This window comes from Phacochoerus africanus, chromosome 16, assembly GCF_016906955.1.
Source record: "Phacochoerus africanus isolate WHEZ1 chromosome 16, ROS_Pafr_v1, whole genome shotgun sequence".
Classification (NCBI taxonomy): Eukaryota; Metazoa; Chordata; class Mammalia; order Artiodactyla; family Suidae; genus Phacochoerus; species Phacochoerus africanus.
In genome coordinates, this window is record NC_062559.1 from 46,000,900 (window position 1) to 46,143,645 (window position 142,746).

A 142,746-nucleotide genomic window follows, 5' to 3' on the forward strand; every position below is an offset into this window, starting at 1 on the left:
TCATCACTGCATCTCCTGGAGAACCCAGGACAATCCTCAGAATAAGGAGATGCTCAATAAATGTTTCTTGACATGATTGTTTCGTTAGTTTTGTTTTGTTTTGTTGTCTTTTTAGGGCTGCACCCGCGGCTATGGAGGTTCCCAGGCTAGAGGTCGAATCGGAGCTGTAGCCACCAGCCTATACCACAGCCACAGCAACGCCAGATCCAAGCCACGTCTGCGATCTACACCACAGCTCACGGCTACACTGGATCCTTAACCCACTGAGTGAGGCCAGGGATTGAACCTGTGTCCTCAATGGATACTAGTCAAATTCGTTTTTGCTGAACCATGATGGGAACTCTGTGTTTCAATAGTTTCAACCAGTTCATCTTCTGCTCATTTTATTCTGTAGTGTCTTGTTCTTTTTATTACATGAAAATACACGAAATCTCAAAAACGCATTACACCTTTTAACACTTTCAAAGGCAGGATTTCAACAGCAAATAACCTATGTTCATAATTTACACATATATTGACTCTCCTCTAAAATCATTCCCTTGGCTAATTTTACACGGGTAAGAAAAAAGCAAGCTTCTGCGGTGACTTCCTAAGCCACTTCATTTTGCTGTCCTGTTTTTGTTCAGCCAGTGTTGTATTTTCTGAAAATTCAAGTGCCTAAGACTCCGTGTCCTTTCACACGGAGTTAGTATGCAGCTGTCACTATGTGGACCTTACTGCTCTGCAGAAACATCCTTAGTCTTTCTTCGAGTCACATAATTTTTCCACCTCTCTGACCTTTCTCAAGGACTCTCCACAAAGCCTGAATCCAGTAGGGCATTCTCCCCTCCTTCCTGGGTTTGCAGCCACCCAGCTAGAGCTTTTGCTCAGCCTTGCTTGCAGCTGGACGTGGCCATGTGACTACATTTTTAACAAGTGATGTAGTGATGTGTACAACTTCCAGATCATCTGCCTCAAGATGTCTGAGATTTGATTTTTCAAATAAGCCAGCAAAGGAGGACATATCTGGGGGATATAATGGTACAGGTTCAACCACATGAAGATACTTGAAGCTGAGTGATGGGTACAGAGGGATGTATTATCCTACATTATCCCTTCATTTATATGGATATGTCTGGGATTTTCTATTGAAAAATAAATTCAAAGGTGCTTGCCCCAGTTGTGTCATCTCCTTTCCTTCCTACTGGCTGGAAATAGAACAGACTGGAGCACCTGTGGAGGATGGCAGAGCCACCCCACCAGCCTGGATCCCTGACTGACTTCCTGGAACAGGGCTTGCCCATCTGCCTTGGAGACGTACTGAAAGAGAAATTGATTTCTCACTCGTTCGAGCCATTGCATTGTGGGGTCTCTTTGCTATAACTGGAGTTCTTTACATAATTCCAGCTCCTGCTTTACTTATATTCTACTCCAAAAAGAGTCTCTTTACCTTGACAGTGTCACCTCACGTGCCTTCCCCTTTTCCTTTCCTTTTCTCTGGCTCTCTTGTAGGTCAGCAGAGTTTTAGAAACTCAACCAAACCTTTACTCTGGTTATATTTTTTTATTCCTCTGGCGATCAGCCTGAGCCACAAGCCACACAAACGCTTAAATTGTACTAAGGTCATCCTAAATTAACTCAGACACAACACACTGCACAGTCAAAACCCTTACAGAAATGTCACTTTTGAGTTTGGGAGTCTACTATTTAATATAGTTATCAACAAACTTGATTCAGGAAAGAACCATAAGTTACTACAGCAAAACTTAGGGTGAAATGATAATGTTGAGAACATTTCAACTAGTCCATAAAAGGTTAAGAAAAATTAATGTCTTCATGTCAAATATGCTTGTGTTCTAAACCACCGTGTAAGCTGATGGATGTAGACAAAACATCCATTAGTGTTTTAATCTTCTCCTCTCCAGGTCTGGCACCACCCAACAGAGGGCATTCAGGACTTTTGAAGTCAGTATATGTACAGGGACGATGCTCCCCAGTCCAGACAAGTTTCTGCCCTTCCCCGTGGCCTCCCAACAGCCTTCTTCCACACTGACCCTGGCCACCACAGTCTGGGCTTAACATGTAGCATGAGGCACGTGGGCTATAATAATTTTCTAAAAGGAACTGTTAATCCTGTGATGAATGGCCAGAGAAGGTCACAGACTCTTTACCTAGTGGTCCTTAGAAATAAAGTAGATTTTCACACAATGGCTTTTTAGAGCTCCCATGGTCCCAGGAGGTCCCATGAAGGTCAGAGGATAAACTTGGTAGGTGAACCAACAAAAAGAAAAGCGAACACGGGATGCAGACGAATGTTTGTGATTCGCTGAAACTAAACAAAATGAGGAGATTTTGGAGGTTCTCCTTGCAGGGTTAGACTTGCAGGTTTTACTCTGCTCACTTTTGCTCCTGGAATAAAAGGTAATAATCACGTGTGAATATAGCTGACTTGCTCCCAACCTTGGCCCCCCAGCACGCTCCACACTCCCCGCCCAGCCCTCCTGTTCCCACTCTGCAGCAGAATTCTCTTTGCCAGACTCCTTCCTGAGCCTCAGCTGCCCCAGTGGAATTCGGGTGGGCAGGAGTCAGGAGGATCAGTTTTACATTGAGAGCCACTGGAAGAAGAGAACAGACGGATAAAGAAAAAGAGGAGAAAAAGACAAGAGCCAGGGTGGGCTGGGGCTACGAAGTTTGGGAAAAGGCTAAAGTTGTCAAGAGTTTGGAAAAAAATTGACGAGGAATGTGAAGTGGAGATAGATAGAGAGACAGAGAGAGAGACTGATGGATCTTTATCTTTCCAGAGAGAGAGAGAGAAGGGCACTGAGGCTGTTAAGAAAGTTTGGAAGGTTAAAATTACAATCCTTTGCTGTTTTTTATGAGAACTTAGTAAAGCTTTAAATTATTTTTAAATTGCTTGTGAAAAGTCAGACTGGGCTTCAGTTTATACGGGGCTACCTGACATAGCACTATACATTTGGAGAAAATGCTAGTCTGTCCATATAGCCAAATATTTCACTTTAACCGTCAACCATTTATTGAATGTCACTGTCACATACACACTGCACCAGGCACAGTATCTTAGACACAAGTTGACCAAAAGAAATATTTCACAAACTCTTTCATTCAGTGATCTCTTTGATCAATGCAAAGAGGAGTCTCTGGCAAAGCACTGGCTGACTGCCACGCAGACCTCAAGTATATTGCCGTTTCAAAGACTACTGCCAGAGGGAAATGGGAAAGGAGGTACTGCAACAGAAGGTTCTCCTACACCTTCCGGGAAGCCTTCAAGTTCAAGGAGGGAAACATCCCTGAATTACCTACTACCATTTCCAGAGTATTTCTTCTTCAAGAAAGGTCTGTGGGGCCTTTTGCCTACATAGGACAGTAATGCATCCCAGACTTTTGAATGTGCTCTGAGAGTTCCCTCGTGGAGCATCAGGTTAAGGATCCTGTGAGGTCCCTGCAGCAACTCAGATCGCTGCTGTAGCATGGGTTTGACCCCTGGCCCCCCAACCTCCACATGCTGCAGGCACATTTCCCCCCCCCAAAAAAAATTTTGCTCCGTATTAAGTATGGGGGGGGGGCTGAGATGAAATGCAGTCCTCACCCTCCGGGGGCTGTTGCCTGAAGGGAACAGATAGGTGGGTGACCTAGGGTGCAGCACAGGGGGTGGGTACCGTGGAAAAGGTAGGTGCGAATGCGAGGTGGGTTGTGCCTGAAACACTGCAAAAGCGCCCCTGCCCTGTAGGGGGTGTGGTCAGAGTGGGCGGCTGCAGGAGGGGACATTTCATCAGAGTCTGGGATGAATGGCTAGGCAAAACTAGCCAAGCAAGAAGGCATGGGAGGGGAAGGGAAAGACCCTTCCAAGCAGAGGGGACGCGCAGTGATTTCAGCAGCACCGCATACCTGCCCTCAGGTGGTATAATGATCATCACATGATAACTGCAGAAACCAGCTCCGAAAGACCCCGCACGTCGTTCCTCTTTAAGCAGTGAGCCAAGGATTTCAACCTAGCACCACACTCCCTGCCTCATTACAGAACCCGCTCTCTGAAAGGGAATCCTTCTCATTTAGTGAAGTCCACGCAGCCCTCACACCTTGGCCTCAGGAGTGCTTAAGACGAACACGAGGGCTCTTTAATCAGCCTGGAAAGAACCCAAAGTATTACTGCTTCAAAGATCATAAAAATTTTCTTGTCTTCTTGGATACAGTTTTAAAATTGCATTCAGTATCCCCCTATACACACACACACACACACACACACACACGCACACGCACGCACACACACGTGTTGTCTATCAGTATATGAAAGGCACTGAGAAGTCCTGCAGAAATAATTTAATAGACCATGGAAACCTCCACCCTACCTCTCTTTCTTTCTTTCTTTCTTCTTTTTTAGTAACTCTTATTAAAGTGTTCTCTATTCAGTCTTATTGGTATACTGATGAGGAAAGTGCAGTCTACAGACCCGGGGTAGGGGGCGGGGGAGCTGCCTTTGGGTATGGGTTAGTGGCAGAGTCAGAACCCATTCACCAGACTTTTTTCCTGTCAACACTCTCTTGGGTAAATCATGCTTCAAAGTGTCCAGTCCATACCCCTGCTATATACACAGTACACACAGAACATGAGTTGATAACCTTGTGATTGTCAACTTACAAATTACCCTTTTAAAAAAATACAAAGAAATCCCTAGGTGAGAGCTGAGATCGTGTATACAAATTTGAAGTGTGTTTATACACACTATTAATCGCCCTTGTCATGGTTTACGCTAGTTATCCAAGTCTTGCTGATATCAATTGTTTATCTTCACAGCCTTCCCACTGAAATAATAATACCGAAACAACTACTAGCTCGTTTTTGCACATTGAGAATGTGAAGGATAACATTAATATATTGATGTAAATTTCTAGTGTTTCTCTTTATGCATGCGCTTAAATGGAACCAAAGCTGAAGAAATCACTCCTTAACGAGATAATCACAAAACAAATCTTTGTACCAAGTACTTCATTGTTAGATCAAATCCCATTATCATTAACTAAAAAAATTCTTTACTTTGGAATTGGGTTGGAATGGAGATGGCAAAAACAAATGGGAGAGGAGACTAGCGATCCTTTTGTTCTTGCAAGAGTCACATCGTAACATTAATTTTTATATTAAAATTAAAGTTGTTTGACTGGAAATTACGGTAATATACAAATTTAAAAACATATTTCAAGGGCAGTCAGTACCCACTTTGAAGAGTGTTTATGATGAATAACATACTAGAAAAGGTCGATTGGGCTTTTTGGCTAAAAAGTTAATATTCAGTGCCTGTATTCTGCATGTTACCAAAGTTCCTTTTATCAGCAGAAGGAGGCAAATGATACCCTGAAAATGTTTTAAACGTGCAACTTTGCTTATCTTCCTGTATTAATGATCCTTATGGCAGTTGTTATATTAACCTTATCACGTTGCACAGCAATAGGGGAAACCTATTGTGAGAGGAAGGAAAAGAAAAAGCACTTAGTTTAATCTTGGGACATTTTTTTTCAACCTAGCATTTTTCTGATTGTCAAGGAGAGTGAAAATGAAAGTTAGATTTTTACTGGGTTTTCTTAAAATCTCAAAGAAGAAACTAGACATTTCCAAATGGGTGATTCATTAAACATCATACACTGTGAAAATGGCACAAATTAGATTATCGACGAACTGCTCATTATGTGAACTCTCGTTTCATGGGGTCCACGAAGGAGTTCTGACCAGGAGACAGTCAGTGGCTCCTGAGAAAGCCCGTTTCTCCTTCAAGGCTCTGAACTGCTCATCTGCGGATATGACATTCAAGAAATGCCACTTGCCCCATGTAAGACTTCTATGTCCTTCTTCATACGCCTCTGTGGGCACAGAGAGGCAATTCAAAGGCTCGGTCTTTTCATCCCTTGTAACTGACAACAATACCACACCTGATCCTGAGATCCTTCTACCTTATTCTCTCAAGGTGCTTGAGAAACCACCTAACTTTATGATTAAAATTAATGTTTTCATTCAACTGCAGATGCTTGAGCTCAATACACATACTAGCAGAATGAGCACCAGCCCCTTCCAGTCCTTCAGCCAGGTAATAGGCTTTTTCCCTTTTTTTTTTTTCATTTTCCTTTTAATTCAAAGTAGGGCTACTGATTACAAAGAGGCAGTTTGACTCCAGCAATAGGTCTTCTTCACTAATCCTCACTGTCATGGAAATTCCAGCTGCTACAAGAATAAGAGGCTCAATCCATATTTGCCAGCTCTAATATGAAATCTGTCAGAGCCCAAATTAATGAGTTCCAAATTCCTTACATCACGATAACAGGTTAAGACTGGTCAATTAATTACATAAATCCTCCCCGATTCATTGTGCGTTTGCAGCCCAGATTGTGTCTTACATTACTCCATGACACAAGGCCTTTTGGCTCCTGTTGTTCTGCAGAAAGGCCCCATTTAAGTGGAGGCTGCCTGCCACGGCAAAATGTTAAATGTCACACGTTAAATTTGCACTTTTCTGTAATTGCTTTTGTTAAAAAAAAAATTAAATTACAGCACAGGGCTCCCAGTACACCACCATGCAGAGGGCTGGGATTGTACTGAATGGATCCCAGGGCAAGCAAGCTATCTTTTACAGTTTACCCAGGTCTAATACCCAGTTTGCAGTCTCCTTTGTACCTGGTACCCAGGAGGCAGCAGAGCCCAGAACGTGCATGTTTGTAAAATAAACCAAGTTTCCCTGAGATCTGTGGCAACACAAATATATATTCGGAAGATTCCTTTATGAAAAGATTACATGCAGATTCTTTACATAGCCAGTTTCTCTTTCTACTAGTAAAAAAAAGTATTAGATATATAAACCCCACTGTTAACCTAATCACCTTTTCAGGAATATGTATTGCACAAATGTGTGCAGTGTTATACTTGTGCAGGTCTTTGCGGAGGACGTTGCTATTTGTATTTGTAACTGGCACACACCTACAGAGGGAGAATAAGTCATGATTAAGATCTCCAAGGACTTCAGAAATTACCTGGGGCTTAATCTTCTTAAGACATCAAAATGCACCTGGAATCACAACCAGTTAGATCTGGATTTAGAACTACAGGAGTCCAGATTCCTATGCAATCTCTCTCCATCCCACTACATTTTCCGGTGGAGTGGACCTTTTATCTACCTACGTGTTCTGTATCGAATGAAACCAGTTCTGGTTGTGTTGCCTACATCACCTTGAGGGATGGGTGTTCTTCGAATACACAAACGAGCAGCTGTGTTCCCAAGCACCGACTGGCGTGGGTGGGTTCTTTCCACTTGGGAGCCCTACCACCTCGCCACCACGCAGACAGCTAGCCAGACCCCAGATGCGGCGCGGTCCCCCGCCGACTGCCGAAGCCACCGTGCTGGCCCGGCAGCGCCCCCCTCTGTCCGCCGGCGGCCTTGCAAGGGGTCTGCCACCGGCTGCGAGCCTGTTTCTAGGGTAAAGAAAGCTCGGCCTAACCGGGTGGGGGACTTGTCTCTTCCCGCACGTACTCCTCCCCACCACCCCCCGCCCCTACGTACACACACACACATGAAAACCTGACCCAGGGCCGTTTCTGGACCCAGAGGCACGCGCTTCTTCCCCAGCGACCCAGCCCCGCCACCTGGCGCATCTGTCCTCTCCCTCCCCGGAAGGGGCGGCGGGCGGGGGGGGGGGGGGAGGAGATTGACACGATGGCGCGCCCACCCGCGAGTTTCAGGGAGACTAGAGGAGCCAGCTAGGGTGTGAGGTGCGTGCCCAGATGAAACTTTCGGAACGCACTCCCGGGCCCTTCCAGGCCTCGGCCACACCCTGGCCTGCGGCTCCTCGTCGACCCCTCTCGGGCCGGGCGGCGGAGCTGGGGTCGCGGCGCCGCGCGAGCATCTACAGAACAAAGACTCGGGTCCAGCCCTAGACTGGGAACCGGCGCCGCAGCCCCCCGGGTTCCGGACCCGCCGCCCTGACCCAGCCCAAGCCCGAAACCCAACCGAGCGGCGGGGCTGGCTCCACGCGCGCTCCCACAGCAGCAGGGCCCGGGAAACGACTGAACCCGGAGGCCCTGGGGGGTCATCGGTATTCAAAGCTCCCCACCCGCACCAAAATCAACCGCCCCCCCAGACCCTTCTGCATATTATTTTTTATTTTTTTTCTCCAGCCGCCAAGCTGTCATTCTAACGTTGGGAAGGGGGCCTCGCGGTGCCCACGTTGGAGGCAGGTGGACAGGGGAGGGGGCGCTGCAGGTCGGTGCTGTAAATCGTGCCTCTTTGCGGTTGTTGTTCCCACTCACCACCCGCCGCCCCCCTACCCTTTTTTTTTCCCCTCCTTTCTTTCCGCCGCGCAGTTGCTATGGGTTACCAGGGCGGTTGCCATGGGTTACCGAACCGAGGCCGGCTGGCTCTCTACCTGCCACCCAGTCGCCGCCGCCGCCGCCGCCGCCGCCGCCGCCGCGGGCAGAGCGGCCCAGGCGGGAGGCGGCGGGAGCGCGCGTGTGCGGGCCGCGGCGCCGGGAGTGTGCGCGAGCCGGCCGGGCGCCGCAGCCAACAGGCGGCCCGGGTGCCGCCGCGGGAGCGCCGCCGCCGGTGGGGTGGGGGGGGCAGAGCTATAAAGAAGGCCCAGAGGTAAGAAAGCAGCAAAAACACAACCACAAGTTATGCCCGTGCTGTGCCTCTTGCAGCAAAGACAAGCGGTGTGGGGTTTTGGATGCATCTACACTTCTCGTCGGGGGAGAAAGGGTATTTTCCTCTTTAGCATAAACCATTTGCATAGTGTCTTTAGACCAGAGTTTAAATTCAGCAGAAAATCGTAGCTTAATTTTTTTTTTTTTTCTCGTTTCCTCTCTATCTTTTGAAAAGAACTCTTTGGAATTGTGGAGAAAGAGAAAAGGGTCATTAACTACCAGAGTTTGCGCAGCTAAAATAAATTAGTGTCCAATGCACTGTTCATAACAATGATCTAGAAAAGTTTCCAGCAAGAGTGAAGAGCAATTGTGTCTGACTTAAAAGGGACAATGGTGACTCGTTTGTGAGATGCATATGGCAAGGAAGAGAGCCAAAATCCTTTGTAAATATTTCAAATTTAAAGAAATTATTGTTTATTTACATCCTAAGATTTCTGAACTCCATTCCACTAAAAATGTATTCATTTCTTATGACCTTTATGTGCAAAGAAAATTGTATCTATGCTTTGAATGTCAAATTGCAGTCATTAATTTCAGACAGCTTTTTGTATTTGAAAATGTGTGTGTGTGTGTATATATATATATAAAATAAATGTCTACAATCCCAACAAAAGCAGAAAATTGTATTGAAATAGATTGTATCCTCCATCGAAAGATGCTGCATTGTACTCAGAGGATACCAACTAAGTGATTTAAATATTAAGAGGAAAACTATTTAGAAATAGAATAAGCTCTTTATTCTTATTATGTTTTCATCTTAAAATTTTAGAGGCCTTTCTTGGAAAAGGGTCTTCCTTTAAAGCTGAAATATTGAAAACCTTTTTTTGTACCACAGTAGCTCAAAAATGATGAATCCTTAGGCATGGGGGAAAAAAAAAAACAAACCATAAACTGAACTCAAAACAACATTCAATTTACTGTTGGATAGAATGGTAATTGTAGTTAAGCTAAATGAATTTGTTTCAATTCTTAATAGCCATAAAAGACATTTTATTCTTTTGCCTTACAATAGTTATTGCATATCACTTGTTTGTATTTAATTATTCAGTAAAATGTGAACTAAGCATGAAAAGCTCCTGCAAGGTATTTACTATCTTAAGGGACATAACTACTTAAAGACTAACATTTCTGTTTTTCTGTAGTAATTTTTAAAACTTGAAAATTTAACTAGAATTTAAATCACTTTCTTTCAAGTGAGACCTTAAAAGAAGCCCTAAGTAACAGGTTGTTGGCTTTCATTGTTGACACCTTTGGCTTACATATGATACCAGTTCTCAAAAAGAACACATAAACTAGCTTTATAGGTGAAGAGTCTTGCCCTTGCAGAGTCAGCCAGGGAAATAGCCAGTTTTGCTGTATGTAAATCATAAAGCATCCAAGATGAGGATTCTTTAAGTTACATTTAAAAGATTTAAATAACATCTATTCTATTTAGCTATTCAAGTAATTGTTTTCTTTTTCTCAAGAAAGCTTTATAAAAATATGCCAGAGGAAAGTAAGACTTGAACAAAGCAAGAAAGCCACTGGGGGCTGAAGTTCATTTAAATCTCTCAACTGCAGAAAATCAGTTTTAAGAAGCCAGTGCTTAGATATCAAAACAACCAAACCAAAGCTAAAAGCCTCAAATGTACACAACTATAGTGACTATTAACCAAGTTTTACCAAAATTATTCGTTAAAAACTACAGATCACTCAAAAACACACTGAATTTAGATCTAAGGCAGAAGAAATACATTCTCTTGTATAAAATAAGAGCTGCAACAAACCAAAGTTGATGTTTTCATTTTTAATGTGAAAATGATGACCTCATGAAGTTTACATACCATAGTATTAGGCAATACTTAATATCAATTTTGATGGCTGTGGTAGCATCATCTAAAAGTTATATGACAATTGGTGGCACGTAATATGCTTTTCAAAACTGCTGTAAAACAGAAATAACATGAATGCAAATACATATTGCCAAGGAGCTGGGGACTGCACTCAAATGGGTGGCAAACCTTACATGTTAGCAAGATTAAAAAAAAAATTGCTAAATCTTTTTTTGTCCTGTATTAAACTAATATGTCTTAGATGGCAAAGTAATACAGTCCAAGATACATTAAATCAAAATATTTGCACAAAGTTCAATAATGTTTTAGACCAAACAGAAAAAACAAAAGGCAAAATTAAGGAAATCATTCGTATTCTAATTTTTTTTCTGTGGGTTCTTAGATAAAAGCATTTCAAAGACTTAAAATAATGCAGTAACTTTTAAATCCCTAGTTAAAATGAGGTGAGGTAACATTTAATTAAAGCAACAAGTTATCCCAGCTATGTAAAAATATCTTCCTGTTAAATTCAGGGATATTTTGTACCATTCAACAAGGAAGAAACTTAGACAATTATCTCAATAAAATTCTGCCTCATCTGAAATTTGAAGTTCAATGTAGTTTATCTAAGACACTTTATCTTTGGGCCACTAAAAAAAAGACATTTTTAATCAAATTATACCAATCCTCGGGCAGATGCCATAAAAGAAAGGGCTTTTTAAAAAATTAATTAATTCTGAAATTAGCAAGTTCCTATCCTTTTCTAAATTATGGCAATATTTAATGGCAAAATTTATTAATGTTTTTAAGATCCCACTTTTAACTTAAAGATAAGGAACAATTAACCACCACTGACCATCACAGAAAGTTCTCTTGTGATAAGAAATTGCACATTAAGTCAGAAGATAAATCGTTAACCTATAATTCTAATTACACACAGATAATGAAAACAAATTATTTGTTTCCAGAAACCACATGTGAAAGCTGATTCTGGACAATGCAAATGCATTTCGGAGTCTACATATTGCAAATATAAGCAAAATGCCTAGCACTATTTCTGGCTTTTTCTAAGATGTAAACATTATTTTAACATGTCTCTATTCATAAGATACATTTTCCATCTAAGTATGGAAGAGAATACTGGAAAGGTTAAATAAACACTCTTCAAATATTTCAGTTAAAGACCCCCCAAAGCAAAGCGTCTTCCCAAGGGCAGGGGAGGTACCCACAAAATACCAGCTGCCTGTCTGAGAAGCAGGCTGTCTGCCGAGGTGGCTAACGTCACACCTGCTGTGTTTAGGCCAACACCGCCCTAGCGAAACCAGCAGAAAGGCTCTATCTGGATTTTAAATGCTACCTACTTACCTATCTTTTAAAATTCAGTAAAATCAACCAGTTTTGTTTTTTTTTTTTTTTTTAAACACATACATCCTTTCATTTGAGGGCAGGATCTTGTTTTACCAACAATATGCGCCTATCAAGGGGAGTGCTGCATTCACAGGCTCGTAGCTTTTTACAGAAGCTTAGCCAAAGTGGGACAACATAAAAATACCACTAATAAACAACACAACATCTTATGAATTTAAATACTTAACATGACAGGGAGCTTTAGGTAAGAAGAGAATATGAGCAAGCTTTCGTCTCTACGACGGGACCTAATTTGCTATTCCTAGAATGGTAACATTGGAATTATTTTTCAGGATTCCTGCGGAGCTGTGATCATTTTACATCCGTGTGAACTGCTGTCATCACTACTGTGTCCGAACCCAGAGGATGAACTGGAAAAGAAGAGAGGGGGAAAATAATAAAAAGAGGAAATTGGTTTTCACAACACACTCAAAGGCTGAGTAACAGAGGAGAACTTTAATTATCTCCAGTCACAAAGAGAGACAGGAAATTTGGACTTTTAATTAGCCATTTGGAGTGCAGTTGGATATTTTTTTAGCTAGATAATTTAAACGCGAATAATTCAAGTCTGACTAAATGAAAGTCACATAATCAGAATGCAGATAATTGAATTTCTACCGCATTCATTAATTCAGTGTGGAGGTGTGTGTGAAGACTCCTATGATGAGCTGTCACAGCTCAATAAAATCTCAGTCAATTACTTTTTTCATTATCTTAGTATGACATCAACAAAAAAGTGTGTGTGTGTGTATATATCTACACACATGCATATGTGCACGCCGTGTCACATAAATACATACACAGTGAATCGACATGCAAGGAGATACCTTTCTGAGTCATAATCTATATCATTTTCCTTTTTCCCTTCCTCTTCTTCAGGGAAGCGTCTGTTCATCAAGGCAAACTTGTGAATTGCTTCTTCTACAGAGTACTTCGTCTGCCCAGAAACACAGGCCTCAATGTCTTCTGAATTCAGATGGCTCTGCAAGAAGAGGTGGAGGCTGCTATCGGAAAGCAGAAGCGCGTTCTGTAGGACCCTGTGTGAAAGGGAAAAAGCAGATCTAATCAGAGGACAGGGATGGACAATTACAGGGCAGGAGACAGACAAACATCAGAAGTAATTTCTCGGCTGTGGCAAACTTTGCGTCAATTACGGACTCTGCCTATTAAAGGGATGAAAGCATATGTTAACTTTTGATTCAATTATTTGGAAATTTGGGTGAGTAAAAACATGAAGCTAATAGTTAAGAACATCTGTTAAAAGAATAACTTCAAGGACATTTCTTCAATTTAACCATCTGTTATGGCCATGTGGATTAATTAGGGAAATATTTTGCTTATATGGTCACAGAAATTTAGTCTACTTTAAAAAAATTTACTGCCAACCAGCATGTCAGTTCTGTGCTCTTTATTGGCTAGGCTGTCACGAAACAGCAAACCTTTCAACGACTATTAAAAACTATATTAAAAAGTCAATACATTTCTCAGCATGTTTGACATTCTCAAACTTTACGAGTCTGTTTATATATATATTTACAGGCACTCAGTTGAGCGGTGCCTTTTTTTGAACGCTTAAGATTGACTAGAAGTTTCTCCAGGATCTTCAGCAGCACTGCGTACCTATGTTCAAATGAGTCACTAAATAAAACTGCTCCCGGCCAATTTTGCCATACGTGTAATTAAAATATAATTTTGTAGTAAGTCCACACTAGCGTTCCCACATTCAAGATCAAAGTTTACAAAGAGAGTACAGATTTCAGCTAGTGCATCAGAACTACGTGGAGAATTAAAACCACCCTGTAGCAAAATCGACACAGGCTCCAATTCATATATCGGTGGGTGTGTCTTTTTCTGAAACGCATGTCTTAGAACAGGAGAGTAAGTCAAAGAACACCCTATATTTAAATAAAAACTGGTTTTATCTTTGAAGCAAAGATTTTGGTGCATGACAACTTAGTCTCTATTCATAGTCCAATAAGGATGTAACACGGGACACTAAGGTCAGATGTAGGGGACAAAACTGAAACACGGCAACTCTACCCCATGTGGGATTTTTCAAACAGATCTATGAAAAATAAACTTATGTATTTCGGCCCAAATGAAATGCACACATATCCTGAACTGTTTAAACAAGTAATGAGAAAAATAAATCTCTTTTGGCCATTCATATCCATTTGCTTAAAATCCCAGGTCTCTGGAATGTTTCCCTCTCTTCCAAATAAAACAGAATTACTGCTTCAGGAAGGCAAGTGTCTAAAAATGCACAGTATCCAAACCAAAGTTCCCTTTGTTTCCAACAGGCTTGCAAATCTAGTTTGAGAAGATACGCTTTACTGACCTACTACTAAAAGGAAAAGGAAAACCTTTGTGCTTTTTTAAAAGGCACAATCTTAAGCAAAGCAGCTAAAGACTAGTCCATGTCCTCTGGCCAGGCTTCTTCCAGAAGATAACCACATCACATGATAAAGATCAATGGACCAAGTACGAGTAGTGAAAATAGTAAATCCCTTTTACTACTCTTTGAGATTTATTTCCTACATTTATAAATGTTTACCATTCTTGTTTTAAATGCTTCAAATCAAGAGAAGATTTATATGGCAACGACCCATTAATACTAACTTGCATCCACTGTGAGGTCTGAACAGAGTGTTTCCTGTGTCCTTTTGTCAGTGGTTTCCTGCCAGCAATGTTCCGAGTAGCTGTTCATAGGATTATCCTTACTGCTTTGTTTCTGTTGGAAATGTGTTTTATTTTCTTTATAAAATAATGGGTAATCTTTAAAATTGATTTTAGGTGGTTCGAGGCATTACACCACAAAAGTAATGAGCACTAATGCCAATGATATTGGACACAAATTCATTTTAGCTTCATTTCATGTCTAAAGCAATTCTACTGAGCCTTGAACTGCTCCCACACTGTTATTAACTTGCTAGTAACCTAACACATGGGTACAGCAAACAAAAGTGATCAGAGTCCAGGTTGATCGGGACCTCAAGGCTACTGTCCTTTTTCTTGAGCTATAATTCAATTTCCAATTTTACTGTACATTAGACTCATTATTTCCCAGTATTTTCTTTTCTGCTTCATACTGCCACCTGGAGGACACATGGGTGAACAGCCAGCGGGAGCCCAGCACACACAGCTCCCCATTCTGGCTGGGAGAGAGAGGTGGGCAGAAAGGGGACACCCACATCAGCCCTCAGTTCAAAAAGACTACATCTGCCAGGCACAGTTTAGGTTTTTGGAATTTCCTCTGTCTCTCTGGCTACATTTACGCCACCATACACCATGGGTATGAGTTTTAAGTAAACAAAAATAATTTTTGTTGTATTTATGATTTTTATTTTCAGTCAGGCATTTCATTTCAAAATTAAAAATACAAAAATTTGAGAGTGTTTTCCCATCCAGTTGAGTGAGCATAATTAGTTCATTTTAAGTCACGTCTGGTTTACTGTGCATCACAGAGGGTTGCGACTGTCATCATGATATTAAATCCTTTTTTGACCTCAGTCATCCTTGAGCCACATTTTCCACCAACAAATCTAATAGAAAATCACCTTCGACCTGAGTATAAAGAGTACTTTGTAAAACAGTCCATAAAATGCCATCTTTATAAGCCTCCATAAAAAAATACATGTATACAATTTTCAAGCCTTTATAAAAGGAACCAAAAAATAGCCTCTAGAATTTTAAAGGAATTTCGGAAAAGGTATTTACAACATGAGTCAAACGTTATTCCTTTCTCCATAACAACTTTAAACAAAGCAAAATCTGTTTTTCCTTGAATTAAACACAGTTGAAAAATCTGGTTTTCCTCAACATGATTTTATTAGGTGTATTATATATGGGTTCAGCTGAGAACATACATAGCTATGCACAACCATATAATCCTAAGAATGCCCTGAGTCTACGGAACCCATTATAATGATACACACACACACACACACACACACACACCTGTATAACACTCAGAAGGCAGTGGTGTGATGTAGGAAAAAAAAAAAAAATTCCTTCAGCCTGTTTACCTCTTACCATGAGAAAAAAACAAAACCTACACATCTGCATTGGAGACACTCAGGATCTGTGCTGTGGTGCCCTCTATCGAACATAAAGACATAAAAATTGTGTGTGTGTCGGGGGGGGGGGGGGGGGGGTGTGTTTGTGTAAAAGTAGTTGTAGTGTTTCCATGGTGTCCTTCTGTAAAAAGTCTTTTAATTTAAATTCCTTAGATTTTTAGGAAATACACACTACAATACAAAAGTCTACACTGAAAGGTACATGTAGCTGTATTAATGAATTCGGCAAAGAGAGTTGGTGCCCATGTGTGACAGCGAGCAAATGTAAACAATTAGCGGGAATGCCAATTTCACCGTCAGAGACTTACCAACAGAGTTTATAATTCAGTCTGTAACTTTCTTTCATAACTATTAGTAAATGTGACTTGCAATTTAAAATTAGCACGGGGTGGGGGGAGAATCCAAAAGGAAGATTATAGTCAAGACTGAGGAAAAATGAATATACTGAAAATCTCAGAATCATACTGACCAAATTTAGCTAGCATTTAAGAATTCTAACTGTAGGAGTTCCCACTGTGGCTCAGCGGTAACAAACCCGACCAGTAACCATGAGGATGTGGGTTCAATCCCTGGCCTCAGTGGGTTAAGGATCTGACATTGCCATGAGCTGTGGTGTAGGCTGGAGGTCCCAGCTCCGATTGGACGCCTAGCCTGGGAACCTCCATATGCCACGGGGGCGGCCCTAAAACAACAACAAAAAAGAATTCTAATTATAAACCTGCGAGTTACTGGGATTAATACCGTGCCTCCACCTTTCTTATAAAACCTTGTCTATAAAACTTAGATGAAATGTGACTCCGAATACTGTTTTAAGTATTGAGTTAAAACATGCAAAAAAGCTAAACATATACCCAGTGTTCAATAACATGGTATAAATTATTCTTCTTTGGCACCTCGTTGAAGAAACTACTTTCTAATTCCTTTATGAAGACTGGCCTGGATATGTACTTTGCTATGAAATATTTATTACTTCCCAAATGACTTTAAATGAAAAAAATATTATTACAAACACACACATATGTGCAGAGATAGCACCATTCTGGTTTCAAAGGGCTTGGGCACATATAGCACACTTGGTTCATAACTTCAAAACTTATATAAAAAACAAGTATTTTAAAAACACATGCTAAAAATCTACAACACAAGCATATATTTCACATTTTAACGCTGTGGTGTTTCCCTCTCAAGTTCCTGAAGTGCTCTACGAACAAGGTCCAAGCTATTAATTAGTAACCCACGGGGCCTCAGAGGACATCAAGCTGGAGTTAGGACACAATGGATGCGACACAAATCACATCCAGTTTCCCAAAGCAGAGTTAGGCTGCAGGGACAGAGGGGGTGCACCAGGGGCAACGACATGCAAGGTTGCTATTTCTACATAAATCAGACATAGCTGGAGGGCTATGCATCAGAATCTGAGAGACACAGAAAAGAGGGTGGGGGCGTTCCCGTCGTGGCGCAGTGGTTAACGAATCCGACTAGGAACCATGAGGTTGCGGGTTCAGTCCCTGCCCTTGCTCAGTGGGTTAACGATCCGGCGTGGCCGTGAGCTGTGGTGTAGGCTGCAGATGTGGCTCAGATCCCGTGTTGCTGTGGCTCTGGTGTAGGCCGGTGGCTACAGCTCCGATTCGACCCCTAGCCTGGGAACCTCCACATGCCGCGGGAGTGGCCCTAGAAAAGGCAAAAAGACAAAAAAAAAAAAAAAGAAAGAAAGAAAGAAAGAAAGAAAGAAAGAAAGAAAAGAGGGTGAGGAGGATCTAGAGGGGCCCTGTATGCAGGGCATTTCGTTCAGGGCTGAATCCAATCATGCGCGTATTGGACTCCTTCTTCCTTCAGGTTCAAGCCGTGTAAAAGGACCAGCTTTCCATTTTAACGTGAAACTCATCAGCTGGGAGATTAATGTTCCCAGCCCCTAATGAAACAAGTAACATCACAAGAGAACTTGGGGTCTGTTTCAAGATTTGACTTCGGGATGATAATCCAGATGCAATCCTAATGAATCTAGCCAGCCCCTGCTATGTATGTAGTTGCTTTCCCACTAGAATGGAAGCTTCAGGAGAGCCAGGAGCTTTGTGTGTCCATTTTTGCGCAGTTCTACCTCCCCAGGACCCAGCCTGGTCCAAAGCAGTCCCATTTAATAAAAAGGTTTTCAGAGTCCTTTCCCAGCCATCATCTGAATGACGCAACTATCCGTGAGGTTGGCGGTGCATGTGTTGTACTGCCTCGCTCTTTATAGAGAACCGAGGCTCACGGGAATGAAGGGACTTTTCCAAGGTCACAGACCCAGAAAACAATCGGAAGCCAAGATTCACAGGAGTCCTGGAACTCAGTTTCTTGAGCCCCCAACCCAGGACACTTTCCATTCTGACCTCCGCATCACATTCAACCAGCAAACTGCCAAACGGCATGTCATGCAAAAAATAACCGGGAGTAACTGAGCATAACCCCACGGCAGCCCCACGACTCTCACTCCAACATGAATTTGGTTGACCAACTGTGCAAGCGAAAGTCACGTTCAAAAAAATGAAGTGCTTCCTGATCAAAAAACACACAAGCCCTGGGCTTCACCAAACACAGAGACACATGCTGTCCTTTGACCTCAAATAAGGACATTTCTTTACAGAACATACGCAGCTCCCCCACGCTTACAGGGGCTGCAGGATTGACTGGCCCTGTCCAGGCCTCACTGGTGATGACCAGTCTGCAGCTTCCCTGAGCCGTCTCCGGGGTGACAGGCCACTCTGCAGACCTAGCTGCGGGGACCACGTCTTAAGGGACAGGCCATCAGCCACCTGGGTCTCATAAGACAATTAAAACCAAAGCTATTCTCAAAGGGAAAGGGCAGGGCAAACCCGGCCAGGTCTTTGTTCTGGCGTGCCAGTGACAGCCCTGAGGCCACCACGGGGAGGTTTCCTGAGAGGTGGCATGGTGCATCGGTGCTTCTCGTCTCTGGTCATTTTTACCCTTTCCGCCTTCTTTTCCTTTTCCTGCCCTCCCTCAACTCACAATCAGGGATGTTTCCGCGCGTCTCCATGACCCCTTCAGAGGAAAGGCATGATGCCATCTAAGAGCAGTAAGCACTCGTGTTCACCTGCATACATAATAATAGCCAAACCCTTTTGAGTGAGCCATATGGGGAGAGGGCGGTATATTATTTCAGGCTAGATCTAAGGTACCATGTAGTAAACTCTATACAATAGGAAGACAGAAAAATGAGCTCAATGCTACTTCATGTCTAAGTGTATTAAAATAACCGGCCAATACTTGGCTACCACTCATGATATGTCAGTCTGAGTGCGTGACATTCGTTAACTCATTTAATCCTCTCTACAGCCTTATGAAGTAGATACTATTACTACCCCCATTGTATATAGATGGGAAAACACGGGCACAGAGGAGGTAAAAGACTTGCCCAAGCCCCAGCCCCTAAGCAGCAGAACCAAGATTTAAACCCAGGCCGTCTGGCTTCAGAGGCGTGTGCAAACCAGAGTATTGTCCCATGGGATGGGTATTCCAGCATTCCAGAGTGGAGAAAAAAGAGGAATCAGAGCAGCGTGAATTCAAGTCACTTTAACTGCAGTACCAACCATCACCAAGTACTCCAGAGTTATTAACCCACCGGGACTATTCAAACACCAATAAATACGCTCTTATAAACATTCTCTCCAAAGAGCAGCACTAAACGATTCATTTAGAGGAGCCCAGAAGGGTATTAGCAGCCCATTGTAGAGCTAATTTTGGTCAATCCTAAATGTTGTAAATAAAGGGAGTTTTTAAAAAGTACCTTTTTAATAAGGCACATTTGTTTCCCGGCAAATTTTACTTTTGTCAGCTAAACTCCCAAGCAATTTGACTCTGCTTTATAGCCTGAGGGAGCATATATTTATTGTTCTCTTTTTGGAAGGTCTGGTCCCAAATATGCACCGTAGGATGTGAGCCACAAGATGGCGCTCTAATACAGGAAATGAACTACTGAGCTTCGCCCTGCAGCAGTTATTAGCCTTTCAGCAGTGCTAACATTCTCCCCCACAGGCTCATAGGACACTCAACTCTTGCAAAGCACTTTGCTCACTTCTCCTGTCCCGTCACAAGAGCTTCTGCACACTTACTTTCTGAGGAAATCTTCCAAACCCTGACGGCGCTGATCTACGTGCTGGCGATTATTCATGTTGAAAAACAGGTTTTTAGACGGAAGTTCCGGCAGTTGTCTTATGAGAAAGAAAAAAAAATTTTTTTAATCATCAAATCAAGGCGGTTTAGTTACAGAAACCCTCCAAAATGAAAGTAAATTATGCATAATTATCACACAACTATTATATAGTATTATATATATTAACAGGGTTATGTTATATAATAAGGGTATGAAAAAAATCAATGTAAAGAAAAAGCATTTTTAAACATTTTTGAGGTCTTACATGGTCAATGCTCTATAAAAGTTGGTATAATTCAAGTGATAAATTTAGGATTCAGATTCAGTAGCCAAAAACCTAACCAAACCATCATACATTCTCCTATGGTGTAATCAAGGAGAAAGCCTACAGGAGTTCCCATTGTGGCACAGCAGAAACGCATCTGACTAGTATCCATGAGGATTCGGGTTCCATCCCCGGCCTTGCTCAGTGGGCTGGGGATCCAGTGTTGCTGCGGCTGTGGTACCACAGGCTGACAGCTGTAGCTCCGATTTGACCCCTAGCCTAGGAACTTCCATATACCATGGGTGCGGCCCTAAAAAGCAAAAATAAATTAATAAATAAAAGAAGAAAGCCTTTAAAATCCTTCATATTTAGATATCTTAATACATTTCAATTTTTTAATGGTAGTTGATTTACAAAATTGTGTTAGTTTCAGGTATTTTTCAGATTCTTTTCTATTTTAGGTTATTACAAATACTGAACATAGTTCCCCATACTATACAGAAAATCTTTTTTTAAATACTGACTATAATAATCAAGACTCCTTGGAGTTCCCGTCATGCCTCAATGGTTAATGAATCTGACTAGGAACCATGAGGTTGCAGGTTTGATCCCTGGCCCAGCATTGCCATGAGCTGTGGTGTAGGCCGCATACGTGGCTTGGATCCTGCATTGCTGTGGCTCTGGCGTAGGCCAGTGGCCACAGCTCCGATTAGACCCCCTAGCCTGGGAACCTCCATATGCTGTGGGTGTGGCCCTAGAAAAGAAAGAAAAAAAAAAAAAGACTCCTCAATATAAGTGAAGTAAGTCAGAAAGAGAAAGACAAATACCATATGTTATCACGTATATCTGGAATCTAACATATGGCACAAATGAACCTTTCCACAGAAAAGACAATCACGGACTTGGAGAGCAGGCTTGAGGTTGCAAAGGGAGAGGGGGAGGGAGTGGGATGGACTGGGAGTTTGGGGTTCATAGATGCAAACTATTGCCTTAGGAATGGATAAGCAATGAGATCCTGCTGTATAGCACTAGGAACTATATCTGGTCACTTATGACAGAGCATGATCATGTGAGAAAAAAGAATGTATGTGTATGTGTGACTGGGTCACCTTGCTGTACAGTAGAAAATTGACAGAACACTGTAAATCAGCTATAATGGAAAAAAATAAAAATCATTAAAAAAAGAAAAGACTCTTCGATATACTCTTTCAATCACTTACACCAGCAATGCATTACTCTGGAGCCTCTGCCTCAGCCACACAAATTCTCTATATCTTCTTCTCACACAAGACGTCTTCATTGTAAAACACATGCTATTGGTCTGTTTAAAGAAAACAAAGAAATATAAGCCTCACTTGGGGGGGGGGAATGCTCTTCTTATATCCGTAACCCAGTATATGCCCCAATATTTGCCTAAAGTAGGATTTTAAAAACCAAAAACACATGTGCACTTATGCCAGACTCAAATCCCGCACATAACGCACCCACACAGCACCCTGAAGACAGCTGGGGTGACACGAGTGAGCAGTGTTGACCTGGGAGAAGGCAGACCCCGCCCCTCCCTGAGTCCTGAAGTAGCTTCCTGCTCACTGCTTAGCCCTCCTGTCAGAGACAAGTCAGAGACAAATCTGCATCTCGACCCTACCCGTCCATCCGTGGAGAAGCCTTCAGGCGTCAGAGATGCGATGCGCGTGGCCCCTAACGTGACATCACAGACGCTGCCGTGTCCTTGGTGTGGCCATCACCACCGATCGCACACACCACCCCGAACCCCGAACTCCCCGTGCAGCAAGAGACCAGCCTCTCCCCTCTCGGCGAGACACGCGAGGGTGGAAAAAGAGGCGTGTGTGGTGCACAGGCCGAGCACGGGGCGGGCGGGGGGGGGACCCCCAAGCTCCGGTCCTGGCTCCGCCGAGGCAGGTCGCCTGAACTCCAGCTCCCGGAGGGACAGAGGGCGATGAAACAGCAGCACCCCCCTTCCACGGGGTGGCTGTAGGGATTGATAACAAGCGTGTGGCACATGTTCTCTCTTAATATTATTATTAGCTACTAGGCGTGGGTGTCCTTCCCGCTCCCTCAGGGCAGACTTGGAAAAAGCCACCCTGAATCCCCACCTGAAGCAACACAGCGACGCTGCTCCTTCGAGTGAACACGAGGCTCGTAAAGACGTGTATTTCTCCCTCGTGTAACATGAGAGGGAGAGGCTGGTCTCTTGCGGCACAGGGGGTCCAGGGTTCGGGGGGACGCGTGGGGATGGCTTTGTGTGACGTGAGGCGTGTTCGTCTACTGGTTTCGCGTAAGAAGATCTCTATTCCGCCTATTTCTATCAAAATCCTATTTCTAAATCTTCATGCTGACAAATGAGCCTTTTTTTTTTTTTTTGCCCCCAAGATTTATATTATTTCAAAAACTGTTACTATTCCACTACTTCATTAGGCAGCCGGCAGCCGTTTGCCGTGGGAAGGGTCAGTGCTGACGCGCATCCATTCCTATAACCATTCCTGTGACGTGCACCACACGGTTCCTCACATTCCTGAACTTTCCAAAATTCGACCAAACCTCAGGATGCAGGGAGGTTAAGAGACTTGCCCCCAAAGCAGTTATTGGCCTAAATCCCATCACGGATGATACGGCTGCAAAACATGCCCGGTTGGCGCTGGTGGCACAAAAACAGTGTGTGTGTGGATTTCCAGGCACACCAGGGCCTCCTTCTAATGTGCCCGTTGGGGACTCAGACACAGGCCGTTTATACCAGAATTCCTGTCCTAACGAGGCCCAGGCGGGTGTCCTCTGAGTGCTCTCTCCCCAGAGAGGAGCAGCCCGCTGCAGGGACTCCCGCATCTCAGGCACAGAGAGGCTCCAGCTCAACGTCCGTCCACGTCTCCGCCCAGAGTCACCACGGACGTCAAGGACTGCACCGGACGAAGACCTGCACCAAGTCCGCCGTGCGCGGGACAAGCTCAGGGGAGTGTATTGGAAGGACGACCCACCCCTACCGCTCGCTGGTTGAAAATTCCCAGTAAACGCTAAGCCTTCAGAGTCGCCTGGTATCACATCCCTTGAGACTAATTTACCCGGGTTCAGCGCCAGCTTCTCCACCTGCAAAGCCCTATGGGTACAGCATCTCCGTGAGGCCGTCTAGAACTCTCCAGCCTCCCCACGCATTCCTCACCATACGACAACAGGTGGAAGGCTCTTTAGGATGAGATCACTAATTTACTAAGTTCCTCTAAATCTAATTGCTTCTTTCAACCATCTACCAAGCCAAGAACATTTATTTACTGTCAATTTGTTAGCACTTCAAAGAAACGCCAGAGTACCAGCAAATACTCTTTGTGGAACCCATCATTTCCGGCTCTCAGTGGACATTTCTGAATTCACACCGTGTTATTTATGTAGAAGAGAAGGATCTATACTTTCATTAACTCCCCGAGGACAATTAAATTTCATGCCTATTACAAAGTGTGTCATAAGGAGCCACACGTTTTTTAGAGGGAGTAAAGGGCAGTTAGTGAATTTTATCTTCACACGCTTAGTCTTACACACTCACATTACTGTCCACACAGAACATGCATATCTGGTGTGACCTTACGAGCACAGCCAAATCAAAACACAAGGCGTACCCTGGCAGTGGCCTTCGACACAGTCATCAACAAAGCAGTTCTGAGTTTTCACTCTATTTGCTAAACTGGGGAACTTTGAAAGAAAAGAGGGAAGAAAGGAGAAAAGGGAAGTTCGGTGGCTGGTATCTGGGTGGCCAATATACTAATTTAGCCATTAACAGTGGGAAGACTAGAGGATGGTTAAAGGTCCTCTCACTTGTGCTACATAAGAACAGGTAAAATCTGAGCCCATTTCTGGGCTCTCGTGAGTAAGTCTGGACTACGTCAGACAAAAGAATGGACGACCTTCATGACCAAAGGCTAATAAACCATACAGAGCCCGTGGGCCAAACCTGCCATTTGTCTTCACAAATAAATGTATGCTGGGACGCAGTTATACTCATCCATTTATGTATTGTTTATGGCTGTTTTCACTCGACGACAGTATAACTGAGTTGTTTGGAGAGAGTCCACGTGGCCCACAAAACCGGAGGTATTTACCACCTGGCCCTTTACAGAAGAAGACTGCGGACCCTTATTCAAGATGATCTCAGGAGGCCACATGCCACCAGACACTGTTCAAGTGATTATGATACAGCATTATTTCCACATAGAGTAAATCATTTCCAGTTATTTACTTATTGTAATTACTCAGAACCTAGACGAAGGCAAAATAACTGCACACATTCACTTCCTACTGCTTGTTCGGCATATAAAACACTGCACGTCTCTCTTCCAAAGAACTCTACCTCCTCTCAAAACCTAAGATTTATCAGGCAATATAGTCTCCAGAAATATGCTATAACAGATCATAAAGACAGACCATTAATGAGCTATAAAAACTCTTTGTGAATTTTAGATGTATTCACATCTTCATACACGAAGGCAATAAACATTAAAGTATTAATATTAACAAAGGTACAATAAGGAATTCAAAGAAGTTCATTTTTTAACTTAAGAGCCATCGAACTACTTCAGTTAGGAGACAAGCACTGTGATCGTTCAAATTCCGTTCTTTGAATTAGAAAAAAATTTTAGAAATGTCTATCATAGTATCGCATCAAACGTACCTAAGAATTACAATGATTTCCATGAATTATTAATGGCATACTTACATGAATACATATCTCATAGTCAATATAAGAATGCCAGAAGTCCTCCTTCTGAATCCTAGGGTCTCGAACCCAGACACTTACAAATTCCTGTAAGGGCATCACAAAGAAATGTGTTTCAGGATCGCAAACGGAGCTAGGAAAAGCTGAGAGAAATGACTGGCAAGACCAAAACTGAAAAGACCTTTAACCAACGCGGCTGTACTCTTTAAAAAAAAAAAAAAAAAAAACAAGAAGTAAAGTTAATGAATCAAGCACCACAGGAAGTCCAACACTGTTGCCACAAATGGAATTTTTACAGCAAGGCAAAAGGGAACGGGGTGCCCTTCGGGATGGTTTCATAGGTGAGATGTGAAGATAACGAGAAAGGCGACTCCCAAACGGATTTTAACTTTTTGTGTTTTTCATTTTTAATCATGAAAAATAGGTTCACATTTTCCCCAAGTTTTAAAAGCAGTCATTTCTTCCTTTCTTCGCGTCTCTGAATTAAAATTATAGGCCCTGCCTGATAAATCACTGGCTAGAACACAAACCACCGAGACTGGCAAAGGTCCTGTGACAAGCAGCGCTGAGAGCTGAAAGGACTTGTACGTGCACCCGGCCTCCTGAGACGAACTCGGCTCTAGAAAGACGAGCACCTTCGACACCCTTTTCTAGTTGGAAATACACTTTCCCTTGCAGTAAAGCGTTTCAGCTTCACAGCAACCTCATGATAGAGGTAAAAAAGTTAAGAAAAAATGCACAGGAGGAGCTCCCCTTGTGGCTCAGAGGGTTAAGAACCCAACCGGTATCCAGGAGGATGCAGGCTTGATGCCTGGGCTCGCTCAGTGGTTAAAGGATCTGGCATTGTCGCAAGCTGTGGTGTGGGTCACAGAGGCAGCTTGGATCTGGAGTTGCTGCGGCTGTGGTGTAGGCTGGCGGCGAAGGCTCCAATTCGACCCCTAGCCTAGGAACCTCCATATACTGTGGGTACGGCCCTAAAGAGACCAAAAAAAAAAAAAAACCAACCCAGTAGATCATGTTGTTCCTTTTTAGAGATAATAAGAACAGGAAATAGGGGTAAAATTTAGAACACAATACTTTAAAAACATGCTCTTCACTAAATTAGCTTAGTTTTAACATAGGAAAGGGTACAACAAAAATAGTTCTGTTTGGCACAACAAACTTTAAAAGTATCATTTATTCACTTGGTGATTATAAATCTGTTAACTGAATTTCATTTTAAATATTTTAATTTTTTATTGGGGGGAAGCTTCAGGGCTGAAATTTTAGACATTTCTCACTGCTTTGTTTTGACACATCTGAGAAGTAGGCCATCAATGCTCTAGGGCAGAAGGGGAAGAAAGGTTATGGGGTTTTCTGGACAGAACGCCTCCATTCTGTTATGCAGATAATAAAATATTTCAGAACAGAGGACTGAGAGAAAAGGAGAAAAGTCATCCACATTCCTTTAAATAGCTTTTGCCACCTACCAAGTCTCACCTTCTAAGGTGACACTTGGTTCTCGCACTAGAGACTTCTGTTCCACTGCCTGCCTGCCTGCCCTCGGTACGTTTCCAGGCATTATGAGTTAATGTTTCAAAGACACTGACTTTAAAATCTTTTCATTGTGTATTTTTAAAGTCATAGAGAAGACAGACAATAAAAAACAAGACAACAATATAGCAATGCTCTAAATGTTTTGGCCATTATTTCCTAAAAGCACATTCTAAAGTATAAGAGGGGAGTTCTCGTTGTAGCTCAGCAGGTTAAGAACCTGACTAGTAACCATGAGGATGCGGCTTCCATCCCTGGCCTCACTCAGTGGGTTGAGGATCCGGCACTGCCTCGAGGTGTGGCGTAGGGCGCAGATGTGGCTCAGATCTGGCATTGCTGTGCTGCAGGCAGGCAGCTGCAGCTCTGATTCGACCCCTAGCCTAGGAACTTCCATATGCCACAGGTGTGGCCCTGAAAATAAATAAATAGGTAAATACATAAATAAATAAGAGGGGTTATAAAAACAATTGTTAATTAGAACCCTTCATTGCATATAATGTGATTGCATCAGGATAGAGTAGATCCTGCCTAGAAATGGAATGAAACAGAACCCAGGCCTCCAGCCCTTAGTACACATTTCACCTCGGTCTCTTGCGGGGGGTGGGGGTGGGGGGGGTACCTCATTTTCTGGGAATGCTTTTCATACACCCATAGAAGGACAAATCAGGGAGAGGAGAGAAGACCAGAGTCCAGGGTAGACCCTATCGAACACCCCTGGTGCCCCTCCACACTCGGGGCCTGGCAGAATGCTGACGAGGGCTGACAAGGTCATGCTGCCCCCGTCGAGCCAGCTGAAGGGAGAGGCTGCTAGTCATCAGGTCACATGTAAGCCACACTCCCTCACAGGGTGTTGGCAGCTCCACTTTTCCACTGGGGAGGCAGACGTTCTTGAAGATCCCACAAGGGAGATTAAATATTTCCACAGCTCCATGTTCCATATCCACAGCAGAAGACATGCACCTGTTACCGAAACAGCGGACCTTCGCCCAGGTTAAACCAAAAGGAAGAGACAAAAACACACTTGCCAAGGTGCTGCAAAGCTGTCATTAAAAAGAGAGAGAGAGACAGACAGACAGAAAAGAAACTCCTGGACATGGAGAACAGACTTGTGGCTGTCAATGGGGAGGGAGTGGGGTAGACTGGGAGTCTGGGGTTACAGATGCAAACAATGCATTTGGAGTGGATAAGCAATGAGATCCTGCTGTGTAGCACAGACAACTGTATCTTGTGATGGAACATGATGGAGGATAATGTGAGAAAAAGAATGTGTGTGTGTGTGTGTGTGTGTGTGTGTGTGTATAAACTGGGTTAGCAGAAATTGACAGAACACTGCAAATAAACTATAATAAAAATTTTTAATTAAAATATGACCCCACCTCGAACTTAAAACAGGGCTTCTAAACTAAAATTATAAAGTCCACAGTTACTACAGCATCACAGACCCCTTGACCACTCAACATAGTATTAATCGATGATGGCAGCAATGACAAATGGTTCTCAAAAAAAAAAAAAAAATCAGAACTCCCTGCCCCCATCTGTTCGCTATTGCCCAACTACTAACATAGGAACATTGAGTAACACGTCCCTTTTCATAGACAGAGTACTGGATTTATGATCACAAGACCAGGGGTGAATTCTTGCTGACCTACTTCCTAAATTATGAACTTATTCACTGAGCCTGTTTCTATACCAGGAAAACAGAAATGATGCCTGTCCAACCTTGCTCAGCTGTTCACTGGGAGGACTGAATTCTCACCTACCTGTGAAAGCACCGGGAAAATTTTCATTAAGTGCTACATGAATGTCAGGTATCATTACACAGAAAAGAAAACGCTTATAATAAAACGCACAGCACAGAGGACTTCCCACAGACACTGGCGATAAGCAAGTCAGAAAAACTAAAGCAGCTGCATATCTTTTTTTTTTTTTTTTTTTTTTGCTTTTTAGGGCTGGACTTGAGGCATATGGAAGTTCCCAGGCTAGGGGTGGAATTGGAGCTACAGCTGCTGGCCTACACCACAGCTTATGGTGACACCGGATCCTTAACCCACTGAGTGAGGCCAGGGATCAAACACGCATCCTCATGGATCCTAGTCAGGTTCTTTAACCGCTGAGGGACAAAGGGAACTCCCTGCATATCTTTTTTAAGTACAAACATATTGGTTTAAGAACCCAGCAGCAAACACTCTAACACCGAATAGCCTAAGGATTTCACAGAACTTGCTTGGAGGAGGGCCCCTCATGATATTTGTTAAAGGAATGGACAGCATAATGACAAATTACAGTAAAGGATCTATTTTTTTCATCTCAATGGGTTGGGATTCTCAGATTCTACCGTTGTTATTATTCCCATTTCCTCTCATCTTTACGTGCATATTCTAAAGCCATGCTGGGGAAGAAAAGTCTTCTAAGAACACAGTAATACAGTTCAAATGCACGCTCAAAATGAACGATGGTGCTAACGCTCCAAATAGGTTTTCAATCCTGAAAATCTTTAACTTGGTTAGACTGCTAAATGGTGACCTTTCTTCCTTCTCATCCCCTTAAATGAGGCTGTGGCTCTGTGCACCAGCCCAGGCCGTGGTTCTTCGCACCCTGATATGATTCCAGGATGACCTCATGCAAACATATGGTTTCCAGCGCTCAGCATGAGCTCATGAGTCTCTCTCCATTCCAGCCCAGGCATCTCCCCGCACAGCCAGCCTCCAGAGACAGCTCACTTGGAAGTCCCCCAAGACACAGAGTCCACACTCCCCCCACACCATCCTTCTCCCCATCTCATCCTCCGCAACCCCTGCCAAAAACACAGAGACCCCAACTTCTCTCTGTGACTCACTGGCCACGACCTCCAGAAGCACCGCCCTTCCAACCACCCACAACTCTGTTCCCTCTGCGAGTGCCTTGCCCCCAGGACTAGCCCAACAGGGCTGCTAATTGGCCTCTGGGCCCACATCCAACTCATCCCCCAACTAAAACAAGAATGGTTCCAAAGCACACCTCTGATGATATCATCTTCCTGCTGAAAATCCTACAAAACCTGCCCCATAACCTTCGAGATCAAGTTCACACCCTGTAACGGGCACAACAGAGCCTTTCATGAATTTCGCGCATCTCCAAAGGCTGAGCTTAGGTCCACAGCAGGCCACTTCACACCTGCACACCTTTGAACGTGCTGTTCTCTCCGCCTGGACCACTGTCCTCACCCCCCTTTCTGCTTTTTTCATCGTCGTCATTGTCGTCGTCATCCTGTTCTTTCTTTTATTTTCTGCTAACTCCAACCCGTTTTCAAAATGCAACTCAGTCTCCAGAAATCCTTCTGGAATCCATCTGGAAACCCTCAGATTCCCCCAGTCTGATTAATCTGACGCTCCTCCGAGACCCTGATGCTGCTGGGAAGACCCTGGGCCTCCTTCCCATCACCGAGTCTTACTGCACTGTCATTACCTGTAGGCCTCCTCTAGAGACGCTAAGCTCCTTCGGGGTAACCTGGGCTGTGTGTTATGACTTGAATGCCTGGTCCATCCAGTGCAGTCCAATAATACCACTTAATCAATAAATGAATGCCTGGAGGAGTAAATGAACCACCTTCAGGGCCAAAAAAAGAAAAAAAAAAGACAAGATCAAACTTCAATGGAAATAAAAACCTCATCCACTTGGGTTCTTAGACTCCATGAATTAATGATAAGTTATTTAGCAGCTGGTCTCAAGTTTATCTTAATTTAGCAAACCCCTTCCTCTAAGGGTGTGCCAATTAACAGCACAAGCCTACAGGAGCAATGTTTTAGATCTATGAGAACCAACGGTTTTCAAGCACCCTGAAGAACTCCAGAAGCACCTATTTACATAGAAATAACTGAAAATCCTTCTGAGGCCTGCAATAACTTGAGAGCCCTAAGACGTGTACCAGACCACAATTTGTTTGCCTAGTTGGAGTTAAAATATGTACTTGAAAGTAATAAAAGTACATTTATTTTAAAATATTCTATAATTCAGATGGGCCTTCCCTCTCCCACCCTGCAATTAGTAGGAATTAGTGAAGTTTCGCGATACTTCCAGCTACAAACAGCAACCCAGGAAGCCGAGGTTCACCTACAATCTCTTAATTAGACACATCCCTCATGACACGGCCCACCATCCCTCAAAGGAATGCTGACAGCCTGTCGGCCACAAAGGACGGCTCCCAGTTCCATACGTAGAATCATATGGATTTCCTATGAAAATGGCTTCAGCAGCAGCAGTCAGTCAATTTAATAACCTTATTAAACACTTTAATGACTTCTTGGGCCTAATGACTGTATCTCGTACCAAGGAAGAAGCCAGGCAGAGGAGAATTAAAAATTTAAGCTAACTGATCCCTACTGTTCTCCAGGCTGAAAACAGGCTTCTAAAGAGAGACAGCTGCGCTCTTCGAAAAGCTAATTCTTACGTTGTCTTATTATAATCACCCTTTGATTCCAACGCACCCCATTCCTTCCCTGAGTCCCGCTTCGGCTTCAACCTTTATCCGTTTACCTCACGTTTTTCCCCCCTCAGCCCTGATAGGAGATGAAATTAATAAAAATAAGTGTACTGAACAAGGCATGCACATGTGCCGGGCATGTGAGAAGGGTTTTACACATGCTTTCCTTTAATCTTCTAAGAATCCTAAGAGGTCAATAATAGTAGCCTATTCAATAATAGGAATCATCCCACATTACAGATAAGAAAACTAAGGCTTCTAAAGCTTAAGCAACTGGCCCAGTGTCAAATGGCCAATAGGCTGAGCTAGTCTCGAGTTCTGATCTGCCTTGCCTGCACGCTCAAACAGGTTCTATCTGGTGGTTCTTTTAGCAATAATACATCTCCGATTTCACTCTCTTTCCAATTTCACTATAAGTGCACTCTTTTGGAGGGGGAAAATTATCTTCTTTGCTATTAGCTAAAAAAAAATCAGTTCCAACAACATGTTCTTCTGAAACCCTCAAAGGCCTCTCAAAGGCCTCGTGTTTCATTCTTATATTACTAGCACCAAGCAGAGTATTGGCACTCATTACTAAGTGCTCATGAGGTGTCTGGGAAATAATTAACAAATTGATTATAAAGAAGTTTAAAAAACAAAGGATGTACAGGTTCTGTATGCTGAAAATTATAAGATATTGCTGAAAGAAATCAAAGAGGCATATACTGCTTTGCATATGTCTATCTAAGTATATTCTATACTGTGTTCACATATGGGAAGACTCAGCACAGTAAAGAGATAAATTCTCCCCAAATTGACCTATAGATTTAATTCAATTCCCATCAAAATCCCAGCAAGATTTTTTGAAGACATAGATGAGCTCACTCTAAAACTCACATGGAAAGGGAAAGGCCCTAGAACAGTGAAAATAATTCTGAAAGGGAATGAAGTGGGAGGAATCCCCTGCCTGATGTTAAGGCTTATTACACAGCTACAGTCACCGACATGGTGTGGTACAGGTGGAGGAGCTTAGATCAAGGCAACAGAAGCGAAAACCCAGAAATACACTTCTACAAATACGCCCAACTGATTTCTGACAAGGGTGTAAAAACAATTCAATGGAGAACAGGCAGCCTTTCAACAAGTGGTTCTGGAGCAACTGGACATCCACAGGCTGAAAAATGAACTTCAACCAGAACCTTGCTCTTACATTAAACTTAACTCAAAATGGGAGTTCCTGTCATGGTGCAGCGGAAATGAATCCGACTAGGAACCATGAGGTTGTGGGTTCCATCCCTGGTCTTGCTCAGTGGGTTAAGGATCCAGCGTTGCCGTGAGCTGTGGTGTGGGTGGCAGACTCGGCTCGGATCTTGCATGGCTGTGGCTCTGGCGTAGGCTGGCAGCAACAGCTCCATTAAGACCCCTAGCCTGGGAACCTCTATATGCCATGGGTGCGGCCCCCAAAAAAGAAAAAAAAAGACATAAACTTAACTCAAAATGGATTGTAGTTTGATTGATTTGATTTTGCTTTTTAGGGCCGAATGCAGCATATGGAAGTTCCCAGGCTAGGGGTCGAATTGGAGCTCCAGCCAGAAGCCTACGCCTCAGCAATGTGTGATCTGAGCCGTGTCTGCAGCTTGTGGCAAGGCCAGATCGAATCCACACCCTCATGCATACTAGTCAGATTCGTTCCCTCTGAGCCACAATGGGAACTCCTGGATCATAGATTTAAATGGAAACATAAAGACCTAAAGCTTTTAGAAAAAAATACAGGGGAAAATCTTTCATCCTATGATTAGACAAGGAGTCCTTAGACTTGAAACCCAAAGGACAATCCATATAAGGGCAAATACATTAGACCTCACTGAAACTGAAAACCTTTGCTCTGCTGCAGATCTTGTGAAGAACACAAATTAGAGACTGGAAGAAAATATCTGCCAATCACACATCCCTCAAAGGACTTGTAACTAAAATACATAAAGGACTCTTAGGGAGTTCCCTGGTAGTCTAGTGGTAAGGGCTTGGTGCTTTCACCACTGTGGTAGGGTTCAATCCCTGGTCTGGGAACTGAGAACCCATGTCAAGCCACTGTGTGCTACAGCCAAAAAAAATTAAAAATTAAATTAGGTTTTTAAAAAAAGAATTTTTTTTTTAAAGCCGCACCCGCGGCACATGGAAGTTCCCAGGCTAGGGGTCAGGTTGGAGCTACAGCTGCCAGCCTACACCATGGTTCACGGCAAAGCCAGATCCTTTAACCCGCTGAGCGAGGCCAGGGATCGAACCCGGATCCTCGTGGATCTTGGCTGGGTTCATTAACTGCGGAGCCATGACGGGAACTCCTTACAAATAGAATTCTTAAGACTAACGCAAAAAAAAAAAAGAATTAATTTAGAAAACAGGCAAAACTCATCTTAGAGGGGTTTCACTCAGGAGGACATAAAGCTGGCAAAGAAACACATGAAAAGATGTTCAACCTCATGAGACATTAGGGACTGAAAATTTATTTATTTATTTATTTATTTATTTATTTGGTCTTTTTTTGCTATTTCTTTGGGCCTCTCCCACGGCATATGGAGGTTCCCAGGTTAGGGGTCTAATCGGAGCTGCAGCCACCAGCCTACGCCAGAGCCACAGCAATGCGGTATCAGAGCCGCCTCTGCAACCTACACCACAGCTCACGGCAATGCCGGATCCTTAACCCACTGAGCAAGGGCAGGGACCGAACCCGCAACCTCATGGTTCCTAGTCGGATTCGTTAACTGCTGCACCACGACGGGAACTCCAGGGACTGAAAATTTAAACAGTGATATGTCCCTACATACTTATCCATTTCCAGCAATATTATCACTATTTTTCATTTTAGCCATCTTGATAGGTGTACATTAAAAACTTCTACTCTAGCTTTAATCTTCATAGTACAGTAAACATAAGTACGTGTTAACTGTAAAAATATTCACTCAGATTTACAAAAAGATGAATAGAGACAGATGCTAATAAATAAAGCAGAAGCTCTAAGTGTTATTAGTATAAGTTTTTCATAGCCTTAAGGAAATTTTTCTACCACAGGAGTTCCCTTCGTGGCTTAGCGGTAACAACCCGACAGACTAGGATCCATGACGATGCGGGTTCAATCCCTGTCTTCAATAAGTGGGTTAAGAATCTGGTGTTGCTGTGGGCTGTGGTGTAGGTCGCAGACTAGGCTTGGCTCCCGCGTGGCTGTAGCTCTGATTTGACCCCTAGTCTGGGAACCTCCATATGCCATGGGTGTGGCCCTAAAAAGCAAAGGAAGGAAGGAAGGGAGAAAATTTCTACTACAAAAATGAAAACTTGTTAGGGGTTAGGGGTTAGGATTAGGGTTAAGGTTAGGGTTAGGGTCTCAGGACACTTGTCTTCTTATTCCAAAGTACATACTAATTTATACGCTTATGTATTTGTACAGGAGGTTCATTCACTCATTAAAATGTACTGAGGAGTTCCCGTCGTGGTGCGCGGTGGTTAACAAACCCGACTAGGAACCATGAGGTGGCGGGTTCGATCCCAGCCCTTGCTCAGTGGGTTAACGATCCAGCGTTGCCGTGAGCTGTGGTGTAGGTTGCAGATGCAGCTCAGATCCCGCGTTGCTGCGGCTCTGGCGTAGGCCGGCAGCTACAGCTCCAATTCGACCCCTAGCCTGGGAACCTCCATATGCCACGAGAGCGGCCCAAGAAATGGCAAAAAGACAAAAAAAAAAATGTATTGAGCTCTGGCTTCGGGGCGAGGCGCTGTTCCCCAAAGCCAATGAAAACAACTTAACCAGTGTCCCAGTCACTGGGGTTCTATCCAGGACTCCCACATCACAATCTAAAGACTAAAACTTCGGAGTTCCCGTCATGGCACAGTGCTTAACGAATCCGACTAGAAACCATGAGGTTGCGGGTTCGATCTCTGGCCTTGCTCAGTGGGTTGAGAATCCAGCATTGCCGTGAGCTGTGGTGTAGCTTGCAGATGCGGCTCGGATCTAGCGTTGCTGTGGCTGTGGTGTAGGCCGGCGGCTGTAGCTCCAATTAGACCCATAGCCTGGGAACCTCCATATGCCATGGGTGTGGCCCTAGAAAAAGACCAAAAAAATAAAAATAAATAAAAATAAAAACTAAAATTTAGCCCCTTTTACACACACTACATTCTTTACAGATAATACGCTTGAAAGGCAGAAGGAAGTAACCTTCCTGTAGTTCCTTACAATAGTTATGACAAATAACCTAAAAGACATATTACTTACAAGGAATATTAGTCACCACCTTAGAGCTTGGAGGGTTTGAGAGCCATGCTCTGGCAGTTGTGAATGACGATTTTTTTTTTTGTCTTTTTGCTATTTCTTTGGGCCGCTCCCGAGGCATATGGAGGTTCCCAGGCTAGGGGGTCGAATCAGAGCTGCAGCCACCAGCCTACGCCAGAGCCGCAGCAACGCAGGATCCGAACTGCGTCTGCAACCTACACCACAGCTCACAGCAACGTGGGATTGTTAACCCACTGAGCAAGGGCAGGGAGCGAACCCGCAACCTCATGGTTCCTAGTCGGATTCGTTAACCACTGCGCCACGACGGGAACTCCTGAATGACGATTTTTAAGAAAGCTTTCATTACTTTAGGATAAACCACTGTGGATGAGATTCAACTAGGTCTGCTTTTTACAAGACTTATAACAGTTCGTGATGTTACAAGTTTCTTTACACATGTCGTGTCTAGAATTAAGGAGAATTACCTTCTTGTATCTCGCAATACATGAGGGAAAGTACGGTGGAAAAAACTTACCTTTTGCGACAAGAAATAATTGCCAGCCTGTGTTAAACGACACCATGAGGGCATGATCAGCAAGATTCAGAAGGTGAAAACCTCCACAGGTCAAAAAATGCTGTTTCTTCAGCAAATAAATTGCACAAGGGGAAAAAAGGGGCAGAATAAGGGGTTTTAAGCAATATGCTTACCTAATGCAATGCATGGTCCTTAACCAGATCATGATTAGACCAACCAAACATCTACTTTTTTTTTTCAACACAGGGAGATTTGAACACTGACTGAATATTGGATGGTATGAAGGAATTAAGGTTAATTATTTCAGGTGTGATAACATGGTTTGTTTCTAAGAGGGGTCATTTGTTAGAAATGCATACTGAAATATTTACAGATGAAACGACACCGTGCCTAAAACGTGTTGCAAATAATTCACTGCGTGGTAGCAGGAGGAAACGGGCGGGGGTGAGGAGAGAGCGTGGCCCTGACTGAACAGTGTGTGACCTGTTGAATCCTCAGATACCTACGTGTTCATTATATCAGTCTCCCTACTTTGTGTATGTTTACAATTTACAATGAAAACTCAAAAGCAGAAAAAAGAAAAGAAAAAAAAAGGGAGGAAGGTCCTCTTTGAGGGGACTCGAAAGTAAGTCAGAAACATGAATCTGAAAGCATCAGCCATGAGTTCAACGTGTCCTGATACCATTAACACAATGAGATCCGGATACTCACCTACCTTTAAAAGATAAGATTTCTGGAGTTCCCATGGTGGAGCAGTGGTTAACGAATCCGACTAGGAACCATGAGGTTGCGGGTTCGCTCCCTGCCCTTGCTCAGTGGGTTAACAATCCGGCGTTGCCGTGAGCTGTGGTGTAGGTTGCAGACGCGGCTCGGATCCCGCGTTGCTGTGGCTCTGGCGTAGGCTGGTGGCTACAGCTCCGATTCAACCCCTAGCCTGAGAATCTCCATATGCCGTGGGAGCGGCCCAAGAAATAGCTAAAAAGACAAAAAATAAATAAATAAATAATAAATAAAATAATAAAAGATAAGATTTCTTCATTATTATAAAATAAAGCAGAAGTTCCCGTCGTGGCACAGTGGTTAGCGAATCCGACTAGGAACCATGAGGTTTTGGGTTCGATCCCTGGCCTTGCTCAGTGGGTTAGGGATCTGGCCTTGTCATGAGCTGTGGTGTAGGCGGCAGACGTGGCTCGGATCCCACGTTGCTGTGGCTCAGGTGTAGGCTGGCAGCAACAGCTCCGATTCAACCCCTAGCCTGGGAACCTCCATATGCCGTGGGAGTGGCCCTAAAAAAAGCAAAAAAAAAAAGACAAAAAAATAATAATAATAATAAAACATGCATGTGGTTAAAGAGAGAGAGAGAGAATTTCAAATATAAGAACACCATGAAAATGAACTCTTCCACCTACTGACCCTACTGGACTCCTAGTTTCTTGTCCACCTATCCAGGACTTCTCTATGTATTTGTATATTACATACATATTTGGCATATATGTAATTTGTAATGCAAATGGGAGCATACTGTAAATACCATCTGGTATCTGGGTTGATTCACTGCACAGTCTTTCATAAATCTTTCTATGTGAGCACATACAATTCAATGTTATTTGTTTTAAAACAAACTTTAGGAGTTCCCACTGTGGCTCAGTGGAAACAAATCTGACTAGTATTCATGAGGATGCAGGTTCAATCCCTGGCCTCGCTCAGTGGGTTAAGGATCCAGTGTTGCCGTGAGTTGTGGTGTAGGTAACAGAAGCAGCTCAGATCTGGCATTGCTGTGGTATAGGCCAGGGGCTACAGCTCCGATCCAACCCCTAGACTGGGAACTAAAAAGACAAATAAACAAACAAACAAACAAAAACCCTTTATTTTGGAACAGTTTAGACATACAGAAAAACTGTTCAAAGCTAGTAGAGAATGCCCATATATTCCACACTTGGTTTTCTCTATTATTCTATCACCTCACACAGGCAGGGAGAAAAGGAAGAAGGAAGAACAAACTGAACAAAAAATTTTTTTCACAATATCCCTGGCTAGGGCCCTTTTTTCTCTTTTTCAGTGTTTTGTTTTGTTTTTTTTTCCCTACACACACATTTCCTTTTAAATGGATCAAGAAATAGAACAAATTTTAGAGAGTGGGAAGTGTCTTATCTTGTCACTTCCCTTCCAGGTCCCCTGCATCCTAGAACACCACGTGGAGGCCTTGCTTCTGGGATATTCTTTAATATTATTCATTGGTTCCAGCCCCATCAGAAATTGATTTCCAATCAGAAATCAACATCAGAACCATGCTCTCCCAGAGTAAGCCCAGAATGTCGCCATCCGTCAGCGTAAGCACATCTCGAACATGTAAATGTTAATTAAGCTTAGAGACAACACATCCATAACAGCAGCTCACCTTCCCATCTCTCCCTGGAGGGCCCTGTGTGACAGGGTCCTCACGGTGCATGGAACGCTCCTCGGCCCACTTGGGTCTGCTCCACACAAGCTATCTCCTGCCACGGAGCTGATGGATTTATTGTCACCAAGGTGTCAATAACTGGTAATTGCCATTATATCTGACATAACATATGTACATTTTGAAGGAGAAAAAACTCTTATCCAAAAGGTAGGAATCTCTGAAGGCAAAATTCAGCCACCATGACCCAGGAGAGCTGGAGAGCTGGGAAGATACACACACACACACACACACACACACACACAGAGGAGGTTTCAGCCCACCCTTCCAGTCATATCACATGTGTAGGGCCGACCCACTTACACGAGTAAGCCCTGGGCAGAGGAACCAACCCAGTGCCGAGGAGAGGCTGGATTGTCATACTTCACTGACACTATCACATAGACGAGCTCAACGTGGCTGGAGCTAAAGGTCCTTCGCAATGAGCAAAAATCAAACTGCTCATTCTGGACTTTAGACTAGAAAAAGAACAGAAAGCCTGACTCCACAAAAGACAATGCCTGAAACTGTATTTCTTGTCACAGCCACCTGCCTTTTCATTAGGATTCTGGGTTCTGTCTCATTAAACAGAAGAGTTGATTCAGTTGGGTCCATCTAATTATTCTTATTAAAATATGTAACCATAATATTTTAATTGTAAATTAAAGCTGCATGCATGAATGAATCTGAATTCATTTTAATTTTACAATGGCCCAATGCCAAGCAAGGCCTTTTTATGGGGAAGATCCATCAGCTTGGATACTGCTCTCGCGGGAATTCAAACCAATGTGCAAATGGAACATTTTTAACTAACAAGGGAGCCTCTCCCTCCCTGTTCTCCTCTCTCTAGATTTATTGCAGTAATAAAGCTATTTTAACAAGAGAGACTGCAAAGGATTCCCTACCCTCTCCCCACTTAAAAAAAAAAATTTTTTATGGAACTTCTACTCAGGTACTACCCAATAGATGTAACCAAGGTGTCAGTCCTGGCCCATGTGCATCTTGAACAAGGATGGTAACTAGATCTCAAATCATGTGCCAAATTCATGATTAATTAGCAATGTCTCCTGAGGGCACCAAGTGCAAAGTGCCCACACACGACCCCCTTGGTCTAGATCCTAGAACAACCAGTGATGCTGCATTCAGTCAGTCCTTATATACACAGTTAGGTGGGCCCTGAATTATTTTCCACCAAACCAACCCCAGCCTCCGGGATATATAAAGGCTCCATCAAAACCTCCTCCTTTTATAAAGGGCAATGACTACAGGGTGCTGTTAAGGTCGATGGTGAGATAAAGATACCCTGATAATTGAGGCTTTAGGAAAGTCTCTCCTTGATGTCCAAGCTAAGATCTGAAAGGTAAGGAGGCGTCAGTCCTGGTGTCAAGGCCAGGGGAGGGAGATTATTCCAGGCAGTGGGAAAGACATCTGCGAAAGCCCAGGGGCCCAGGGTGCACAGAGCACTCAAGTCGCCAAAACAGGGACTTTCATGGTGGTCTAGCGGCTAGGGTTCGGTGCTTTCACCACTGCAGCCCAGGTTCAACTCCCCGGTCTGGGAACTGAGATCCTACATCAAGCCACTGCACACTGTGGCCAAAAAAATAAATAAATAAAATAAGCTACAAGGAAATACTGTTTAAGAAAAAAAAAAAAATGTCTCTGAAATAGGGAGTGATAAAAGCACAGGGTGGAGGGAGGGGCAGGAGATGAGACTAGGGAAACAACCAGGGTCAGATCATATAGGGCCTTAAAACCACATTTAGGAGTTTGGACTTGGTTCTAAGAGCAATGCGTTAGAAGCCAGGAAATCATTCTGGCCACACACATAAAATGAATTGACATGTGGTGAATGGTAGCAGGTTACAGGACATCCAGAATCGCGCCTTGTTATGCTTGGTTCTTGCTGACAGAGGCTAAAGTAAGTTTCTGAACATTATACCTCTTTCCCCTATGGCATTTTTTTTCCCTTTTCCATTGAAGGACTTTCCAGTTTAAAATTCCTTAATGTTATAATATCACTATATAATTATTGATAACAAAGGACTTTTCAAGGTCAATAAAATGCTTCATGTAGCTGGTTAAAATGTCTCATTTTTATGGATTGAAATTACCTTAAAAATCAAGTGATTAAACTGGCTAAGCCAAAAATAAAAATAAAAAGCTACTAATTGGAAAAAAAAGTCTTTGTTGCTTTCACAGCGAGTTTTCTCCCCCCAAGAGAACAATTTTTAATATCTGTCTTTGGCTACGGCTATACTACCCTGAATGCTCCCTGATCTCATCTAAAATGTGTCTTGGGAATAGTGCTGGCTGTCGGTCAGTACAGCCTGCCCAGAGCTCAGGCACATACAGGTGTGTAGTAAAGCATTCAGCTTACCCAAAGGGAGGTCTGGCCTCTGACCTTGGCTACTAGGGGGTGATCTCTAAGCCTCTGGAATGTCCTGTCGGACAGGTATATCTTTGTCTGCCTGGGCTTTGGCCACTGGATAGTCAAACAATGTGGATATGGTGGAGGCTTGGGGTCACACTGTATCAGCTGTGACCTCTGGAGGACCTGGAGACTAAAGGTATCTTTACCAGGAGGAGTGGAGCCTAAAGATCAGCCATGCAGGCAGTGTGAGCCCAAAGAAAAACTCTGGACACCAAAGGTTCAGGGGAGATCTCCTGAGTTATCACAAATCGACTCCTTAAGGACAGGATAACTGGTAGCTCTGCATTTGGACCCTCCCCAGCTTGGCCCTCTGCCTCTCTTCCTTTAGCTGGCTCTAAATGGTATCCTTTCCCTGTAACAAACCATAACCATGAGTATAAGTGCTCTCGGTGGGTTCTGGGAGTCCTTGTAAATTACCAAAGCTGAGGATGGTCCTGTGAATTATCAAAACTGAGGTTGGGAGTTTCTGTTGTGGCTCAGTGGAAATGAATCTGACTAGCAACCATGAGGACGCAGGTTCGATCCCTGGCCTTGCCCAATGGGTGAAGGATCCAGCATTGCCATGAGCTGTGGTGGAGGTGGCAGACGTGACTTGGATCCCATGTTGCTGTGGCTGTGATGTAGGCCGGCAGTCACAGCTACGATTTGGCCCTTACCCTGGGAATTTCCATATGCTGCAGGTGCAGCCCTAAAAAGACAAAAAAATAGAAAGAAAGAAAGAAAAAAAACTGAGGATGGTCTGGGGAACTCCTGAACTTGAAATTGGTGTCAGAGTGAAGGCAGTCATGTGGGGACTTGTGGTTTGGCCAACTTCACAGAGGTGTTTCCTGAAGCAAACAGCTTGGTCTCAGGACTGTTTAATACAGGGGCAGGGAAACAGCATACCTTGTATTGTGCTGAGCTCCCTCTGTGGGGAACCTTAGGGGGACTACCAGAAATGGGTACAAAGTAATTTCTGTGGTGCTGGAAACATCCCCACTTTGAGCCAAATGATGGTTATACAGATGTGAACATAAGTGAAAACCTACTGAGCTGTACACAGCTGTACTGAGTAGGACATTTTACGCATTTTACTACCCACGTGTTACATCTAATCTTTAAAAGTTAAAAAACAAACAATAACATTGCTTTTGGAGTTCCCATTGTGGCTCAATCATCAGGTTAAGAACCCAACTAGTATCCATGAGGATGTGGGTTCAATCCCTGGCTTCTCTCAGTGGGATCCAGCATTGCCACAGAGCTGTGGTGTAGGCTGCAAATGTGGCTTGGATCTGGCTTTGCTGTTGGCTGTGGTGTAGGCTGGCAGCTGCAGCCTACTGGTACTATTTAGTTCAGCTCATATAGTAATGATGTCTGTGGTACAGCAATAAGCAACGGAGACACAGGGGTACTTCTGAGGGAGGCCATTGAGCCCAAGACTTTCCATATGCCACAAGCGTTGCCCTCCCCCCCCAAAAAAAATGAGCAACAACAACAACAACAAAAACCATTGCTTTTGAAAATGGGGGAGCCCAGCCTGGAACTGAAGAGTAGAAGTAGGCTGGATTACTAAGAAGATCCTGAACCCAAAGACAGGGCTGAAAGAAAGGATGAGAGATCTAACAAAGAAGATTCTGGAAGGATTCTCCAAAATGGATTGTTTAGTTCTTTAAACTTGGGCAAGGCGAACTATATGACCATGTGACTGTGTCTATGACAATACGTGTGCATGTATGACTGGTGTGTGTGTCGGGGTGGGGGGGTGATGCACAAATGCTCCCTAAAAAGGTCCATGTGCCAGCACTGGTACTATTTAGTTCAGCTCATATAGTAATGATGTCTGTGGTACAGCGATAAGCAGCGGAGACACAGGGGTACTTCTGAGGGAGGCCATTGAGCCCAAGACTGGCATGCAGGTGGCCCTACCCTCCTCCCAGTCAGACGGCAACTCAGGGAACTGAGGCCAAATGATTCGGGAAGGGAGAGCCTCCCTGAATTATGTGAAACCAAGCCCAGGGAGCCAAGAGATAAGAAGCAGGGCAAAACTGAAACTAATGGCAGCCAGCCTGGCAGGCAATTCCCCTGGGCTGTTACCAACGGTGGGGGAATTCGGAATGAGGCAACAGAGCCGAAAACCAAGAGAGCAGGTCAGGAGACTATTCAAAGCAAAGTGGGAGGAGAGCCTGGGAGAATTCTGAGTCATAGAAAAAGACACTTTCATATGCAGTGGCTGATAGTCAGCAGAGAGACCGTTCAGTCTTTGGAACCAAAGACGATAAGGGCCACAGGTGCCGTGATATGGGGGGGTGGGGGCCGGAGGGGTGGCTGTTTTGGTCTTTCATTAGCTCTCTTGCATGACACCCTGTGGTATCTTGATTCTCTTCTACTTTATGGTTAGAGGATGAAGAACTAACCTACAGTGAATCAAAGCACGTGGATTATTTATTTTTGGATTTGGGATGACATACCTCTTTCTGTTGTTCTGGAAACATCTTCAACGCAGGACACGATCAGTCTGAAAAAGAAAATACCAACTCAGTGACTTGGAACCACCTTCCCGGAGCAGAATGCCTCTCAGGGCCTCCCACCCAAACCCCCAAGAGCCCGCCCTCCCGCAGTCTCTGCGCATGTGCTCTGCTCCTCCTCCACCTGCTCCCTGCGGACTGGGCCAAGGTAAACATCGGTCCACCTGGGGGCCGGGATCCTGGGACATGGCAAGGCTAAGGGGGCTGACTGATGACAGGCCCTCAAACTGAAGGCCAGGCAGGGTCGGGCTGGAGCTGGAGCCTTGGGGAAATCAGAGAAGGCTTGAGATATGGGGGAGCAGGGGGGCCAAGAGGGGCAGCCGGGGATGCCGGTGGGCAGTGAGATGGAGCGAATGGAAAAGATGCCCAGAGACCCGCCACTGAGAATGGCCCCGACTGTTTTACCTGCACCCCAAGCTTTCAAAGAGGAGGTCACTGCTGTGACATTTACACTTCCCCGGAGTTCAGATAAGAGGCAGTGTGGCCCCAAGAGAGACAGACGAAGGCCAGGACCTTGATTCTCAGCCTCCAGTCAGTGCAGTCTGGAGTGCAGTCAGTGCTGTCGGCTGATTGCAGGCCCTGCATGTTCCTAGCTTGGCCACTACTCCTTAAATCCCCATTGATTCCAAAAGGTTGGTGGCGTTAACACCTCCTCCCTGCCCACTCCCCAAACTTAAACCCCCTGACTATACGCACACATATAGCTTACAGCAGAAAGTAAGGCTACATGGTCACAATTGGCCCCTATTTTGATAATATAACTCTGACCCCATTTTGCAGGCAATTAGTCTCATCCACAAGTCTTCCCTGATTCTCCACTAACACCCCTGGCATGACAGGGAGTATGAGAAAGCCAGAACACCAGCTTTGGTATCCAGTCCCACAAGGTGTCCAGGAGGAGAGGATCCAGGGCAGGCAGAGGAAAGAGCTCCCGCAGGAGGCGAGCAAACCACACCGTGAGCAGCCTGGAGGCTTCCATTCCCGGGGAGGGAGAGGGCAGGAGGACCCATGGGGGGATTTCAGTGTTCACGGAAAGAGGAGGAAGAGGCGTGATGATGGCACACAGAGAGGATGCGGGAGAGTGTGCTGGTTAAGAGATGCTGACCCGGCCAGCTGAGCCGAGGAAAAGGGTTCGAGGAGCATGAAATGCTGCCAAAAATGTATGCCTGCATCCTAACCTCTGGAACCTCTGGAACCTGTGCATGTAGGTCATTTGGAAAAGGGGTCTCTGCAGGTGGGGGCCCTAAATCCAATGGCAAGTGTCCTTATAAGAGACAGAAGAGAAGCAATCCACACACAGAGGAGAAGGCGGAGGCAGAGACTGCAGAGATGCAGCCACAAGCCAGGGCCACCTGGAGTCACAAAAGCTGGAAGAGGCAAGAAAGGCTTTCTCCGAGAGCCTCCAGAGGGAGCACAGTCCAGCCAACAGCTTGATTTCAAGTGTCTGGCCTTGGGAATGCGAGAGGATGACTCTCTGTGGTTTTAAGTCACCAAGTTTGTGGCAATTTCTTTTTCTTTTTTTCTTTTTGCTTTTTAGGGATGTACCTGCTTCATATGGAAGTTTCCAGGCTAGGGGTCGAATTGGAGCTACAGCTATGGGCCTACACCACAGCCATGTGGGATCCGAGCTGCATCTGCAACCTATACCACAGCTCACGGCAACGCTGGATCCTTACCCCACTAAGCGAGGCCAGGGATCAAACCCGCAACCTCATGGCTCCTAGTCAGATTTGTCAACTGCTGAGCCAAGAGGGGAACTCCCGTGGGAATTTCCTAGGGCAGCCACAGGAAACTACTACAGAGCGGCCGTGTGGAGATGAGGCTGGAAAGGTAAGCTGGGGTCCTGACTGGGGAGCAGGAGATTCATTCAGTCTTTCACTCATTCACTCATTCACTCACTCAGCATTTATGGGTCACGTGCTGGATTAGAAATGGGACAGAGAGTGGAAAGCAGAGCTGGCTCAGAGCTCACAAGATGACTTCATAATTGTAAGGTGGAAATGACAGGAAAGGAAAGGGAAGGGAAGCCTCTTATACGAATGGAGAGACTAAAAAACTAAAAAAAAAAAAAACCCCAGGACAGAGAGACGAAATAGGAGGTGGGGAAACGTGGCCTGGGAAGACTTTACTGAGAAAATGGCACTGAAGCTGAGGCCTCAAGGGTGGTGTGGTTGCCAGGAGGGCAACAGGAGAAAGGCTTTCTAGGCAGAGGGACCAGCACGTGCAAAGGGGCAGAGGCCGGAAGGAGGCTCAAGAGACCTGGCTGAAGGCGAGGCCTCAGGTTCCCTGCACAAAGCCGAACGCTGATCTGGTGGGTCCTTGACCCTCAGGCCTTCAGCCCTTCCAGATCCCCCTTGCCAACTCCCACTCCGCCTCAGGGATCCTGCTCAGACACCACTTCCCTGCTCTTGCCCCCGTTACACAGCGTGTTGTGCAATTAACTGCTGGCATCAACCTCACTTGCATCATAAAACCATCTTCCCCAATGGACTGAATTTCTGAAAGAGAGAATTGCTGTGTCCTCACGCAAACTTTGCAACCACCCTGTGTGGGAGAGGTGAGTGTCCTCCCTTTACAGGCACGAAAACTGAAGGTCAGAGGATCAAGCGGTCCCAGGTCGAAGGGTGAGGGGAGAGAGCGGAGCCCAGGGTCAACTCACATGCTTCCCAACCCTGGTCTTCCGACTGCCCCAGGATGCCACCTCAACCATGTGACATGACCAAACAGTGCAACGTTTGGGTCTTCATTCTCCCCGCGGGGCTTGCGCTCCCTGCCCCTCACCCACCCCAGGCAGAAGGACTCAGTAATTCTCACAAGGTGCGGGCCACCCTGAGATGCTAGACCCCAAGCCGGCTTGTGAAGCAGGAAGCTGAAAATTCTAAACCAGTCGAATCATCGCAGAGAACACATGGCCAAGATTTTGTATTTTAGGAATTCCCTGACGGCCAGGCAGTTAAGGACGCAGTGTTGTCACTGATGTGGCTTGTGTCACCGCTGTGGCTCGTGTCACCGTGGGACAGTTTGATCCCCAGCCTTGGGATTTCCCCATGGCTTGGGCACAGCCAGGAAAAAAAAAAAAAAGAATTTCATATTTTAAATCTGGATAGTGGATGGGGGGGTTGGGTTTAGCAGTGGGAAGACTTGCATTTTCCACTCTGTCCACTTCCGTACTGTTTAATTTTTTTTCCCAGTGAACACAAATTAACTTTTTATACTTTCCTAAGTACTGACTGTTTCAAAATAAATGAAACACCATAATTCTATCAGAAGCATTAAAAAAGGGAGTTCCCGTCGTGGGCCAGGGGAAACGAAGCTGACCAGTATCCATGAGGACACAGGTCCAATCCCTGGCTCCTCCAGGGTTAAGGATCTAGCGTTGCCGTGAGTTGTGGTGTGGGTCGCAGATGCAGCGTGGCCCTGGCATTGCTGTGGCTGTGGTGCAGGCCAGTGGCTACAGCTCCGACTCGACTCCTTGCCAAGGAACTTCCATGTGCCGTGTGTTCGGCCCTAAAAAGAAAAAAAAGGAAGTGTTAGAAAGAAAAAATGGCAGACCCAAAATGGAGACACTTGTGCTAAAACCAAGACTTAATACCTAACCAATCTGCTGTTACAACCTTCCCCAGGAATGTAATCCTAACCTGTCAGTGTGGAACTTTCTAGTGAGAGGTCCTTCTTTCTATTTCCCCCAAGGAAGATGAGGTAACCTGCCACATGGACCCCTTCTGTCCCCTATAGCGCACTCCCTCGCTGTATGACCAAGGGCAGCTTAACCCTCCGACCTTCTGTTTTCTTACCTAAAGGGAGGACACTCACCTCTCCCCTCACAGGGTGGTTTACATGAGGAGACCTAGAAACACTCCACTGGAGAAATTCCATCCACTGGGGAAGACAGAATATACTAGAAATCATCTTTCTGTTTGTCTGTTTTGTCTTCCTTGTCCTGCCTTTGAAAACCTCTGTTTTTTTGTTTTGTTTTTCTTTTTAGGGCTGCACATGCGGCACATGGAAGGTCCCAGGTTAGGGGTCAAATTGGAGTTATAGCTGCCGGCCTACACCACGGCCACAGCCACTCGGGATCCAAGCCTCGTCTGCGACCTACACCATAGCTCATGGCAACAATGGATCCTTAACCCACTGAGCGAGGCCAGGGACTGAACCTGCCTCCTCATGGATATGAGTCAGATTCTTTACCTGCCTCCTCATGGATATGAGTCAGATTCTTTACCTGCTGAGCCACAACGGGAATTCTGAAAACCTCTCCCTTTCTGCAGCCCCATGGAGTTCCCCCTCTACTGGCTAGATGAGATGCTGCCCAATTCATGAATCATTCAATAATAACAACTAGATCCTTAAAATCTACTCACCTGAAATTTGTGTTTTCAACAGAAGAAATAACAGCTCAAACATAAATTACAGAAGCTTTTTACTTCATGTAAAATAAACAGCACATTCAAATGCATGAAGAGACGTGATCTTTACAGCACTATAGAAAATGTCACCTGCTACTGGAACTTGCCATGGCATTTATTTACCAGTGGGGAGAAGGAAATTAAATGATAGCACAACAGTTGGTTTGAGATAAAAGGTTATAACACGTCTAAAATTTAGTAAACCAAAGTCGCTAATCAGAAATCACCCCCTAGGAGTTTCTGTCGTGGCTCAGCGGTAATGAACCTGACTAGTATCCATGAGGATACGGGTTCCATCCCTGGCTTGGCTGAGTGGGTTAAGGATCCAGAGTTGCTGTGAGCTGTGGTTTAAGTTCTGGTGTTGCTGTGGCTGTGGCGTAGGCCGGCAGCTATAGCTCCAATTCAACCCTTAGCCTGAGAACTTCCTTACGCTGTGGGTGTCGCCCTAAAAAGACAAGAAAAAAGAAAGAAAGAAATCACCCCCCATAAACTACACCTTCCTGGTGGGTTATAAAATTTTAGATCTGGGAGTTCCCGCTATGATGCAACGGGATCATTGGCGTCTCTGGTGTGCTGGGACACAGGTTCAATCCCCAGCCTGGCACTGTGGGTTAAGGATCCAGCACTGCTGCAGCTGTGGCAACCCAAATCTGATCCCTGGCCTGGGACCTCCATATAAGAAAAACAAAAAAATTTAGATTTATTTAGCTCTCCAAATTTCCCCAGGCTAGCCCACGTGTCTGTCATGATAATGGACTTGGAGAATTCCTGCCGCCTGGAAAGACTTAAGCCAACAAGTGTGGAAACCTACCTGCAGATGACCATCAACGAGGCTGTCCTTGGAGCATTTTCCCTCCCCAGCACCACTGGAGGCACAGCACACAGCCACAGTCACCCACTGCAGTCCCGTCGCCCTCCCACTGACCCTCCCCACGAGAACTAGTCAATCTCACAGCCATTCCCGACGGCAGGGATGATGTCTCAAGCCTGCTGTTGAGGTGGCTGCACACAGGTGACAGGTCTACACGGTCTCCCACCCCTCTCCCGCCCCCCAGGGAAGCACGGCAGCTCCAAGACGCCCCTGAGAGACCCAGCATGTGTGTTCACAACTGCATCACTGCCTCGAGAGCAGCACTTGCCAAAACCAGAAACTTCAGAAGAAACCTGCTCCCATCATCCACCCTAGAATATTTCTTCTATAAAACACAAAAGGTCTGTGAAACAAACAGAATTCACTAGAGCGGAGGTCAGCGATTTTTTTCTGTGAAGGGCCAGATGGTAACTATTTGAGGCTCTGCAGGCTTTGCAGACTCTGCTGCAACTATTCACGTCTGCAATTTGTAGTAAGAAAGTTCCCACAGATGAAAAGTAATCAAATGCACATGGCTGTGTTCCAGGAAAGCTTTATCGACAGCAGGTCTGCAGTGTGCAGACCCCTGCTACGGAGCAATCAAGAATTACACTGTCACTTCTATACCTCAAAAGCTCTTTCTTAGATCAACAGTGAAACACCTTTGAAATATTAAGCTGGATCCATAAACCTGTGGTGGTCTCCTCTCTGACAAGCAAATTACTGAGAGTCTGTGGACTCCATATGTGAGTGGAGTGAGAAGAGGCTACTAGCAAGCATAGTTTATATTTTTCCTCTGAAATGAAAGTGGAAGGGGGTGAGGTTTAAAGAGCAGAGTTTGGGGTTTTCCTATCAACCCAAGCCTAAGGCTGATTAACCCAACAAACTTGTTCATTGGGAAACAAGCTCTGAATTTATATCAGCACCACAGAGGCATCCTACACAGAATGAAACTAGCTTTAACAAAAATTTATGGTTATTGAAGTTCCCATTGTGGCACAGGGGAAATGAATCTGACTAGTATCCATGAGGATGTGTGTTCCATCCCTGGCCTCGCTCTGTGGGTTAGGGATCTGGCCTTGCTGTGAGCTGTGGTGTAGGTCGCAGACGCGGCTTAGATCCCATGTTGCCATGGCTATGATGTAGGCTGGCAGCTGCAGCTCCAACTTGACCCCAGCCTGGGAACTTCCATATGCCGTGGGTACAGCCCTAAAAAGCAAAAACAAAACAAAACCTACAGGCACTGATCCATAGTAACCCACTGCAACCCATTCTCCTTCCCACTTACCTTCCTCACAAGAATTATTTGAGAACCTCAAATGAACCCAGCTCTTGGGCGCCCCCGGATGTAGACCCTTCTTTTCCTCTAGCTTCTGGAAACTTCTGAGACTGACCCAGGCTATTCAGCCATCTCCTCACTTGAGCCCTCTCAAAGGCTCAAATACTGAATAAACAATTTCATGAACCAGACGTGTTTCCCTGCATTTCCAACACAGAAGCCAAGAGAAATCGAATGTGGTCCCAGAAGAGTGTGCAGATGGAATCTTAACTAACGTCACAATGGGCAGGGCCATTCTAAGAGCAAAGGGAGATGAGGATATTTTTATAAGGAAATGAATTTTTGTATCTTTCTTTTCTTTGTTGTGTTAGAAGCAGCAGTCAACCCTCAAACAAAATATGCTTAACCTCTCTTTTCCCTTCAGAAAGCGTGGCCAGGCTCCAAGAGCTGGGGGCTTGAGGCCAGGGACAGGCCTGGAAGCTGAGGGTAGAGGAAGCGAATAAGCAAAAAAAGACATTATTTCCCTCCATGTCCCACCATCTAGCTTTGGTACTAGTTGGTCTGATTCACGCTGGGCTTCGGGCCATCAGGATCACAGTTACCTTTTCCATGTTCAAGAGAGCCCACTATGGGGCAGTTGTGCTTAGGGAAAGGCATCAGTTACCTAGTTCCTTTCCTACTACAATTCTGCCTCCAGAGAGGGTTATTTAATTCAAAAAAAAAAAAAAAAGTTAGACAAGAGCCTTTGTATTAAGGGGGGTAAAGGGTGTGAGGTAGGAACCCCAGTGAACACTTAAAAGGGTCCAAATGGAGCTGGCTGAATAGCCTAGTCAGTCTCAGAGGTCTCTAAGAAGGGGGAAGGGGGTGGCTACTTCCAGGGACTCCAGGAGCTGTGTTGATTTGAGGTGCTCAAAAGTTTATCGCCTACCCCCCTCAAGAGGGGAACCTCCACCCCCTGGGGCAAGAGGCTCCTCCAGTGTACACAGAGGGAGCTGGGTTCCGTCCACACCAGTGTCTCACCAGCTCACTGCCTCCCAGAAGAAGGGCTGCCCTTCCAGGGAGTTAGTGTTGTGGTCATTGTGCTGCCCTGTGCGATGCCCTAGGGCACTGAAGGTCCCCCAGAATTGTCCAGGACACTCAGAAGAACCAGTTCTAGTGCTATGGTTAGTAAACACCTCCCCACTCTCACAAAAACATAAATACAATAGAAAGAACTTGAGAAAACGGTGATAGGACCATATGAAAATTTAAACCCGCAGCATGTTTCAAAAGGGATTTAAAGACAAAAGTCATGGAGTTCCTGCTGTGGCACAGAGGAAACAAATCCGACTAGGAACCATGAGGATGTGGATTCAACCCCTGGCCTTGCTCAGTGGGTTAGGGATCTGGCATTGCCATGAGCTGTGGTGTAGGTCGCAGACACAGCTCGGATCTGGCATTGCTGAGGCTGTGGCATAGACCGGCAGCCACAGCTCTGAATGGACCCCTAGCCTGGGAACCTCCATGTGCCAAAGGTGTGGCCCTAAAAAGCAAAAAAAAGCAGAAAACAGGTATTGGTAAGGACATAGGGAAATTGGAACCTTTGTACTGGTGGGAATGTAAAATGGGAAAGTAGTAAGGAGGTTCTTAAAAAATTAAAAGAGAATCAATTACCTCATGATACAGTAATCCCACCTCCGGGTATATATCTACAAGAGGAGAAAACAGGGTCTTGAAGAGAAAATTGCACATGCATGTTCACAGCAGCACCGTTCATAACAGCCAAGAGGGAGAGGCAACCCATGCGTCCATTGACAAAGGAAGAGATGAGAAAAATGCAGTGTGTATACATGCAGTGGACTGCGAGCCTTTAAAAGGAAGGAAAGGCCGGCCAGCTCTGCACCGAGGATGAACTTGGAGGACATGATGCTGAGAGAAATAATTCAGTCAAAAACACATTGTGGCACAACAGCTCCAGGATCTGGTGTTTTCACTGTGTCAGCTTGGGTCGCTGTGGTGGCAAGGGTTCTATCCCTGGCCCAGGAACCTCCACATGCCACGGACGTAACCAAGAAAAAACAAAAACTTTAGGGTTCCACTTACTTAATGAGCTTTATAAAGAAGTCAAATTCATGGAAACAAGAAGGGAGGATGGTGGTTGCTGGGGGCTAGGAAGAGTGGACGTGGACAGTTCCTGTTTACTGCACAGAGAGACGCAGTGTTGAAAACAAGATCCAGAGAGTTATTACACAAAAAGGTGAATATACTTAAAGCTACTTGAACTGTACACTTAAAATGGGCAAGGTGGTAAATTTTATGTTTCTTACTGCAATTGAAACGAAAAAAAATTTCAAGAAAGGTCAAAATTTCAAATATTTAATAAGTACAAATAAAAATGACATAACATATTTCTGTCTATCAAGTTAGAATGTTTCTTTAATGATGTCCACTGCTGGCAGGCTTCCTGGGAAATGGGACTGAATGCCACTGGGAGCAATGTGAACTATTTCAATTATTTTTTTTTTCTTTTTGTCTTTTTTGCCATTTCTTGGGCCGCTCCCGAGGCATATGGAGGTTCCCAGGCTAGGGGTTGAATCAGAGTTGTAGCGCCGGCTTATACCACATCCACAGCAATGCAGGATACGAACCTCATCTGCAACCTACACCACAGCTCATGGCAACCCCAGATCCTTAACCCACTGAGCAAGGCCAGGGATCGAACCCACAACCTCATGGTTCCCAGTCGGATTCATTAACCACTGAGCCACGACAAGAATTCCCTATCTCAATTATTTCTGAATGACAATCTGGCTATATGTTTCAAAACTGTTTTTATTTTTTTACTTTTTTTTGGGGGGGGGGCAGCTTCTGCGGCCTATGGAGGTTCCCAGTCTAGGGGTCCAATCAGAGCTGCAGCCGCCCGCCTACACCACAGCCACAGCAATGCCAGATCTGAGCAGTGTCATCGACCTACACCACAGCTCACAGCAATGCCGGATCTATAACCCACTGAGCGAGGCCAGGGATCGAACCCGTAACCTCATGGTTCCTAGTTGGATTTGTTTCCACTGTGCCTCCATGGGAACTCCCTCAAAACTGTTTTTAAATTGCTTATGTTCTTTGACTTGATTATTTCATGTCTAAGAACTCAACCTACAAAATCAGTCAGACATATGCAAAAAAAGCTTATTATAAAAAATGTTCACACTGCAGTAATTTTCTTTTCTTCTTCTTCTTTTTTTTTTTTTTTTTGTCTTTTTAGGGCCACACCCTCGGCATATGGAGGTTCCCAGGCGAGGGGTCGAATCGGAGCTACAGCTGCCGGCCTACACCACAGCCACAGCAACGCAGGATCCAAGCAGCATCTGCAAACTACACCACAGCTCATGACAACACCAGATCCTTAACCCACTGAGTGAGGCCAGGGATCAAACCCACAACCTCATGGTTCCTAGTCAGATTCATTTCTGCTGTGCCACAGCAGGAACTCTGAACAGTGCAGTAATTTTCTTTAAAAAATCGAATAAATAGAAACCAAAATGTCCATGGGGACTTTCCGTCATAGCTCAGTGGTAACAAACCTGACTAGTATCCATGAGGAGTGAGCCCTGGCTTCACTCAGTGGGTTAAGCTGTGGTGTAGGTCAAAGACGTGGCTCGGATCCCACGTTGCTGTGGCTGTAGCATAGGCCAGGAGCTGCAGCTCCAATTTGACCCCTAGCCTGGGAACTTCCATCTGATTCAGGCACGGTTCTAGAAAATAAAAAGAAAAAAAAAGGCAAAATGTCCATAAATAGCAGATTTTTAAAAACCCAGAATTACAGTAAAGCTGAATAACCACTTTACAGCCACTGCAAATTATGTTACAGAAAGATATTAAATAACAGGAACTGTTCAAGAAGTACTAAGGTTTTTTAAGCATGTTTTTATTTCTTATTCATTTAAGAACTGGAGTCTACACAAAACAAGTCAATAGTGGTCATTTCTGAGTGGCAGAATTAATTTCACTTTCATTTCCTCCTAAGACGTTTGGCAATTTTCCTTTTTTTTTCTTTTCTGGGGTTTTTTTGTTTTTTTTTTTTGTTTTTTTTTTTTGGTCTTTTTAGGGCAGCAGGTGTGGCATATAGAGGTGCCCAGGATAGGGGTTGAATCGGACCTGTAGCTGCCAGCCTACACCACGGCCACAGCAATGCGGGATATGAGCCACATCTGCAACCTACACCACAGCGCACCGCAACGCCGGATCCTTAACCCACTGATCAAGGCTAGGGATTGAACCCGTGTCCTCATGGATACTAGTCAGGTTCGTTAACTGGTGAGCCATGACTCGAACTCCATTTTTTCTATTTAAAATTTAAAAAATCACTGACTTCTTCTTTTCATCTGTGTAAGAACATGACATCAGTGGGGTAATTTAAAATTCAAAGTTTAATTTAGGTTCAGTTTTACCCAGACCTGCTCTCAGTGCAACCTATGTCCTTTGCAGGTCTGTGGTGGGGGGAGGGGGGAGACCCCCCCCCAAATCTCCTCTAGGAAGAAGCTCTTGGCCAAGGTCTTGCTGGAGGGACAGCTCTGCTTTCTATCACCTGGGGGCCCTCCTTGGACACAGGAACCTGCATCGTGATGGGCATCGGACTCTAGGGAAGCCCATCGGCAGGTTAGTCAGGGGTCCGAGGCATGACCTCAGGGAGGACCGGGCGCCGGCTCCCTCCCAGCATCTGGACTAGGAAACCCCAAGACTCGACAGCTCTCTGGGTCCCAATGCTAGGAAATGCCGAGACAACGGAAAGATAATGTGATCGTAGCTGGAGTTCCAAGGGACCAGAGCTTATATTTAAACAGAAGCCATGACATAGATAAAAGATCTCTTGAGATAGTAAAGAAACTGGCCACCAGGAAAGTTGAACTTCAGAAGCTAGCTTCAGCTGCTGATGTTCTCAGGACTGCCTGGAGCCCATGCCATAACTCAGAGTTTGCTTACTTCCCAGTGGCTTAAGCACCCAGGGTCTGCTGGGTACCCATGCACTGCATCCTTACGATAAGCACCCCTTTATTCAAGGTAGCTTGAGGGAGATCCCAGTTTGGGCAACCAGAAGAGCTCGAGAAAAAAGAAAGAGGTGTACCAAAACCCCAGAGTTGGACTGGAGTGGGGCTGCCATGCACTTTGGGGGGCGGGGACGCAGCAAGGCGCACAGAGCCATCTGTAAACCCAGCCCTACGTGCTCTTCCTCATCTGATCTTAGGACTTTACAAAGGCAAATCAAAATGGAAACACAAGCCAAAATCTGAAATTTGGTTAAAGTTGGAAAGACAAAATTATCATTAAACTTTTCCAGCATTTATCACAAAAAACCTATACATTGAAGAGGGTCAGCAGTCTTAAAAAAAAAAAAAAGGTTTAAAACACACAAAATAATGAAAGCACTCACTTGCTTATCTTTACAATGGATTCCATTTAGGAATCAGGAATTTGATGCCAGGCCACATGTAGAGTTTAAAATCCAGAAACAAAAAAAATACATGTACATAGAATTTTAGCCCCACGACTATTTTGGTGGCATTTAGGAAAAGTGCTGCCTTAGACTTGCAGGTGCTCTGGACACAGGCAGATGCATGTCGAGCCTGAGCTCCCTTCACTCACACGCTACAGAGAGCCACCCAGGATATAACAAAACGTGACTAGAATAAACAGAATTGAAGCAAAGAAAATACAAAAAGCAGACGTAGGGGGGAGGAGCTGACCACAAGAGCAGAAAACCGGATAATACTGGGCTTCCTAACTTCTGCTTCCTTTCTCCTCAAAACAAACCTAACCTCCCAGATTAGATCCAAAATTATTTTTTTCACATTTGCCAAATGGTCTCCTTCCTTTTTTATGCTAAATTCCTCCTAACTGGTGATTCACCTGGGCTACTCACTTTCTCCTTTTAGAAAAGTAGATATTTAAAAAGGAGAGAGAGAAAGAAAAGCAGCTAAATCTCAGAAGTTGGGGCAGGGATACCGGTTATTTAAACATTAAGTGTGAATTAGTCCAATTGCACTGCATTCCTATTAACCAAGAGCAATCAACCTCCAGCTACTCACTCCCCTCCCCCACCTCCGCCACCACGCAAACCCACTGGCCGTTGTGTATGTGGCATTCCTTGTAGGCTGATGTATCCCTCACATGCCTGCCTCAATGCCTGGCCATAGGAGCATGAAAGACCTAAGCATACAGCCTCCTGAAGAACAAACGAAAATGCCCTGCCCTTCTCTCCTGCCAACAATTGGAGAGACCTTTTTTTTTTTTTGACTCTACACTCACTCTACCCCATCACCCGATAAGAGGACTTTGCACAAGTCCCCACCACTTCCCAGCAAAACACCACCTGCGGGAGCCACATCGGAAGTCCATACATCATCAACTTTTTTTTTCTTCTTTTTTTGGCTGCTCTGAGGAATATGGAGTTCCCTGGCCAAGGATAAGATGACACGGACTTGGAGAACAGACTTGTGGTTGCCAAGCAAGAGGGGGAGGGAGTGGGACGGATTGGGAATTTGGGGTTAATAGTGGATAAGCAATGAGATCCTGCTGTATAGCACTGGGAACTATAGCTAGTCACTTATGATGGAGCATAATAACGTGAGAAAAAGGAATGTATACATGTATCTGTAACTGGGTCACCTTGCTGTACAGGAGAAAATTGACAGAACACTGAAACCAGCTATAAGGGCAAAAATAAAAATCATTATAAAATTTTAAAAATAAAATAAAAATTAAAAAACACACTACCTGAAGGATAGCATCAAAAGAACAAAATACCTAGGATCAATTTTACCAAAAGGGCAAAACATATACATTGAAAACTACAAAGCACTGTTGAAAGAAAGTAAAGAAGATCTAAATAAATGGAAATGCATTCCACGTTCATGGACTGGAAAACTTAACATTGGTAAGATGACAATTCTCCAAACTGATCTACAAATTCAGTGCAATCTCTCAGAATCCACTGCAATCTCAGAACTCCCACTGTGATGCAACAGGATCAGCAGTATCTCTGCAGCACCAGGATGCAGGTTTGATCCCTGGCCCAGCACAGTAGGTTAAAGGATCCAGTGTTGCTGCAGCTGCGGCAAAGGTCATTGCAACTTCACGTTGGATCTGATCCCTGGCCCAGGAACTCGATACGCCACAAAGTAGCCAAAAAAGAAGACTAAAAAAAAAAAAAAAAAAGAATCCAGTGCAATCACTATCAGCTCTATCAGAATTCCAGCTAAATTTCTTGTACAAATTGACAAGTTGATTTTAAAATTCATATATAATTGCAAGGGAGAGAGTTCCCGCTGTGGCTCAGTGGAAATGAATCCGACTAGTAACCATGAGGTTGTGGGTTCGATCCCTGGCCTCAATCAGTGGGTTAAGGATCCAGTGTTGCCATGAGCTGTGGTTTAGGTTGCAGACACAGCTCAGATCCTGCTTTGCTGTGGCTATGGTGTAGGCCAGCAGCTGTAGCTCTGATTCGACCCCTAGCCTGGTAACCTTCGTATACTGTGGGTACGGGCCTAAAAAGGAAAAAAAAAAAATTGCAAAACAGCCAAAACAACCCTGAAAAAGAAGAACAAAGTAGAGGACTCTTACTTCCTGATTTCAAAACTTACTGCAAAGCAACAATACTCAAGACAGTCTGGGACTGGCACAAGAATAGACAAAGAGATCAACAGAATAGAACTGACAGTCCAGAAATAAACCCATATCTCTATAGTCAGCTGATTTCAGCAAGGGTGCCAAAATAATTCAATGGGGAAAGAAGAATCTTTTTTAACAAATAGTGCTGGGACAAGGGGGTAGCCATGAATTAAGTTGGACCCCTATATTACACCATATATAAAAATTAACTCAACATAGGTTAAAGACCTACATTAAAAGCAAAAACTATTGGAGTTCCTGTCGTGGTGCAGCAGAAACGAATCCGACTAGGAACCATGAGGTTGTGGGTTCGATCCCTGGCCTTGCTCAGTGGGTTAAGGATCTGGTGTTGCTGTGGCTCTGGTGTAGGTTGGCAGCTGTAGCTCCGATTAGACCCCTAGCCTGGGAGCCTCCATATGCCACAGGTGCAGCCCCCCCCCCTCAAAAAAAGCAAAACTATGAACTCTTAGAAGAAAAGAGGTAAACCTTCAACAGACTTGGATTTAGCAAAAGATTCTTAGATATAATACCAAAAGTATGAGCAACAAAAGAAAAAATAGATAAATTAGACTTCGCAAAAATTAAAAACGTTTGTGTGTCAAAGAATACCATCAAGGGTGTTCCCTGGTGGTCTAGCGGTTAGGACTCTGCACTTTTACCGCTGTGACCCAGGTTCAATCCCTGGTCTGGGAACTGAGATCCCACATCAACCCACTTCACATTATGACCCTAAAACAAAGAGGATACCATCAAGAAAGTGAAAAATGGAGTTCCCGCTATGGTGCAATGGAACTGGCAGTGTCTCTGCAGCGCCAGGACACAGGTTCAATCCCAGGCCCAGCACAGTGGGTTAAAGGATCCAGTGTTGCTGCAGCTGTGGCACAGGTCACAACTGCAGCTCTGATGTGACCCCTGGCCTGAGAACTCCATATGCTGTGGGGCGGCCAAAAAGAAAAAAAAAAGGTGAAAACTTGGTGGAATTCCCTGGTGGCCTGTACTAGTTAAGGATCCAGCATTGTCACCACTGTGGCTCAGGTTCCATCCTTGGCCTGGGAACTTCCACATGCCACTGGTGTGGCCAAAGAAAAAAGAAAAGAAAAGAAAGTGTGGAGTTCCCATCGTGGCGCAGTGGTTAACGAATCCGACTAGGAACCATGAGGTTGCGGGTTCGGTCCCTGCCCTTGCTCAGTGGGTTAACGATCCGGCGTTGCCGTGAGCTGTGGTGTAGGTTGCAGACGCAGCTCGGATCCTGCATTGCTGTGGCTCTGGCGTCGGCTGGCGGCCACAGCTCCGATTAGACCCCTAGCCTGGGAACCTCCATATGCCGCAGGAGCGGCCCAAGAAATAGCAAAAAGACAAAAAAAAAAGTGAAAGTCAGAATGGGAGAAAATATCTGCAGATCATGTATCTGATAGAGGACCTGTATCCAGAATCTATAAAGAACCCTTACCACTCAGTAATAAAAAGACTGAAGGATCTAATTATAACATGCTGACTATAGTTGATAACACTGTTTGCAGACAACTGAAATTTTCTAAGAGAGCAGAACTTAAATGTTCTCATCAAAAAAAAGGTAAATAACTGAAGTAGCAAATGTGTTAATTAACTCAATGGGAGAATCCGTTCACAAGGCACACACATTGTGCCTTTTAAATGGCTCACAAATTTGTCAACTGTACTTCAATAAAGCTGGAAAGAGAATAAGAAAAAGACCAATAATTCAAAAATGGACAAAGGATCCTGAATAGATATTCCTCCAAAGAAGACAGACAAATGGACAACAAGTAGCTGAAAAGATGCTTGATATCATTAGTCATCAGGGGAAAGCCAGTCAAACCCACCATGAGATACCACTTCACTCCCACTAAGCTGCCTAGAAGCAAAAAGTCAGATAATAACAAATGGTGGCAAAAATGTGGAGAAATTGAAACCGTCACATATTGCTGGTAGAAATATAAAGTGGTTGCAGTCACTTTGGAAAACAGTCTGGTAGTTTCTCAAACAATTAAACAGTTACTTTTTTGTGGCTACATCCCTGGCATGTGGAAGTTCCCTGGGCCAGGGGCCACACAGCAGTGACAATGCTGAATCCTTAACTACTAGTTACCGTTGGATAGCAATTCCAATTTTAGACATATACCCAAGAGAAAGAAAACATATCCACAGAGAAACTGGCATATCAACTATCGGCATTATTTATAATAGTCAAAGATGGAAACAACCCAAATGCCCACAAGGGCAAACAGATCGACAAAGCGTGGTACACCTATACAAAGGAATATTATTCAGCAATAAAAAAGAATGAAGTACTGACATAGGCTGAGACAGGGAGGAACCTTGAAAACATCCTGGGAAGGGAAAAGAAGCCAGTCACCAAAGTCCTCATATTATACAACTTTCCATTCACATGCAAGTCCGGCACAGGGAGCCCTATAGGAAATAGATTCTGGGTTGCCTGGGGCTTGCGTGGGGTGGGTGGAAGGATGGAGACTGGGGGTACAGAGGGTGCCAGCTCAAGGACAATGAAACGAGGTAATGAAAATCTTCTAAAATGGACGAAAAAAAAAGGAGTTCCCGTCGTGGCGCAGTGGTTAATGAATCCGACTAGGAACCATGAGGTTGCGGGTTCAGTCCCTGCCCTCACTCAGTGGGTTAACGATCCAGCGTTGCCATGAGCTGTGGTGTTGGTTGCAGACACGGCTCGGATCCCGCGTTGCTGTGGCTCTGGCGTAGGCCGGCGGCTACAGCTCCAATTGGACCCCTAGCCTGGAAATCTCCATATGCCGCGGGAGCGGCCCAAGAAATAGCAAAAAGACCAAAAAAAAAAAAAAACTTCTAAAATGGACCACAGTGAGGGACGGCTCCACATACCTATGAATATACCAAAAACCACTGAATTGCACACTTTAATTGGGAAACTGAACAGTACGTAGATATCATAATAAAGCCATTTTTTTAAAGTACCATCTGAAACCTTTCATTCAAGGCCCCAGGGTCTCTCGTCCTACAAATGACAATGTCTGCCAAGCTGAAAGCCTTCAGGCATCATTGCTCCCCTGGGTTCTCCCATCTCTGCCCCCCCACTCGGACCCCACCCCTCCTCTGCCATCTCCTCTTCTAACCCTCCATCCTCTATGCCCTGGGAACTCCCAGCCTGGAGCCAACAAATGTCCCCCATTCTCCCCGTCCCAGCAGCTTTATCTCAGCCAGGCCCTGGCTTCTCCACCCTGTCCTTCCCTGGCGACTCTCCCAAGTCAAAGCTCTCATTTCCTCGGCACCCCCATTTCTCAGGACCAGGAGATGCCCAGGTTCCCTGACCACTGCTGTCTCCGACAGTGACCTACAGAGAAGTACCTGGAACCTAGGCCTGCGACCGGCTCCCCTTCTCCTCACTTCCTGGCCTGACGTCCTCCTCTCCTTCTCTTCCCTCTCTCTTCTTTTTTTCCTTCTGCTCCTCATTCGTACTTTTTTGGGGACCTCCTCCGAGTGTTCCACCCCACTCTTTCTGGATCCCTCCCAGGAGGACCCCATTCATGGTCTGACCTGAGATGTGAGCCGTAGCCTGTGACCTAAATCTTTGTTTACCAACAACGTGTTTACCATGTGGCCACATCCCAACCAGGAGCTGTTCTTTGAAATAAAAAACTCAAAGTCCCCTCTGACCACCCCTCCTTTTCTCACTTCCTCATTCTCACTCAATTCGCTCTTCCACTTGAAAGAAAAGCCATTGGAAGTTTTGATTCTATGCTTCTTATTCTCCTCTGACCCTCAGTTCCTCCTACCATTCAAACACTCTCCCCTCCAGCACCCTTATTTTCCTGTTCCGCTGACACACAGCTGCATCTGCCTGCTGGTCCCCAAACATGGACCATCAGGGCCTCTGTCTCCTCCACTTTCTCGCTTGTGCTGCCCACGACTGAAGAGAAATGCAACCGTTTCTGTGACAGGCTCCATCACCAGGGTATGAGTTCCAGCTAGTGGGGCCCTCCAGGGCTCAGGAGTCTTCTACTCACCCAGGCAGCTTCAGACCATTCGCTCTCAGCTCCAGCCTCCTCCCTCCTCTCAGCCTGGCCTCTGTCATCTGATAACTGCATCTCCCTCTTCATCAAATCATAACGCCATCAAGTTTACGCTCTTCATCTTGGTCCTCTGCCCCCTTGAAATCTACCCATATATTCACCCACGTGCCTCCGTCTCAAAGAAAAGCATCAAACTCTCTATTGTCCTCATGATCTTTCCTCCCGGACCTTCTCCAAGACCTCAGCCCGTCAATTATTCTACCCCCTTAATAACTCCACCTTTTTTTTTCTGCTTTTTTTAGGGCTGCATGGGCAGCATATGGAAATTCCCAGGCTAGGGGGTGAATCAGAGCTGCAGCTGCCGGCCTGCACCACAGCCACAGCAACGCCAGGTACTTAGTCCACAGAGCGAGGCCAGGGATAGAATCTGCATCCTCATGGATACTAATCAGGTTCATTACCACTGAGCCACAATGGGAACTCCAAAATTTAGGTTAATTTTTGTTTTCCTTTTGGCCACCTTGCAGCATACGGAGTTCCCTGGCCAGGGATCAGATCCGAGGTGCAGCTGCAATCTAAACCACAGCTGCGGCAACGCCAGATCCTTAACCGCTGTGCCAGGCCAGGAATCAAACCTGCGTCCCAGCACTCCCAAGACGCCACCAATCCCTTTGCACCACAGTAGGAACTCCTCCAACTTCTTTCTTATCATTAGTTCCTTCTCTAACAAACAAACTCGGGTTCTTCTCATCCCAGTACAGATGGGCAGCCGTGGCTAATTCATCAACCAATGGAACACCAGGCACTGCTGCAGACACCAGACATGAGCAAACAAACAAGGCAACCCAGTTCCAGGTTTCACTTACATCAGATGAGAGGACGATAAATGGACCACTCAGCCATAAAAAAAGAATGAAGCTTTGCCATTTGCAGCAACATGGATGGACTCTGAGGGTGTTATGGTAATTGGAATAAGTCAGACAGACAAAGACCAATACTGTATGATATATGCGGACTCTGAAAAATACAAGGAGTTCCCGTCATGGCTCAGTGGTTAACAAACCCGACTAGCATCCATGAGGACACAGGCTTGATCCCTGGCCTTGCTCAGTGGGTTAAGGATCCTGCACTGCCATGAGCTGTGGTGTGGGTCGCAGACACGGCTTGGATCCCATGTGGCTGTAGCTGTGGTGTACGCTGGCGGCTACAGCTCCAATTCGACCCCTAGCCTGGGAGCCTCCATATGCCACAGATGTGGCCCTAAAAAGACAAAAAGATAAATAAATAAATAAATAAAACAAAACTAGTGGGTATAACAAAAAAGAAGCAGATTCACAGACATAAAGAACAAATGAGCGGAGTTCCCCTTCTGGAGCAATGGGACAGGTGGTGTTTTAGGAGCACTGGGACGCAGGTTCAATCACCAGCCTGGCACAGTGGGTTAAGGATCCAGTGTTGTCACAGCTGCAGCTAAGGTTGCAACTGCAGCTCGGATCTGATCCCTGTCCGGGAACTCCAGATGCCTCGGGGCAGCCAAAAAAAAAAGGAACAAATGAGTGGTTACCAGTTGGGAGAGGGATAGAAGAGGGGCAATACAGGAGTAGCATATTAAGAGGTACAAACCATTAGCTATAAAATAAGCCTCAAGAATATACAATATAACACAGGGACTACAATTGATGTTTTGTAATAACTATAAATGGAGTGTAACCTTTAAATCGCAACACCGTACACGTGTAATATACAATCCTGTACAACAACTACACTTCAAATTTTTCTCTTCGGCTGCACCCACGGCAAGCAGAAGTTCCCAGGCCAGGCCAGGGATCAAACCTATGCCACGGCAATGACCACGCCAGATCCTTAACCTGCTAAGCCACAAGGGACTCCCAACTGTACTTCAATTTTTAAAAAAGACCATGACCGAAAAGCTTAATGAAGAAAATGAAAGAGGATGATGTGGTCAATGGCGACTCTAGGGACTTGACAGGGATGACTTCCCATTCGAGTCGTCAGGGAAGGTGTCTTTGAGGCGGTTACATTTAAGCCAAAACCTAAAAGGCACGAAGGAGCCAGGGGAGGGCGCTGGGAAAAAAGCTCTCCAGGAGGAGCGATCGCCTCATGCCAAAGCCCCAAGGCGGAACAAGCCTGGCTTATCTGGGGAGCCAAGGAAGCCAGTGTGGCTGGAGCGTGGTGGATGAGAGAGAGGAGCTCGGAGAGGAAGGCAGGCGCCCCGTGGACCACGCTGAACAATGCGGAAGCCATAGGGGCATCTCCAGCAGGTGAGTGGCATAATCTGACTCAGGCGTTGATAGGAGCCCTCTGGCTGCTGGGTGGGGAACAGACTCTCAGGGGCCAGAGCAGAAGCAAGAAGGCTTCAGCCATGGTGCAGACCAGAGGTGGCTCAGACACAGCAGTAGCAGCGGAAGTATGTGTGAGGAGGAGTGGCTACCAGTGCACTTCCTCATCTGGGCCTGTCCAATAGGACCAGAGAGAAAGTGATGACCCACGGTTGCTAGGAGAGAGGGACTACAGCATCTACTCAAGGAAGGGTTCTGTGAAACACACCACAGGGGAAGCAGACAGACCCCCGCTGCAGCTCCGGGCCTCTGGGTTTCGCAGTGAGGCCCCCATGGGGAGGAGGGAGTTCTCCTCCCCATGTCCACACTGAGGCCCGGAAGGCTGGTCTTGACCCGCACATGGTGAGTGGCAGGTGCTTGGTGGGGACGTGAGCAGTGTCCGTGGTGCGGCACCACAATGGCTTCCCAGCAGAAGCCACAGACTCACTGCCACCTCCCGCCTTAATTGAAGACGTTCCCCCAAGGGCCACAGGCAGCCCTCTCCTCTTCTGCTCTACCCTCATTCTCCATCTCAGCCACCACCCCCATCTCACGTGCCAAGGAGTCCACAGCCAGAACTGCCTCTGAGCCCAGCCTGGCCACCTCCTCGTGGACGTCTCCCTCCAGATACCCTGCAAGCCCCCCAAACTGACCAGGTCCAATCCAGGCTGGCGGCCACACGACAACTCTTCCTGGCCCTTCCAAAACCCAGCCAACTCTACCACCTCCTACGCTGTCCATTTTCATGAATGGTGTCAGCATCCACACCCCACACACTGACTCAATGACAATCCCAGACAGCGCCTCTGAGTGCTGCCTTTGCCTTACTTTCCAAATCCAAGTGGTCAGCAAGCCTTGACCATCATCTCTAGAAACTGCTTCCTGAGTCCATTCCCCCCTCTCGGCCTCCAATATCACTGGCGTGATTCGGTCTCTCGTCATTTCTCTCCCGGACCAGAGTTGGAGCAACAGTAGATGCCTGGGCCCAAAACTTAGCAAGTGCTCATAAATGATTTTTGAATGAATGAGCTGAGTGTGCGTGAATGAAGAAAATGACTGTGTGAACAGATGAGGAAATCAAACAAAAGGAATCCAAGCACGCTGTGTGAAAATAAAGAAAACCAAGGAATAGAGAGTCTAAGGGAAGAGATGCGATCAAGCAGGTACAAGGCATCAGGTGTCAGAGTGCTATGGGGGGGAGGGGAACGGAAAATGGCACTTAGAAATTGTCTTTCAGTTGTCAAGTACGAAACCAAGCACTTCACACGTGGTTGACACCTGACTCAACCCAGCAACCATGTGATGGCTTGTGCTCTAGATGGGGAAACAAACATTCAAAGATGTTAAATAACCATCCAAGGCCACCCAGTGCACAAGGGGGTGGTATTCAGACTCGAACCTAGGTCTATAGTCCCTAAACCCCATGTTGGTTAGTGGACACAGGCTTACAGAAAAAGCCGGACTTCAAAAGATAGCAATAACAACCAATGCCCCGAAAGTCCTTGTGACCAAGAGGCACTGTTCTAAGCGCTTTACACACTCCCTCATCAAAAGCCTATGAGGTAGACATGAGTATTATCCCTATTTTAGATGTAAGAAAAACAGAGGTACCAGGAAGGTAGCAAGTAATTTGTCAAAGGTCAGACAGCTGCTAAGCACAGAACCAAGATTTGAGCCCACAGCGGGTTAGGAACCTGACAGAGCATCCACGGATGGAACGATCCCTGGCCTCACTCAGCAGGTTAAGGATCCAGTGCTGCCATGAGCTGTGGGGCAGGTCGCAGACAGTGGCTCGGATCTGGTGCTGCTGTGGCTGTGATGTAGGCCTCAGCTGCAGCTCCCATTTGACCCCTAGCCTGGGAACCTCCATTTGCCATGGTGTGACCGTAAAAAGAAAAAAAAAAAAAAGAAAGAAAGAAAAAAAAAGACTTGAGCCCAGGCGGTCTTGTTCCAGTGTCCACGCTGGTTGTGCCTTTATCCTTACACAGTGTTGTCCAAAGGATGGACGGAAGATGGCAGAGGTGGGTTCCCGGTAGAAGCAGCAGTCTGATTGCCCTCAGGGAGGCGAGAAGGTGCAAGTCCCATTTGGAATCAGGAAGCGGCTGGTTGTGGCTGGGATCAAGGGGGTGGTGGGAAGGGAGCCTCCAGAGGAAAGATGCGCTCGGACACGGGGCTTCCTGTGACCTGGTCCAGGGCCTTGGCCTGTCTTGTTTGATACTTTAAATATCTGCCTCCTTCACAAAGTAGTGAACAGCTGGAGGAGCAGGTTGACTGTTTTCTTTCTCCTTTTTTTTTTGTTTTCTAAGGCCGCACATGTGGCACATGGAGGTTCCCAGGCTAGAGGTCGAATCGGAGCTGTAGCCGCCAGCCTACACCACAGCCACAGCAACGCAGGATCTGAGCCACATCTGCAACCTACATCCCACAGCTCATGGCCATGCTGAATCCTTGACCCACTAAACAAGGCCAGGGATGAACCCGCATCCTCATGGATGCTAGTCAGATTCATTTCCACTGCGCCACACAGGAACTCCCAGGACAGTTCTGATTTATACTTGTCATGTTGCAATTATTAATAGTGCACGCACACACATACACACACCCCTGAAGAGTGCTCAAGAGTGTCACGGTTTAAATGCTAAGTTATTTCTGGTCACCCTAGCATAATCCTCTGCTATCTATAAACAATGACCACAATTTTAGTGTATTTCTTTGCTATCTTTTTCTCAGGTGCCTAATATTTTTCATCACCATAATCAAGTGTTTTCACAAAACTATATCTCCTTTTCTTCCATTTTCATTAAAACAAAAATTGCATTCTGTGTTCTTAGATAATGGGTCATAGCATTCCACTGAGTAGATATTATCGTTCCTCTGTTGAACATTCAGGTGACCTCAAGATAGTTTTTTTTTCCTTTTTTTCTTTTTTCTTCTTTTTAGGGCCACACCTGCAGCATATGGAGGTCCCCAGGCTAAGGGTCTAATCAGAGCTACAGCTGCCAGCCTACACCACAGCCACAGCCACGCCAGATCTGAGTCTCATCTGCGACCTTTACCACAGCTCACAGCAATGCCAGACTCTGAGTCCACTGAGCCAGGCAGCAATTGAACCCACATCCTCATGGATACGAGTTGGGTTCATTACGGCTGAGGCACAACGGGAACTCCAAGATGGTTTTAAAGGAAATGAGCTTGTGGGGTACTTAGAGGACCAGGGTACAAACCCCAAGAGAAATCCCAACCTGAGTGAGGAAGAGGCCAAAAAATAATTAGGAGAAAATTTTCGCAAATTCCATTTTTATGAACAAGGGAGTCCCCTAGACCAATCCACTCCTCGTTCTTCCCTGATCAAGGATTCTCGGACCCAATTCCACATGAGAGAGAGAGAGAGAGCTTCCCTACACCAAGAGCAATTCTTTGACACCACAGGGGGTCAGCTCAGCTCTGACACTATCTACCCAGAGGGAGAATCGGATTCCACAGGTACCGGGGGGCTCAGTCCCACGAAACCACCCTCCACTACAGATGCCAGGTGCAAAGCCAGGTGGTTCCCTGTGCTTCCGTCACCTGGCTACAAACCGGATCTTCCAACAACCCCTCCTCGGGTGTGAGTAATTTGCTAGAATGGCTCCCAGAACGCAGGAAAACCTATTTACTCACTAGATTATGAATTCATGTCGAAAGGGTATAAAAGATATAAAGCAACAGCCAAACGAAGAGCTACATAGGGTGAGGTCCCAAACAAAGGCGCTCGGTCCTCGTGGAGCCTGGGGCCCGGCTCAGTGGCACGAGGGAGTGTTCTGGTTCCCTGGTGTGGAAGATCTCTGAAAAGACCAGCATCTGGGATTTCAGGGAGGCGTGGCTGCATAGTCACGACTGCCTAAATCAGTGGCCAGTGGTGACTGATTCAACCTCAAGCTCCTCTCAGAGTTCCCGTCGTGGCTCAGCGGAAATGAATCTGATTAGTATTCATGAGGTTGTAGGTTCGATCCCTGGCCTTGCTCAGTGGGTTGAGGCTCTGGTATCGCCCTGAGCTGCGGTGTAGGTCACAGATGCAGCTCAGATCCTGCGTTGCTGTGGCTCTGGCCTAGGCAGGCAGCTGCAGCTTCTTCAATTCGACCCCTAGCCTGGGAACCTCCACATGCTGCAGGGTACGGCCCTAGAAAGACCAAAAAAAAAAAAGCAAAAACGCAAATTAACCTCAAGCTCCTCTCCCCAACCCCTCAGAAATCAGGGGACAGGATTGAAAGTTCCAACCCGCTAATCAGATTGTTTGCTTTCCTGACAACCAGCATCTACCCTTGGGTGGGACCCAAAAGTCACCTTCCCTGAACTACTTTCAGGAACTGAGGACAAGAGACCAAATATTATCCCACTGCTTTGGTTGCTCAGGAAATTCCAAAGGTTTGGGGAGCTGTGAGCCAGGAATGGCAGTCATCTGAATGCCCACTTTTTTCCCCCTATTGATTGCCGTATTTTCATTTCCTTTAAGAAATAGTTACTGAGCACCCACTATTTTCAGGCACCACAGCAGGAGGTGTGTAGAGCTACCCATCCCGTTGGCGACACTCCTTTTTTTTTTTTTTTTTTTAATTTGCTTTTTAGGGCCACTGGTGCGACACGTGGAAATTCCCAGGCTAGGGGTCAAAGTGGATCTGCAGCTGCCGGCTACTCCACAGTCACAGCAACGGGGGATCCGAGCCAGGTCTGCAACCTACACCACAGCTCACGGCAATGCTGGATCCTTAACCCACTGAGGGAGGTCAGGGATGGAACCCGAGTCCTCATGGATCCTAGTCAGGTGTGTTAACCGCTGAGCCACAACAGGAACTCCCCACTGGCACTGCTTCTAAAGGCATCGTTACAAGCCCATCGGTACTGGTGAACCCCAGTTCTGGCCCGCACCATCCCTCAACGAGACTCTGACACAGCCCCCCAAGTGACTTTCTGTTCTCACCCACACAATCCCTGCTCCTCCACACATGCAGAACGATCCCCCAAGACAAAATTCAGGTCAAACGCCTCTCCTGCCTACACGGCCCCCACAGCAACCCACTGCAATAACAACTCCAAATCCCTTGCCATGACTTATAAGCTCCATGTGCTCTGATCCTGGCCTACATTCCTGCTTCACCTGCTTCTCTCTCTTCCTTATGCTCTGCCCTGGGGCCTTCTCTCCAGCTCTCAGACAGAACAACTTCATTCTGCCCAGGCCCTTGTTCCAGAATGTTTTTCTCCAGCTCTTTTCTGTGTTCTCAGCTCGCATGTCACCAGAGTTATCTTTGCTGCAATACCTTAACCAAAGTTTCCTTCCAAAGTCATTCTCTTTCTGATAACGCTTTCTCTATGACACGATCTGAATCTGTATTATTTGTTTATGTGTATTTTTTTCCGTGTGACGCAGACTCCAAGAAGGCAGAGACTCTGGGTTCACTGCTACACCCCAGTGCCCAGCCCGTAACAGCAGATGGACAGCAAATGACCAGAATGAATGAAGACCAGTGGACAGGACAGTCACCAAGATAACAGATCCTTACCTAACCCAAAAAATACTACAAACTCCTTTTTGTTATTCTGCAAGTTCATCAACTAGTATCACTTCCGCTAGTGTGGAAGTAACGAAATAAAATGTCCATCTAAGACCACATTGGTGGGAGTTCCCGTCGTGGCTCAACAGGGAACAAATCTGACTAGGATCCAGGAGGCTGTGGGCTCAATTTCTGACCTCACTCGGTGGGTTAAAGATCCAGCATTGTTGCCAGCTGTGGTGTAGGTTGCAGACGTGGCTCGGATCCTTGGTTGCTGTGGCTGTGGCGGAGGCCGGCAGCTGTAGCTCCGATTAGACCCCTAGCCTGGGAATCTCCCTATGCCGCGGGTGCAGCCCTAAAAAGCCAAAAAAAAAAAAAAAAAGAAGAAGAAGAACACATCAGCAACACCAATAAGCAATGCCACCTGGATTAAAGGAATTAAATTTTTGCTTTGGAGGACCTACCCCCCCAAAACACAAAGAAAAAACCTTTAACAGTCTGAAATTTAAAGCAGTTGTCCCTAAATGGCACTTAGGACCATGATCAAGTTTTTATTAGTCCACACAAAATAGAAAAACAGAAAACAATGCACTGAACTTTTTTTTTTTTTGGCCATGCCCAAGGCATGTGGAAGTTCCCAGGTCAGGGACTGAACCCAAGCCACAGCGATGACCCAAGCCACTGCAGTGACAACACCAGATCCTTAACCCATTGCAAACACAAGAGAAGGCCACATTAAACTTTTTTAAAGCTTTTTAAAATCTTTCAATTTAAAGGAATCTCCTTTACTCTTAAATTATGTCTTTCTTACTTTTAGGATATCAAAATATTCTCCCTTTTATAAAATGACAAGGACTGTATCTGATAGATTTGGGGAGGTTTTATGATGCCCTTTATATAAAAAGCAAAAAGTCAGCAATCCTGTGCAAGGCCCCAGCCTTCTTTTGTAATTTTAGAACTCTAAGAACTCCACAGATCTGGGTACCATTCGTCTCTATATTCCCTCTACCCCTTCTCTTGAAGATCTTACTAGGCCCACAGTTGTACCAACTATAATATAGAACCTGCGGCCAGGGGAGCCAGGGCCTCCTGGCTCTGTAGGAAAGGGCAGACTTAATCTACGAATCATGAATCAATCAATCCATTAGCGATGTCCGCCATGGTAGCGCAGATGGTGGGAAGGAGACGGGCGATGGGGTAGAGGCAAAGTGGCATGAGCAATACATCTAGGAAAATAAGCTTTCCCCTAAGGCATATCAGAGCTCAATATTAAAACCACTTGGAAAATTTTAAGTGAAAATGTAAGTCGTTCAGCCCCTTAACATAAGTCATTGCTGAACAGAGAGAGGGAGAGGACAGCGAAGCCAGAGGCGCCCAGCGGTCAGCCGGCCTCCCTCACTACCTCAGGATCCCGGACTCATCGCCTGTCTCACCACAGCGTGGGAAGCCATCAGTACGGAACCCATGACCCCACCCCCACCCCCCACCCCCACCCCGGGCTGTGGTGCCCCTGGGAAGGGACCTTGGCCAAGGGAGTTGGCCAGTTAAGGGCTGGGGGGGGAGGAGTCAAAATCCAAGCAAATTAAACTAAGCCAGTGGGAGGCTTTTTCAAAGAAGACTAATCTTGTGATCTCATTAGCAATTTAAATTCCAAAGGTTAACAAAATACCAAGAAGGAAGACAAATGCAGACTGCTGGGGAGTGGGAAAGAAAACCCAGACTGGCCTCATTCTAGGAGCAGGCTGGACCAACCTCATTCTCTGTAAATTCACCTGGATTGAAGATGTGAGCATCGTTACCATCATAAATTGAAAAAGGGTGAAACAGCTGGGAGGCTCATCACACACATTAACTAGCTCCCCCCAGGCCCGGACAGAGCTCTGCCCACCTGCTGCTCTGCCCACTGGGTGGAACCCAAGACAGGATTCCACCCAAGTCAAGCCAGACCTTAGGCTTCCACCCTGCCAAGTCTGGAGCTCACACACCCTTCGACCCAGCATCCCTGCCTCTGGGACTGGCTCCTTGAGAAAGACCAGCACCCAGGTGCAAAGCCACACTGTGTGAGGCTGCTCACTGGGGCTGTTTATCACTAAAAAAAGTTGGGACAACCAAATGCCCATTCTTTTCTTTTTTTTTTTTTGCCTTTTTTTTGGGAGGCAGCACCTGCAGCATATGGAAGTTCCCAGACCAGGGGGTCGAATCAGAGCTGCAGCTGCCAGCCTACACCACAGCCACAGCAATGCAGGATCCAAGCCACGTCTGCAACCTACACCACAGCTCACGGCAACGCTGGATCCTTAGCCCACTGAGCGAGGCCGGGGATCGAACCTGCATCTTCATGAATGCCAGTCAGATTCGTTAACTGCTGAGCCACAACGGAACTCCCTGAATGCCTATTCTTAGGGGAGTGATAAAGTGAGCCGTATTCACGGAATACCTTGCAGTTGTTCAAAATAGGGGGAAATCTGCAAGTGCTGAGGTGGGGGTGAAATGGACAGCACTTATGGCTTGAACCCAGCCAGAGCCCTGATGGGGACTTGAACCCACGTGCCAGGACTGGAACCCAGCCTAAACCCAGATTGAGACTTGAACCCATGGTTTTTAAGTTAGAATCACTCATCCAGTGTCCAGACTTACTGAGGTTCAGGTTCTTTGTGTCTCAGTGCAAAAGGACGTCAGTGAGAGGCAAAGTGATAGGCAAGAAATCAATTAGGAGAGGATGCTTGTGAGAGATGCAAGCGGACAGGCAGGGAGGCTCTGCCCCAAGGACCTGGTGGGCTACAGTTTCATCATCCAAGGTGAGTGGGGGTGGGAAAAGACTGCCTCCCCCTCTTCTTCTGAGTAGTAGCCCCTCCTTGGTACCCAGTAAGAGAGTATTTGACCCTATAAGGTCAAAGTAGGACTGTTACGGGGCTTATTCACATGAGCAGAAGGGGGGGGGGGGTCCTTAAACTCCTGCCCTAGGTCTGAACCTGAAGGCAGGCCTCACCCCATCCCCCACCCAATGACCTGAGGCCAATCTTGAGCCTCCAGTAGTCCAGCAAGCCTGCCTAGTTCTGACGGTCCTCTTGAGCAATTATTAACCCAGTGATCTCCCAACGCTCCCTAAGTTTCCCTATCTATGCGCCCTTACTGGGACTTCCACCACGACCTGTGCAACTACCCCACTCCATCCCTATCGGGGGATGCCGTGATGAACGATCTGCAGTGTGATTTTACCATTTAAGTGTGCACATACATGTGTACACACTGATATGCTAGAGAGGTACAGAAAAAGATTCCAGAAGGATACATGCCAAAGTGAAAGCAACTGGGCAGGGAGGGGGGAACTTCCTTTTTTTTTTTTTTTTTTTACTTTATATACTCTTAGACTGCTAACCACTTTTTTGAATATATTAACCTTTGTGATTAGAAAATATAGATAAAATAAATATGTAAGTATACACAACTTATATAAATACACAAGAACCTAACACACACACACACACACACACCCCGTCATCTTCACTCTTGCTAAATCAGGAAAAACCCATTACTGGCAAAGAGAACAAGAGAACAAGGCTGGAGCAGGAGGGAGGGCTCAACACCATCTCTCCAGCAGTTGTTTGGTATTTTTTCCTCCCTCAGCAGACACATCAGGTTGTATTTTTATTTAGTTCTGACCAAGAACACTCACTTTTTGAAGCAGGATTTGCATTAGCAGAAAACAAAACAAGAGGCGCATAGCAAACTGGTTTAGATGCGAGCTCTGCCCAGTCTGAGGTGGTATCAGGTGCTGACAGGCAACAGCCTTTTTGGCTGCAGGTCTCATTGATAGGCCCTTCCGACTCCACCCAGAGTCTGCACCCATCTCTGAACATACTATTATTTATATTTTCTCCTCCCCTTGCCTCCCAGTGAGTGTGAGGCAGCTCCCCAAGAGATGTAAGGCAGCAAACAACAGTTGACCTGAAGACAGTAAAGGCTATTAACATAGGAATTGAGATAAGAATGAGGAAGATGCTAAAATGCTATTTTAAGTATAAATTTTTAACCCACATTAGCATATTTAATTTTTGGTAGATACACACTAATAGTCTTTAAGGTTTGTAGCAAAACCAAGGCTTCCAACAACCAAGAAAATAATCAAGAAAGTCACTGCTACAGTATCCACTTCTGATTCATTGAATAAGTCTAAATTCAACAAGTTTCCTCATGCTCTTCAGAGGCCACCAACATTTCTCATAACCTATCCCATGAGCATATAAAGTATAACAAATCTGTTGACACACACCCACCTTGCTGACACAGGGGTTTGATAATCTTCCAAAGCTAGCTCGAAAGGTGGCATCGACGTGTTGAGAGCTCAGGTTTGGAGCCACTCACACGTGGGTTCAAATCCCAACTATGCCACTCTCGGCTGTGTGACCTTGGACAAGTTACTTAACCTCTCTGAGCCTCCATTTCCTTGTAGGGGCAGAGAAAGCATTCTTAATAGTGCCTATATCATAAGGCTACTGTGAGAACTACATCAGATAAGAGACTAAAGCACATAGCAAGTGTGCAATAAAAATTAAGTTTGACCACTGGCTGAATTCTTGGTACATTTTCTTTTTTTTTTTTAAACTTTTCTTTTTTTCTCTTTTGGCCACCTTTGTGGCATATGAGTTCAGATCTAAGCCACAATTGAGACTCATGCCTCAATGCTGGATCCTTTAACCCACTGTGCCAGGCCAGGAATCAAGATGCCCTGGCACTGCAGAGATGCCACCAATCCCATTGCGCCACAGCAATGAATTTTTGGTACCTTCTTCTTCAAAATGCAAAGACAACAGACACTGCAAAAAAACTGTATGACTCTAGTAAAAAGCTGGACTGGATATATGCATGTACATCTCTACAGGTCAGAGAGAGAAAAGCAAGACTCGCCTTTCTCAAAGGAGGCACAGGGACCTCTGCACATGCTACAAACACTGCAGCAAAAATCACTAAGCAAACAATATGTCACTAGAACACAAAATATACATTAGCCTGGCTATTCATGATTGGCGTGAGAAATATAGGAGTCGTGATCTAGTAATACTTGTGTCTTGAAATCCTAGAACCTTCCCACCGCTTCCAAGGCAGCCCCATTCAGAGGGTGACTTCACCCCAGGGGCTCTATGAGAGCCTTTCCCACATGGCAGATGCTCAAGGCCACCATTAAATCTCCCTTTCACTTCCTCTTTCCAAGTTAACTATTCTCCGTTATTTAATGGCTCCTGCGAACCAGAACAAGGAAAGATTTAAATGCCTTTTCGCAGTTTCCAGTAAACTAAACAGAAAGCAGGCAGTAATAGAAAGTTACCGTTTATGAGCAGCAACTCTGTGCTGGTGGTATGCAGAGGATATAATGGGTATTGCTTCACTGAATTCTCACAACCAACCAGTTCCCAGAGAAGCAGACACTAAGGCCTAGGGAGGGGAAGTCAACCTGCTCAAGGTCACCACCCCAAGGTCACCAATCTGCTCAAGGCTGGAATGGGAATCCATCTGTCACGGGATAACCTCTACTCACTTTGCAAATCTCCCTTCCAATCTCACTGTCTCCGGGAGCTCTACCTCCCTCCAGCAGCCTCAAGCCCCCTGGTCACTCTTCCCCGGCGCCATGGCCTCCCTCCCTTCTCATCTCAGTGACATCTGGGTCCCTGTTTGTTTAAGTACTGAGTTAACATCTGTCTCCCCTGCCAGACTGTAGGCTCCTCACGGTTGTTTATTTAAGACCTCTGGCCTCGGAGTTCCCGCTGTGGTACAAGCACAGTGCGTTAAGGATCTGGTTTGCCGCAGCAGCTGCTGCTTAGGTGGCGACTGCAGAAAGGATCTGACCCCTGGCCTGGAACTCCGTGTGCCTCGGGGTGGCCAAAAAGAAGGGGGGGGACAAAAAAATAGAGATCTCTGGCCTCGATCGCAGCGCCAGGCACTTAATGGGTCCTCCACACACCGTCACACCGATGGAAGGAGTAAATGGGGGGAAACCGTGCTCGGAATCACGCAGGCGCTCGGGCACCGCAGGCAGGAAGCACAGGCGCCCAGGGCCCAGCCATGTGTGGGCTCCATGCCAGCTGCCCACTCGGAGGGGGACAATGACGCTGGGGCAGGGGCCTTTTTGGGAACTGGAAGAGGACCTCAGGTAGCAAGCCTCGCAGTGCGAGGCGGACACGGCAGCACCTTCGCACCTGGAGGAGGCCAGTGGGCGCTATGGCCTCTCCATTAACCCACTTTGCATGTTGTTCTGATTCAGTCTGGTTGACCCTTTTCACTATCAATGGCTTATTTCCGATTGACTATTTTTCCAGCTCTTTTAATCTGCTTTCTAGTCCCTTCCTCGACTATCTTTCTTCTTAAAATACTTAAGCAGAATCATTGGCCATTCACAGGTTAGGTTTTTAAACACTCAACTATGAAACTGAAAGCAGCTGAGATAAAGGAAGCTACACACACACACACACACACACACACACACGTTATCGAATCTCAGCATTTCTTCACAAGTCATTGTCAAAAGGAAAAGCCCAAGAGTGTCAGAACAACATATTCTAAGCAAGTCACAGCACCATATCCCATATTACACACCCTCCTAAATACACAAATATTAAACCAGTAGAAAATGTAAGTCCTTTATGAAAATGGACTATCCTTTGAAAATACATCCACAGGCAAGTTATTTTAGGCTAAGATGATTGAAAAAAGAAAATTGTATTTGCTACCTGTTGAAAAGTAAGGTTCTAGGGGCTCAGGGCTTGATTATCCGTCGATGACAGGCTCGGTTTCTTTGTTTCTTTTTTTTTGCTTTTTAGAGTCATACCCGCAGCACATGGGAGTTCCCAGGCTAGGGGTCAAATGGGAGCTGCAGCTGCCAGCCTACGCCACAGCTACAGCCACGCGGGGTCCGAGCCACGTCTGCGACCTACACCACTGCTCATGGCAACATGGGATCCTCAACCCACTGAGAGATGCCAGGGATCGAACCCGCATCCTCATGGATGTTAGTCAGATTCGTTTCTGCTGCACCACAACCAGAACTCCTCATGATGTTTTTATTTTTATGCCCCAAGTAAACAAGGAGCTTCAAGAGAGAAAGAGGAGTCAAGAAAGAGGTGGAGTTTTGTTTCACGACTACTTGGGGAAAGGGGGACAGTGACAAAACCCTGGCTTGGCAGAGCCCCCAACTCACAGAGGGCTGAAACGCCCTGCTCCCTGCTCCTACCAGAGCGGGCCCTGCGGGTATATAATTCCTCTGCATGTTCTTTTCCGAGACTCATCGACACAGCAAGTCCCACCAGACAGGCCAAACGGTCCTGAAGAGCCCAGTTAGGCAACCTCCTGACCAAGAAAAGTGCCTCCGGTAAGTGAAACCGTGGGGAGGGCATTCCACCCACAGGTTCTAACAAGATCAAGTATCTGCCGGACGTCTCTAAGGGCTCTCCCCACTGCTGCATGAATAAATACTAGAAGTCTGCCCTACCACCTGCACCTCTAGTTAACAATACAGTATCGCTCACTTAAAATTTCACTAAGAGGGCAGATCTCATGTTAAGTGCTCTTACCACCGTGAAATTAAAAAAAAAAAATTTTTAATGATCAGGTATCTGCTAGGTGGTTTTCTAGTTAGCCCTTTAGGAAGGAGCAAAAGAGAGAATCCCCAAAATGCTGCCAACACGGATGCCGCTTCGTGCCTCTTCTACACACACACACACACACACACACACACACGTCAATACACAAAGGATGTTGCAGCTGTCAAACCATCACACTATAGCAGACAGTAAGCCCTAAGGGAACTCAGGATAGAAACAGGATGCCTGCCATCAAGCCATCAGCCATTGTGCCCCCTGAGGGGACTCAGGAGGAGAAAGCTCAGGACACTGGCCCCAGAGAGCTGAGGTGCATTTCAAAGGAATGACTTCAGTGAGCCCAGACTCTTGCATCGTCCCATATTTAGAAAAGCATCGCTTTCTTTCATTTGCACTAATCTTCGGAAGTCCTGACCACCTGGTCTTCGTTGCAAAAACTCCCATCTATCCTGGCTCGTCCTCCACCTCCTCGGAGCAGACCCTTAGGGCTTCTCTGAGACTTAAGTCAGCTCTGTGCACCAAATAAAACATGATTCTCAACCTTTCAGCTGTGCGGATTTTGGTTTTTTTTTTTCAGTCAACAACCTCCACAGTGTAATCCCTATGTACACGCTCCACGTTTTTGTTTAACGTAACCGTGGGTCCCTTCCTGAGAGAGACGGTGTGCTGGGCGAAAGGAGGCAAGGCGGCTCTGAGCCCCAGTCAGCTGCCACCTGCAGGGAGAGCCCCTTGCTGACTCTGTTGCCTCGGCTGTAAAAGGACAGAGGAAGGAGTTCCCGTGGTGGCTCAGTGGTGACAAATTCAACTAGGATCCATGAGGGACCCAGGGTTCAGTCCCTGGCCTCGCTCGGTGGGTTGAGGATGCGGCGTTGCCATGAGCTGTGGTGTAGGTGGCAGATGCGGCTCAGGTCTGGCGTGGCTGTGGCTGTGGTGTAGGCAGCAGCTGCAGCTCTGATTAGACCCCTTGCCTGGGAACGTCCATGTGCCATGGTTTCAGACCTAAAAAGCAAATAAATCCATACAATGACAAAGGAAGAGGAAGGACTGTTACACTAAACTGTGCTCTCATGGGCCCTGGACGAGTGTAACGGGAAAACGCTCGGGGTCGTGTAGAGCCTACACTTTGAATGAAGTAAACCCACAGCCAGACCCAAGCACGGCCACAGGCATCTTGAGTCCCCAAGATAGCATTTTAAGCAACTCCAACTACTCTGTCACCCTGATCCTAAACCCCCACTTACTCCTCCTGGCAATGTGAATACAAAGTCAACAGTGCGCAAAGCTTCTGCCATTCGCTGCAAAAGCTTCTCTCCCCAGCCTGAGCACGGCCCGGGAAGAAGCCCGGCGTCCAGGGAGCACACCTGGGCACCAGGCTCACCTGCCAGCTGTCAGCCCAGGCAGAGGAGAGGAAGAGAGGCCCCGCCACATGGCTGCGGGAAAGGGAAAGCAAAGCCCTCTCAGACCACCGCCCAAGACCAAGGAGACCACCAGCTCCGGCCGCCACTTCACAGGGAGGCCTCCGTCCTGATCAACCAAAGGCCGCCTTATAAAATCACAACTTGGCCCTGGCACAGTCATGACCGTGCACCCGAAAGCTGACATCACATGCGTTTTTGTTTCCTGTGTGTTGTGTCTCCACCACAGCCGGCAGGCACTGTGTCTGTCTCATCACTAGTTTTTCTGGGTTGCTTGGCACAGCACCTGCCACTGGGTAGGTCTCCTATTTCAGGAACAGACCCGTGAGGGGCCCTGGGCATCCCGGAGTTGGCCAGAGGAAGGGGAGCAGCTGTGAGGGAGAACACGCGGGGAAGGGTCTCCGGCCTGGGAAATCCAGATTCCCATTTGTGCCTCAAGTGCCCACCCAGAACCCCGAGGAGTCTGCGGGCTCATCTGCTCAAGAAAAGCTCTACCTGCTGAGAGGCCACAGCTTGCAATGGCTTCTGAAAGACCACAGGGCAGGCCTAGCCACCAGCCCCTGCGGACCTACCAAAGCCACACAATTGAGGTTTCTGCTCCTCTCTCTGTGGGCACACAGCAAAGGCAGAAAACTGGCTTCAGAGAAGCAGGTCACCCTGAGAGTCCACACGGGAGAGCCCTTAGAGACACTATACTGTATTATAGTGTTTTCTCTCTGGAGTCACTGAGCTGTGGCAGTCTAGTGCCAGGTACTGGTTGGTGGCCCCTGAATTCAGACCCACCTGCAGAATGGCCTGGGGAGCAAAAACGGGGGGATGAGGTGTGATCACCGGGGTTAGAGGTCAGGCCACTCAGGATAAACAGCCCCATATTCCGCCCCCTCCCCACCAGTGCTGCTATACTCAGCTGAGAGCCCTCCCCACCCCGCCCCCCCGCCCCGCCCCACACTCCCCTCTCTGCCTGCCTTGGCCTTACCCACCCACTCGGGCACAATGTCAACAGCAAACACTCCCACAGCCCTTAGGATGGCCAGGAACTACTCCGAGCACTTTATACACATCCACTCCTTTCCTCTATACAATGGCCCTTGGAGGAGGCATTATTAGCATCCCCATTTTCCAGATTAGAAAACTGAGGCATCAGGTGTTCCTTCCTGAAGCCCTAGGGGAGAATCTGTTTCCTGGCCTTTCCTGGGTGCCAGAGGCTTGGCTCACGGCCCCTTCTTCCATCTTCACAGCCGGCAACACACCCTCTCTCTGACCCTTCCTCTGCGGTCCCACTGCCCTGGGCACAGCTGGGAAAGGTGCTCGGCTTTCAAGGACCCACGTGATCAAACTGGGCTCACCTGGATAAGCCAGGCTACGCTCCCCATCTCAAGGCCCTTGATGACATCTGCAAGGTCCCTTTTGCCATGCAGGGGGACATACTCGCAGGGATCTCTTTGAGACGGTTACTCTCCCTTCCACAACCTTTGCCGATAAACCTTGAACACAGTGGCCCCCATCATACTTCAGCTGCATCAGCCCCTGAAGGCTTGATTATGTGGTCACTTTCCACAGGTCTCTCCTTGAGGGGTACATTAGTTCTGTGCCCCTAAATCAACTGAGAACTCTTTGAAGGAGTACCCCCAAATAGTGACAGTGATACTACATGATGGACAGCAAAGAAGTTTGATAATCTGGGTTATCAAATGACAATGCAAGTGAATCTACTGCATTCAATTCAATCCCCACCTCAACCATTATTTTATATTTTTTGTTTTGTATATATATATATATATATATTTTTTTTTTTTTTTGTCCACGCGTGTGACATGCAGAATGTCCAGGGATCAAACCAGTGCCCCGACAGTAATCAGAGCCACAGCAGTGACAATGCTGGATCCTTAATCCACTGAATCATCAGAGAACTCCCTCAATTGCTATCTTTAAAATTATGTGTAAGGTCAATTTTTCATGTGTTTAGGAGCTGCTAATTTAGTTTATAGGAACTGTTTGTTCATTTCCTTTGACCATTTTCCTATGGAGTCCTGTTCTTTTCCTAATTGATTTGTTCTTTATATATTAGGGAAATTAATCCTTAATACATAACATGACGGACAAATACATTTTTTCAGTTTGTAATCAGTCTTTTGTTTTGCATACAGGGGTTTTGCTACACTGACTGTTTCCAGGTGATGAATTTTATCAATGCTTTTTTGTTTTCCTTTTAGGACCACACCTGTGGCATATGGAAGTTCCCAGGCTAGGGGTCAAATCAGAGCTGCAGCTGCCGGCCTATGCCACAGCCACAGCCACAGCCACACCAGATCTGAGCCACATCTGCGACCTACACCAGCAGCTTGCAGCAACGCCAGATCCTTAATCTGCTGAGCAAGACCAGGGATCAAACCCACATCCTCAAGGATACTAGTCCAGTTCTTAACCCGCTGAGCCACAAACAAGAACTCCCAACCCTTTCTTTATGGCTTCAAGGTTTTGCACCATACTTGGGAAGCCCATTCCTACTGCAAAATTAGCTCTGGATGACTGTGGAGACCAGATATCTACAAGCAGTGGAAAGTTCTTTTCGATGGTCAGGGATTACATCCGGGCCATAATGTGCTATTGGCCATAATGTATGCAAACAAATTTTAATTTTCAAAGTACCTTTGATTTTGGGGTGCTCTGCAGTTTATAAAGCACTGTCCCCTGACAGTGAAACAGGCAGCACAGGGCTGATCTTATTCTGCAGACGTCAGCCTCCCAAGCCAAAGAGAGGTTCAACAACCACCCAGAGGCACATGGTGTGGTCCAGACTCACCCTGAGGACTCCTGAAGCTGTCTTCTCCCCACCCCCATGCCACTCTTCCCAAAAGAACATCCAAATGCATTAAAATCTTAAAGGACGTCTCCAAAGGCATTTCTAAATAACTTCAAAAGAACGTGAATAACTTTTCTATTCAAAAAACAGTATAGGAGTTCCCATCACGGCTCAGTGGTTTCAAACCTGACTAGTATCCATGAGGATGTGGATTCAATCCCTGGTCCTGCTTAGTGGGTTAAGGATCGACGTTGCCACAAACTGCAACATAGCTTGCACTTGTGTCTCGGATCCAGTACTGCTGGGGCTGTGGTGCAGGCCGGCAGCTGCAGCTCCAATTCAACCCCTAGCCTGGGAACTTCCAGATGCCACAGGTTCGGCCCTCAAAAAAAAAGAAGGAAGGAAAGAAAGAAAGAAGGAAGGAAGGAAGGGAGGGAGGGAAAGAAAAGAAAAGAAAAAAACAGTATGTATTTATTTAAATGGGTCACACAGTGATCCAATTAAACAGTGACTCATCCTTCAATGCCCGTGCCAATGTTCTCACCAACTGAGAGAATTCCCTGTTCCCTGTTTGCCGATGTAACCCTGCAAAATTTAATGGAAACGCAAGAGATGTGAATGTTCCCAGATCCCAAGGCATCTGAGTGGGTCATCAAGGGCAGTGCTTCTCAACTTGCGGAGGGGGAGACGGTGAGTTATACTGCAATTATGGAGGGCTCTTTACAAATCCCACACCCCCCAGCCTTCCCCGTCACCCCGCCACCCAGGGGCATATCTCACGCCCCCAACAAGTGTATTGATGGTAGAACATTGTTGAGAATCACTGTCCAGGGGACAGGGTCCGGATCTGCAGAATCCCTATAAACCCCACTCCTTTGTTTCTCCAACCAACCCCAGCTCTTCTTCACCACCATGGCGTCCAGTCACCCCAACCAGGTCAGCTCTGGAATCCAGCCCTCAGGCCTTTTGTGCCTCTTGTTCCGGCTGATGCTTCCCCACCTCCTCTCCCACCCAACCCGTTAAGGTGGCTCCTTCCCACCCTGCAAGTCCTGGTTTAAACTCCACCTCCCCAGAGGGGGTTTCCCTGACCACCCACTAGAGCAAACCCCCCATGCCCAGGAATGCTCTGCGCTTTTATTTTCTCCTTAGGATGTATCGTGGTCTGTTACTATTTCATCTATTAATTTATTTTCTTGTTTACTGTCTGTCCTCTCAAAAGTCCCATGAGGGCAGGGACCTGGTCCAAATTATTCATGCCTTAGAGTCCTAGCACTTAGCAGAGGGCCTGGCATGTGGCAAGTGCCAACAAATAATGGGTCAATTAAATCTGACTGACTCAGTCCGAGCTAATTCTCTGCATTTCTGCATCACCATCACGTTTCTAAGTGGCCCAACCATGTGAGCTGAGAGGGCAGGCACAGAACAACGTGCTGGACCCCCCCCATCAGCCCACCTCATCGCACGCACAGTTACTCATTCATCTTGGGAGAAAAGAAAGCTTAGGATCATCAACAGTGCAGAGTGGAATGTCTTATTTATTTATTTATTTTTTTGGGCTGCACCCGTGGTATGTGGAAGTTCCTGGGCCAGGGATCGAACCCGTGCCACAGCAGCAACCAAGCCACTGCAGTGACAACACTGGATCTTTAACCCACTGGGCCACAGAAGAACTCCCCGAGTAGAGTGACTGGAAGGCCATGTGTCTTCCTCTAGTGTTTTCTCTCCTTCCTCTTGACCTTTCTCCTCTGGACTGTGGAGGATGAGGTTGGAGAATGACGTTAAAGGTACACCATTCATGGAGTTCCTGTCGCGGCTCAGTGGTTAATGAATCCGACTAGGAAACCTGAGGTTGCGGGTTCCATCCCTGGCCTCGCTCAGTGGGTTAAGGATCTGGGGTTGCCGTGAGCTATGGTATAGGTCGCAGATGCGGCTCGAGTCTGGCGTTGCTGTGGCTGAGCTGGCGGCCACAGCTCAGATTCGACCCCTAGCCTGGAAACCTCCATATGCCACGGGTGCAGCCCTAGAAAAGAAAAAAAAAAAAAAAAGGTACACCATACATAATCAAAACCAGCAACCCAACTGAAAAGAAGTGATTGTTAACCATGGGGCCAGACACTGTGCAAAGATTATAACACGAATTCTCTCATCTAATCCTCAAGACAAATTTTATTATCTCAATTTTACAAATAAGGAAACAGTGTCCAAGGCCATACAGCTAGAAAATGGGAGCTAGGATCAAAACACAGCCACCCAGACTCAGGAAAGCCCTCGCTCTTACTCACCACAGGGTACCCCCTACATCAAACACGGCATCCAAGCTACAAGGTTAGAAATAGATGCTTCATGAGCTCCTGTCGTGCCTCAGTGATAACAAACCTGACGAGGATCCATGAGGATTCAGGTTCAATTCCTGGCCTTGCTCTGTGGGTTAAGGATCTGGCATTGCCATGAGCAGTGGTGTAGGTCGCAGACAAGGCTCAGATCCTACGTTGCTGTGGCTGTGGCCTAGGCTGGCAGCTGCAGCTCCAATTCGACCCCTGGCCTGGGAACTTCCATATGCCTCAGTGCAGCCCTAAAAAATAAAATAAAACAAAATTTAATAAAATAAAGGTAAAACAAGGCAAAAAATAAAAATAAAAAATAAAAGCACCAATATCCAGCCATTCCAGAGATTTAAAAAAAAAAAAAAGAAAGAAAGAAAGAAAGAAAGAGATGCTTAAAAAATGACAAGGGGTGGAGAATACCACCCAAGAAACTGAGTTATTTAATGTCTCAAACGCTTTCAGGATGTGAGGCCGGGGGCAGCGTTCTGTCTGTATACGAGCTGGGAAAGCCAAGAGCCTTACAACCGAAATGACGTTTTTGTCTTCTGAAAGGAGTTTACTACTGAGGGAAGTGTGGCACCTTCACATGACAGATGTCTTTAGGGTCATTAGCTACAAAAAGACCCCCTAAGAGTAACCAGAGAAGGACAATTCAACGCCATGAGCAAACCTGCGACCTCATGGATGCTAGTCAAAGTTCTTTCCCCTGAGCCACGATGGGAACTCCCAGAGGGGTGTGTTTTTAATGGTTATGTCACCCTCACTTCCTGAGTTCTAAGACCTAAGCTGTTCAGACACAGATACAAAACAGCTCACTTGCAATGCAAAGATCACTGTATGTGCCAAAAGAAACAGCACTGGTAATAGGGTTACGGGAAGGGGGGAACAGAGAGGAAGAAGTTTCAAAAAGAAAGTAGGACTGGGGGAGTTCCCGTCGTGGTGGCAACAGAAACAAATCTGACTAGGCACCATGAGGTTGTGGGTTTGATCCCTGGCCTTGCTCAGTGGCTTAAGGATCTGGCGTTGCTGTGAGCTGTGGTGTAGGTCACAGATGTGGCTGGGATCCCGAGTTGCTGTGGCTGTGGTGTAGGCCAGCAGCTACAGCTCTGATTCAGCCCAGGAACCTCCATATGCCGCGAGTGCAGCCCTAAAAAGCGAAAGAAAGAAAGGAAGAAAAGAAAAGAAAGGAAAGAAAGGAAGGAAGGACGAAAAGAAAGGAAGGAAGAAAAGAAAGAAAGAAAAGAAGGAAGGACTCGGGAGTTCCTGTTGTGACTCTGCAGTAACGAACCTGACTGGGATCCCTGAGGACTTAGGTTCGATCCCTGGCCCTGCTCAGTGGGTAGAGGATCCAGCGTTGCCATGAGCTGCGGTGGAGGTCGCAGACACAGCTCGGATCCTCCATTGCTCTGGCTGTGGTGTAGACCGGCAGCTGCAGCTCTGATGTGACCCTTAGCCTGGGAACTTCCATATGCCGAGGGTTCGGCCCTCAAAAATATGCATATAACAAGAATAACTTGTAGACAGACCACAACGGAAGAAAGGGAGTCATGGATGACTCACCAGCCGGGGGACTGGAAGAACACCGGCGTCATGAGCAGAAAGGAGAAGTTGGGAAGGCGGCCCGTTTTTAGAGTTAAGAAAGAAAGAAAGTGAAGGAACAGCTAGGATGGTGTGGACATCCACATGGAACAGTTTTCAGGCACCTGGAAAAGAGTTTGGGGCTGAGATAAGAAAAAGATACAAATGGAAGTTCTCCGGTGGTCCAGTGGCTGGGACTCAGTGCTTTCACCACCACAGCATAGATTCAATCCCTGGTCTGGGAATTGAGATCCCACATCAAGCCCCTGCATGCCACAGCCAAAAAGAAAAAGGAAAGGGTACAGGCATATAAACCGGAGACAAAGTCAGTATTAAATGTTCCTCTCTTAAACTGAGTGATGAATTCTTTCAAAAGGGAAAAGCATCGCAATACGCCAGAGAGTACAATCTTCCCACCAAGCTCACTGCCTCGGTCTCAAAGAACTGCCCCTGGGGGAGGCAAGTGCCATCACTCGGGAGGACAGCAGCACCAGGGGTCATGATCTTACTGGTCAGGTTCAACTCTGAAGAACCGGCAAGTCATCTGAGGAACCAGCAAAAAGGGAGACGTCACTTTTGAGCAAGGAGTGTCCCCTAACAGAGCAGGAAGGGCACCATGAATGCCAAACAGCCTGGCTGCGAATTCTTTTTTTTTCCTTGGCTGCATTCTCTGCATATGGAAGTTCCCAAGCCGGGGACCGAATGCAAGCCACAGCTGTTGTGACCTAGGCCACAACGGGGGCAACGCTGGATCCTTAATCCACGGTGCCAGGCCAGGGATGGAACCCATATCACCAGAGAGATGACACTGGATCCTTAACCTGCTGCATTACAGCAGGAACTCCCTGGCTGCCCCTTCCCAGGGGAATTTCTTTCATATCTCGGGGCCTGAGTTTCCCGATCTGTCAAATGGAGATAACGGCCTCCTCCGTGGATCTGCTACGGAGAGTAAAGGAGCAAACATGGAGGACCACGCCTGGAGCTCACTGTGTCAGCTACCATCCCCACTCATGATCGTCTAGACTCTTCCAAGACCCCTGCGGGGGGAGATGCTGAGGTCTCTTCCTGATAATCACAGAGCACCTATGCCTTTTTAAACACTGTCCCCTTCATGCATCTGATGTCTTAAGTGGGATGGAAATGTTTATAGGAGCAGAATTTTTATTTTGGCCATGTCTGCGGCATGTGGAAACTGCTGGGCCAAGGACCGAACCTGCACCACAGCTGCAACCTAAGTCGCTGCAGTGAACACGCCCTATCCTTCACCCACTGAGCCACACGGGAACTCCTGGGAGCAGAATATTTTAAATCAACGTGCTCTGAAACAGCCTCCGTGGCGAAGCGCACACCTTGGCCATCCCCGAGGCACATACTGACCCACGGGTGTCCAATGCCGGCCTTGACCCCAGAAAGCTGAGATAAGACACAGAGAAAACCCTTTTAAAAGGAGGTAAAATGCCAAAGTTATTATTCCTTCAACTATTTGCCCAAAGCGCTGACGATAATCCGAACACATCGGACTTGTATTTGTCCACAGACTTGATGGGGCAAAGTTCTCACAACAGAGGTCACCGTTTTTCAAGAATTCCCAACCGTGAGGGAAATGAGGCCGCTGAAAAGAGCTGCACGCGGTCTGCACCTCCCTGTCAAAGGTCAGACTGGTTTTCTGGCGAAGGAATGTTCCCACGCACTTGGGCAGATGAAACCCAGACTCGGGGTCTGATCATCCGCAGGGACAGTGGACAGAAAGGCTCCACAGCCCCTGCTCAGAGACACCCGGACCCAGGGCCACAGGAACGCCACCCTGAGGTGCTTCCCAACCGCTGCCTTGTCCCCAGCTGTCCCAAATGCCACAATACACGAAGCAGAGCTGCTACCTCAGTGAGAAAGGGGAAGGCAGTCATCAGGAATAGAAAACTCCCTGTGCTTTGTGTTCCTAATTCCTACAGAGCATGGATGCCTACGCGCAAAGCCCCGTGCTCTTCTGCGCCCTTTGAACCATTTGGATGCACAAGTTTGAGAGGAACCAGGGGGGACCATGGTCTGAAAGGGACAAGACCATGGCGTTACAAGAAAGGGATGAGACAGGGTAGGGCTGAGAGGCTAAGAGAGGGAGACGTGGAAGGTCAGGAACCCGCAAGGCTTTCTCCTGCACCAGCAGAGCAAGGGCTGGGCAGACTTCTCCCTTAGTGAGGGCTTTTCTCTATCAAACCGTCAGGGCTGACACTGAGGTCAAACAGGAAAAGCCCAGAGCCATCCCCTAACCAGCACCTCCGGGAATTAGCAGAAAACCTGGAAGGACTTTGGAATTCCCTGTGTGAGGAGCTGGTGGGCTCTCACCACGGTTATTTAGCTCTCTAGCGCTTGAAGGAATGGGAGACCCCCAACTGACACCTGGGTTAAAAAAAAATGCCTCTGGAGTTTCCCCACTGTGGTGCAGCATCTCTGGAGGTTTGATGCCAGGGACACAGGTTTGATCCCAGGCCCGGCACAGTAGGTTAAGGATCAGGTGTGGCCACAGTTGCAGTGCAGGTCACAACTGCAGCTCGGATCCTGGGAATTCCTTATACTGCAGGGTGGCCAAAAAAAAGTCTTTCCTCTCCAAAACTAGTAAAAGAGAGTCTAATTTTACTATTTAACATCTAAAGAGCAGAGGAACACACTGAAAAGAAGGAGACATCCGCCCCATCTTTCTTGGTTCATCTGGGACAAGGGCCCCCAGGGCTTGAGTTGTGTTCTTCCTTGTTTTCCTGACGCCCATGGAACTTCGGCCAAATGCTACAGGGGCCTTAGTGGAGTCTGGAAAGCATAAAAAGACCCAAAGAATGAAAATGCACACCTGAGCTGGAAAATGGGAAAGAAGGGTAGGAACAAAATGGGGGAAAAAGGAGAAGAAAATAACTTTGTGCCACTGGTTTCAAAGCTAAAATGCTCTGAAGTGTCACATCTACCTCCCAGTTCATAAATAACCGAGACAAAGCCCGGGCTGCCCATGATATCACTGAAAAAAAAAAAAAAAAACTACCTGTGATAACCCAGCCCCCAAATCACAGCCCTTTATAAATTGCATGGAGAATACCAAAGATCAAGAGTGGGAATGGGAGTTCCGTTGTGGCTCAATGGTTAACCATGAGGTTGGGGGTTCAATCCCTGGCCTTGCTCAGTGGGTTAAGGATCCAGCGTTGCCATGAGCTCTGGTAGAGGTCACAGACACAGCTCGGATCTAGCGTGGCTGTGGCTGTGGTGTAGACCAGCAGCTGCAGCTCTGACTCAATTCCCTAGCCTGGGAACTCCCATATGCTGCAGGCTCAGGCTTAGAAAGGAAAAAAAAAAAAAAAAAATTCCAGGAAACAAGTCAGAGACTTTATCACACGCCTGGACACAGGACAGGTCTTGGGCGAAGTCTGGCTTGCCCTCTCCCACCCCCTTTTATTCCCCTCCCTTCTTCCCCTTTTCTGTTCTTCCAGCTCCGGGAATCCAGCACTCCCTAACGGAGGGCACCAGCTATTAGGAATTTTGGAATTTCTAGTCTGCCTCTGAAAGGAGTTTGAGACTTCCCTTTCTTATCCTCCGAAGGGTATCTGGGGGCGGTGGGATCAAAGACATGCGCATGCCTAGTCATTCTAATTTCTACGATAAAGGAGCCAGCTGTGTTGACAGAGGAAGAATATGCATCCCTTATGTTCTCTTCTGCAGGAGAATGTGTCCTCTAGAGATTTCTGAGTGCAATTGTTCACTGCATGGGTACAGGATCTGCGATCTGGACTCTCAGAGTGAGAAAGCCCAGGTCAGAGATCTACTGGGGTGAGCTGGAGGGGGCATGGTGAGGAAATACCAACCCAAGGGTAACAGGACTAGTTTTGTGCTATATTCAGGAAAGAAAACTAAACTGAGAAATGAACGCTGTTTTTTCTTTAATGCTTAAAAACCACACAATCTAGGGCAAATGTACTTCTAAATTAAGCAACGTCCTTGCTACATACAACTCCTGTGTTCAAGAAGGGAGGCTGGGGGAGTTCCCGTTGTGGCGCAATGGTTAACGAATCCAACTAGGAACCATGAGGTTGCGGGTTTGATCCCCGGCCTCGCTCAGTGGGTTAAGGATCTGGCATTGCCGTGAGCTGTGGTGTAGGCCACAGACTCAGCTCAGATCCCGCCAGCGGCTACAGCTCCGATTAGACCCCTGGCCTGGGAACCTCCATATGCCACAAGTGTGGCCTTAGAAAAGACAAAAAGACCAAAAAAAAAAAAAGAAGGGAGACTGGGGCGCATGTTTGTAAGGAGTGGCAGAAGGATACTTGCCTGGAAATCCAGAGGATGGGGTCCCCTACACACGGGGAGACCATCATTTTACGTCGGCTTTTCAGCACAGGCATTCTTCAGAGTCCCTTTTATGGAGTTCCTATGTGGCTCAACGGGTTAAGGATCAGGCATTGTCACTGCTGTGGCACGGGTTCAGTCACTGGCCTGGGAACTTCCACGTGCCTCGGACAGTCAAAAATAAATAAAATAAATAATTAATTAATTAAAAAGAATTTTTTTTTCCAGTACTATATACTCATGATTTCATTACTTTGGTCATTTTTCTATAGTTTAAAACCATTTCAAAATTGAAAAGTGATTTTTGGGTTTGTTTTTTTTTTGTCTTTTCTAGGGCCACATTTGTTTGTTTGTTCTTTTTGTCTTTTCTAGGGCCACACTTGTGGCATATGGAGGTTCCCAGGCCAGAGGTCTAATCGGAGCTGTAGCCACCTGCCTGCACCACAGCCACAGCAACTCGGGAACCGAGCCGCGTCTGTGACCTACACCCCAGCTCACGGCAATGCCAGAACCTTAACCCACTGAGCAAGGCCAGGGATCGAACCCACAACCTCATGGTTCCTAGTCGGATTCGTTAACCACTGTGCCACAGCAGGAACTCCTGAAAAGTTTTTTTAAAAAACAGAAATCTATTATGAAATTCTCCATACTACCATCCCCTTTCTCATTCCATTTCCCAAAGGTAATCACGGTCTACAATTAGGGGCATAGCCTTACAGATTTTTTCTTTTTCCAAAAAAAATGAGATTATATTATACCTACTTCTCTGCACTTTGCTTTCATTACTTTATAATAGACACTCTCCATATCAGCTCATCTATAGCAATATTCTCCTTGTTCAAGGAGGTAAGTCTTTTTGTGGGATAAAGTCCTAGAAAAGGAATTGATCCATCAAATACTGCCAAAGTGCCTTTCCCAAAAGTTGTACCAATTTACACTCCCCACAGGCATGTATGGTGACAGTCTATTTTCCCACACCCTCGCCATGGTTTTTAATCCTCACTTATCTGATTATTAATGAGGTTACATGTTTTTATATACATATGCGAACTGCTATAGTCTTTGCTCGTGTTTCTACTGGATTATTTTTTTTCCTACTGATTTCTAAGAGTTTAGGTCCGTTATATATATTGCAACTATTTGCTTAAGTACTTTACCATCTTTTAACCTTGTTTTGGCATCTTTCTGCTTATAGAAGGAATACGTTTCATGACGTTAGATCACTATTTTCCTTTATAGAGTTTGCGTTTTCTTAAACTTGGCAAGGTCTTTCCTACTCTAAAGTTAGTTTGTAAAACCATCTTATATGCGTATATACTTTTAATAGCTATCATTTTGGTTTTGACATTTAATCATTGATCTAAGTGGAATTTACTTTTGTGAATGGTGTGAGGTACGGATCTCCCTTTTTCCTAAATGGGCAGCCAACTATCCCAACAGACCTTACCACAGTCAACTGAATCACATGTTCCATTCCTGTGTTTACAAGGGAACCAGTTCTGCACTTCCTACTCCTGGTCCTATAGAACATATTTTGATGTCTGGCTGAACAATACATTTCAAAATGTATTGCCTATGTGTACTAGTCTATTTTCCCAAGAAAACTTAACACGTTTATAAAAAATTAAGTGAAGTAAAAGGGCTGGCCTAAACTAATAGAGGCCTCAGGACCTATTAGCCCCCCCTTTTTTTTTTTTTCTTTTTTTGGTCTGTTTAGGGCTGCATCCACAGCATATGGAAGTTCCCAGGCTAGGGGTCAAACCACAGCTACAGCTGCCGGCCTACACCACAGCCACAGCACCAGAGGATCCAAGCCAAGTCTGTAACCTATACCACAGCTCACGGCTGCGCCGGATCCTAAACCCCCTGAGCGAGGCCAGGGATGGAACCTGCAACCTCATGGTTTCTAGTCGGATTTGTTTCCGCTGCCCTACAATGGGAACTCCCCTCCCCCCCCCCTTTTTTTAATGACCTATTAGTCTTATTTAGTCACTGGAGCATCAAGCTTCAACTAGTAGGTGGCCTTACTTTTCAGGGATTCGCACATTACACAGACATCTCAGACTTCACAGAATTTTGTTTGAATTTACCAATCTCAGCAAATCTTTCCAACACTACCATTCTACCAAGAGGCCAGAACGGACTTCTTGTGCTTCAACCAATCCAGGTTCTGAATCTTTCCTCCTCTTCTCCCCAAATTTTACCCTCCTGGCTCCTATCTTTCAGCATTGTAGATTCCCACCCTAAATCACTGTAAAGTGCTTCAGCTCACCAGACTATATGCCAAAGGATGATGCGTTTTGATGGTGCTTCCAGGGAGCCCTGATGGTCTTCCACACACTGGGGAGCCCAGGGGGAGAACTGGGGGGTCTTCCAGCATTTGAAGATTTACTCAGTGGGCACCACTCATTCCAAAGAGAAATACTGGGGTGTGACGGAACGAATATGAGACTAGAGGTCAGAAGACCTGAATTTTAGTCCCCTTTCCTCTTGTACTTGGCTGCATAGTTCATGTTAAACTAGTCTGCCTCTCCCCCGGGCTTCGGCTGCCTCATTTGTAAAATGAGGTTACTGGAAGAGAAGAGTCATTACTAACCCTTCCACCATGGGCAACCCTTTAAGAATCTAAAGTAAGTTGTGGATCCTCAGCCCCAGAATACTAGACTTTTGCGCAAGAGTATAAAATCATACATTTTCAGGGACTTCACAGCCTCCCTAAGCCACTTGTCCGCATTCCCAGGGTCACTGAGACTTACTGCGAACTTTTTTTTTTTTTTTTTGGTCTTTTCCAGGGCCACACCTGGGGCATATGGAAGTTCCCAGGCTAGGGGTCTAATCAGAGCTGTAGCCACCGGCCTACACCACAGTCACAGCAACTCGGGATCCGAGCCGCATCTGCAAACTGCACCACAGCTCACGGCAACACCGGTTCCTTAACCCACTGAGCAAGGCCAGGGATCGAACCCGAAATCTCATGGTTCCTAGTTGGATTCGCTAACCACTGCGCCATGATGGGAACTCCCTTGCTGCGAACTTTTCAAAAATAACAGTGAATGCAACAGAAATGTATGCAGAATCCCATAACCTTAGGCAAAGTTGAACCAGTTCCAGAACTAAAAAAAAGTTCTGGAAAGTTTTTTTCCAGCACTAAAAAAAAAGCCTCTCCTCCACAGAGACTGGGAGGAGGAAGTGGTTACTCAGGGAAAAATAAATGAAAATGCCAATTAAGAGCTGCCCTTGATTGAGGTCTGGCTAAACCCTTGACATACATTCACACAGGAGTGGCTGAGGTGGGCAGTACCTGTTCCAGAGCCAGGCTGCCTGGCTCAAATCCTGGCTCCATCACTTACTAACTGTCTGACCTGGGCTCTGTGCCTGTTTCTTCATCTGTTAAAGAAAGGAAAAAAGAATGAAAGAAAAGGAAAGACAAGAAAAAAGGAGAGGGGGTATTAAAAACAGTATCTCAAGTTTTGTTAACATACATATGGTACTTGAAACCAGGCCTGGCACACAGTAAGCCCCAATATTATAGAAATCTGGGACGCACTTGCTGGTGGTTAAAATTGTGAGTTTAGGGAAGTCACAAATATCTTTTTTTTTTTTGGTCTTTTTAGGGCCACACCCACAGCACATGGAGCTTCCCAAGCCAGGGGTCAAATCTGAGCTGTCGCCGCCCGCCTACACCACAGCCACAGCAACGCCAGATTCTTAACCCACCGAGCAAGGCCAGGGATCAAACCTGCGTCCTCATGGATACTAGACAGACTCGTTTCCGCTGAGCCACGATGAGAACTCTGGAAGGCATAAATATGGATGCCTCATTTTCCCCCAGATATAAATAGAATCCACTTCAGAAGCTCCTGGTGAGGATTAATGAGCCTGCCACTTAGAAACTCTTTTCACAGCGCCTAGCACATATCCGTGCTCAATACATGTCAGCTATTGCTATGAACAATTCTGGGAGGCAAGGATTATCAGTACCATTTCGTAATTTCTGAATAAAGGATCCATCAGATTTAGAGAGTTAAGTACCCAGCTAACAGTACCCCAGCCAGCAAATGACTGCGCCCAGAGTTCATCTCTAATGAGTCCGAAACCAGAAGTTGTAACCACTACCACATACAATCTCTTATTTGAACAGGGCTTGGAGAACATAAGAGCTGATCCATATCTACTAGATTCTAAGAGGAAAAACAAGAGGTGAGTGAGTGATTAACAGTCCCAAGTGTAGGGTATTCCCTCCATGGAGGTCAACCATGACTTTGGCTAAGAGCCCTGCTTTGCCACGCTAAGAAATGGAAGATGACAAAGGCTTGGTCTCAACCAACTCTAAACCCCTCACAAGTGGTTGTTAAACCACAGCCCTGAGACCGAAAGAGGAAAAAGAAGCCATTTCCCACAAAGACTAAACTAACAAAGTGAACCCTCTAGAATGAGAGCCCCTAAGGCTGAGAAAAGATACTATTAAGAGTGCTCTAAAATTAAAGATAAACCTTAGTCTTTAATCAATATACTTTTATATAGGAAAGAATGAAGGTGTTTATTTTGGGTACCAAGCTCCAGGAGGCCTGCCCCTAAGCAAAATAAGAGGAAGTTCAGACCACAGCCCGCTGGGGTGGAGGCAGAAGCAGAATGCCAGTCAGCCAAGAGACCCCTGGTGATGGCCAGTGTCACCTGAGCAAGTCCCCACTCGTTCAACACCGATTTCCTCACGAGTGAAGCAGTCACTTCTGAAGTGAGAAGGGAACAGACCAGCAGGAGAGAGAGGGTGAGCCCATGAAATACAGGTGCTAATCACCTCCCTCCTTCACATCTTATGTATATCTGCTTCTGGGTGTATTTTATTTTCTATCTTTATTTAAAATAGTCCCATCAGTCAATCTTAAATCTACCACGCCTTTTTAAAAAAATTATTTTTTGAAGGCCTGAGGCCTAAGCATCCCTGGAAGAGATGGCAGAAGTAGCAGAAGCATCTCACTCACCTCCCGGTCTCAGACTGAGGAGCCCCAGCTGAGCCTGGGCCATGGATGAAGCTGTGGGGTTCTGCCCAGCGTCTGCACTCACCCCCTTTGGCCCAGACCCCTCCCAGGGGAGATGAGAGAGTTCATGCATTTCAGGCCTTCCTCCACCCAGAAGAACGCTGCAGCGGGCGTCAGAAATCCACAAGAACCTAGGCCTGCTTCTGCGCCCAACTGGCTGAATGCGCCCCACCCGGGGGGCCTCAGTTTTCCTGTCTCCAAAATAAAAGGCTTGAAGGAGATCACATGAAAGCCTCCTCCCTCCTCTCAATTTCTTTTTTTTTTTTCTTTTCTTTTTTCCCTTTTTTTTTTTTTGTCTATTTGTTATTTCTTGGGCCGCTTCCGCGGCATATGGAGGTTCCCAGGCTAGGGGTCTAATCGGAGCTGTAGCGCCGGCCTACGCCAGAGCCACAGCAACGCGGGATCCGAGCCGCATCTGCAACCTACACCACAGCTCATGGCAACCCCAGATCCTTAACCCACTGAGCAAGGGCAGGGACCGAACCCGCAACCTCATGATTCCTAGTCGGATTCGTTAACCACTGCGCCACGACGGGAACTCCTCCTCTCAATTTCTAATTCCATTATTCTTCCACGGAAACGTGCCTTGCAGAAAATAGTAGCCCCTGCTTTCAAGCAAGACACGTGGCTCTAGGTCCCCGTGACCAAGCCCCCTCAATCACCGCATCCCATCTTCAAGAAGTATGATGCATCAGAACTGAAACACAGGCTGTTGCTTTCGCGTGGTACCCGACCTGGTCATCGTCAACATGGATTTTCTCTCGGGTCTTTCTTCCTCTGAATCCCACAATCCCACGAAAGCCCCCTGCCTACCCCTCCCAGTTTCTAAACTCCAAGCTGCCCTTCCGTGAATAAGAAAATACCCACCCCAACCCGGCCTGGTGGAAGGTGCCTCAGCACTTTTCCTGGCGTCAAGGATCCCACCTCCGCCCTACTCTCTCCCCGGAGAGATTCCCGATCGATTCCCAAGCGTGCCCTCTCCCGGCAAACAAGCCAACCGATGCCTCCTCCCCCTCAACCCCGGCAGGCAAGGCGGCCGCTCACGGCTCCAGCCCCAGCAGACCCAAACCTCTAACCAGCCCGCAGCGAGCAGCCCCTGGGAGCAGCGGGAAGGGCCCCACGCCTCGGGAGAGGAAAGGAAAAGACAGCCGGCTCGGCCCCGGCCGCGGTGCCCACCCCGGCGGCGCGGGGGAGGCCTCCCCGCCGGGTTTCCTGTCACTTACGGGCGGCAGCTCCGGGCAGAGCCGGGCAGCGGACAAGCTGGTGGCGGAGTTTGCTGACTCAAAAGGCGCAGCAGCGGCGGCGGCGACGAGCGCACACGAGCGCAGCCCCGCGCTCCCCGCGCTCCCCGCGCACGTAGCGGCCCCGCGCCCGCCGCCGGCTTCCGCCGCCTCCGCACCGCCCAGCGCAGGTGCGGCGCCGCGCCGGCCCGCCCCACCCCGCCCAGCCCCGCCGCCGACCCGGACGCGGCCCCTCGGTCCCCCGGTCCCCCGGCCCCCCGGCTCCCCGGCGGGGGAAGAACGGGTCGACCGCCGGGGGGCGCCGCGCGGTCCGCAGCCCGGTTCCTCCTCCCGCGTCCGCAAAATGAGGCTGCGGAGCAGGCACCCCCGCTCGGCCTGATGCTAAGACCTTGGCCTGCGGGCCGCGCCTTTGGGAATGGCCATTTGAAAGCCACCTTGAGCTTGCTGACCCCCGCTCCCCCTGCCCGCCCCCCGCTCCGTCCCCTTAGTTACGGGGAGGCCTGATGAATGAGGAGAGGGATGCCTAGGTAATGGTAGAATGTCGTAGAACCCAGTGGTGGGCATATGGGTGTTTGCTGCAGAATTCTTTCAACGTGTCTGTATGTTTGAAATTTTTCACTTTGGGGGGAAGGAAATAAGATCTGCCCAGGGGCCCGAGTCAGTAAACCATGCGTCTAACCCACCTACTTGTCTGGAAAACCACAATAATCGCTTAAACCGCTCCTAGACAACTACATGGCAGAATAATAAAAGTAGTGTTAAAAAAAAAAATCCACAGAGTGAACTTGAAAGGTTTTATTTGCTTCATTCATTGATTCATGATGGGGCAGCATCCAAGCTAGCAGCTAGAAAGGAGCTCTAAGGAACGGTAACAAAATGAAAGACTGACGTGTGTAAGGAGGCAGAACAAGGAAGTGATTCTAACAACGGATTGGTCACTGTCCTCTAGAAGACGGGGGTCTATCAGGCTGATCACGCCACCGGTGCTGACCAGGTAATTGCAGATTCCATTCCTTACTGGGAAAGGCTGAAACTAAAGTCTTAAGTTTCCATTTGGTGATGTCTTAGCACAAACACTTAGCATAAGTGACTCCATTTGGGCCCCGTTGTCTCTTTTTTGACAGTAGCCTAATGGTTCGTTATTTAAGCACAAGTTTTTTCCATTAGACACAGTCAGCTACTGATGACTTTAAGGGCCTTTCCAGGCCTATCTGAAAATACACACATCTATCCCCCACACCCCAATTGGCTTGACAAGATAAAACTTCTAAAACTACAATATTCTGTCACAACAGCCTGAATCCTGACCTTGCGTCACTGAATCTTGAATCACCTGTATCTAATTTCCTAAAATTGCACCCAAGTTATAACACACAGGTGAATGGAAAGATGATCACTTCTGACAATCAAAATGTTTTCCAAATTCTTTTCCCTATGCTCCACAAAGAAAAGCATTGACTGAAAAACAAAATGCAGTGTCTAAGATCCCAAGAGATTCTGCAAAATTAAAATCTTCCTGGATTTATTATCATCAAGAGCCCACCCTTACACAAGAGTTCCCTTATGACAGAAAGTTAAGGACCTGGTGTTGTCACTGCAGCACTAGGGTTGCTGCTATGTCAAGGGTTCAGTCCCTGGCCTGGGAACTTCCACATGCCAAGGGCATGGCCAAAAAATAAATAAATAAATAAATAAAGTACTCCCTTAAAACTCTGAACAAAGCAGCAAAATACCTTTGGAGAGTCTATAGGAGGTCATTTAAATATCTGTTAGAATTATGGCCTTAACAGAAAGAAACAATATGAAACGAATTCAGAGTAGAATGAAGCAATAATGAATTTTAATCCATTCCATCAGGATAGCATCTGAGTGGTGTTTCTAGTTTAAGAATTGTAACATGCGACCTGAATCCAAGAGACTGAGCTAAGTGACCAACCACTTTTGTTAGATTTGACTTTTTGTTATACCTGCAGTGGGCAGCTTAAAAACAAACAAACAAACAAAAAACTGGGACTCTCTGGTGCTTGAGAAATCCTAGCATGCTAATAAAATCACCATAAAATTGCTTTTAAGAAGAACTTCTCTTACCTGTCCAAATCTTGCCTCAACTGTCGCTTCCAGGATCAGGTTAACTGATTCAAACCCCATCTTTACCACCTCTTGCTATGTGATCCTGGGAAAATAATTTTCTGGGCCTCATTTTACCATGTGAAAAAAGGAGATGAAAATAAGAGCACCAGCCTCATAGGGTTGTTGATGGGGTAAGGGAAAAAATCCAGGGAAACCTCCTGAACTGGGCTAGATGCAGAGCATGCGCTCAATAAATTTTAGTTATTATATTAACGTTGTTGGTATAATATGATCCTCTTCGCTAATATCTTCCATCTCCAAGTGCCCTTACTTAGATATATTAAGGAAAGTCAACTTTGTCCCCTAAGATGCGGCCCTAAAAAGCATAAAAAGAAGAAGACACTGAGTTCTTCATCTATCTCCTGGGAAAGTCCACAGACAATAAAAATGGACGTTGCCTGGACTTGATGTTCAGAAGTTATAATTAACTGATACTATACAGTTATTCTATTTTATTTATCCATTTATTTAGGGTTTTTTTTTTTAGGGCTGCACCAGCAGGATATAGAGATTCCCAGGGCAGGGGTTGGATCAGAGCTGTAGCCGCTGGCCTACACCATAGCCACAGCAACACCAGATTCGAGCTGCTCTGCTACCTGCACCACAGCTGAAGACAACGCCGGATCCTCAGCCCACTGAGTGAGGCCAGGGATTGAACCTGTGTCCTCATGAATGCCAGTCAAGTTCATTTCCACTGTGCCACGATGGGAACTCCCTATACATTTAGGGCATGTTATCCAAAACTATCTTTTTTTCTTTTTTTTGTCTTTTCTAGGGCCGCACCCACGGCATATGGAGGTTCCCAGGCTAGGGGTCTAATTGGAGTTGTAGCTGCCGGCCTACACCATGGCTCACGGCAACGCCAGATCCTTAGCCCATTGAGCGAGGCCAGGGGTCAAACCCGCAGTCTCTTGGTTCCTAGTCAGATTCGTTACCCACTGGGCCATGATGGGAACTCCAAAAAAACTACCTTTAAGTTTACATGAATGGTCCTGACTTCTTAAGAAACACTGTCGTGGTACATATTCATATTGTACAAAAGATGGTTTTATCATTCATCAAACAACTAATAATGGGATGTGAGCAAAAAATTTAAACAAACAACAAGTAATTTGGATTTTGATTCCTCATTTTACATTATAATCTTTTCTCAATAAAATGAAGATATACAGATTAATGTGAATAAAAATAATTACTCTTGAAGTTCCCTGATGGCTCAGCAGGTTAAGGATCTGACATTGTCAGTGCTGCAGTTCAAACCCTGGGCCAGGAACTTCCACATATGGTGGGCAAGGTCCAAAAAAAAAAAAATCACTCTTGACATTATCAATAAAAAAGTTTAATCAGTCAATCTAAGAAAGAAATGGAAAATTTTATTCGCTCAGCGGAAGCAAGTCTAACCAGCATCCATGAGGACAAAGGTCCGATCCCTGGTCTTGCTCGGTGGGTTAAGGATCTGCCATTGCTGTGGCTGTGGCGTAGGCCAGCAGCTACAGCTCCAATTTGACCCCTAGCGTGGGAACCTTCATATGCCTCAAGTGTGGCCCTGAAAAAGACAAATAAATAAATAAATAAAAGAACGGAAGAATGCCATTTGCAACAACATGGATGCAGCTAGAGATTCTCATACTAAGTGAGGTAAGTCAGAAAGAGAAAGACAAATACCATATGATATCACTTCTACGTGGAATCTAAAATATAGCACAAAAAATAAAATAAAATAGGAGTTCCCATCATGGCTCAGTATTTAACGAATCTGACTAGGAACCATGAGGTTGCGGGTTCGATCCCTAGCCTTGCTCAGTGGGTGGAGGATCCGGCATTGCTGTGAGCTGCGATGTAGGTTGCAGACTCGGCTCGGATCCCATGTTGCTGTGGCTCTGGCATAGGCTAGCGGCTACAGCTCCGATTCCACCCCTAGCCTGGGAACTTCCATATGCTGCGGGAGTGGCCCAAGAAATGGCAACAAGACCAAAAAAATAAAAAATAAAATAAAATATAGCACAAATGAATCTATCTACAGAACAGAAACAGACTCACAGACATGGAGAGCAGACTTGTGGTTGCCAAGGGGGAGGCGGGAGGGAACGGGGTGGACGGAGTGTTTGGGGTTAGCAGGTGCAAACTACTACATTAGAAGGGATGAGCAATGAGATCCTATTGCATAGCACGGGGAACTGTGTCCAGTCTCTTGGGACAGAACATGATGGGGGATGATATGAGAAAAAGAATGTGTATAAGTGTATTATTGGGTCACTTTACTGTACAGCAGAAATTGGCACAACATTGTAAATCAACTATACTTTACTTTTAAAAATTGAAAAAAAAGAAAACTTTATTCAAGCCAAACTGAGGGTTATAATCCAGGAACAGCCTCTCAGAAAGTTCTGAGAATGGTTCCACCCCTTAGATGTCAAAGCACAGTTACACAGGTTTTTGAGACAGAGAGCTGTACGGTAAATGACCCAGATAGTTTGCACAATGCAGATCTACAGGCACAAAGGGTAGGTCCTCGAGACCCATAGCAAGATCAAGAAGGAATGTTATCTTTGGAGGAGTTGTGCTGTTGGCGCCAGGAGAAAGGAGTTCTTTATGGTTGAGCAAGTATTTCTGCTGATGGGAGGTTTGGTTGATGCATCATGCAGATACGCAATGCACAGTACAGCAGGCAGAGGAGGCCAAAGAGCAGAGAGAAAAAAATTTTTTTTGGCTTCAAGCTTGGCATACAGAGGTTCAAGGGCCTGGGATTGAATCCAAGCCAGAGCTGTGACCTACACCACAGCTTCAGCAACTCAGGATCCTTTCACCCACTGCATCAGGAAAAGATCAAACCTGCACCTCTGCAGCAACCAGAACCACTGCAGTTGGATTCTTAACCCACTGCTCCACAGCATGAGTTCCTGAGAAAATTGTTCGCTTCTCAATTTTCCTTGACTTGCCTTAGAATATGAATTTTTTTTTGTCTTTTTGTCTTTTTTGTTGTTGTAGTTGTTGTTGTTGTTGCTGTTGCCATTTCTTGGGCCGCTCCCGCGGCATATGGAGGTTCCCAGGCTAGGGGTCTAATCGGAGCTGTAGCCACCGGCCTACGCCAGAGCCACAGCAACTCGGGATCCAAGCCGCGTCTGCAACCTACACCACAGCTCACAGCAATTGCAACCTACACCACAGCTCACAGCAACGCCGGATCGTTAACCCACTGAGCAAGGGCAGGGACTGAACCCGCAACCTCATGGTTCCTAGTCGGATTCGTTAACCACTGCGCCACGACGGGAACTCCTGAATTTTTATTTAAATGGTATCAATCTAACGTGTTTTTTCAACATGCCTCTCTTATGCACCCCTCTCCCCCCAAAAAGTGCTAGAAAAGACTTTGAGCCTACCGATCTATTTGTAAGACAAAGAGGTTTAGACTTCTCATCCGTCCACCCACTGCTCCATTTTCCTTTTGTTGTAATTTTTGTGGACTACTGTTCTCTCAGTTAATCCCCTAACCCTACTAACTTTGGCACTATCTTTGACCAGCTTCCTTCCCCTGATTAACTCAGGTGCAAGTCCCATACATTTCATTGAGGTCAGATCTTTTTTTTCCCCCTCTGGTCTTTTTAGGGCCACACCTGCAGCACATGGTGGTTCCCAGGCTAGGGGCTGAATCAGAACCACAGCTTCCAACCCATGCCACAGCCACAGCAATGCCAGATCCAAGCCTCGTCTGCAACCTACACCACAGCTCACGGCCATGCCGGATCCTTAACCCACGGAGCAAGGCCAGAGATTGAACCTGTGCCCTCCTGGATGCTAGTCAGATTCATTTCCGCCGAGCCACGATGGGAACTCCATGGTTAGATCTGCTTCCCATTCTTATGTCCAAATGTTCAACTCTCCCCAAATCCTATAACAGCCTCTTTACAATGCTCTGATTTCATGGTTTTAAAACATTTTTAGAACAGGATCTTTTCTGCAAAAGAACTTCATTTATAAAGTAGAGAAACCAGTGTTTTGTTACCATACATGTATTAGAAGAGTTCAATTTTGTAACTTTAGCTTATCATAAAGAAATCAATGACCCCCAGAAGCTGCTTTGTTGAACACCAATGTTTGAAATCAGAAGTTTGTGAATAGCCATTGGAATGGCTTATCAGTGTCAACCTCCAATTTATTTTTCTATTTGGTTGCTCAATATTGAGAAAATCCTAGTCTACTCAGAAAAGTATTCGTATATAGCAATAGTTTGTAGACAACTTAAGATTTTCTTCAGTCTAAACTATTCAGAAGTTTGAAAGAGGAGTAGTTGAAATTTTTGTTCTAAAAATGAAACACTAGGAGTTCCCATCATGGCGCAGCAGAAATGAATCCGACTAGGAACCATAAGGTTGCGAGTTCAATCCCTGGCCTCTCTCAGTGGGTTAAGGATCCTGCATGGCCGTGAGCTGTGGTGTAGGTCGCAGACAGGGCTTGGATCCTGTGTTGCTGTGGCCGTGGCTATGGTGTAGGCCAGCAGCTGTAGCTCTGATTAGACCCCTAGCTTGGGGACCTCCATATGCCATGGGGGCGGTGCTAAAAAGAAAAAAAAAATAAAAATGAAAATGAAACACTAAGAATATCTAACTTTGTTTGTGCTTTATTGCATACAGAAAATACAAGTATGAAAACCAGTGCTTACAATAAGTGCTGACATTTCTTTTGTTTTGTTTTTTGATTCTTTAGGTCTGCACACATAGCACATGAAGGTTCCCAGGTAGGGGTTCAACTACTGGCCTACTCCACAGCTATAGCAACACCGGATCCTTAACCCACGGAGCGAGGCCAGGGATCGAACCTGCATCCTCATGGATCCTAGTCAGGTTTGTTTCCACTGAGCCACGATGGGAACCCCAGTGCTGACATGTTTATAATGGGAGTTACTGCCTCCAGACATGCTCTGTGTTCACTTGGTTTTACACAAATGTAAAAGGAAAAACACTCGCGTGTTTCTCCTTTCTTCTCACACAGCTACAAGCTTCACAGCGCCTCTGACACCAGCTGTGTGGGATTTCTCTACGTTCAGCAGTTTCTGCGCCACCAGCTCCCTGGAGTGAGTGTCCGATCCCACAGGTTAAAGGTTCAGTCCCACAAGACTGCCTGCCCTTCAGACACGAATCTCAAGTCCCAGGGTGTCACCTCTACTTCTGACCAACCAGTGATAAGTTGGGGTTCCCATGACTCGCTCCTTAGGTTCAATAACTTGCTCGAATGGCACACACAACGCAGGAAAACACGTTTCCCATTGTATTATACAATACAGGACATGACAAATGATAGAGATGAGGAATCAGATGAAGAGGTACATGGGGCAAGGTCTGGAAGGGTCCAGAGCAGGGGCGCTGTTGTCCCTGTGGGGGTGGGGTACCCCACCGTCCTGGCAGGTAGAAGTATTCACCAGCCCAGTAGCTCTCTGAACCCCTACTTTGGAGACTTTGATCAATTGCTGATTCAGTCTCCAGTCTGTCTCCCCTCCCTAAAGGATGGGGAGTGGGATGGAAAGTTCCACACTTCTAATGTGGTGACCAGCCCTCCTCCTACCCAGGAGCCATACTTCGTCCCAACAAAAACGTTCCAAGGGATCTTGCAAACTCCAGGGGATTTAGGAGCTCCGTGTCAGGGACCAGGGCCAAAGAACAAAAGTCCCTATTCTTATCATCTAGGAAATTATAAGGATCTTAGGAGCTCCGTGCCAGCAACCAGGGTAGAGGTCAACACATGGATTTTCTGTTATTTCACAACAACTAAGAGGAGCACACGCCAGGCAGCGAGGTGGGTGCCTCGCCCAATATTCCACGGGATGCATGCTGCTCTATCAAAATATCCTTCGTCTCCTGTAAAAATAACAATTAAAAATAAATTTTAAGGATTTCCTGCTGTGGCACAGTGGGTTGAGAATTGGCATTGCTACAGCTGTGGTGTAGGTTACAGCAGAGGTGTAGGTTGCAGCTGCAACTCAGACTCCATCCTTGGCCTGGGAATTTCTGTGTGCTGTGGGTGTGGCCAAGAAAAATTTTTTTTAGGCAGGAAATAGATTCATTAATATAGGACACTTGTGAGAGATGCAAGCAGGCAGGCAAGGATGCTCTGCCCCGAGGATCCAGGGGGCTACCGGCCCACCCCCCAATTTTTAAAAAAAAAAACGAAAAGAAAAAGACCAAAAAGCTTCACATTATCAAAAAATGTGTTTTAAAAGTGTTGCTGTTTCAATGGCAGATTTTATTTTATTACAAACTGAAAATAACAAATTTGTTAGTTAAAACTGGTCAAAACCAAAGTGTAGTATTACGGAGCATATCTTGAACATAAACCCCGTCTCAAGTCATTTAATTTTTAGGCCTTTAATACAAGTTGCAGTATAGCATAATTAGCAGTCAACAATGAGCAAGAGACTAATGGAGAAGCCCATCCTCTTGGATGGAGCCGCTAGAGTTTCCTGCTCTGCCTGTGCAGTCGCCTCTATTTTACATACATGGTACTAGTTCTGGATCATGGGTGCATTACAGCCAATAGCCATGTGGAGGTAGCAGAGCAGTGGTGAAGGCTCCAGAGCCCAAGGCTCAGTTCTAATCCCAAAGCTTTTCCTTGACCTTGGGCAAGTCATTTCTAATCCCAAAGCCACTTGACCTTGGTCAAAGTCATTTCATCTCTCCCAGCCCTAATTTTCTTATCTTTGAAACAGGATCCACCCAACAGGGTTGGAATTAGGAGATAATATATATAAAAAATTTAACTCAGTACTGCAACAGAGTAAAAAAAGAGCCGATGAATATTACTTGGATATTGTGAAATGCAATTCATATTTTATGGCAAGACAAGAAAAATGTTAACAAAAAATTTTCCTCTGCCCTTTGCCTCCTCTCTCCTCGTTGTTGTGCATTGTCTATCTGCATTACGCATCAACTAAGCCACCCCCACTGGACATTCTCCTAGCATCAACAAGACAACTCCTTTAAAGATAGCATTCCTATCTCCTGGTTTATCAATTCCCAAAAATTGATAAACCAGGAATTCCCATCGTGGCGCAGCGGAGACAAATCCGACTAGGAACCATAGGTTGAGGGTGCAATCCCTGCCCTTTCTCAGTGGGTTAAGGATCTTGCGTTGCCATGAGCTGTGGTGTAGGTTGCAGACAGAGCTCTGATCTCACGTTGCTGTGACTGTGGTGTAGGCCCGTGGCTACAGCTCCGATTAGACCCCTAGCAGGTACGGCCCTAAAAAGCAAAAAAAAAAAAAAAATAGCATTCCTTCTTGATCTTGTTTGGGGCCACTATGATGCTTAGCTCTGGACTGGGTAAATTGTCAATAAAATGTCATCTAATGTACAACCCTCTGCCTCAAAAAACACATAATTGTGTCTTTACTTCTAACAGGTGGGACCATCCTCCGAGCTTTCTGAGGTGCTCTTCTCAAGTTAGGCTGGCAGCTGCAGCTCCGATTTGACCCCTAGCCTGGAAACTTCCACATGCCGTGGTTGCAGCCTTAAAGAAAAATTAAAATTAAATGAAATAAGTAAACAAATTAAGAGACAAGCACAAAAGATATGAACAGACAATTCACAAAGGAGGAGGTACCAATAGCCAATAAACCATAGAAGGAGAATCCATTTTTCTTTTTCTTTTCTTTCCTTTTTTTTTTTGCCTCACCCCTGCACCCAAGGCGTGTGAAAGTTCCTGGGCCAGGGAATGAACACATGTCACAGCAGCAGCCTGCCACAGCAGTGACAATGCTGGATCCTTAAACTACTGAGCCACCAGGGAACTCTGAGAATCCATTTTCCAATTACTAGCTTTGTCAAAAAATGTTAATTGAGAGTATCGCATGTTGACAACATGTATTTTATGCTTTGCTCATGGGAGTATAAATCAGAAAAGCAATTTTGGAAAGCAATTTGGTAGTGTCCTATTATAACTAAAATTGTGGAGAGTCTATAGGTCAGCAAGACCACTTCTGAGCATCTCTCCTGCAGAAATCCTCACAATGTGAATGAGTGTGTATGTACCAGGATAAGCATTGCAGCATTGTTTGTGACTGCAAAAAAACTGGAATTTCTGGAGTTCCAGTTGTGGCGCAGTGGTTAACGAATCTGACTAGAAACCATGAGCTTGCAGGTTCGATCCCTGGCCCTGCTCAGTGGGTTAAGGATCCGGCGTTGCCGTGAGCTATGGTGTAGGTTGCAGACGCGGCTTGGATCCTGCATTGCTGTGGCTCTGGTGTAGGCCAGTGGCTACAGCTCCGATTCAACCCCTAGCCTGGGAACCTCCAAATGCCACGGGAGCGGCCCAAGAAATGGCACAGAGACAAAAAAAAAAAAAAAAAAACAAACCCTGGAATTTCTGTCTACCAATATGGAATGTTTAACTATCTATGGTACATTCATAGTAGGGAATACTATACATCAAATAAAAGAAAGAAGTCAACATGTATTGACATCCAAAGATCTTTGAGACGTATGAAGTGAAAAAAGCAAAATGGGAAATAATATAGTGTGTTACTGTTTATATAAAAGAAGTTTTAAACTTAGAAAACATGTTGTTTATATACACACATATTTACGTGTGTGGATGTATGTGGTCTCGAAGGGCAACCTCAAGCTCTGAGTAGATATTTTCTCTGGAGAATGACCCAGTCCTGTTGCTGGCCCATAAAACACCTTTGTAAGAATTTTTTTTAACTCCTTTTCTTCTAGACAATGTACTGCCATCTGCTGGAAAACTGTCATTTAGAAATGGAAAAACTTGGAGTTCCTGTTGTGGCTGAGCAGTAACGAACCCAACCAGTATCCATGAGAACTTGGGTTCAATCCCCGGCCTCGCTCAGTAGGTTAAGGATCCGGCATTGCTGTGAGCTGTGGTGTAGGGCAAAGATGCAGCTCAGATCCCGCGCTGCTGTGGCTGCGGTGTAGGCTGGTGGCTACAGCTAGGATTCAACCCCTAGCTAGGAACTTGCGTATGCTGTGGATGTGGCTGTTAAAAAAATAAGATAGAAATGGAAAAACATATCAGCCTATGCATATGCCCCCTTGGGTTGTTTAGGGCACAACCCGCACAACAGTGCTCTGTGACCCTAGAGGCCATGTCTCTTTATGGGTAACAATTGATTTTTTTTTTTTTTTTTTTTAGGGCTACACCCACAGCATATGGAGATTCCCAAGCTAGGGGTCGAATTGGAGCTACAGCTGTATGCCACAGCCACAGCAACACAGGATCCGAGCCACGCCTACAACCTACACCACAGCTCATAGCAACTCCAGATCCTTAACCCACTGAGTGAGGCCAGGGATTGAACCCACAACCTCATAGTTACTGGTCAGATTCATTTCTGCTATGCTACAATGGCGACTCCCTGTTATATGTTTATATATTTATTATTCTGTTGAATATCATCCTCTGGGAAGTTCAAGACCTTGCTCATTTCTCTATTGGGTTGTCTGGCTTTTCAAAAAAATTTTTAAAGGGTTGTTTATATATTCTGGATACAAGCCCTTAGTCAGATTTTATATATTGCAAGCATCTTTCACTCTGGTTAATTTTTTCACTCTCTTAATGGTGTCCTTTGATGAACAGAACTTCCTAATTTTAATGTAATTCAATTTATCAATTTTTCTTGATGATTAATGCTTTTTATGTCCTGTTTTAAGTCTAAAAAATAGCACTCTAAATATTCATTAGAAGTTTAATAGTTTTGCCTTTCACATTTAGGTGTATGATGTATCTTGAAATGATATTTCTATATAGTGTGATATTAATTTTATTTTTTATATTTATATTTAATAAAATGTGCCTGTAATGTGCCACCAATATTCATAGGTCCTGGGCCAAGAGTAAAAGGAAGACATGCATATCATATGTCTAAATATTTACAAGTTATAAATCAAGCTGACAAACTGCTAAATGAAATATAATCTATTCTTCTACTTTGACAGATCTACCTTCATAATGTCAAAATTGAAAAATACATTCATAGTCATGTTTCTATGTGATTGACATTTAGTAAAATATAAAAGATGACTAAATTTAATTATTATTATTGGGCATGTCTGGGTGTTCTGTTGATGGATTGGTGATGTTTGTATGAGTGATAAAATTAAAAAATGCATAATTCATAAATTATGATATATTTATTCCATAAAGATATTTTTCTTAACTTTTTAAGCTAACTTGTTAATTTTATTATTATAATGACGATTTTTTTTTACAAAATTTTTTGTTTTATTGACTGTAATGACCTAATGAATTAAGAATAACATGTAGTAGTTCCTGTCGTGGAGCAGCGGAAACGAATCCGATTAGGAACCATGAGGTTGCAGGTTCGATTCCTGGCCTTGCTCAGTAGGTGAAGAATCTGGTGTTGCCGTGAGCTGTGGCTTAGGCTGCAGACATGGCTCGGATCTGGTGTTGCTGTGGCATAGGCCAGCAGCTTGGCTCTGATTAGACCCCTAGCCTGGGAATCACCATATGCCATGAGAGCGGCCCTTAAAAAAAAAGAATAACATGTAGCTATAGTCAAAATGAACAAAGTTTGAATATATTTTTATCAAACATGTCATTTGTTTTTAAAGTTATTCTTCTGAAATATTCTATATCTCCTACTAAAATTAAAAATCAGGGGTTCCCTTGTGGCACAGCAGGTTAAGGATCAGTGTTGTCACTGCAACAGCCCAGGTTGCCTCTGTGGCATGGGTTCTATCCTAGCCAGGGAACTTCCACACGCTGCAAGTGCAGCCAAAAAAATTTGTATTTGATAAACATAACATTTGTTAATTGGCAGTTCCCGTTAAAGGATCCAGCAGTGCTGTGGTGTCTGTGATGCTGCAGGATGAAGACGCAGCTCAGATCCCCCATGGCTGTGGCTGTGGCGTAGGCCAGTGGCTACAGCTTCAATTCAACCCCTAGCCTGGAAACTTCCTTACGCTGAAGCTGTGGCCTTAAAAAGGCAAAAAATAAAAAAATAAAATAAAATAAAATGAAATGAAATGAAGAATTCGAGATTGTGAGTTAATGAATTCATAGTGATGAATGACTGTCATTCATACCCAAGTTTGCTGCTCAAATCCTTCTTGAACTTGGAAGCAGTAAGTCTCTGATGCCGGCAATGACGTAACCTACAAACCTCACTGCACTGGCACTCAGCTGCCTTTGTACGCTGAAATGTGTTACACGCTAAATTTTAATATATTGAAAACCAGCTAATGTTTATTCATGTGGCCAACTTATTTTGTATAGACCTTGGAATAAGACTTGATCTTAGTCTCACTGTAAAAAATTCAATTGACAGAGTTCCCATTGTGGCTCAGTGGAAACGAATCTGATTAGTATCTATGAAGACATAGGTTTGATCCCTAGCCTCGCTCAGTGGGTTAAGGATCCAGCATTGCTGTGAGCTGTGGTGTAGGCTGCAGAAGCAGCTCAGATCTGGCATTTCTGTGGCTGTGGTACAGGCCAGCAGCTACGGCTCCGATTTGACCCTTAGCCTAAGAAACTCCATATGTCATGAGTACAGTCCTAAAAAGCACAAAAAAACAAAAAAATATTCAATTGCTACCCATAAAGAGACATATATACATAGTTTTATATATAAACTAATGTGTTCAACCTTATTAGTTATCATAGAAATGCACTTGAAAACTGCCAACCAAGAAAGGACTAATAATACTCAGTTTCACAGAGGATGCGGATCAACTAGAACTCTCATAATCCACTTTGGAAAATCCTTTGGTGTCATCTACTTAAGCTGAACATACACATACTAAATGGCCTCAGGAATGCATTCCTGAATAGATGCCCAGCGTAAATGCATGCACATGTTCCCTAAATACATGTAAGGATGCATAGGAAGGTTCTTAGCAACACCGTTCATATTGCCAACAACCCAACTGACCATCAGTATCAGGAGAGAGAAATAAACTGTGGTGTGTTCATACAACGCTGACAGTGAACGCACCTATCACTCTGCACAGCAGCATGGATGACTTCCATCATATAATATTCAGTGAAAGAAGCCAAACACAGATATACAACAAGCAGAAGTCATCGGCAGCATAGTCATGGAAGTGGGAGGTTGTGACTGGAAGGGGCATGAAATGATATTCTGTGCTGGGGTCGGCACAGGTGCATATGGAGAATGGACATATAGAGGGAGTCTAAGGTCTGGTCTGATTCCCCTCACACACCTTGCAGCTCAGCCCTTCCCAGCCAAGAGACTACTGTATAAGAATCTACCTGAGTTCCGATCGTGACGCAGCAGAAATGAATCCGACTAGGAGCCATGAGGTTTCAGGTTTGATCCCTGGACTTGCTCAGTGGGTTAAGGATCTGACGTTGCTGTGAGCTGTGGTGTAGGTCGCAGATGCAGCTTGGTTCTGGTGTTGCTGTGGCTCTGGCGTAGGTGGGCAGCAACAGCTCCGATTAGACCCGTAGTCAGGGAACCTCCATATGCTGCAGGTGTGGCCCTAAACACACACACACACACACACACACACAAAGAGTCTACCTCCTGTAAACCCTTTATACTCCCTCAAAATGTTCTTCCCAGAATTTCCTCTTGGGAATGGGAAACTGTTGGCTCCTAGCTCAAGCACTTTGGTAATTCTCCAAGACTAGGCCCCCAGGGAGGGTCACATGCCACACAGTGCTCCATGGTGTGTGCTGTCTTCCTCTGACACACAGCAGCAATCCTGAACAACCACTGAAGTCCATGGTTTTGCCGGGCCTGATGGTGGTCCTGGCCTCCCTTTTACGAGAGCTTCAGAATTTGCGGATTTTCTTTTCAATGCCTCTAAGGATCCTGAGAAGCATCACTGGAAACCACAGAAGCTTTAAGACTTTCCCTGTTCAACATTTACATAAGCATGAATCGCAGCAATAAGAATTGAGCAATATGACTTCTAGGAAGGTCTTTATTCCCCACAGGTAGAATCTTCCCTGGGCCAGCAGAGCCTGCTTAGCTGTGATGCATGCTTAAGCCCATAACAGATGATTTTATTTGATTGACTCTTATCAAAGTGGAACAAGTGGAATAATTTGCTTCTGTGAGCAAATTTCCTGCAATCTCAACTAGATACTGCATTAATTCCTGCGCAGTGAGGCATGTTCTCATTTAACACATCTGGTATACAGTTTTGGGCATGCTGCCCTGCCTCCCTGGCCTCCTGATCCAGAGACACGATTGATAACCTACTGAGTGACATGGTAGCATCATTAGCACTATTGCTGGAAGCAGCAGCAGGAGCTAATCAAAAGGAAAAGAACAGAGGATGGAGTGAGGTTCAGGGATGGGTAGAGTGGGGTCTCTTTTGTGTATATGACTCAGTCCTTTTTTACAAAAGAAAACTCAAATGCAATGGTTTGTCTGCAAGAAAATGTGTTAGGTCAAGAGTTCCCTGATGGCCACAGCAAGGCTGATGTCCACTCTCCCCACCAGACTGTGAGCTTCTTGAGGGCAGGGACTGTGCCTGCAGAGCTCTGTAGCTCCAGACACAGTGCCTGACATACAAGCAGTAGGTCCTCAATAAAGAGTCATTAGGGTGGAAAGGAGGAGACAGGGAAGGAAAAGAAAGAATGAAGCAGCCTGAATGAATCTAGCTGAATAAAGCCTGCTTAAGAAAGCCCCAGTCAGCGGATCCTAAGGTGTATAGACTTATTTTCACTATTTTTTTTTCGATGTATAAACCAACCAACCAATCCAGAGCTCATGCCCCAAACCGTCCCCTTTATGAAGCTTTCACACATCAAGCCAAGCCCCCTGCCCTAAATTGCCCCAAGGCCAAGTGCTGGCATCTAGGGGCTACCCAAATAGCCTAGAGCCTGCCGAAATTATTCACACCAGTCTGTCCCTCTTCTGCCCATTCCTTCCCCAGAGAATCCCAATAAAGGCTCTGGGCCATGCTCTGCCCTCTCCACTCTGCCCTCTCCTGACCAGTCCCTGGTCCTTCCCTGTTTGGCCCTGTGTGGAGGGCGTGGCACCCCTCTTGCATCTAGGGATTAGCCAGAATCAACGTCTTCCTTCAGGACAGTCATGTCTGTGTCTATAGTCCTATCATAGCCGATTAAAGCAAATTCTAGGTAAATTTTTAACACAGAGAATTAAACATTTCCCCCCATGGAAATATGCTTCCAAGTAAGTAACAGAATTGTGTGGAGAAGACAGTGCTTGTGGATTTTTCCTGTAATATCTGTTTCATAAAGCAAAGGGAGCCTTGGGGGGAAAAAACCCCACAAATTTTGTGAGAAGAAAACAAACAGCCCATATCTTTGCATCAAACCAAAGATAGGAGTTATTTTAAAAAGAGGGTCTCTTCGGAGTTCCTGTTGTGACGCAGTGGAAACGAATCCAACTAGGAACCATGAGGTTGCGGGTTCGATCCCTGGCCTCGCTCAGTGGGTTAAGGATCTGGCGTTGCCATGAGCTGTGGTGTAGGTCGCAGACAAGGCTCCAATTGGACCCCTAGCCTGGGAACCTCCATATGCCACAGGTGCAGCCCTTAAAGAAAAAAAAAAAAGAAAGAAAAGGTCTCTTCTTTTCTTCCTCAGGTACACCTGGGTCAAGCCCTAAAGAGATTATAGTTTAGTTCCGGAATTTTAAAAAGTGTTACTATCCAGAGAACCTGTTTCAATTTCCAGTTGAGCGAAAATGAAATTAACAAGAGAAATGCTCAGTTCCTTTTGTCATCTATAGGAGGAGCATTGAATTGTGCCAGGCAGCACTGAGACAAAGCCAATCACAGTCTGTCCTGTTCTAGTGCCTCATTTGGAATATTTATCTTTCTTCAGTCTCACTGTGATTCACTTTTCCTGGAAAATAGCGTGGACCAGATGAAGCCAGTCACAGGCTGTCCTGGAGTATTTTTGCTATACATAAATGGATATAATTCAGCTGTATATCAACACTAGTTAGAAAACATCACCTCCACATTGCTGTGGCTGTGGCATAGGCTGGCAGCTGTAGCTCTGATTTGACCCCTAGCCTTCCATATGCCGCACTTGTGGCCCTAAAAGAAAAGAAAGAAAACATCACCTCCATACCTACTTTTTTTTTTTTTAATATTGAAATGTCGGAGTTCCTGTCATGACTCAGCGGAAACGAATCTGACTAGTATCCATAAGGATGCAGATTCAATCCCTGGCCTGGCTAAGTGGGTTAAGGATCCGGTGTTGCCCTGAGCTGTGGTACACCACAGAGATGAGTCAAAGACGAGGCTCGGTTCCTGTGTTGCTGTGGCTGTGGTGTAGGCCAGTGGCTACAGCTCCAATTTGACCCCTGGCCTGGAAACTTCCACATGCTATGGGTTCAGCCCTAAAAAGACCAAAAAAAAAAAAAGTGTATATATATATATATATATATATATATATGTATGTATGTATATAAATGTCTTTGTTCTCCGTTTCCCCCTGTGTAAGGAAGGCCATCAAATTAAACCCAAATTAAATTGTATCTATCTATACATAGATACATTTAGTTATATATAAATAGATACATATAATAAGATATCTGTATGATAGATAGATAGATGGGAATGTCTTTATTTGTTCTCCATGTTTCCCCCTGTGTAAGGAAGGCCATCAAATTAAACCCAAATTAATATCTATCTATCGATAGATACATAGATATGTTTAGTTATATATAAATAGATACATATAATAAGATACCTGTATGACAGATAGATAGACGGGAATGTCTTTATTTGTTCTCCAGGTTTCCCTTTGTGTAAAGAGGGCAGCAAAGTGAACCCAGAACCATAGATGACAACGGTCCTCTCCTTTGCCCCTGCTTTGGTTTATATTTATCTTCTTAAGGTTTATTCATTCATCCAGTAAGTATTTAGGGAGCACCTACTATATGTCAGTCCACAAACTAGTTTGTTCACTAGATATTGCTCCTTTCCTCATGGAACTAACACTCTAATAAGAGAAACAGGTGATAATCTAATAACCACAAAAATTAATAATTAAGTATGATCTATGTTAAGCACTATGAGGAAAGGGCACTAAATATTATGAAAGTAAAAACCAAAAGAACTGACCTGTGGGAATCAAGAGAGATTTCAGTGAGAAAGTGGGATTTGACACAAGATCTGGAAGGGTAGGGAAAGAACACATGAGCGTTTCAGGCTCTGGAACAGCATGTGCAAAAGTCCTGTGGTTGAAGCATGGGGCTGGGGGAGATGGTAGCAGGAGATGAAGCTGCAAAGGTGGTTACAGGATAGATAAGGCAGAGATGAGTAGCCAGGTTAGGGATTTGGGGCTAAATTCTAAAACATGAAGCCAGTGAAGTGTTTTAGATAGAACAGGAATATGATCTGTTTTCTCCTGTGAGAAGAGCACTCTAGATTGTATTGAAATGGGGCTTGGAGTGGGAAGAAGATTGGAGGATGATGGCCAAGGGTGTTGGAAATGAATGTGGAGAACACGAAAAGTTTTGAGAAGTATTTAGAAAGCAAAATGGACTGTCTTGGTTAACTCTATGTGGTTTGGTTGTCAGTAATTTCAGAAGAGAAGAATACCATTCTCGTAACACTTGAGAGGTAGCAAGTTAGAATGGGAAAAGCTTGGACTGAGGAAGAAAAAGTACACTCAGTTTTTAACTCTGCTGCTTGTTAGTTGTGTAGCTTTGGACTTGTTATTTAGACTCTCTGAGCTTTAATTTCTTCGTTTATAAATAACCCATATTAATGTTACTCTATAAATTCAGGTGTGCAAGACTTTATACCAACCAACTGGCTCTGGTCTCCATTTCACTTGACTTATGGGAAATTCGATCTTAGTCTTGGGGCTACTTCTGTTGTGGTTTGGCAAAGGTCTTGAGGTCTTACTTAGTGCCAAGGCACCAAGGAGGCCTCGGGCCATCAGATCACAATCTATCCTAGTTACTCTCAAGTCACCCACTGTTTCAGAGCCCAGGCTCTGCCTCTTTCCTGTCTGAAAGGAGGAAAAGATCTTTGCTCAACCTAGTGGTCATTTGCCAGAGGTCAGCCTTCTAAAGGTACCACCAAGCCCATGAGCATCCCAGGGCTCTGGCCCTGCCTGAAAATGAAATGTAGCTACCCAGTCCTCTCAGGCAGGGCTCAGAAAGAAGGGCTGTGTGTAGCTAAGACAAACTACCCAGGCTACAGTCTGGAAGGGTGATCTAGGACCGAATATAAACTCATATAAGGATTTTTTTTTTCCACCTGTGGCATATGGAAGTCCCCAGGCTAGTGGTCAAATAAAAGCTGCAGCTGCCGGTCTAGCAATCCGGGATCCGAGCCGCATCTGTGACCTATACTACTGCTCATGGCAATGCCAGATCCTTAACCCACTGAGCTGAGGCCAGGGATTGAACCTCGTCCTCATGGATACTAGTCGGATTCGTTACTGCTGAGCCACAACAGGAACTCCTCATGTAAGATTTTAAGCTGAGGCACCCTCGCAGGAGGGCCTGCAGTTTTTTCTACTTCTGCTGGTCCTTCTTGGAGGACTCATACCTTCCATCCCGGGAGTCTTTCCTTCCCATTGCACGACCTGTCAAAAGCACCCCCTTCTTTCAATCCATCTGGGACACCTTAAAAGATTCTCCATCAGTGATCTCAAAATGGGTAGAACAAAACCTTCTCAGGGTGGTAGGGAGAGTAACATGAGTAAATCTAGCTAAAAGTCTGACACGTTGTCATTAACTGTCACTTAAGATTCTGGAGAGGTTAAAAAAAAAAAGGAGTTCTCGTCGTGGCTCAGTGGTTAACGAATCCGACTAAGAACCATGAGGTTGTGGGTTCGATCCCTTGCCTTGCTCAGTGGGTTAAGGATTCAGCGTTGCCATGAGCTGTGGTGTAGGTTGCAGACGAGGCTCAGATCTGGCATTGCTGTGGCTCTGGCGTAGGCTGGCAGCTATAGCTCCGATTAGACCCCTAGCCTGGAAACCTCCATATGCCATGAGAGTGGCCCAAGAAATGGCAAAAAGACAAAAAAAAAAAAAAAGATTCTGGAGAGGTGATAAGTTTGAAAAAACAAGAAAAAAAAATGTTCAAGACAGAACAATACACTGAAGATAATATCTAGAATGGCAGGAGGAAGTTATAAATCTGCCAGCTTCAGCTGAACACAGCTGCTCTATGGACATAGTTTTGTGGGACAGAATGACAAAAACCAAGGGAATAGGATCCTGTTAAGGCTGAAGTTGATTTCTACCAGTCACTAAAGGAGATTCTGTTTTTGTTTTTGTTTTTGGCTTTTTAGGGCTGAACCCAGAGTATATGGAAGTTCCCAGGCTAGGGGTCAAATTGGAGCTGTAGCTGCCGGCCTAACCACAGCCATACAATTTGGGGTCCTAGCCACGTCTGTGACCTATACCACAGCTCATAGCAACACTGGATCCTTAACGCACTGAGCGAGGCCAGTGAACCCGCATCTTCATGAATACTAGTTGGGATCGAACCCGCATCTTCATGAATACTAGTTGGGTTTGTTACCACTGAGCTACAATGGGAACTCCTAAAGGAGCCTTTTTTTTTTTTTTTTTAAAGAGGAAGTTCAATAAGGACTGATTGCAGGCAACCATAGGGTTAATTCCAACAGAGAAACACAAGAAGCTAAGATAAGGTAAGGAAGAAAGAAGAGTAGTCTGTGTAATTGCTCCCGGGTAAGTTTCATTCTTTTCTTGGGTCTCCAAGGAGTTTCTTTCCACATTCCAAGATCTAGTCAGATTTTTCTCCACCCACAGTAATTTAAATCCAGCATATATGATCAGGGAAACAAATTATATCCTTAGTTTGTTCTCGATTTTTTTCAGAATTGTTTTGAATTCTTGATGCTCTGGCAAGGGGCAAGAGAACCACACACTGAGGTGAGAGCCGGCCTAGGGAGTTAATCTCGATGCAGACTTGGCCCCCACAGCTAAACTCTAACCATCACAATCACTGTGGCAGAGGAATATTATAAAGATATTTAAAGATATTATCTATCATATTCTTCCTTCTCCTCTCCCCACCTCTTCCTCATTCACAGTGTTTTTCTTTCTGTCTCCACCCCCATTCAAGTAAAACCAGAAATATCATTAAGTTTCTTGGTTCTGGTTTCTAAAACCGTAACCCCATTGAGATTAAGCCAGGTGTCTCTCAGTGACACATCAAGATAAAGGAGTATGACCATTAAGAATGCGTTTGACCCAACAAATAGTGGTTTAATAAAAATGAGTTTCTTGGGAGTTCCTGTTATGGCTCAACAGAAATGAACCCGAGTAGAATCCATAAGGACTTGAGTTCCATCCCAGGCCTTGATCAACAGGTTAAGGATCCCGCCTTACCGGGAGCTGTGGTGTAGGTCGCAGACAGGGCTTGGATCTGCTGTTGCTGTGGCGTAGGCTGGCAGCTGTAGCTCTGATTCAACCCCTAGCCTGGGAACTTCCATATGCCGAGGATGCTGCCCTAAAAAGACAAAAATAAAGATGAGTTTCTTTTTTCTTATAAAACTGATAGTCCTGAGGTAGCACTTTGCACTTTGGGTCCAAAAACTCTTTGACATCAGAGTTCCGGGCCGCATGCCTTGAGTTCTCCCTGCCTTCCCATCATGACTGCAGGTGACTGCAGCCTGACTGCAGCGACTCTCACAACCATTTCAACAGGGCAGGCAAGCCGTGTGCGGCGGATGCAGTCACCCCACATCCCTATGACATGTTCCAACTTGCGGGTACCCTCACACACCCACACACCCGTCCCCCAACTCCCTGCTGAGGGCTCTCTCTGACCACCCAAACCTCCGTGAGCAGCCCTCAAGCAATGCTTGACATGAGTTGGTGAGTAAATCCTGCTCCCTCGCCCTTGGAAGGGGTGACCACATTAAAGTTATGTTCTACATTGCTCCCTCCAGGGAGCCTCAGTATGCCTCAGTTACCCATACTGGGCAACTTGCTTAATTACTCATCTTCTACCGGCTTCTTGCCCTTCCCAGTCTCTCTTCCTTACTTCCCGAGCAATGTTTCCTGGGAACATCTCCTAAATAAACCCTTGATGCTCAAATCCCTCTTTCAGAGTCTGCTTCTAGGGAAACCTAAACTAGGACGGGTGACGGGTGACGGCAGCAGCAGAAGCTTGTTGTTGGTAGGGCTCACCTTTGGGGAGGGGGCCGGGTGAGGAACTTCCCAGAAGCCCTCTGGAGAGGGCTTACAGCCTATTGGCCAAACTGGGTCACGTGGGCTCCCTCCCTGTAGAGAGGCTGCCCTGGAAGATGGAGGAAAGAGTAGGGCTGGCTCGAGGCGTTCGGCTTAGCCTGTAGTTAGGCTAAAGGGATGGAAAGCCTCAAGCAAGAGTGACTTAAGCAAGATTGAAGTGTTTATTTCGGTTTCTCACATTAGAATGGAGAGGTCATCACGCATTGGTTATGGGACTACCTTTTCCTTTGTCATTCCGCAACACCTGGTTTGGATCCCAAGTTCACCATGTGGTCCAAAAGTTCTCCGTGGCAGGTACTGTTCTAAACTTCTCATATGCATTATTTCATGTAATCGTTTTAACCGTGTGATGTAAGTGCTACTGTTAATCTCCGTTTGGGGGAAATGGAGATTGGAGAGATTAAGCAAATTGCCTGCTGCAGTGTCGGAGCCAAGGGCACGCTGGAGCCAGAGTTTATGCTCTTAAGCCGCATTTTAAAGATAATATCTTCCTTTCCAGGAACATGGATATATTTGCTTTTAAGTATCTTTAATTCCTAATACATTTGTTTTTTCATTTTATGGCTATACCCACGGCCAATGGAATTTCCTCTGCCGGAGACTGAATCTGAGCCACAGCTGTGACCTACACTGCAGCTGCTGCGATGCGGGATGTTTTAACCGATTGGGCTGGGCCAAGGATCAAACGCAAACCTCCTTGGCAAGCTGAGTGGCTGCAGGGATTCTTAATCCACTGCAACACGGGAATCCTTCCTTGTACATTTTTATTAACCTGATTGCTGTAACCAGCCTGAGTCTTGGATTCTTTGATCGCTAGAAATTGAAAAGAGACCAGAGGAGGAATTCAGGCTAGGCTTTCCTGGGACTTTTGGCCCAGGAGGGAGTGAGAACAAGTACTAGGTGCCCTTGCTCATTCCCGAAGGCGCGGGAGGCTGGTCCTTTAAACGGAGTGAGGATGGGGTGGGATCTGCGGATGGAGTGAGGGGCGGCTTAGGTGGTCTGCCCACCCCCATGTTGGTGCTACCTGCGGTGCTCTTTAGCAGTACCCTACTCTTGCTCCCCTTTGAAGTGGCAGCTTGGTTTTGGCCTTTTTGTATCTTGTTCATAATTTGCCCCAACTGTGCACACGTGTGGTTATTTTTAGTCCCTTTTAGTTTCTTCCTGTCCTTGAAGAGACGTTTTTTCAGGTATGAGCACTACAGTAAAAGTTCCCAGATCTCATTACCAGGGTCCCTTTTTTGCTATTGTTAAAGGTATTTGGGGAATTAAGTTTTCTTTGTGGCTAGTGTATCTAAATATGGGTTTTTTTTTTTTTGTATGTTGACTTAATTTTACTAAACTTAAGAATTTGTAGAATCTTGGGTTTTCTGTATAGACATTTATCATCTGTGAATAAAACCAATTTTGTTTCTTTTCTTTCTTTTTTTTTTTGGCCACACCCACAGCATGTGGAAATTCCTGGGCTAGGGATCAAACCCGAGCCACAGCAGCGACCTGAGCTGCCACAGGGACAACTGTGCCACAAGACAACTCCTGTTTCTTCCTTTCTAACCCTAATGTTTGCCTGCCTTTCTTCCCTCTTTCCTTCCTACCTTCCCTTCCTCCTTCCCTCTTTCCCTTCTTTTATGCACTGGCTAAAACCCAGGCATTGTGTAGAGGAGAAGTGATAATAGCATCTTTTTCTTGTTCTTAGTTTTTAAGGAGAAAGTTTCTAATGTTTTATTACTAAGAATTATTTTGACTGTAGGTTCTTTTGTAGATACTCTTTACCTGGCTAAAAAAAATTTCACTCAGTTTCGTGGTTTGCTAGGGTTATTTTTATGTTTTTATTTATTGCTTTTTTTTTTTTTTTTTTTTAGGGCCACACCTGCAGCATATCATATGGGAGTTCCCAGGCTAGGAGTCAAATTGGAGTTACAGCTGCCAGCCTACTCCATGCTACAGCAACGCTGGATCCAAGCCTCATCTGTGACCTACACCATAGTTCACGGCAACGCTGGATCCTTAACCCAGTGAGCAAGGCCAGGTGTTGATCCCACATCCTCATGGATCCTAGGCTGGTTTGTTAACTGCTGAGCCACAGAGGGAACTCCTGCTAAGGTTTTTTTCACAAATGTTTTCTCTCCAACTATTGAGAATATAGGACTTTTCTTCTTTAATCTATTAATATAACTGAATTTCATTCCAGTCTCCATTTACAAAACTTTTGAAAAATGCCAGATGAAACCTGTATTCCAGAAATAAACTGAACTTAATTTAGATGTATTATTTTTTCTACACATTGCTGGGTTTAGTTTACTAACATTTTGTTTAAAGTTCCACCCATGTTCATGTGTGAGATTGGTCTATAATTTTCCTTTCTTCTACTATCGTATTTTTGTTTTCATAGAATGGATTGAGCGTTTATTCCTTTTGTCTTCTTTGGAAGGATTTTATTAAATTGGAAATGATCTATTCCTTGAAAGCTTACTAGAGTTTATTTTTTTTTAACTCTGTCTTAACTTTTCTTAAATAATTTCAGCTTACTGAAAACTTGCAAGTACACTACAAAGAATTCCCATATATGCTTTATCCAGGTCCCCCCATTGTTAACATTTTATTATTTTGCCTTATGGTGATCTGTGTATTGCATACATGTTTTTCTGAACGATTTGAGAATGAGTTGAAGACATGACGTTTCATTACCTCTTAATTCCTCAGAATATATTCCCTAAAAACAAAAATACTCTTCTACATAACCACATGCACCAACAAAATTAGCAAAGATATTCCATTTCTGTCTATCCACAGAGCCCATTCAAATTTCGCTGATAATCCCATTAAAGTCCTTTATAGTCTGAGATCCAATCCAAGGTCAAAATTGCACTCAGTTGTTATGCTTCTTTAGACTTTTTGTTCTGAAACAGTTTGTCTTTCAGGTCTTTCATGACCTTGACATTTTTAAAAGAAGTGTTCAATTACTGTGTAGACGGCACTGAAATTTGAACTTGCCTGATAATTCTTCACCATTAGGTTCAAACTGTTGGCAAAAAAAAACAAAAACAAAAAACCCCACGCAAATGATGCTGTATTTTCAGTGTAACATATCACAAAGCATAATGTCTTTTCTTCCACACATTTGTTCCATTATTTCCTAACACTTATCACTTGGTTAAGTTAATGTCTCCCATGTTTTCCCACTGTAAAGGTAATTAGTAAGTATTTTGTACTCTTAATTAATAAGTGATCAATGACTTTGTGAAGAGATTCTTTAGACTATATACATATTCTGTTCCTTATCCAGCTTTCAGCTGTAAACTTTTGTTGATGATTCTTGTCTGAATCACTTATTACTATTACAGTGGTTGCCAATTGGTAGTTTTCTGATTCTGTCATTCCTTCTCCATTTATTTGTTGGCATATTACTAAACGGTAGAACTATACTTTCTCCATTTGTTTATCTGGTCATTTATTTTTATCACAATAGTCTCATGGATTCCTGTTTTATTCAGTAGGATAAAATCTGATGCAATGGCTTATAATTCAAAATTGTTTTTATAACACAAATTATTACATATTGGGTGGCGAGAACGCCTCAATTACGGTTTTATGTCTTTTTGATATGCCCCCATAATTCTCTGAGCACTTCCTTACCTTTCAGCACAGTCAAGTGCTCCAGGCCCATTTGTATCAGTCATTTCTCAAGGAGCCGTGATTCCTTTTCAAGGAGAAGGATGGTCAGTTAGTTTAGAAATGAAGACCTGGATGCTAGATGAGCTCATTGCTTTCAGTGTGTCTTACTTCTGGTCCCTCTCAGTGGACAGAGCTGGGAAATGTATGTATACACACATGCATCTGTCTCGATTTCTAATGTATCTACTTCAAAATCATGATACACCAGTACCTCCAATTCAAATTCAATACCACGAGGTTTATTTAGTCTGCCCTCCTGGGTGTTCCCTTTTGTCTCTCCTGTATATATACTCAGGAGCTATCCCAGTGGTTCAGTGGAACCCAGAGTTTAGGGCCCAAGGAGAAATCAGAGAGATTGAAATGTAGCTGACAAGGTATTGGGAATCTAGAATATTCCCAAGAGATTTAAGGCTTGATTGGGACTATTAGGGCAATAAATAGTAAGCGCTCAATAACACATACTCTACAACACACAATAACTGCTCAAGTAGTGGTCATGGAAATTGTTAGTATACATAGGGTTGAGGATGGGCTATTAGAAATTTTTCTTACATCTGTTATTAGTCCTAGTATCATGGTCTGTCTTATGTATTTCTTGTCAGTGAAATAGGCAATTCTAGCCCTAGTTCCAAACAGCTGGCTGATAAATGAACTATTAGAAAATAGCCTAGGAGTTCCCTGGTGGCTCAGTGGGTTAAGGATCTGGCATTATTATTGCTGTGAATCAGATTGCTGCTGTGGCGAGGGTTTGATTCCTGACCCTGGAACTTCTGCATGAGGCAGGTGTAGCCAAAAATGAAAAAAGAGCCCGTTCATAATTTAGAGGCTACTAGTGCTTTTTTACTTGTTACTGCCATGGCATGAGACAACCGTGATTACCACATATCTCAAATTTCAAGGGTATATATGGTGTAAACTAATGAGAAATGGCAATTTTCTCTTCATCTTATAACCAGAAACAGGGTATTATTATTATTCTTTTATTTGCTCACCATCAAATAAGAACAACCAAAAGTGGACTTTGCTTCTCAGTGATTGCTTGCTCTTCAGAGCAGTGCTCCATACAGTGAATCCCAGGACCAAAAGAGGCCAACAGTAATTAAACAGAGTTTCAAAGAGACTGTTAACTTATTTAATTTTTATAAAACTTTATGAGATAGTACCATTATTTCCTCCCCATTGTAATTAGAATTTCCAATCATGGAGTATTTAAGGAACTTGCTCAAGGTGACACAGCTGGACCCCTGTGTAAACAGAATTAAACAGAATAAGGGGAACTTCTGGTGTGGTACAGTCAGAAATATACACTATCAGGGAACTATATTAAATGTCCTGTGATAAGCTATAACGGAAAGGAATATTTTAAAAGGAATGTATGCATATACCTGAGTCACTTTGCTGTACAGCAGAAGTTAGCACATTGTAAATCAACGATACTTCAACTAAAAAAAATGCACAATATCACCTATTCTTGCTGAAGGATTATGCACAAACTGTTGCATTTCTTTATTTTCTCTAAATCAGTCTAATTATTAGTGAGTCTTCATCACACTAGGCTGGTGAGAAATTCAGTCTCAGTCATTTGGGGGCTCCTTTGTCTTCTACACAAGAGTCTGGAGGACTCCAGGGCATTTAGAAAACAACAGAAGACCTCAAATTTCTAGGTCATATCTATTCCATTAGTCACCACTCATATCCTCATTTCCAAGCCACATGGTCTGTGTTAAGTCTGGCCAACCTGCGAAGTAGGAATGGGAGACCAGGAATCCCTGCAGAGTAGGATCTGTGTGTCTGGGTCTAGCCTGCCTGGCCCCTAGTGGGGACATTACCAAGTTTGGGGGGCTGTGGCCTGCCTCTCCCAGGAACTATTCCAGAGCCATTTTCCTCCCTGCCCACTTCTTAATTCTTAGCATGATCTCTTCACAAAAGGCACGAATAGCCATTTCCAAGCAGTTTCTTCAAGTCCTTTAAAAAAGACAGAAGACGACAAGGACATTTAAAGAACCTGCCTTCTTGAAGTGTGGGAGAGGGGAAATAGAGACAAAACATAGTTTCACAACATCTTAAATTATCCAACCCCAAATCTAAGTGGTCCAGCTGATAACTCAAGACCAGATCCTTGCTGGTTCTAACAGAACAGTGATGACATTCCCTGTGAGGTAATGCATGGTCCCTATTTTCTTAGGCAGAGCAGGTCTAGCCACATCCACGTCATACAACATGAGCACCAAGTCTAAAAGATCTTGATTGATGGGTTTCCGACTTGAAAGAACAGCTAAGTAGAGGGCTTCTAAATGTGCCATCAACTAACCAGGATCTCACAAACCCCTTTGGAGGTTCAATGAGAAAAGGATAATTCTTCTGCATTTTTTTTTTTTCCTTAAAGATCTCTCATGGCAACCCTTCAGTAGTTTCTTACCACAGAATAAAAGCCAAAGTCCTTTTGACACCGGAATCTGGGTTCTTGTTCAGGCAGTCGAAGAATGAACTCTACAAACACACAGGCAGTGAGTAAGCAAAGTCTTTATTGAAGGAAAGCAAATATCTCCCAGGGTTGCTGAGAGGGGGGAGAAGAGCCCCCCCTTTCTCTATTGTCCTATAAGGGTTTTTATCTTTTAAAGGTGGGGAGGGTACCAACCTGGGGTCCAGAAAGAAGTGGTTTTCTTCCATTGGCCTTGTTCCATTACCCATATCAGTCCTTGCCCAATAGGGTCTTAGGGGTGGAAATGTCCCATAAGTCTCATAGTTTCTTTTCTTCCTGTAAACTGAGTCACAGGGGATTAGAGATTAATGTCCATCTGGGCGTAGGTACACTCCCTATAGTAAACAAGGCCTGTGGGGATGTAACTCCCTGGAGCCCTTAAGCCACAAATGCTAATCAATGGCCATATCAAAGAAGGCATCGAAGCCCATGCTCCTCCATTGACTCCCCATTATTCTGCCTTGCTTTCAGTGAACTCCAAGGCTCTATGTGCTCTACCCTTTCCTACATCCAATCAATGTTAACTTTAAAACTTATCATCAATGAGAGTTCCCTTTGAGGTTCAGTGGGTTACAAACCTGACTAGTATCCATTAGGATGTGGGTTTGATCCCTGGCCTCACTCAGTGGATTAAGGATCTGGCATTGCTGTGGTTGTGGTGTAGGCCAGCAGCTGCAGCTCCGATTCAACACCTAGCGTGAGAACTTCCTTTTGCTGCAAGTGTGGCCCTAAAAAAAAAAAACCAAAAAATTTATCATCAAGAGCTTAAGGCCCCATCTTATGCTTCTATGACAAGTGCCTTGATATGTTCATAGCATTTTGGGGTCTCATGCACAGATTTGTGGCTCTAGAAATTTGCTTTTGTCCGCAAGTCGGAGTTGAGCAGACAGACTTAACTACACCATGTCTATTTGTTAATTTTACAATAAAGAGGAAGTAACTGTGCAGTGAAGGGATATGGCATGTCCTCTACCCATGTATTCCTCTTCTACCCAAAGGGCAGAATAACTGATTAAGAGGTTTCCTGGAAGCATGGTATCCGAATGGATTGCTTGAGGTGAGGGAAGTCAGACTGAAGGTATTTATAGTCGACCCTTGAACAACAGGGTTTTGAACTGCACTGTCTACTTATACCAGATTTTCTTTTTTTCACTAAATACCTGCTGATCTGTGGTTCATTGAATCCCTGGATGCAGAACTTCTTATATGGAGGACTGACTGTAAAGTTATACATGGATTTTCAACTGTGCGGAAGTTCACGTCCTTAACCCCTGTATTTAATCCCTGAGGTGGGTGCTCTTATATAGTTCAGTGGAATGCAGATTGTTATACCATATAGAGCAATTAAGGACAATCTGTTAAACTTTAAAATGCATAAATCCTTTGATACAGTAATTTCACAACAGGGATATAGTGTGACTTTCATTTATGCGAAGGGATTATATCCAAAGATAATCATCGTAGCATTGTTTAGAAAGGATCTAAATGTCTATTACCAGGGGATTGGAATATCAGCTGATAAAAAAGTGTGAGTTATGGGAGCTCTCTGGTGGTCTAGTGGTTGGAACTTGGCACTTTGACTGCTGCAGCCCAAGTTCAATCCCTGCTCTGGGAATTGAGATCCCATCAAGTTGCTGCATGCTGTGGCAAAAAGAAAAAGAAAAAAGGAAAAAAGAGAATGAGTTACTTACGAACTGAAAAAGAATGACGTCCAAGGTGAGTTTTTAACCACTTTGTTAAAAGTTATGTAGAAACACTCTCCCTGTACTTAAAATCCCAGAAAGGACATCAAAAATGGTAATAGTGAGCAGCTGTGGACAAACCGCTTGGGTCCACGCTTAGCAATCAGGGCCACACCAGCTCTAAAATCGAGTAGATGCAATCTGCTTAGCATCTCAGTGATAGGGAGTAATGTAAAGCCCTTTGAGTGGCCCTTGTCTCTGTGTCCAGAAATGTCCAGCCCTCTGCCGTGAAACAAATTATGGCAGTGTGGTTAGATTAAGCAAACAGGCTGGAAAGAGACCATTTGAGTTTGAGTTCTAGTTCCACTGCTCATAAATCCTGCAATCTTGTTCAAGTTATTGAACTCTCTGTGATACAATGTTCTCATCTAAAAAATCAGATCATAAACAACATATTCAGAGAGCTGTAGTGGGGTTTGGATGAGTTAATATATGTAGGAAGTTTAGTTTCTTGCACATAGTAACCACTAAAAAAAAAAAAAAAAAAACCTATTATCATTATTATTATTAGACCCAGAGAGGAAAGACTAGGTTTTGTTTTGTTTGCTTTTTAGGGCCACACCTGTGGCATATGGAAGTTCCCAGGCTAGGGAATGAATTGGATCTATAGCTGCTGGCCTATACCACAGCCACAGCAAAGCCAGATCCTTGCCACACCTGTGACCTACCCCACAGCTCACAGCAACACTGGATCCTTAACCTACTGAGTGAGGCCTGGATCAAACCCACATCCTCCTGGATATTAGTTGGGTTCGTTACTGCTGAGCCACAACGGGAACTCCATACTATGCACCTATTAAAATGACTATATAGATTTATTTACTGGCATGGAAAAATAATATATAAAACAATGTTTGGCACATTGTAAATACTCAATGTTTGTTGAATGAATCAGTTTCTGGTATATTAGGTTTAAGAAGTTACAAAACAATATATATGTTTATTTTTAAAATTTACTGATTGAGGTATAGGTGATTTACAACGTGTATATATTTCTGTTTTTTAAAAATATATGTATCTGTGTTACATTATATATGTTAGAGATATACACACACACATTATATATGTCTTTGCCTCTCTGTCTCTCTTTTCCCTATCTATGCTTTCATCTGCTTATCTCTACCTTACTATCTGAAAAAGTCCTGGAAAGATAGTGACAAAACAGTGGAGAGTAGATTTGGAAGAAGCAGGATTTTCACTTTCTATTGATTGGTTTTTGGTATTGCTTAACTTTTTAATTAACATGTATCAGGAATTCCCGTCGTGGTGCAGTGGTTAGTGAATCCGACTAGGAACCATGAGGTTGCGGGTTCGGTCCCTGCCCTTGCTCAGTGGGTTAACGATCCGGCGTTGCCATGAGCTGTGGTGTAGGTCGCAGACGTGGCTCGGATCCTGCGTTGCTGTGGCTTTGGCGTAGGCCGGTGGCTACAGCTCCCGATTAGACCCCTAGCCTGGGAAACCCCATATACCACGGGAGTGGCCCAAGAAATGGCAAAAAGACAAAAAAAAAACAAAAAACAAAAAAAACATATATCAATTTTATGATTTATTTCAATTCTGAAAGATCAAAGCCATGTTGTGTGGAATGTACAAATAAGTAGGAATTCATAGGTATGATGGGAAGGTAAATTCTATAATCTTTATAAGGATAATTTGGCATTTTGTTTCAAAATCATAAAAATGAGCATACCACATGATGCAGCAGTCTCACTTGAAGGAATTTGTGCTAAGGAAGCAAATAAAAATGCCCTGTAGGGAGTTCCCATCACGGCTCAGTGGTAAAGAACCCAACTAGGATCCATGAGGATGTGGGTTTGATCCCTGGCCTCCTTCAGTGGGTTAAGGATCTGTCAGTGCCATGAACTGTGGTGCAAGTTGCAGACGTTTCTCGGATCCTCGGTTGCTGTGGCTGTGGTGTAGGCCGGCAGCTGTAGCTCCAATTCGACCCCTAGCCTGGGAACCTCCATGTGCCGCAGGTGTGGCCCTAAGAAGCAAAAAAAAAAAAAAAAAAAAAAAAAGGAAGGGTCCCTCACAGCATTTCCTAGAAACATTTGTACTCTCTCCATTTAGCATGTGGTCATCATCATCTCAGTGGAAAAGGAAAATATTTTTAAGATTCAAAAGGTGAAGAAGCCAGTGCAGGTGGATGAAACTGGGCTCCTATCAGACACCAGCCTTCTCTTCCCCATCCCCCTCAACCCTGGGCAGAGAAAGGAGAGGGATATTTAATCCACTGAGTTAATTTCTACTCCTAGATGGAAGAGGGCTTGAAAAAAATATTAAGTTGAATTATGTAGAAGAGTTTAAAAAGTTATAGTTATTGCACAGCTGAGTTTGTATCTAATATGATTGATTCTAAGATTTCTAAAAAGTATTCATGAAAAAGACTGAAGAATATACATCAAAATTTTCATTCACATAGTATATTTTTCTCAATTTCAGCATTTCTTTTTTAGAATGAATAAGACTTACATTTGGAATTACAAAATAAAACAGTGTTATTAGAAATGTTGATAAACACAATTTTTTTCCTGCTTTGCCTTTAATAATACACTGTAAATACTCTTTTCACTCTGCTCTCATATCAGGGTGTTCCTACTAATAGCTGTTGTTTTTGCCAGTCTTTTCTACTTTGTATTAAATCCAGTTTTCTGGGGATTTCCCTCTCAGTTAATGCTATGCTTTTCCATGTTCCCATGGTGAAGGCAGAAGTAGGCACTGGGAGCTGTTGTCATGGATATAGATGACACAAAGTTGGCTTAGAAGTATGCGATGACAAGATAACGAGAAGTAATTATATAGTCTCTGAGACATGATAGTCCTGTTTTTTAGAAAATTGTCAATGAAAGATTTGACAGTGGTTTCCGTAGAGTATTTTATGCTTTCATTGTTCTTTTAAAATTATATGGCTATGAAGAGAGATGTCTGGTGGTGAGGTTCAAACCGGGACAGAACACAGAGTTGTCTTACTTCCATCACTAATCCCCTGTGTTTGAGGTCCTCTGAGTTTCCACGAGCATTTAAACAGTAACCTGGAGTTCCCGTCATGGTGCAGTGGTTAATGAATCCAACCATGAGGTTGCGGGTTCGATCCCTGCCCTTGCTCAGTGGGTTAAGGATCTGGTGTTGCTGTGAGCTGTGGTGTAGGTCACAGATGCAGCTTGGATCCCGCGTTGCTGTGGCTCTGGCGTAGCCGGCGGCTACAGCTCTGATTGGACCCCTAGCCTGGGAACTTCCATATGTCGTGGGAGCGGCCCAAGAAATGGCAAAAAGACGAAAAAAATTAAAATTAAAAATAAATAAATAAAACAGTAACCTGGGGCAGTTCCCATCGTGGCTCAGTGGTTAATGAATCCAACTAGGAACCTTGAGGTTGCAGGTTTGATCCCTGGGAAGACCTCTTAGTGTTCAGAATAGTGCCCTAGCTCCAGCTTTCAAAATCTTTTTTGCACGCAGGTTCTTGGGTCCTTTTTTTCTGCACATCATATATTCTGAAAACAATAAGGTATGTAGTTTACAGATGATGAAATTGAGAAAGAGATAGATTAAAAGTTGACCGAGGTCACTCAGCTGGGTTGGGAGACAGAGGTCCAAACCCAGAACTTCCAGCCCCTGGAACACTAATCACTACAGGAAAAATACACGAGCAACACATGCTTGAGAAAGCGCCTCCATGGACAGGCACCGCAACAGGCACTCACTCATGTGCTGTTAATTTCCCTACAGCCATGAAGGCTGAGGGAGAATTATTATTCCCACTAATCAGATGAGGGATGAGAGCCACAAACAGCGTTAGTGACTTCCTCATGCCACAGTTAGGGAAGGCAGATCTCAGGCGTGAATCCAGGACTTCAGGTTCCAGGTCAGATGTCCTTGAATGGATTTTTTTTTTTTTTTTTGTCTTTTGTTGTTGCTGCTATTTCTTGGGCCGCTCCCGCGGCATATGGAGGTTCCCAGGCTAGGGGTCGAATCGGAGCTGTAGCCACCGGCCTACGCCAGAGCCACAGCAACTCGGTATCAGAGCTGCCTCTGCAACCTCCACCACAGCTCACGGCAACGCCGGATCCTTAACCCACTGAGCAAGGGCAGGGACCGAACCCGCAACCTCATGGTTCCTAGTCGGATTCGTTAACCACTGCGCCATGACGGGAACTCCTTGAATGGATTTTTGAACAGTCTTTGAACATTAACATTATGGAGCTCTCTTGTGGCACAGTGTTCTTTACCTGGCCATGGACGCATTCTTAGTGGGGAATGGACCTCTTTACCTACTGGATTATTTTTAAATCATTCTTAGTTAAGAAATCTCAGAAACTCGAGTTCCCGTTGTAGTGCAGCGGAAACGAATCCGACTAGGAACCATGAGGTTGTGGGTTGCTCAGTGGGTTAAGGATCTGGCGTTACCGTGAGCTGTGGCGTATGTAGGTCGCAGATGTGGTTCAGATCCTGTGTTGCTGTGGCTATGGTGCAGGCCGGCAGCTGTAGCTCCTATTTGACCCCTAGCCTGGAAAGCTCCATATGCCGCAGGTGCAGCCCTGAAAAGCAAAAAAAAAAAAGAAAAGGGAAGAAAATGCACATACCACCACTGTGGAGATTGTGGGCACTGTGCGCATTCAGCTGAACCATTTACTCTTAAATTTGCCTATGCCTCAGTAAAAGCTTCTATTAGTTAACCTACAATTTAACTTAAAATCTGTGGATAAAAAATATTTACAATTAATATTATTCAAAAAGGGATGAAAGATCATGGAAAAAATACTAACACTTTTGCTATGAAAAGATGTCATAATGCCTGCTCCATATAGTTGCTGAGTTGTGGGTGTAACCCATTTAGAAATCCTTAGCCGTGATTCTTGAGGATCATGAAGCCCGTTTGATCTAATACATGGAGGATAGGAAGGAAAAGGTGAAATTGGGTTAATTACTTACTGGAGTCACTATCTCCCCAGTAATCATTCATTCATCAATTATTGACTAAGCATGCGCTCTACCTGGGTCTGTGCTAGGTGGTAAAGGTACATCGGAGAACAAAATAGTTAAACTCGAATGGAGCTTACATTCCGGTGGGGGAAAGCAGGCAGCAGTCAGGTGGATGGACAAAGTAGAAATGACCCACCTAGTAGAAACTGCAGTCACCTTCAGAGCTGCTGTCTTCCTGGGAACTTCTTCCCCTGACATTCCGCTCAGCCATTCCACTCCCAGGCTGTATATATCCTGGTTTCATGGTTCCAGCTTTTACCTCCCTTCAGAATCAGGCAGTGATCAGCCTCAGCATACACAGAATTTAGAAACAGGAAAAATTAGTAAAAGAAGAGGGCTGAGAATGAGTGAGAGATGGGATGATGTAATCCCCAAATCTTATTTACTAGGGCTTTTAAAATACTGTTAAAATGCTTCAGAATTACCATCAGAAGATGACAATAAATTGTAGAGCTTTTAACCCTCTAGTTAAAAATATTATAAATTCAAGCAATTTGTCCTCTTTCTCAATTTGTTTTGTGAAGAATGGATTTCTTTATAGCTTTCTGGGCATCTCTCTCGTGTTTATAGATGATAAACAATGGATTTTGTATGTAGGAGCAAATGAGCTATGAATTATTGATATGGAGTCAATAAATAATCAGACTAGTGCTTCCTTTGTTGCTGTGATACACTAACACTGTGTGATATAGATTTTCTGTTATGATACGTTAGACATTTCGTTTGGAATTTTACAAGATGTCGTATACACACAAGAACTGCATCTGTCTAGGGCTAGAAGGGTCTGGTTTGTGAAGTGAGTTGAATTTGGCCAAAGGCTGGCAAGGACATTACAAAGAAGAGACTTCTTAGATGGAAATGGTCTTTAGGCTCTGGGAGCATGTGGATGTATGTGGTGCTTGAACAGATACCTGGTTGAGATTTTATTCACATCTTTGTCAAATGATTAGTCAGAACGAGTTGTTTGTGTGCTAGACACAGAGGCTCACACAGTGAACAAGAAGACACAGTCCCGCTGCATTGGAGTTTATCATAGGAAGACAGGTCAAGGAACTAGCAATTACAATACCATGGGAGGTAAGAGGTATGATTGGGGTAGAGGTAAGAAGCTCATGTCAGTAAGTCTAACTCATAAATTTCTTTTTAGGGAAAATGTAAATTAGTAGGTAGAAAGTAATTGAAGGCAGAAAGAGGTAGGTAAGAAGAAATGGAGGAGGTAAGTAAAAGAAGGGAGAGATTAGAATAGAACCTCGGGGCATGTCTAAGCCCTCTAGCCAACTAGTAATGCCAGCTTTGTGCTGAGTATCCCCGTTTTTTGTTTTTGTTTTTGTTTTTAGGGCCACACCTGCAGCATATGGAAGTTCCCAGGCTAGGGGTCGAATCAGAGTGGCAACTGCCGGCCTGTGCCACAGCCAGAGCAACACCAGATCTGAGCTGTGTCTTTAACCTACAGTGCAGCTGAATCCTTAACCTACTGAGGGAGGCCAGGGATGGAACCTGCATCCTCATGGATGATAGTTGGGTTCTTAACCTGTTGGACACAATAGGAACTCCAGGTATTGTTTTTATGATGCTCTTAAAGTGCACATATTTTAAAAGGATGGGGAAGTGTTTCAAAGTTCGTTTACCTATTTTACCTTGGAAAAATAGTGGTTTTGGATGAGGGGAAGTGGGGAATATATAACCATTTTAAATGTAGTAATTAAATTCCACCACCAAAGATATTGCAAGATTCTTTCCTTTTTTCCCATTTAACAAAAACAATTGAATAAAAAAAATACTTTCTTTTGCCGGGAGACTGCCTTTCTTTCTTCTGCAGATTTCATGGGAGCCTAAAATAGGTACTCTTTGGTCCTTTGCAGGCAAAGCTTGCCATCCATTACTTTAAGTAAAGCTAGTAGAGGTGGGTTCTCTGGTGGTCTAGTGGTTAGGTCTCCGTGCTTTCACCACTGGGACCCATGTTCAGTCCTTGGTCTGGAAACTGAGATCCCACCTCATTCCACTTCTGTGGCCCAAACAGCAACAACAACATAAAGCTGTTAGGCATTAGAAGACGTAAGGGGAGTTCCCGTCATGGTGCAGTAGTTAACGAATCCGACTAGGAACCATGAGGTTGCAGGTTCGGTCCCTGCCCTTGCTCAGTGGGTTAAGGATCCGGCATTGCCGTGAGCTGTAGTATAGGTTGCAGATGCATCTCGGATCCCACGTTGCTGTGGTTCTGGCATAGACTGGTGGCCACGGCTCTGATTAGACCCCTAGCCTGGGAATCTCCATATGCCGAGGAAGCGGCCCAAGAAATAGCAAAAAAAAAAAAAAGATGTAAGTGATGCTGTGAGTTATTTGAGGCTAATATGAATGAAATAAGTATTCTCATAAAAACAGATCATCTTTTTTTTTTTTTTTGTCTTTTCTAGGGCTGCACCTGAGGCATATGGAGGTTCCCAGGCTAGGGGTCCAATCAGAACTGTAGCCACCAGCCTCCACCAGAGTCACAGCAGCAAGAGATGGAACCTACACCGCAGCTCATGGCAACGCCAGATCCTTAACCCACTGGCAAGGCCAGGGATTGAACCCGAAACCTCATGGTTCCTAGTCAGATTCGCTAACCACTCTGCCACAACGGGAACTCCAGATCATCTATTTTTTTGGCCATACCCATGGCATATGGAAGTTCCTAGGCCAGAGATCAAATCAGCCACAGCTGCAGCAATGCTGGATTCATAACCCACTGCGACAGGCCAGGGGTCAAACCCATGCCAGAGCTGACCTCAGCTGATGCAGTGACAATGCTGGATCCTTAACGTGCTGAACCATGAGAGAACTCCAAAAACACAGATCATTTAATTTCTTATACACCAGTTGGACTAGAGAGAGATTTTAACAGAGATTTCATTAGTCACATTTATATTAATCCTTAGGGAACATATCACTAATGCTGAGACAGTTTAAAATATATAGTAAATCCACATACGAACTATTAATCTAGGGTGATTCCTTATTTAAAATATAGGGGAGTTCTCTTCATGGCACAGCCAAAATGAATCTGACTAGGAACCATGAGGTTGTGGGTTTGATCCCTGGCCATACTCAGTTAAGGCTCTGGCATGGCCGTGAGCTCTGGTGTAGGTCACAGATGTGGCTTGGATCCTGTGTTGCTATGGCTGTGGTGTAGGCCAGCAGCTATAGTTCTGATTGACCCCTAGCCTGGGAACCTCCATATGCTGTGGGTGTGGCCCTAAAAAGCAAAAAAAAAAAAAAAAAAAAAAAAAATATATATATATATATATATATATATATATGGAAAATCAAGGGATATAAAAATCAAAGTATAAGAGTTCCCTCTGGCACAGTGGGTTAAGGATCTGGTGTTGACTATGCCACATCTCAGGTCATTGTTAAGGCTCAGGCTTGATCCCCAGCCCAGCCCAGTGGGTTGTAGATCTGGCATTGCTGCCGCTGCAGTATAGATCATAGCCATGGCTTGGATTCACTCCCTGCCCCTGGGAGCTTCCATATGCTATGAGTGTGGCCAAAAAAAAAAAAAAATCTAGGTATAGTTTTAGAGTTACCCCACTACACCTTCTACCCCCTTTCTGGAAGAATTGTCAGTTCATACTGTTTGATTGTATAGCCATTCTGCTAGACCTCAGTACAGTTGTATTTTAGCTTCTCTACCATCTTTCTATGCTACAAATCAGAGCACCGTGACAATCATACAATCATACAACTTTAAAAAATATTATTCTAAAATTTATTAGACCACTTTAGTAGGAGAGTCCTTTTGATAAGCATGAAATGTAAAGCCTTTTAGGAAAATTTCTTTCAACGTCTAAGGACTCATGATTTTCAGCCTTCTAAACTAGATTCTTTTTTTTTTTTGCCAGGTTTGATCCCTGGCCTTGCTCAGTGGGTTAATGATCCTGCGTTGCTGTGAGTTGTAGTGTAGGTTGCAGATGTTGGATCCTGCGTTGCTATGGTGTGTTTGGGGCACACCCTCGGCATATGGAAGTTCCCAGGCTTGGGGTCAGATCAGAGCTGCAGCTGCCAGCGTACACCCTAGCAATGTAGGATCTGAGCCACATGTGCAGCCTACACCACAGCTCACGGGAATGCCAGATCCTTAACCCACTGAGCAAAGCCAGGGATCAGACCCGAAACCTCATGTTTCCTAGTCGGATTCGTTTCTGCTGTGCCACAAGGGGAACTCCTAAACTAGATTCTTTATCCTGATGATATTTGTTTCTTTTGTTTGAAACTTAAACTCCTGGCTTGTTGTTGCTAAAAATAGTTAACTTGACACTTCAGAAGAAATTATTCTAAAAACTCACTAGCTTTTTTTTAGTAATTTATTGTAGTGTTTTTCTTTGGGTTACTATAGAGATTACTTTGCATTTTGATTTTTTTTTTTTTTGGTCTTTTTGCCATTTTCTTGGGCCGGCATATGGAGGTTCCCAGGCTAGGGGTCGAATCGGAGCTGTAGCCACCAGCCTACACCAGAGCCACAGCAACGCTGGATCTGAGCCGCGTCTGCAACCTATACCACAGCTCATGGCAACGCCGGATCATTAACCCACTGAGCAAGGGCAGGGACCGAACCCACAACCTCATGGTTCCTAGTCGGATTCGTTAACCACTGCGCCACGACGGGAACTCCTGCATTTTGATTTTAGAATTGAGGCTGGGGGTCAAGGAGAAACCAGTAAAAATCAATCACTAAACAAATGGTAAAAAAATGGTTGTTGATTTTTTTTTTTTATACATTTTTTTTTTTGAAAACCTGGAAAGTCTGCCTTCAGTTTATTTCTCTTGAAGGCTCTTGGGCTTTCCCTCTATAGGAAATCATTACAACCTCAGGAGGGTCAAAATCTAAAAGCTGCCCCAAATGACTTAACCTGGAAGTCATAGTAATGAATCCCAGAGTCAGTAGTCAAGGATGTGGCTGAGAATATGAAACAAAATTTCAGAGTGCTCTTATCAACACTCACAGAGAGCACCTGGGTTTCTGGTGGTAAAAGCCACCAGGTAGGACGGACTACCCGACAACCTTTCCCCAGTAGTTGGCTGGGAAATCTGGAAGAATGTCTCCTACCCAGCTTCGTGGAGTAGAGGGCATTCCAGGATTTAGGAATTACCCAATTCAAGTTGTTGTGTGCCAATCACTTTCATAATCATCTTGTTAACTCTGTGGGATGGATAGTATCATGACCATTTTATAGATGTGACACCATATAAGTGTGAGTAAGGGAAGACATGGAGGCAAGAATAAGAGAAAGTTGCAAGGAGGTGACAGAAAATGATGACATGATCGAATTGAAGAATTTATGAAGGAGAAAAACAGGAAGCACAACTTTTTTAAACTTTTTTAGCTAGGAGCCTTTTCAACCCAGCTTCAAAAAAAAAAAAAAAAAACTATTGAGATGTAACTTTATACCATAAAATTCACCTGCATAAAATGTACAATTCAGTGGCTCTGAAGTATTCACCCAGAGGCATGACTCTTAAATGTGGTGTATCCTCTCTTTCGGCTGGCTGAACAAGGTGTCATAATTGCCTGTCTGTTTTACTCAGTCCTTTATTTTCAGGCCAGTCTGATTGGCTGTTCTCCTCAGTGTCCACCTTAAAATATAAATACTACCAGGCAGAGAAGTATGTCTGTCTAAAATAGACTTGGGTCTAACACGTCGACAGTACCAAGAGCAGAGCAAATGGCCACCACTTATTTCGTGTCTGAATAACTGTACCGGTTTTAACTGGAATCTGTTTGTTAGAAGGGATGATAGTGATTTCCATCATGGCTTCAGTTCGTCCATGAAAATGAACATGAGCTCATAATCTCCAAACTCTTCTCGCTCATCCTTCCTGTCACTTCTTCAGGTAAAAATAGCAAAATAGAACCATTTGAGTGCACTTTTTTGGAATATGTATGCTGAATTGGGAAATGCATATTTGCTACTAAAGAGAAATACATATACTTTAATTTAGAAAAATGAGAAGTAATAGAGGGAGAAATCATCAGCAGTTTAAAAAACATTAATAAGCACAAGGGAGGCCATTGCAAATTATGGGGGCGTATATTAGACTTCATGATTTTGAAAAAAAAAGACTGAACATTCTCAGATCTCTTTTATTAATTCAGGCACTTACCCAAACTACAGCACTTTAAATTTTAAAATATTTTTTACCCTCTCTAGCCTTAATATGCAGTCCATATATGGAGCTTGTTACTCTTCTTTTGGCAGATTCTTTTTGAGTTTTTGAATGGTGGAAACACTATATTACGAGCCCCAGTTTAAATGCATGGCCCTCTCTCCATCACTCTTTTCCTAGAATTGATGCCAGGCCCTCTTCTAGATCCTCGGCATAATACAGTGAAAAAAACTGCACTTGCTCCTAGGGCACTTATTTTCTAGAAAAGGAGAAAGCAAAAGTTCAGAGTCCTCTTCTGCCGTCAATTGCATGACAACCACCTATAGAGAGAATCAATATTCTGTTTATCTATGATAATGTAAGAGAGAAGTATAATTTAAGAATTCTCTCCTACTAGGTTAAGGCTCTGGTAATAGAAACTTACTGAGCATGGCTTTCTTTGGAAAACAACTGGGATTTCAGAGTAAAACTGAGTTTTTCATTGTGTTGCCACTCTGTATAGGAAACTGAAAGAAAGCTACAGCATTTCCTCTGCAAGATTTACAAACTCTTATCCATTTCAGCACATCAGAGTTAAATTTCTATTACTCTGAAAGTTTTCTTGGGGCAGAGGAATCAGATATCCATGAAAGCTAAGCAAAGAGACCAGAGGAGTGAGATGGTATAATAGGAACTTCATTGTGACACTGTTTGCTAGAAAGATGCATTCCCTTCAAAATGAGTCCATCTTGGGTTCTATTCAAAGGTATTCAGTTACAGAAGTACCAAAAAGGCCTTGTTAAGTGATGGCATGGATCCTGAATGTAATATGCATCTTCTTTGGTTTACGAATCTCATTCGCACGTTTCTCAGTGCCCATTCTCACCTAGATTTTCCCCCTGGATATCTGCCCCTCGTTTCTCTTCCCACTTGATTCTCTCCTGTGGCTCATTACAATGGCAGAGTTCCCATTGTGGCTCAGCGGCAACGAACCCAACTAGTATCCATGAGGACGGAGGTTCAATCTCTGGTCCCACTAAGTGGGTTAAGGATCCGGTGTTGCTGTGAGCTGTGGTATAGGTTGCAGGCCTGGCTCCAGCAGGTACAGCTCCGATTTAGCCCCCAGCCTGGGAATTTCCATATTTTCATGTGGAAATCCATATTTGCTACTAAAAGGCAGGCAGGTGTGGCACTAAAAGGACAACCCCCCCCCCAAAAAAACCCAAAAAACAAAACCAAAAAAACCAATAAAACAAAAATGACTAAGCGCTTTGAGACACTAAAATGATCTTGGAGCTCAAAAAAATATAAGCTTAACATACAATAGCAACCACTTCAGAATATCATGTTAGGGTGTTATCAGTATCCAAAAAAAGGCATCAGGGGAATAGGTTGGTGGATATCAACGAGCTTGATTCTTATAATAGTCATTGAAATATCATGATAAGGAAAAAGGTTGCTATGAAAGTTCACTTAATATTAGTTTCAACGTCATTATTTTCTCCTTTAAGAAGCTAATGGAGGAGTTCCCGTCATGGTGCAGCGGAAATAAATCCCACTAGGAACCATGAGGTTGAGGGTTCGATCCCTGACCTTGCTCAGTGGGTTAAGGATCCAGCGTTGTTGTGGCTGTGGTGTAGGTTGGCAGCAACAGCTCCCATTAGACCCCTAGCCTGGGAACCTCCTTATACCTCAGGTGTGGCTCTAAAAAGACAAAAGACAGGAGTTCCCGTCGTGGCACAGTGGTTAACGAATCCGACTAGGAACCATGAGGTTGCGGGTTGGATCCCTGCCCTTGCTCAGTGGGTTGACGATCTGGCATTGCCGTGAGCTGTGGTGTAGGTTGCAGATGCGGCTCGGATCCTGCGTTGCTGTGGCTCTGGCGTAGGCTGGAAGCTACAGCTCCAATGGGACCCCTAGCCTGAGAACCTCCATATTCCTCGGGAGTGGCCCAAGAAATAGCAAAAAGACAAAAAAAAAAACAAAAAAACTCAGTCAAAAGACAAAAAAAAAAAAAGAAAAAAGAAAAAGAAAAGAAAAAATCCGAAAAGACCAATTATTAGTAAGGAGACTGAATCAGTAATAAAAAATCTCCCAACAAAGAAAAGCCCAGGACCAGGCTTCACTGGTGAATTTTACCAACCAAATTAAAGAAGAATTAACATCAGTCCTTCTCACACTCTTCCAAAAAACCTAAGGGGAGGGCACACTCCCAAATTCATTTTATGAAGCCAGTATTATCCTGATAGCAAATCTGAAAGTAATACTACTAGAAAACTAGAGGCCAATAACCCTGATGAATTTTGATGCAAAAATTCTCAATAAAATTCTAGTAAACTGAATATAGCAACATAATAAAAGGTTCATTCACGATGATCAAGTGGGATTTATCCCTGGGATGCAAGTATGTTTCAACACATGCAAATCAATCCATGTGATCCATTACATTAATGGAGTGAAAGAAAAGAATGATATGATCATCTCAATTGATGCAGGTAAAACATCTGACACAATCCAAAATCCATCCATGATAAAAGTAACAAATGAGGCATAGAAGGAATATATCTCAACATAATAAGGCTATATATGACGAGCCTACAGCTCACATAATACTCAAGTGTAGTTCCCCCTCTGGTGCAACAGGACCTGTGCAACAGGTGTCTTGGGAGTGCTGGGTCGCAGGTTCAATCCCTGGCCCGGCACAGTGGGTTAAGGATCTGGCACTGTCACAGATGTGGCTTAGTTCATGACTGTGGCTCAGATCTGATTCCTGGCCTGTGAACTCCATATGCCACGGAGTGGCCAAAAATGGGGGGAAAAAATGGTGCAAGGTGGAAATATTTTCCTCTAAGATCTGGAAGTAGACAAGGTTGCTCATTTTCACCACTTCTGTTCAATATAGTACTGGAAGTACTAGTTAGGGAAATCAGGCAAGAAAAAAGAAATGGAAGTTATGAGAACTAGACTAGAGGAAGAAGTAAACTTGTCTCTATTTGCAGGTGACATGATTTCATATATAGAAAATTCTAAAGATTCAGCCAAAAAACTTAAATTTAATTAATGAATTAAGTTAAAATTGCAGGGAACATAAAAAAATCAGTAGCACTCCTATATACTAAAGCAGTGACTTTTCTGAAAAGAAATAAATTGATCCCACTCATAATAGTACCAAAAATAAAATACCTAGGAATAAATTTAAGGAAGTGAAAGATCTCTGAAAACTACAAGACACTGATGAAATAAACTGAAGAAGATACAAAGAAATGAAAAGGTATCTTATGTTCACGAATGGAGGAATTTATATTAAAATGTTGTACTGAGTTCCCATTGTGGCACAGTGGAAACAAATCCGACTAGGAACCATGGGGTTGCCGGTTTGATTCCTGGCCTCACTCAGTGGGTTAAGCATCTGGTGTTGCCATGAGCTGTGGTGTAGGTTGCAGATGGGGCTCAGATCCTGTGTTGCTGTGGCTGTGTTGTAGGCCAGCAGCTGTAGCTCTGATTTGACCCCTAGCCTGGGAATCTCCATATGCCGTGGTGTGGCCCTAAAAAGACAAAAAAAAAAAGTTGTACTACAAAAAGCCATCTATAGATATAATGTAATCTCTATCAAGATTCAAATGATATATGTACAATTTTTGGTCTTTTGTCTTTTTAGGGCCGCACCCACAGCATATGGAGGTTCCCAGGCTAGGGGTCTAATTGGAGCTGTTGCTTCCGGCCTACACCAGAGCCACAGCAACACCAGATCCAAGCCGAGTCTGTGACCTACTCTACAGCTTGTGGCAACCCCGAATTTTTAACCCACTATGCGAGGCCAGGGATTAAACCCGCAACCTCATGGTTGCTAGTTTGATTCGTTTCCAATGTGCCATGACAGGAGCTCCTCAAATGATATTTTTTAGATAAGAAAAAGCACTCCTAAAATTTATATGGAACCACAATAAGACCTGAATAGCCAAAGAAATTCTGAGAAAGAACAACAAAGCAGGAGGCATCACAGTTCTTGGTTTCAAGCTATACTGTAAAGCTATAGTCATCAAAACAGCATGGTACTGTCATAAAAACAGTCATGTAGGCCAGTGGAACAGAATTGAGAGCCCAGAAATAAGCCCAAGAGTAGTCAACTAATACTTGACAAGGGAGCCAATAATACTCAGTGAAGGAAAGACAGTCTCTTCAATAAATGGTGCTGAGATAACTGGATATTCACATGTAAAAGAATGAAACTGGGCCATATATTATACCACTTGCAAAAATTAACTCAAAGTGGATTAAAGATTTAAATTTAAATGTAAGATCTGAAACCATAAAATTCCTAGAAGAAAACAGGAATAAATCTCCTTAACATGGGTCTTTATAGTGATTTTTTTGGATATGACATCTAAAGCACAAGAAACAAGACAAAAAATAAACAAGTGAGGTTACATAAAAGCATACATGAAACTAAAAGCACAGCAGATGAAACCGTCAATAAAGTGAAACAACTTCTGGAATGAATAAAAATATTTGCAAACCATATATCTGATAAGTGGTTAATTTCCAAAATATATACAGAAGTCATAGAACTCAATAGCAAAAAAACAGAAACAAAAAACAAAAACCCCCACAAATAATCTAAGAACTGAGCGAAGGATGTTCTCTGGTAGCCTAGTGGCTTAAGGAACCAGTGTTGTCATCGCTGTGACTGGGCTTCAGTCCCTGGCCTGGGTACTTCCACATGCTGCAGGTTCAACCAAAAAAAAAAACTGAGCAAGGAACCTGAATAGACATTTCTTCAAAGATACACGAAACACCAACAGGTACATGAAAAGATGTTCAACATTGCTACTCCTTAGGGAAATGCAAATCAAAAACTATGATGAGCTATCACCAAAAAGACAAGAAGTACCAAAAATACTGTGTAGATGTGGAGAAAAGGGAACCCATGTGCAATGTTGGTGGGATTGTAAATTGGTGCAGCCACTATGGAAAACAGTATGAAGGATCTTCCAAAAATTTAAAAAAAGGAACTCCCAATATGATCCAGCAGTTCCACTGCTGGTATTATGTCCAAAGGAAACAAACACTACTCTAACTCAAAAAGTTACCTGCATCCCCTTGCAGCACTATAACAGCCAAGACATGGGAACAGCTTAACTGTCCATTGATGGAGGATTGGATCAGAAATTGAGATATACATAACACATACATAGAGGAATATTATTTAGCCATAAAAATGCATGCATTCAACCATTTGCAACAACATGGCATTATACTAAGCAAAATAACTCCTCAGACTTGTGGTTACCAGAGGTGAAGGGTGGGCAATGGGGAATGGAGGAAGGTGGTCAAAAGGTATAAACCTTTGGAGTTCCCATTGTGGCCCAGTGGAAGCGAATCCGACTAGTAACCATGAGGTTTAGGGTTTGATCCTTGGCCTTGCTCAGTGGGTTAAGATCTGGTGTTGCTGTGAGCTGTGGTGTAGGTCGAAGACGTGGCTTGGATCCTGCATGGCTGTGGCTGCGGTGTAGGCTGGCAGCTGTAGTTCTGATTGGACCCCTAGCTCGGGAACCTCCATATGCTATGGGTGTGGCCCTAAAAAGTTTAAAAAAAATATGTATATATATATATATATAAACACTTTTAAGTACTAGGGACATAGTGTGCATGAGGGCTATAGCTAACATTGCTGTAGGTTAGTTGCTAAGAGTAAAATCCTAAGAATTTCTTTCAAGGATTAAAATTTTTTCTTTTTGTGTTTATATGAGAGGATGGATTTTAGCTGAACCTACTGTAATCATTTCACAATATTTGCAAGTCCAACTATCATGCTGCATGGCCTTAAATAGTTAGTAAGTAGTTC

The 142,746-nt window shown here is 44.9% G+C and overlaps 1 protein-coding gene and 2 long non-coding RNA genes across 6 annotated transcripts; 2 read left to right on the forward strand and 1 right to left on the reverse strand.

Moving 5' to 3' along the window:
- The first annotated feature begins 8,435 nt into the window (after positions 1-8,435).
- LOC125117291 (uncharacterized) lies at positions 8,436-12,733 on the forward strand. The gene is made up of 2 exons (XR_007132581.1): positions 8,436-8,614; positions 12,185-12,733. It is a non-coding gene; the product is annotated as an uncharacterized LOC125117291 (long non-coding RNA).
- On the reverse strand, positions 10,445-95,756 carry SNX10 (sorting nexin 10). 4 transcript variants are annotated; one of them, XM_047763078.1, is made up of 8 exons: positions 95,595-95,733; positions 51,424-51,458; positions 43,176-43,222; positions 25,100-25,186; positions 21,603-21,703; positions 20,077-20,175; positions 12,719-12,928; positions 10,445-12,262 (listed from the first exon to the last, which is right to left on the reverse strand). In XM_047763078.1, exons 3-8 carry the CDS (start codon positions 43,197-43,199, stop codon positions 12,181-12,183), a joined length of 603 nt encoding a protein of 200 aa, XP_047619034.1. In that variant the 5' UTR covers positions 43,200-43,222; positions 51,424-51,458; positions 95,595-95,733; the 3' UTR covers positions 10,445-12,180. The 4 variants fall into 4 exon arrangements, with proteins under 4 accessions (XP_047619034.1, XP_047619032.1, XP_047619036.1 ...); XM_047763076.1 differs by lacking the exon at positions 51,424-51,458 and having other exon boundaries at positions 95,595-95,756; XM_047763080.1 differs by lacking the exons at positions 25,100-25,186; positions 51,424-51,458.
- On the forward strand, positions 12,840-14,058 carry LOC125117292 (uncharacterized). The gene is made up of 2 exons (XR_007132582.1): positions 12,840-13,110; positions 13,431-14,058. It is a non-coding gene; the product is annotated as an uncharacterized LOC125117292 (long non-coding RNA).
- Positions 95,757-142,746: the final 46,990 nt, after the last annotated feature.

Excerpts from the sequence above, each read along its gene's own strand:
- SNX10 (XM_047763076.1), bottom strand. The coding sequence starts at position 43,199 with ATGTTTCCAGAACAACAGAAAGAG. Across the intron at positions 20,176-21,602 it reads CAGAGTAATGCATTGCTGGT|ACAACTGCCGGAACTTCCGT; the intron begins GTAAGTGATTGA and ends CTTTCTCATAAG. Across the intron at positions 12,929-20,076 it reads TTGGAAGATTTCCTCAGAAA|GGTCCTACAGAACGCGCTTC; the intron begins GTAAGTGTGCAG and ends CCTTTCACACAG.